This window comes from Malus domestica, chromosome 02 (genome assembly GCF_042453785.1).
Source record: "Malus domestica chromosome 02, GDT2T_hap1".
In the NCBI taxonomy this organism is placed as follows: Eukaryota; Viridiplantae; Streptophyta; class Magnoliopsida; order Rosales; family Rosaceae; genus Malus; species Malus domestica.
This window is the reverse complement of record NC_091662.1, coordinates 34792421-34936599: the sequence shown is the minus strand read 5'-3', so window position 1 is coordinate 34936599 and position 144179 is coordinate 34792421. Positions and strand designations below refer to the sequence as shown.

Here is a 144179-nt window from a genome sequence, read left to right as displayed (position 1 = left end):
ACAGGAAGCCTCAAGGCCTATACCTAAGGCCCCACAAAGGCACCTGTTATATCTAACACGGTTTCTCGGGCATATGCATATTCACAACTAAAACTTGGCATCTATTCGACATCTGCCATAATGAAGATGGCAGTGGCACGCCTGAGCACCAAAATGTTAACCTTGATTGTGAGCCTCAAGGCCTACACCTAAGGCCCCACAAAGGCACCTCTCAAAGTTAACGCTGTCCTTCTCTTTCCGCCTTGCCCGAAGAGTTTTGCCCGACGAGTCTTGCCCGACGAGACTTGCCCGACAAAGCCCGACAAGAAAGCAGAAACCCGACAGTAGCCCTCAACCGACGCCGAACCTCCAGGGGAGCTGTGTGCTCGTCGGCCAGGAAACACCCCCGACGGGAATTCCTGCCGCGAACACAATTAACATTCATAAGCTAAACAAAATTAAGGAGAAGCATAGAGATCAAGACTTTCATTTTTTCAAAAAGCGGTTGAGAATAATACGTATATAGGGTGTCAAGTAATTATCTTAGAAACATTTTTGCATTTAGATGCAACTTAAAGTTCTGATCCCAGAATATTCATTGGCTTCAAGCTTTTCAATACTTTCATTTAGTAGCTGCTGAAACCGTTATTTGTTGTAGCTCATAGAAATCAACCGGTGGCAAAAGTTTAAGTTAGGGCGTGGGCCAACAATAACCTATCAACCTTAAAGTAGACTTTCTCTGGAATCTGAGGCGAGAAGGGGAACATGGGTCATCAAAACAGGCAGTCCGTCTTGCGCCTTTGGGTTGAGGTCTGCCCCGGGAGTTAGATGCTTGTGTTCAATTATAAAATGTTATAAATTACTAATTAGTATCTCTATCTTTAAAGACAATTGCTAAAATTTATTTTTCACCAGAGCTGAGCATTTTGTGCACTTTGATATCAACTGTATGTGTTATAAACTTCGGTTCTTTTGCAGATTGAAAATGTTTATGAGACTGTTTATGATACGTGTGGACAGTATTGGCCTTACATCAATCATTATATTCTCGTTGCAATCATTCTCATGCAAATAACTATGATTGGTCTCTATGGACTGAAATCAAAGCCGGCCGCATCCTTTTCCACAATTCCACTTCTAGTGCTGACATTGATGTTTAATGATTACTGCAAGATGCGTTTTCTTCCTGCATTCCACCTTTTATCTATTCAGGTATATTGCTAAAATTGTTTTTGTATATTCACTGGATTGTTGTGAGGGAAACAACACTTGAACATTATAGCATGTTCCTTGAAACAATCTGTTAACTAGCTTTGAATAAAGTCGTGTAAGCATTTCCTAGGGTGCATTTGTTGTAGTAACTACGGATGATTGCTTTTTTATGGTGCTTGATGTTGTCCAAATTTTGAACTTAATTGAATTGACACTTCCCTTCAGAATGCCAAGGAATTTGATGAACTTGATGAGAAGTGCAATCAGGTGGAGTTTAACTGTGAGAATGCTAGCACTGCTTATTGCCCCCCTTGTTTGCGTCCTTTGAATTGCATGGAATCAGGGTCAAGCCACACGCCGCCTTTAGTTATTCTTCGTCATTATAAACTCAAGCTCCCCCAGTACTCGTCTTTTTTTGATGTGGAGAATCAGGTCTAATTACTTTTTCAATATTTCATCACCACGTCTTGCAGTGCAAGGCATTGACACATATAGCAAGGCCTAGAGACAGAAACCCATATATATAGCTGCGTTCAGAATGGTCTGCGGTACATTGTTAGTTGTAAACGTATACAGAACTTATTCTGATAACATCGAATCTTCCATGGCATAGCAGGCTTAGCAGCAACATTTATGATGCCATCAAATTATTTGTTACACTTGAATAATCTGTACCTTGAGTCACAAGTAAAAGCAATAAAAGACATTATGTTTTAATTTGCACTGTTCAGATAGTCTTGTATTAGTAGATCGAGTCATGCTAGTACTGTCAGACGTATCTTCTGTCTGATGATTCATTTGGTGCACTATTTTTCTTTTGGCTTTTTAGCCAAAATAGTCCCTGAGATTTGCATAACATATCACTTTGGTCATTGAGATTGAAAATCAATAGAAGTGGTCCCTAAGATTGTCCAACATCCATTATTTTGGTTATTCTGTTAAAAACTCCGTTAAGTGTCCCGGAGCTCTTAGCCAAAAGTTTGGGCAATTTTCAAAGCTTTATAACTCAATTGTTTCTTAACCAAATTCGATCCATAATATATCAAAATGAAGATAGGAAAGTGTAGAACAAGATTATACCAATTTGGAAGCCCAATGGTTGCTGGAGGTGACCAGAAAATAGCCTGAAATATGACTAGTCTGCCGAAAAACTGGAACACTCGCCGGAAATTGGGTAAATTTTAAACGTTCATAACTTCTTCAATACTTAACGAAATCAAGTGATTCAAAAATGAAAATCATACTTCTTGACGCGAGGAAGAGAATGGTACCATTAGAAATGGCTAAATCATCGTGATTTGGCTGAAAAACAGCTTAAAAGTGGCTGTCTTTGTCTCGAGTTAACCACTTTCGAGCTGTTTTCAGTCAAACTGCGGCAAATTAGCCATCGAGAAAGATACCATTCTCTTCATTGTCTCATTGAGAAGTATGATTTTTATTTTTGAATCACTCAATTTCGTTGAGTATTGAAGAAGTTATGAACGTTTAAAATTTACCTAGTTTCTGGCAAGTTTTTTAGTTTTCCCCCGGACCAGTCACATTTCAAGCTATTTTTCAACCATCTCTGGCAACCATTGGGCTTCCAAATAGGTATAATCTTTTTCTGCACTTTCCTATCTTCATTTTGATACAATATGGGTTGAATTTGGTTAAGAAACGATTGAGTTACGAAGCTTTGAAAATTGCCCAAACTTCCGGCCAAGAGCTCTGGGACAATTAACAGAGTTTTTGACGGAAGGACCAAAATAATGGATGGTGAACAATCTCAGGGACCATTTCTATTGATTTTCAATCTCAGGGACCAAAGTGATATGTTATGTGATAGGATATTGTTGGTGATATTTGTACAAGGTTGGGATATGATGATATTGTTAGCTAACAAGTGTCTTAGAATCATTGGTTGAATGTTGTGGTTGTTAGTTGATGATTAGTTGGGAAAATGTCGTGTAACTACCTTAGCTTGCAATCTGGTATAATACTGGATATTTGTGCAAATGCAAGGTTATGATTTGTAACAGAAGTTTGTAAGTAATACAAGAGGAATTATCAGCATATAAGTAAAGGTTAGAACAAGGGTTCTATTATTATGCAAATCGCAGGAACCATTATGGCTAAAAAGTCTTTTCTTTTTCATGAATTAATTTGTAAATAAAATTCTTAGAAACATAGTTCGACATTTTTTTTTTTTTTTTTTTTTTGTACATAACCGTTTATTCATTTTTCAACTCCGCCGTGTAAGTTTATCTTACATTGCCGGTCCCAAGCCCGGATAAAGGAGGAGGGGGAGGGCGTCAGGTAGTCGACAGCCGGCACTCCATGATCACGTCGAATCTTTATGAAAATGAATCCAGAACGAAATCGCGCTAAAGCTAGGGCGTCACCCGTAAGTGGCGCGCTGTGTGGCCTGAGCACAGTGATAAGTGAGCAAGGGTCGCTGTATCTCCATCGGCACCCGGATGCAGTGTTAAATGAGCAAGGGGGCTATAGAAACTTCTTTTCGAACGACTCCACTCAAAGTTGTTTGGGAGCATATGCTCCTATCAACTTTACACGGGACACACAAAAGAAGTACTTTGATCCTATTAGACGGGGAAGGGTGAAGAAGCTAGGACAGAAGGGTAGAGTTCAAGAGAGCAAAATGCGTTTAGGAACGTGGAATATAGGAACCTTGACGGGAAAATCTATGGAAGTAGTAGAAGTTATGGTGAGGAGAAGGATAAATATTATGTGCCTACAAGAAACTAAGTGGGTTGGTCGTAAGGCAAAGGATCTAGAAAACTCAGGGTTTAAACTATGGTATTCGGGCACAAATAGAACGAGAAACGGTGTTGGCATCATCGTGGACAAGACCTTGACACAAGATGTTGTAGATGTCAAGAGGGTAGGAGATAGAATCATGGCAATCAAGATTGTAATAGGACAAGAACTTATCAATGTGATTAGTGCGTACGCACCTCAAGTAGGGTTGGATACGAGTTCGAAGGAGAAATTTTGGAAAGACCTTGGAGACTTGGTGCAAGGAATTGCTCAGACAGAGAAGTTATTTATAGGAGGAGATTTAAATGGACACGTGGGCAGGGAGACAGGCAACTATGGAGGTTTTCATGATGGCCATGGTTTTGGGGAGAGAAACGAGGATGGGGAAGCTATCTTGGATTTTGCAATGGCATATGATCTCTTCTTAGCCAATACTTTCTTTAAGAAGAGAGAAGAACATGTGATCACCTACAAGAGTGGGTCGTCAAAAACACAAATAGATTTTCTTCTAATGAGGAAAGGGGATCGTATAACTTGTAAGGATTGCAAAGTTATACCAGGAGAGAGCGTGGCTAATCAACATCGCTTGTTGGTGATGGATGTACATATCATAAGAGTGAGAAAAAAGAACAAGACTTGGAAGTGCCCAAGGACTAGATGGTGGAATCTAAAAGAAGAAAAACAAGCCATTTTCAAAGAGAAAGTAATCACCCAGTGTGTGTGGGATAGAGAGGGAGAAGCTAACCAAATGTGGGATTCCATGGCTAGTTGTATTCGAAAAGTAGCAAAAGAGGTATTAGGAGAGTCCAAGGGCTTTGCCCCACACCAAAAGGAATCTTGGTGGTGGAATGAGGAGGTACAAACAAAGGTGAAGGCTAAGAAGGAATGTTGTAAAGCCTTATACAAGGATAGGACCGATGAAAATGGTGAAATGTATAGAAAAGCGAAGCAAGAGGCGAAGAAAGCTGTGAGAGAAGCTAAGTTAGCGGCTTATGACGATATGTATAAGCGACTAGATACCAAAGAAGGAGAGTTGGATATCTATAAACTAGCTAGAGCAAGGGAAAAGAAGACAAGGGACCTAAACCAAGTGAGGTGCATCAAGGATGGGGATGGAAAGGTTCTTGCTACAGAGAACGCGGTTAAAGACAGATGGAAATGTTATTTTTATAATCTTTTCAATGAAGGACATGAAAGGAGTGCTTCTTTAGAGGAGTTGAGTAACTCAGAAGAGTGTAGAAACTACTCTTTTTATCGTAGAATTCGGAAGGAAGAAGTGGTTGTAGCTTTGAAGAAGATGAAGCATAGAAAAGCAGTAGGCCCAGACGATATACCAATCAAAGTGTGGAAAGTTTTGGGAGAGACAGGTATAACATGGCTCACTGACCTTTTCAATAGGATTCTGAAAACGAAGAAAATGCCAAATGAGTGGCGAACGAGCACTTTGGTGCCTATCTACAAGAATAAGGGCGATGTACAAAATTGCATGAACTATAGGGGTATTAAGCTAATGAGTCATACAATGAAGCTCTGGGAGAGAGTCATTGAGCATAGATTGAGGCAAGAGACACGGGTTTCGGACAACCAATTCGGGTTCATGCCAGGGCGCTCAACCATGGAGGCAATCTATCTCTTACGAAGATTGATGGAAAGATATAGAGATGGGAAAAAGGATTTACACATGGTCTTTATAGATTTGGAAAAAGCGTATGATAGGGTCCCAAGAGACATTCTTTGGAGGATTTTAGAGAAGAAATGAGTACGAGTAGCATACATCCAAGCTATACAGGATATGTATGAAGGAGCAAAGACTGCCGTAAGAACTCATGAAGGACAAACCGAAAGCTTTCCCATAACTGTAGGATTACATCAAGGTTCATCCTTAAGTCCTTACCTTTTTGCGTTGGTAATGGATGAGTTAACAGGACATATTCAAGATGATATTCCTTGGTGTATGCTTTTCGCAGACGATATAGTGTTGATAGATGAAACTCAGGAAGGGGTAAATGCAAAGCTTAACCTTTGGAGAGAAGTGTTGGAATCTAAAGGTCTTCGCCTAAGCCGATCAAAGACAGAATATATGGAGTGCAAGTTCAGTGCAAATGGAGGCTAAAACGAGTTAGGGGTGAGGATCGGAGATCAAGAAATAACAAAGAGCGACCGTTTTCGTTACCTAGGATCTATCTTGCAAAAGAACGGAGAATTAGATGGAGATCTCAACCATAGAATACAAGCTGGATGGATGAAGTGGAAGAGTGCATCAGGCGTTTTGTGTGACCGCCGTATGCCACTAAAGCTCAAGGGAAAATTCTATAGGACGGCAATAAGGCCGGCGATGCTGTATGGCACAGAATGTTGGGCGGTGAAGCATCAACACGTACACAAAATGGGTGTAGCGGAGATGAGGATGCTTCGTTGGATGTGTGGGCACACGAGAAATGATAAGATTAGGAATGAGGATATCCGGGGTAAAGTAGGAGTAGCCGAAATTGAAGGAAAGATGAGAGAAAATCGGTTACGGTGGTTTGGACATGTGCAAAGAAGGCCTACTGACGCTCCGATTAGAAGATGCGACTATGGGACAGAGGTTCAGGGCCGAAGGGGTAGAGGAAGACCTAGGAAAACTTTGGAAGAGACCCTAAGAAAAGACTTAGAGTACTTGGATCTAACGGAGGACATGACACAGGACAGAACACAATGGCGTTCTAAGATTCATATAGCCGATCCCACTCAGTGACTTGGATTTTCCAAGTCTCCAACCGAGAAGTTTTCCTCACTCGGGAAATTAAGGGAACACTACCTCAACCTACATGCTCCACTCACAAAGCTTCAACATACAAGCTTCAACAAAAGAAAATTCAAAGAACTTAGCGAAGAAGGCTTTGGTGTATTTAACACAATACGTTGAAATGAAGGAAAGCTTATTTATTGATATCCCCGATAAGTTACAAATATGTACATATACTTGAGTCAAAATAAACAAACAAGAAGGAGCCTTCACAAAGGTTGCTTAGGAGAAGTCTCAGCAGTCGGTAGAGCCCCAGAAAGAGAAGGCACCGGAGGGGGATCATTCGGAGCCTCAGTACTGGACAGAACCCTAGAAGGAGGAGGCATCAGAGGTTGATCATTTGGAGCTTCATTAAGCGGTACAGCCCTAGAAGACGAAGGCAATAAATGCCTTTGGAACAAACCCACAAATCTCTGATGATCAAGTAAAACCTGACCATCAGATTCCTTCATCTGGTCAAGCTTCCTCTTCATGTTTGTAGCATAGTCATGTGCGAGTCGGTGCAACTGTTTATTCTCATGCTTGAGCCCTCTAATCTCCTGTTTGAGACTCATCACTTCAGCCGCCAATGATTCAACTTGGCGGGTTCGAGCAAATAGGCGTTGGGCCATATTAGACACAGAACCTGCACACTGAACACTGAGAGCCAGAGAATCCTTAACAGCCAACTCATCAGACCGTTTGGAAAGTAGTCTGTTATCTTTGGGAGTGAGAAGGTTCCTGGCCACTACCGCAGCGGTCATATCATTCTTCATCACAGAATCCCCAACGGTAAGAGGACCAGTAGGGGAGACGAATGATGGGCGCCATATGTTGTCTGGAGAAGGTGAGACTGCCTCTTCAACAAGGTTCAAGTCAAAACGACGGTCGGAGGGGCCAGACATTTTCAAAGGTGTTGAAGAGAGAAGAGGTCGGACAAATCAAGATCTTAGAAATGCAAGAATAGAGCTTCTACTGGTGGATATTCAAGTGTGCTTTGGAACTTAATGTCAGCCCCTATAAAAATCTACACTCGACGAAGCTTCAGAAATCGAAGAGGCGCCTGCTCAGAAATCGAAGAGGCGTTTGCTTTCTCAAAAGCTGGGCTGCTCAGAGACCACGAGGGTCGATCTCAGAAATCGAAGAGGCGTTTGCTTTCTCAAAAGCTGGGCTGCTCAAAAACCACGAAGGCCGATCTCAGAAATCGAAGAGGCTTGCTTTCTCAAAAGCTGGGCTGCTCAGAGACCACGAGGGCCAATCTTAGAAATCGAAGAGGCACCTACTTTTCCAGCCTTGTCAGCACCTGTCACACGCACACTCAGCTTTGCGGAAACTATGGGCATTCTGTCGAAGATTTCTGGCGAAGTAGAAAGCACATGAATCGTATTGTTCAATCACCCACTTCCCACACGCAACAGTAGCTCATGGGTACCACAGATAACTTTGCCAAAGTTCTCTGACAAAGTTGAGACACGTGAAGCTTGTAGCTCCCACTACATCGCTCTGACCAAGAAGGGTAAAAGAATAGCAAAGAAACAACACTAACAAAGTTTAGACACATAAATTTTGAAGGTCTAGCTACCATATTATTACCCACAAGGCTAAAGGAACAGTACCACTGCTGGATAATTGGAAAGTCCCGGTGTGTCAACCTCTAGCAAACATGCCCAACCTTTACTCACATTCGAGAAAACACTCCCAACAAGATTGCTTGCTCCAAAATCGAAGAGGCACCGCCCTCCGAATCTCGAGAGCCAGACTCCCAACATGATTACTTTCTAAAAAATCGAAGAGAGGGTAAAGGAACAGTACCACTGCTGGATAATTGGAAAGTCCCTGTGTGTCAACCTCTGTGCTTCGTGGCAAGGTAGACTAGCAAACATGCCCAACCTTTACTCACATTCGAGAAAACACTCCTAACAAGATTGCTTGCTCCAAAATCGAAGAGGCACCGCCCTCCGAATCTCGAGAGCCAGACTCCCAACATGATTACTTTCTCAAAAATCGAAGACACCGCTCTCCGAATCTCGAGAGCCAGACCCCCAGCAAGATTGCTTTCTCAAAAATCGAAGAGGCATCGTTCTCCGAATCTCGAGAGCTAGATCCCCGACAGGATTGCTTGTTCAAAAACCGAAGAGGCACCACTTTCCCAACTTCAAGAGCTGGATCTCCTTGGATAAAGCTTGTCTGTAATCTTCACACGCAACATCAGCTTTCCAGATACCACAGACCACTTTTTCAAAGTGCTCTGACAGAGTTAAAACATGTGAAGCTGGCAGCTCCCACTACCGTGCTATGACCAAGCAGGGTAAAGGAATAACATTATTACTTGATGTTAGGGAGACCCCTATATATGTCGACCTTCATCCCCAACGGACAGGCAGACCTGCAAAAATGCTCAACCCTTCCTCTTATTTGAGAGGGCACTCCCAACGAAGCCTTTCAAAATATTCAGCTTTCTTTCCCCCCGATAACACCTCTGTAAACAAGCTATACTAGAGCAAGAATATCTCATATCATCAGGGTTAAAAGCAAGAGTATCCCATATCATGTTTTTTCCCTGTCTTTTCCTTTGGCCTTGTTCTTACCTGCAAGACAAGGAGAATGAGAGCAATCAGTCAGCACTTGGAATCAAGCTTCCAGCCAGGAACTGACTGCCTGGAACCCCTTACCTGATTACTTACCTGGCATTGCTCTCGGGTACTCATCTTCAACATCTTATGCTTCCAGGGAAGATACCGCATCTGCCTGAGGAACAGATAGGGCAAGTGAGAAGGATACAAGGAAGCATGTGGAGACAAGCGTAACAGCACACGTGCCGATACATCCACTACTCTGTCAAAAGCAAAAGTATCCCATATCAGCAGGGTCGAACGTACTCTAGATTTGATGGACTTGTTTTGACCCTCAAATTCTTCAGTCGGCCTTATACTCTGGAGGAAACCAGAAAACCCTCCAGCCCAGTTCAAGAATAAGCCTGTGGAAAGTTACTTCTTCAAAAGCAAAAGTATCCCATATCATCTCTTCTCATTTTTCTTCTCTTTATCCTTCATGCTGCCTGCAAGATAGGGAGAATGTGAACAATCAGCCGGAGCTCTGATTGCTTACCTTGTCTGTCACCTCTTTCAGCAGATCCCCTAGCTCGGCGACTTGGGGGACTCCTACTACATGGTTTGTATCGCGCTTGACCAAGCTTGAAACTACAAGTAAGCTTCAAGTGAAATTGATACATTACCTTGTGCATCTCCACCAGTTACAGATACCACCCCTGGATGGAGGAAGAGTACTTCCAGAGAAGATGCCACATCTACCTATGAGACAGATAAGGCAAGTCAAGACGATACCACACTCCGGTACTTAGAAGTTTCGTGGTTACGAGATCATTCTCCCACAATATTTCCTAATGTCATTTGTACTAAATCATTCACTTGTACTCACTAAAGGAGAGCTTGAACCTATGTACTTGTGTAAACCCTTCACAATTAATGAGAACTCATCTATTCCGTGGACGTAGCCAATCTGGGTGAACCACGTACATCTTGTGTTTGCTTTCCTATCTCTATCCATTTATATACTTATCTACACTAATGACCGGAGCAATCTAGCGAAGATCACAAAAAGTGACCGTTTTCGTTACCTAGGATCTATCTTGCAAGAGAACGGAGACTTAGATGGAGATCTCAACCATAGAATACAAGCTGGATGGATGAAGTGTAAGAGTGCATCCGGCGTGTTTGTGTGACCGTCGTAGGCCACTGAAACTCAAGGGAAAATTTTATAGGACGGCAATAAGGCCGCGATGTTGTATGGCACAGAATGTTGGGCGGTGAAGCATCAACACGTACACAAAATGGGTGTAGCGGAGATGAGGATGCTTCGTGGGAGGTATGGGCACACGAGAAAGGATAAGATTGAGAATGAGGATATCCGAGGTAAAGTAGGAGTAGCCAAAATTGAAGGAAATATGAGAGAAAATCGGTTCCGGTGGTTTAGACATGTGCAAAGAAGGCCTACTGGCGCTCCGGTTCGAAAATGTGATTACGGGACAGAGGTTCAGGGCCGAAGGGATTGAGGAAGACCCAGGAAAACTTTGGAATAGACCCTAGGAAAAGACTTGAGTACTTGGATCTAACGGAGGACATGACACAAAACCGAGCGCAATGGCGTTCTAGGATTCATATAGCCGACCCCACTTAGTGGGAAAAGGCTTTGTTGTTGTTGTTGTTTGTTGTAACCGTTTATTCATTTTTCCAAACACAAGAATGAGTTTTTTACTTGAATTAGATAGAGAAAATTACTTATGCATAACATGTTGCCGCTACTACAAAATGATAATTTAGCGAGAAATATCATTTAACGACGAATATATTACCGCTGAAGAACGTATTGTAGTGTAGCGTATGTGAAATACACATCCTTGAAATGTATATTTGTATATAGTTTGACAGGTGATCATGAGAATGTCTTTTACTTTTGGTTAAATGGTAAGCATGAGAATGTCAGTAGGAAGTCATTTTAGTACATTAAAGTTGTACTTTTGACTTATACGATCAACTTCGAAGTTTGGTCCCCGTGAAGCGTTTAGTAGAGTACTAATTAATGTTGAACTGCATTAATAACTCTAAGCTTTCAAAGTGTTGCTCCCAAATGTTCAAGGGCATGTCACATGTGCTTGTCTGGGAACAGAAAAATCGGTGGCATAAATGCCAGTTGAGGAATGTAAAGTAACATATGATTGCTATTATACACCATTTAGTTGAGAAATAATAATGTTATGGGGTCCAATCTTGACAAATTTCATTTGAAAATTGATTGTATTCCAATTTAATCTTTTCCCTGGTAAAGAAATTGGGTAAAAAAAAGGTAAGATGCCCTTACAATATCTTACAAGTAACAAGACAATAATATTGTTATGAAAATATGACCAAAAAGATTGAAGAACAGTAGGAAAGGCATAAAATCAGCATCAAGTCTCGAGCATCGTAGATTTGGACTCCAATATCTGATTTGTGCTCAAGATCAATCGTTTTGAACGGTGAGGCAAACAACACTGAGCGCTTTGCCCTGACGTATGGGCATTTTTTATCAAATTACTAACACAAAACGGGATTTAAGCTTTTATTATTTGTTTAATTCATTTCCTATTCGTACTCCTAGAAAGTCCATATAAGGTGCTATGGTTGTAATCATTCGTATTATTACTCAATTATAAATTTTGAGGTTTTCTTAATTCTTGGTGGATTCCAGTTTAATAGTAGATGATAATTTAGATTATTTTGTATACATTGCACCAGACACTCAAGCTTGCACCTGTGTTTAAAGGTGTCTCAAATGCTTGAGCAGTGCAGAAAGAATTTTAATAAGCATGAAGCGGAATTTCTTATTGTTGAACAGTACAAGAATTGATCAAACAAATTACAATATAAATAGTTCCATTCCTAATCATATCAAGGTCTTTTGCAATAATACTCAACATGTCTTAATAATTAAGATGCAAGTTTTGGGACGGTATAGGTTGTTGACCCGTCTCAACGAATCTTGCACAACAAGAAAATGCCTTCCAGAATTATAGGTTTCTACACTCTCACCATTAAAAATTTGGTGTTATATATAATGGTTCTTTGAAAATTTGTGCAGGTTTTTAGTTCTTTTGATTTGCCATATTCGAGTTTAGTTCATGAAATATCTGTTGGAGAATAGAATTCCACATAATATCACCGATGCCTTTTATAATATATAGGTGATTAAGACGAACATTGTTGACCATGTTGGGCCTGAAAATTTATCGATATCAATGTCCTAATGATCTCATTCATAAGGATTTTTGAAGGGCTGAAGTTGATTCTTTGGAGTGAAGAAATTTTTTTTTTTCCAGTAATTTATAAATGCAAAGGTCGTAATACAAGGTAGCTGCATAACAGCAGAATCAAACAAGTACAACAACACAACCCACAATTTCAAGATAATAAAGTTACAACAACCTCATTTCTCTCTCCATGTAGGACTTTATTCTATAGCTATTTATATGCTACTCATCTCTTATTTGGAAGGAAAAGTAGCTAGTCTAGTTTAGGGAACAGTGGGAGGTAACGGCTTCCCAAGGAATGGATGCGGAGGAAATGGCTTCCCAAGGAATGGATGCGGAGGAAATGGCTTCTTGAATTTTGGAATCGGCTTCTTGAAGATTGGATGGGGAAACGGCTTCTTGTAAACTGGAATTGGTGGAGGAAGTGGCTTCTTGTAAACTGGAATTGGCGGAGGAAGTGGCTTCTTGTAAACTGGAATTGGCGGAGGAAGTGGCTTCTTGTAAACTGGAATTGGCGGAAGAAGTGGCTTCTTGAATTTTGGAAGTGGATGGAAAATTGGCTTCTTCAGAAATGGCTTTTCTTCCACAACCGGAACCGGTGGATGACCCTTTTTGTAGGGAGGAATCTTATAGACTGGAGCTGGTGGAGGGAGTGGCTTGAAAAAGGGCTTTGGAGGAAAGATATGAGGTGGAGCCGGCTTCTTGAAGAATGGCTTGTGTGGAGGCAATTTAAATTTGTCTTCTTCATTGACTTCTGCAGCTTCTGCTCTTTGCAGCTCTTCATTATGGACATAGTATAGATACAGAGACGTGCATAAGATCATTACGTATGAGGAGAAAAACAAATATATATGCTTAACTAATAACCAAGAATATATACAAAATGATTATCAAATAACTACCACTTAATCACACATTAGACTAATCCATGATTACATATGAGTCTTACATAATGGAAAAGGAAACTAAGATTAGGTAGGTTCAACTACGGCCCTATTCAACAATGTATCAATATTATTAACTATTTAGTATTTAGGTCTTCTCTCAAAAATCAACGTTGCAAAAAACCATGCAAATGCGACACAATTTAACTACTCAATAAATGGTTGACATTTTAGAGTACTTTGGTTCTTAAAAGGAAACTATATAAGTACATATATATTACCTGAAAAAGCTTTGGCTGCTGCTTGTTCACCAGTTACCTCAATGGTCTCTCCATTGCTATAGCAGAAGCTTGCAGCAAAGAAGCATAACCAGAGACCCAGAAGAGCCCCTTGAAAAGCAACACGAATCGGCATTGAGAATTAAGCCTTTCTAATGCTACCACTGGATATACTAACTGTGCAAAAGTGCTTAATCCAAACGTACCATTTGGTTTTGGTGCTTTATCAGTTCCACAGGCCTTGTTATTTATAGCAAGTGTGATGAGCTGTTTAGGAGGCTTTGGCCCTATTAATTAATTGAGGCTTTTTTTTTTTGTTTTTTTTGGAAGCTGAGAATAGCATTACCAGGTAAAGATGCCAAACATTACTAGGAAAGGCTACATCAAGGCATGCAAATAACTAAGATGCAAATAAGCCGAGCAGTGAAGGGAGGTACAAGGAAAAGACGCTTCAACCAAGTTAAAACGTCGCCCCCTTCACTGCCGATATTAAGATTAAGGGGGACATGATAAGCCATCATTGTTAAGAACATGAACCAACAAAGATGGAGGTCTATTTACCCATGTTACATTGCACATCTCCGTATTTCTCATCTACACCAATGGTATTAGCAGTGTACAATGATACAACATCCTTACAAGAGATTTTTCTATGTAGTCGGAACACAAGTGAGTACATCGTATCTTATAATATAAATGAAGACGAATAAAATTTTAAGTATTTTCTTCACTTGTATTGTGACACCTGTTATGCCAGCTCGTGTTTCGAATCCACTTAAAAAATCTCATGCCCACGTGCTGTGCAGCTCTGATGATGTTTATTTTCATTAATGACTACCCTAACTACTACCAGTGTCATTTAGCTTTTCTGCTTTTACAATTTTGTCAAACAGTATTAATGCTGAGTAAGGATAATTTTGAGGCCTTCTCAGATCAACTCTGCCCATGTGTGACATGTCGGTCGGCGTTGTTTTTTTCTTCCTTTAAAAAAGAAAGACACTGATGGCGAACAAAAGTTATCCACTCCTTTCGCATTTAAAGGAGGGTAGTTAAGCATTGCACTCTACCATGATCATAATCAAGCAACTTCACAGCTTACAAAGTATCGAAATCAAGACCTCCCCTTATTTTCTTTAGGGAGTTACTGTCCGCACTTTTCTACTGAGCCACTTGTTGGTACGCATTGTTGGCTACTAACTATCTAATGATATTCTACTTTCAACTCATAATATGCACTTTTTAGCAATTGAGGGGTGATTTTAACTTGGGACATATTGTAACGTTGAGAAGAAAAATATCTATACACTAATAACTGAATTAGTCCCTCGGCCCAACAAATAGACATCACTTGAATTAGCTTATCATATCCCCAAACAGTATCACAAGACATTTTTGGTCTCGATAACTTACTATATCTCAGTCACCGGAAGTTACAAAACTTGGTCTTCAAATAAAGTACTGACCTCTACCTCTTCTCACCCAACAGCGATAAAACTGCATGCCGATACCTAAGGAATGTAATCTAGACGCATAAGCGTCTAGGTTCAGAGTTGTACCGTAACAAGTCCGCTATTATTGTAGGGCAGCTAGAAAGATTGGACGATCAATGCTTGGCTAACAAGTTCATTGATCATCTTATTCTCCATTAAATCACATTGTGCCCTTCCCTACAAGTTATGTAATTCAGCACCTATGCTTTTCAGAATCGACCAAATATTTCGGCGTCGACATTTTCTACAATTTGAACATATCAAATGCTTGAATATATCAATCCAATCAATTATAAGAGTGTAGCGTCAGGAAGTAATGAAGGTAAACAAGTTACCGTACCTTCCATGCTCTTCATCCAAAATCAAACAAAGCTACTGCATCTCATATCAGTTTCCTTTTTATGTCAAACAATGCATATCAGTTAACGCTGGCCTGGGACATTTGGAACTACTCCCTTCAGGAAGGCCAGATTTGCTCGTCTTCGTTTGATCACGTTCCCTTGTTAGCCATCTAGAAAAGAAAGAGGAAAACATGAAATGGTTATAATGTTCCTAAATACTAGATGTAAATATAAGTGACAACTGAACATATGGACAAGCAAATGACCCTCAACGAACAGAATGTCCGACCATTAGCAAGAATGTTCCGACTACACATTTGAGTGAACTTTTCCAAGCATTTATAATTAAAGCCACAAAGGACAGGCAACACCGATCCAACGGAGAAGGCCAAAATACTAAAAATGTTGAAGTGAGAAGTATGTTCTATTGATTCAACGTTAACCCACCTATTTGAGAAAATCCACAAGAGTGCATTGGACTAAACCAAATCAAAGGCAGGCTTTTCTTCAACGGAACTGTAATTCAGACATGCCTATTTACCTACAAATTACAACAACTGTTGGAGGTCTTCTTGAGCTCAATTTCAAATACTCAAATGATATGACCTCTCCGAGACAATTATCAAATTATATAAATGTACCTTATAGATATGAACAAGAAGTAATTCAAGTTACACTGTACGCCATGAAACAAGACACGAAAAGTCTGTTGTGAAAAGAAAGAAAAAGAATAAGAAATGGAATTTACTTTCAGACATCGTATTGCTTAGTTGGCACTGTTTCTTTCAGTTTGGCTCTAATTTCAGATGTCGGTGTCCATCTATTTAGTTATCACTTTCAACAATGGTATCTAACTGTTCCAAGTAAACTCTGGGATACCTTTACAAATTTGATATTACAAAGGACACTAATCTCAAGACCTTCCAAACTATGTGACAAGTCAAAATCAATATGTAACCTTCGAATTATGAACTTTTAAATGAAAGATGTGCAGGAAATGAACGATACGCAGATTTGAATGCACAGAAGAAACAAATTGGCAGGAGCTATTTGCTACACAATGAGACATTATGGGCTTTTGGGGTAAATCAACACTTTAAGCACTATCTGGGGTTAAATCCCAAACTCATTCTGTTTCAGCTTTAACAGGCATTACTTAAATTTGAATTAACTCAACTCCAGGTACTATTGCATTCATTAGTTCTATAATTACTCTTAATACCTCGTGAGCAGGAGCTTGCAGGAGAGCTTGAGGTTGAGGCAGTTTTGAAACAAAGAAGGCTACGAGGGGTAATAGCAGCTGAATAACTGCAAGGAAACCCGAACCCCATTACTTGCATTGTTAGACAAATCATTTTTGCTTAAACTAAAGTTCAAGTTTCAATAGAGGACATAATTAGTAAGCTGAATCACAGAGAAATGATGTCCTCAATTTCAGTTCTAAATCCAATTCAAGAAAAAATGCAAAAAAAAGCATGCTCTTGAAAATTCTTCCTATTTCAAGATAAGGTCTCTCGAAGCTGCTTATAAAATTGAACTCAAACACAATACCTGTCTCCAGATCCATTAGTTTCAAAACTTGAGCCACCAGAGTTATTCCTTCAAACTATTGTGCAAAATCCAGAGAATACGTTACTTGTCCAAAACAACAAATCAGGAAAAACTGACTGCCAAAACCTTTCATCATAGAAAATTATTGTTCTTTCTTGACCCTCATCAGTCGCGTATGCTCCTCGAGTGGCCATCAGACCTTAATAACATCCCTCGTTTTTACAAACATCAATTATTACAGAAAAATTGTGAACAAAGCCAGCTGAAAAGAGCATTCAAGTAAAATCTTTCCAATAGAGATAACCATCAGAATCAATAAAAGGTTGTACCCAGTGCACAAGGCTCCCGCTTTACGCAGGGTCTGGGAGAGGTGAATGTCGGCTAGCCTTACCCCCATTTATGGAGAGGCTGCTCCCAAGTCTCGAACCCGAGACCTACTGCTCATGGGCGAAGGCACTTGCCATCGCACCAAATGCGACCTCTAACCATCAGAATCAATATGGAAGAAAATTAAGGATACGATGCCTTATTCTCCAGCAGATAAGCTGAAGTCGGGATACGACTGATCAACAACAACAACCAACAACAACAAAGCCTTTTTCCCACTAAGTGAGGTTGGTTATATGAACCCTAGAACACCATTACGCTCAGTCCTGTGCCACAACCGATCAACAACACATAAAAAAGCCTATAGGCCACATGTTGGGGCTACAATGACAGGGAAGAAGACTACACAAGCAACACCAGAGAGTTTAACAAACAGTAGAAACATGGAAAACATCACAAAACTAAACCTTTAACATCTCCACAGTTCAGCTAGAGAACAATATTTCCTATACATAGTACTAATGTTTCACATTGAAGAAACAAAACAGCAATAAAACAAATTGAAAAATACCAAAACAGCTAAGCCTTCACTTCCACTTGTTTTGGTCCTTGCGGCAAAAATGCAGGCCTCTCATTATGCACAGTAGATTTTTTCTTGTTCTTGTACAGTGGATTCGACGTCAAGATCCTCATACCCGAATTCCCTTTGATCTCCAAAACTTCGGGCAAGCCATTAATACACCCCTTGGACATCCCTACATCAATCCGAATTGCTCTCTCGTTGCAAACGCCATTAATCCCAAACTCTTGAATGGTATGACCCATAATCATCCTCTTTGCGCCGGGAATGGTAGCTAAAACATGTTCAAGTGCTGAACAATCACACTTATCCTCCAATCCAAGCGAAAACTTCCTTAGCCAAACCACACCATTCGCACCGTGACAAAACTCGGGCGCGATTCTTCCCTTCAACCCATGAATCCAATCCCTCACCTCCTCATTGATCTTCTCCAAACCATACGATACGTGCTGGCTCAAAAGCCCGCCGTGGACGAAAACAGAGTCCCCCACAACCAACACAGCCACGTTATCCGACAAGAACCGCGACGAAATTGGACCGGATGGCCTCAATGCTGCAATTCTTGCCCTAAACCCATCAGCATACTCTTCCTTCACATTCTTAAACCCTAAGGGCACCCCATCAAAGGGATCCTTCGGCTTTTCTAAGCCTTTACAGAGCGACTTCATTCGGTTCCCAATGGAATACCAATCAGCCCAAACCCTAAACTCCTCCAAACCCTTGCGGGTCACAAACCTGAAATCTCCTTCCACATTCATGATCTCGTGGTTGCCGTGCATCGTAATCACCGTGCCGCCGCACCTGGCGGCTTCTCGTTTCAATTTCTCGAGATAATAGAGGATTTTAATCTCGTCGCCGCCCCGGTCCATCACGTCGCCGATCTGGACCACGGTGGTGGACCCCCCGACCCATTTACCCGACTCCGGGTCGATTAATTTAGCAAGCCTCAGCGATTCCTTGGTCTTCTCCAAGTCGCCGTGGAGATCGCCGATTGCAACCAAACGGTCCTGCGGGGGGTAATAGGTTTGCAGCGGTGGGCGAGAGGGCAGGGGATTGTCGGAGCTGTGGCGGGCAGGGAGGGCATTCTGGTGATTTTGAGGGGAGGCGGGAAGTGGATTATTGGGAATTTGGGGTAAGAGGAAGAGGCCGCCGCTGACGGAGAAGTCGACGAACGTGTCGACGAAAGAGGAGAGGAGATTGGGAACGTCTTTGCATGACATGGAGGAAGAGTCCTCCGCGGCGGCTGCTGCCGCTGGTGCGGCGGCTTTTTTCATTTTCTTCTACCGTGTCTTTTCTTTGCGGGGTCCAATTGCAAAGACGGTGTTTGAAGAGTTCAAATCTTCCGCGGCCAAAACTTTCTGTAGCCTCTGTACCTTTTCTAGTTGAGTGACACATGTCATAATGACTTGATTTATCTTTATTTATTTTTATTAAATAGATAAGTTGAAGAGTTAACATTATTAAATGCGTTTTAAATAGATAAGTTGAAGAGTTAATATTATTATGTGCATTTTAAATATTTGCCGTGTGTATAGGTCACAAATAGGATTTTGAGTGCAAAAAATTTGATCTCGTGTTAGGAAGGTCTTTTAAGCGACCGTTAATTTTATTTGATTTATTCATTTGGATGCTCATAAATAAAAAGAGCAAATAAGAACCTCAAAAGAATGATCACTTCCCTATAAATGGAAGAGAAATTTTATTTGATATCATACAACCTTGTGAATTGCCTTTTTTATCCTATTGCGTAATTACCATCAAGTAGAATATAAAATTAATAATAAAACTAAAATTTATCAATTAACTCACATCCAATAATCAAATCTTCCATCACGCAATCTTTATCCTATCATCAAACTCCGATCATGCAATTGTTGTATATCCTATGTTCTTTAAAATGCTTAATGAAGGAGGAAATGATTTAAGAATGTTGGTTAAGACAGAACATGTCTCCTTGTACTCAAGTCCGAACTCCTCCCCAAAAATTACAATAGCTTAGCATATGATAATTTTTAATCTCAAACCACAAACTCATGAGATTAATGCCACAAGCACTTCAAACAGTCCTATGCATTTAACTACTAGATCATGCACTCAGAACCATTTAATTATCTTCAAATAATATGATTTAACTTTCTAAATTGCTGCTTGTTAAGAGTGAGATTTCCAATGTCATGAGTGAGAAACCCTTTTGTCATCCTGCCAATCATATCTAGATCAGACTGAAACATGGCATCAGAAATTCCACAATCTTTCGATTCTAGCTATTGGAAATTGACAAAACAGTGGTGAAATCATACCCAGCATTCTGATAAAAATGAAGCCAACCCTTTGGGAAAACAAAAACATCCGCTGTTATAAGAACCTTTTGGAATGGCTGGTTTTGGGTGTCAATAAACCCAACAAGCACAATTCATTTGCTCAAAAAGAATAGTTCGGATGCCCGAGGTGGCAGTGGAGGCTTGCCAAGCCATCGATTCTCAAGTATGTTCGCGCAATTGAGAAGCCTAGCTTGTTGAAGCTAGGAAAGTCTGCAGCAGTGACTAGAGTTGCTGAGGAGCCAAAGAAATTGGTTTATTTATTTATTTATTTTCTAAATGGGTGTTAAAACACATTTACATATGGATTGGGTTTGTGAGGGTAGGTTAGGCAATAAATTTGGGTTTAAAAAGATATTGATAGTTTATTTAAAAATAAAATGAGTGTAAAAAATAAATTAAGTGTAGAAAGAGATTAGATGAGTTCACTAAAATTTCCCTAAATAAAATGTGATTTTTATTACAATTAATCTTGAAATTTGACCTTTTTAATTAAAATAATCCATAAAATAAAGGTTTTTTGTAGCCAAAATGGTCTATGAGATTTGCATAATACATCACTTTGGTCCCTAAGATTGAAAATCAATAGAAATGGTTCATGAGATTGTCCACCATCCATTATTTTGGTCTTTCCGTTAAAAACTCCGTTAAGTGTCATGAAGCTTTTGACCGAAAGTTTAGGCAATTTTCAAAGTTTCGTAACTTAATTGTTTCTCAACCAAATTCGACCCACAATATATCAAAATAAAGATAGGAAATCGTAAAACAAGATTATACAATTTGGAAGCCCAATGGTTGCTGGAGATGGCCGGAAATAGCCTGAAAGGTGACTAGTCCGCGGAAAAACTGGAAAACTCGCAAGAAACTGGGTAAACTTTAAACGTTCATAACTTCTTCAATACTTAATGAAATTGAGTGATTTAAAAACGAAAATCATACTCTCGATGAGACAAAGAGAATGGTACATTTCTTGACGGCTAACTCAATGTGGTTTGGCTGGAAAACAGCTCGAAATTGTTTATCTTGGTCTCGAGTTAGCCAATTTCGAGCCGTTTTTTTGGCCAAACCACGGCAAATTAGCCATCAAGAAAGGTACCATTCTCTTTGTCTCGTTGAGAAGTATGATTTTTATTTTTAAAACACTCAAATTCGTTGAGTATTGAAGAAGTTATGAATGTTTAAAGTTTACCCAGTTTCCGATAAGTTTTCCAGTTTTTCCTGGGACCAATCACCTTTTAGGCTATTTTCTGGCCATCTCTGGCAATCATTGGGCTTCCAATCTTCATTTTGATATATTATGGGTCGAATTTGGTTAAGAAACGACTAAGTTATGAAGTTTTGAAAATTGCCTAAACTTCCAGCCAAAAGCTTTAGGACACTTATAGGAGTTTTTAATGGAATGACCAAAATAATGAATGGTGGACAATCTCAAGGACCATTTCTATTGATTTTCAATCTCAGGGACCAAAGTGATATATTATGCAAATCTCAGGGATCATTTTGGCTAAAAAGCCTAAAATAAATGATAATTTACTATTGTTGTTTATATATTGGGCTGCTTGTAGGCCCTTCTCTCCTGTCGTGAGAGACTCTCTCTATATTATATAATTGTTCGAGTTTCCGTAAAATTTTCCATTCCTCAGTGTAAATAACCCAATTTTGGTTCACTGTCAATAACATCTTCACCATCTAGATAAATGAGGAGTTGATGAACACCATGCATTGATGAGTGGCGGGGGCCCATATTGACCATCATGAGGTATTTTCTTGTAGCCGGTATATTCATAAGTTTTTCCTTGATTCGTTCTTTCATGAATTGTTGAAAACGAAAATAAAAATTCATTAAAATTCAAGATCTAATAAATCAAATAATTCAAAATACCTTTATAAAATTAACGAGTTTTAACTTCCGAATATCCAACCAATTAATTAATTCTTTATAATATATTCTATTTTTCTTTGACAAATAAAACAGTAAAAAATTTCCCCTCTTTCTGTAAGGGTTTTCAATCTACTCAAAATAGGTGGCGCAAACTCTAGCTTCGACTGGAGTTGGTTGTCAATTTCCCCTTCCTTGTTTTGTCTTTTCTGCTGTGTTTTCCCCTCCTTTTCATCTCAATATGTCATCCTCTTCTTATCTTTCTAACATCCCTTCCTCTTGTTCATCTGGGCTTCGATTTCCTTATTCTGAGATTTGTTTTTCAACCATACTTTCAATCTAGAAGGTGTTTAGAGTTACGGTTCTTCAACCAATTCAAGTGTTCCCAACACCACCACCTTATCTCTGTTGTCCGTCGTTTCTGGCAGTGTTGCTCATGGTCTTCCATGAGCTTTTTTTTTTATCTTGATAGCTGACTAATTACTTTTAGTTAGTTATCTCTACTTTGTGGCTGTGCTCAGAAAAGCTATTCGGGTTTGGATGATGAGTTTGGTGAGGTGATGCTTGTTGATGAACATATATTTGTGCAAATCGAGATGTATTGTTCCGGTGGAGGTGGCTACAACAGAGTTCTCGGTTTTGTGTTTTTTATTGTTGGGCCTTAGTTGTTTAGCTGGGCTCTTGTTGGTTTGTCTGGTTGACCCCTTTTTATCCTTGTTTATATTTCTCTGTTTGTGGACCTTTTGATATGTAATCCGTATATTTGATTTTAATAAAATCTTCCTTGGCCCAAAAAAAATAAAATATTGTTGTTTATTTTTATTTTTTTGAAGCTATTAGTATTCTAAAAATATCATAATGGACTCGATTACTTAGCTCTGACTAATAAAAAATCCCAATGCTTTAATTTATTACTTGATGTACTTTCAAAGAAATTGGACGGAAGAAGTAATAAAATGATCCAAGTATATCAGAAAAGCGAACAGTCATCCTAGCATCATATGCCTCGGAGCTATCAAATAATGCAACTGTATAATTCAAATAATGCAGGTGCTCATGCAATCTCAAATACATGATAAGATTGTTAGTTAAGAAATAAATAGTTGTGTAGCCCATTGTCCACTATTTCACCAATTTCACAATTATTGGTATTCATTTTGATTTGGACTTGCAACAGGGTGAAGCATTGTTATAGTCAAATCAGTGCGCGTTTGTTGCATCAGATTATCTCAGACTTGACTAGTTTCACTGACTAAGTTAGATTGACTTAGACTAGACTAAGCTGGATTAACTTAGTAAAGCGTTGGGTGTAGTGTCGGACTAAAGAATATATTAATAACAAAATCTAATATTATATTATTTAATTAATAATTATTATTATTTAATTCATATTTATTATTATTTAATTCTTACTTTTATCCTTTTTTGTCCATTCTAGAAACCTCCCTAGTCCCTTCCTACTTCTTTTCCGTTGATCTCCCTCATCCTGAATAATTTTACTCTTTCCTCGCCCTCTTTCTCTCTTTTCCCTCTATTTCTTCCTAACTTTTCTTCATCCTAATCCCTTTTCTTCTTCATCCCTCTCCCTCTATATCTCCATCATTTTCTTCCTATTTTTCTCCGATCATCTCCTTTTTTTTTTCTAATTTTTCTAGGACCTAATTGGCAAATCAGAACCCAGATCAGAGTCTGGATCATCTTGATATTCATCAGCATGCTTCTCCGGCATCAATGGTGAAGGTCTGCGATCAAGGAGTCTGGAGTGCATGTGTGATTAGAACGACTGTTGTGCATGTGTGATTGGACAACTGCTGTGCATAATGAAACGCATAGCGATTTTGTAATTTTCTTTTTGCTTTTTTGTTTCGAATTTTGGGTTTGGATCTAGTTATGAGAATGGAAAGACTATAGAATTTTTTGCCTTTTTTGTTTCGATTTTTGTGGGATTTAGGTTTGTAAATGGTAGATGAGAGGGGAAAAGCAGGGCAGAGTTGCTAGAGGGGATCTAGGTTTCGAGAGGGGCGAAGTAAGGAGTTGGTCTTAGCACTCCGGCCGATTTTTGGGGGCCTCGCTAAGCCCTTTTAGTGAAGCCCTTAGTCTTGTTTAGTTGGGGCGAGTCTCATTAAAGCTTGTCCTGGCGTGGAACAAACACAGGACTGCACTGCAACTTAGGCCAATCCAGTCCAATTGATGCTAGCGAGTGCAAACAAACGCACCCTCAGTGTAATATAAGACTTCACTTAAGGCCCAGCTTCACATGAGGTAAGACTTCATATTTTTCATTGTTTTAGTGATATCGATGACATCGATAATTATTTAATTTTGCGTTTGCTGCGTTATTTAAAATTCTATATTCATATTCATTTTTAGGGATCACAATGAGAGTTTACATGAAATCTCGTTACTTTTGTCCGTCCAAGAAATTTTTTCTCCAATTTCTCAATGTTTGGAAGTAATGGATACCAATGTTTTCTGTGACAACCCGTCCCTAAAATTTCGTTTTTATTTATTTTAATCGAGGGAATTGACGAAAATGCCCTAGAGGCAAGGATTTTGACTTCTATTGACCATCGTCTAGAGGAACGTATGACTTATTCTTTTGGCGTATTTGTGTAATACTTGTTGGTACGAACGCATAGGTGAAAGCCGTTCGCGAGTCCGGATTATAACGGTATAGTTACGAACATTTGAAGTTGTTTTACTAAATTATAGATTTAAAGGAAAATAAACTCCCACCATGTGGGAATTGTAACCAATTAGAAATTAGGGAGGAAGGAGTGGACCAATCAGACAAAAGGCCAAGGGACCAATTAGATGAATAGGAGGGCAACCAATTAAGAGGGAGGATCCCCATTTTCCCGTGCACTCCATGAACCCAGGTATGATCCGACCAAAATTTCCGCCAATTTCTACCATTTTTCAGTTGAATTTCGCACATCCATCACCTGTAATCTACTCCACCACCTTCCCTTTACCATCTCCATCCAAATTTAAGGGTTTTTAGGTCCTAACCCGCGAGGAATTTCACCTGAGCATCAGAGGTGCTCGACGACAATTCCTCCATTCCGGCGAGTTCGGCCACCTAAAACTACCCTTAATCAACTTCCCTTGGACCCAGGAACAAGACCGAACCAGTGGTAGAGACGTTGGAACACCGAGGAAGGAGAATCGAAGTTCACCCATTTTAGGGTTCTAACGGGGTTTGAGTGAAATTGAAGCCTTTCCTAGCAAATTGGACTTGGTCACATGTATAAAATTTGCTCTACTATTTGAGATCTTCATTTCTGTAAAATTTGAGAATTTTTGGAGATAGTTGAAGTTTCCGGCGAATCGGGGCGGCCGATCGCTGTGTACGGCGACGCGTGGGGGCGGCGCGTGAGACGAGTCACCCCCTGACCTTTCTAAGCTAAGTTTGACACCCTAATTCCATAGGTGAAGTTCGATTGATGAAATCTCATCGTTTGAGCATAGTTTTGATAAAGACCGCTACTTGAACATTATGTGAATTGACGATCCGACCGTTGGATCGTCACCAAACTTTAATATATTATAGTATGTAATATTTGAGGATATTATAAACTTACAGATTGGGAATTTGATGTATGGATCTTCCCAAATTGGATTTGTAAGTGCGTAAAATAAAACGTTAACTGCCACTTGAATTGGCAATTGGCAGAGATACAACCGTTGGATCGTAATGAAACTTTAGTATGATGTTTGAGAAGCACAATGTGGATCTTTGGAAATTACGGATCAGAAATCTGAGATGTGGATATTTTGGATTGAGTAACGTAGGGTTGTGGATCCTACCGTTGATCTTTGACTGACAGTTGACTTTTGGTCGATGAGTCTCAAATCATTCTAGAACGTCATTCGGATGTGTTTTATGTAAGTTATGTGTTCTATTGATAAGAGTTCTGAGACATGACTGAATAATTGTTCTAGGTGAGGATCGTTTGTGACGTCTCGATATTCGTGCTAGGGAGTCATAGCGCGAATCTCAAGTGAGTGGGTCTTTTCCTTTTATCGTATGTATATCATTGATAGTTCCACAAAATGCTTTTAAATTGATCTATGCATTTTATGCCATGTCATATATATTTGTATATTCTAAAATACTATGATATGGTTGAGTTTTAGATTGCATTATGGTATAACCATATGCATATTACCTACATATAATTGTTGTGAATGCCTTGAAGTGCTAAGGTGAATGTGGGACGTATAGGTAAGTTCAAGTGAGTTTACAGTATTATTTGAAATGATTGAGTTAGGGCATGAATATATTAGTGTTTTGTGAAACTCCGACACTATCCTCCAAGTTGTAATGATAGGCAACTCCGACACTATTGTACATGTTGCAATAATAGGCAACTTCGACATTGTCGTACAAGTTGCAATAATAGGCAACTCTGACATTGTCGTACAGGTTGTAATGATAGTACAGGTTGTAATGATAGGCAACTCTGACATTGTCGTACAGGTTGTAATGATAGGCAACTCTGACACTATCGTACATATTGCAATAATAGGCAACTCCGACTCTGTCGTACAGGTTGCAATGATAGGCAACTTCGACATTGTCGTACAGGTTGCCTATGAGTCGTACATGTTGCATTAAGCAACTCAGACTTAGGTGTTATCATGGATTGATTTATGAGTCGTACATGTTGCGTTAGGCAACTCCGACTCGTGGGTTACCATAGATTGATGAGCACTTGATTTATATTGTTGTTGTAGATATGTAGTGGTTTGGAATATTCTTGGATTTACTATTGATTTACATTTGATTTCATACTTATATGTAGTATGATTTCCTGGAACCTATACAGGTATTACAGTGATGGGTTACATCGTTTAAAAGGTCTTTATTAAAACTTTATATTCAGGCCTACTCACTCTTATTTTTTATCCCTCCAGGTTCTAGTAGCAGAGTTTTCGTATCGACGAGGATTCGTGACAAGTCTTGGTATTGAAGATTACATTTGACGGTATGATTTTCAATCCACTCTACTGTACTTTACTTATGCTTTGACGTCACGTGTGAAATTGGGTCATTCCCACTCACAGCGCACTCTCGTGTTTAGGCACTTTTAGGTTTCAATTTATTCACATATTCCACATCACCACACTTTATGGCTTTGTCACCTTCCAGGTGTCGGACATCACATCTCAATTCGGAGTCCTAATGGACAATTTGGGTAGGGATGTGTCATTTTCCAAGTGCTCCACACTGCAGAAATGAAGTTCGTGAAAGTCAAAACAAAAATTGCGTACCACGAAGTTAAACCTAACAATGAAGCCATTGATGCTGTTACCCTACCTAGCAAATCATTATTTTGAAATCATTCGGCAAACTAAACGTTTAGATGATTTGAAATCCTTCGGCAAACTAAACGTTCAAATGGTTAGATTCAGTCCCTAAAAATAAAAAATGAGCGTTATAAGATTTGAGAAATGTGGGATGTATATACAAAATATAAGGTGTATATTGAGAATGTGGGGTGTGAGGGTATTGTGGAAAAGTATGCGGGGTGTATTAAGATAATTTTTAAGTGAAAAAACAAATGTGGGGTGTATTAAGTATGTGGGGTTTATTCAACAATTTGTGGGGTGTTAATATAATGAGCCAATGCTTTAATTATCAATCCAAAATCTTTGTAGACAGAGCCAATCATTAATTCCCAACCATGGGGCGAATGGAATCCTATACATAAATAAGTTAATAAAAGAATAGAAAAAGCTTTTATTGTGTACTATAAATGCAAGTGACCCTTTACTACAGTGATGGAAAGGAGTTGACCCCTTGCATACGGTGTGAGTTTGAACTTCGTCAGTGGCTAATCTAACAAACTAATCTAATAAAATCTGTCGTTTAACAAAAAAAAATTGCATACTTTAAATAATAAATAAGATTAAGTACTCAAGTTGAAATTGAGTGTATTTAATTAGGAGTTTAAAGGATTTTAAAAGAGTTTACAAATCAGATGTATTCAATCAAGATTTTAAAAGAGCTTATAAAACTCTACAAAAATTCGAGTGCAATTCATTCCGGATTTTAAAATAATTCATAAAACATGTGTATTCAATTAGGATTTAATTTTAAAGTATATTAAAAGCCAAAGAATTTTAATGGATTCGGAGGGATTTACAGTGTTTTTAGGCTTTAGGAAATCAAGCATCTCCCTTAAGTACTGGTTTGGTACTGAGGTGCTTTTATAAAAAGTGGGTATAAAAAAATGCTGAACTCAAAAAGATGTTTGGTAAACGCTTAAAAATAGCTTATTTTCACAGTTTGGGGTGAAGAAAAGCTAAAAATGTGAAGCAGCAAAAATGAGTTTATTCTCACACCATAAGTTTTTTTTTTTCAAAGCACAGCAATACCAAACCAGCCCTTAGATTTTTAATGAATTCACCTAATATTGACACATAGTCTATGAAATTCCATTAAACACCATGAATTTGTACCTCTTTTAGTGAGAGAAGGGGGGAGTGTCACATCTCGGCCCGAGCCCCCACCACATCCCAGACTCGACCATGCCCTCACGGTTTTGTTTCTAGGAACTCACACGAGAACTTCCCAATGGGTCATCCATCATGGGATTGCTCTCGCGCGTACTCACTTAACTTCGGAGTTCCGATGGAATCCGAAGCCAGTGAGCTCCCAAAAGGCCTCGTGCTACGTAGAGATGAGAATATACATATAAGACTTACAAGATCCTCACCCCTGGGGATGTGGGATGTTACAATTTACCCCCTAGGGGCCCAACATCTTTGTCGGCACACCTCCGACCAGGGATTGGCTCTGATACCAAATTGTCACATCCTGGCCCAAGCCCTCACCACATCCCGGGCTTGACTCTACCATAGCATGATATTGTCCGTTTTGGGCCCCGACCACGCCCTCATGGTTTTGTTTCTAGGAACTCATACGATAACTTCCCAGTGGGTCACCCATCCTAGAATTGCTCTCGCACGACCTCACTTAACTTCGGAGTTCCAATGGAACCCGAAGCCAGTGAGCTCCCAAAAGGCCTCGTGCTAGGTAGAGATGAGAATATACATATAAAGCTTACAGGATCCTCACCCCTGGGCGATGTGGGATGTTACAGGGAGGGTTATATTCAATTAGGCGTTTAAAGATTTTAAATTTTTTTTACAAATTCAAGAGTATTCAATCAAAATTTTAAATCAATCCATGGATATTTAATCAAAATTTGAAAGGAATCCATAAACTCCACAGAAATTTGGATGCATTTATTCATGATTTTAAAGTAGTCCATAAAACTTAATGTACATTCAATTAGAAATTGACTTTAAAGTATTTTAAAAGGTTAAGGAATTTGATGGATTTAAAAGGATTTTATATTGTGTTTTAGGCTTTAGGAAATCAGCCATCCATCTCCCATTTTGAATGAATTTACATGGTTTTCTTTTTTTTTTCCATTTTTTTTTTTGTGTTGAGCTAGAGGGAAATAGGAGATATTTTTTGTTCTTTTTTTTTAAAGGGACGAATCAAAGCAACGCAGAGCTGAATCTCAGAAATAGGAGATATTAGGATATAGAAGTGTAAAGGATAGCGGGAGAGTGTATATAATGAAAAAAACAAAATGAAAAAAAAAATCAAAAACCAATTTAAGTTATTTTATATACTTTCAAGATTTTTTTCAATTCATTCTTCTATATGTCTTCCTCTATGTCCTATCACCTTTCTCCATCCCTCTTTTTCCATATACTTCCTCATGTCTTAAACATAAAAACTAAAAACTAAAAACGAAATAGCTATCAAACTAACTACCTTTTCGGTTTTATTCTCATTAGTATAGAGCATAAAGATAAATGAATAGTAATGGTTCACAATACTGTTATAGCTTTATTTTTGTAATATTATTTGTATCATAGCAAGGAAAGTCCTATTGTATTTCGAACAAAATGGATGCCAACACTGAGAAGATGATTGTCTAATATTACAGAGGACTACCTGAAACATTAAGTCAAAACTTAAAACTCAAATGGAGTCAAACTCATGACAAATTATATAATAGATTAGAAAAGTTCATACACAAAGTTCCAATTTTCTACTGATCAAGCACTAAATTACTGTTGAAATAGATTAAGAACAGAATTTGGGTGCTAATTAATACTAATTGTGGCAGGTACTCTACCGTATGAGCTTGGTGATCTTCAAAATTTACAATATTTGTCACTCAATTTTAACAATCTCAGTGGCCCAATTCCATCCACAATCTTCAATACGTCTAAGCTGATAGGAATTTCACTTGTTGGTAATCACCTTTCAGGCCGCCTCCCGGCAGACATAGGCCTTGGGATTCCAAACATACAAAAGATATTCGTAGGAATGAATAAACTCAGTGGAGTAATTCCCATCTTTATCTCTAATGCTTCAAAGCTCACTCATGTAGACATGAGTGAAAACTCTTTTTCCGGGTTTATTCTTAACAAGCTATGTGCCTTAACAAACCTTGAGTATCTTAGCCTATACAAAAATAATTTGACAATTCACACTTCAACTCCAGAAGTAAACATCCTTTGCTGTTTCGCTAGTCTTAGAAATCTTAGGGTATTGATCCAGGGACGTAATCCGCTAAACGCTCATCTTCCTGTTTCTTTTCGGAATCTCTCTACATCGTTTCAATTGCTTACTTTAGACCATTGCAAATTGAAGGGTAGCATTCCCATTGAAATTGGCAACTTTAGCAGCGTGATATCCATAAAGCTGGCATCCAATCAATTGAGTGGGTTAATTCCAACTTCTTTGGGAAGACTAGGGAGTCTCCAAGGTTTGTATTTGTTTGATAACAAATTGCAAGGATATATCCCCAATGAACTTTGTCAACTAACCAAACTAGCTGATTTATATTTAAGTGAGAATCAACTTTCTGGTTTTGTAGAATTTTTCAGGTCGACGGGCCAAGGACTCACTCCAACAACATCGATATTGTCCCCATTTAACCACCTGCACAATCCTCAGGAGCCTTGGTGTTAGTTAGAGTGGGGCAATCCTATTTAAATAGCTTTCCTCCTTCCCTCATGGCCGATGTGGGATGGATGTTTCCAACACTCCCCTGCACGTCCACATTTTTTGGGTCACACGTGGAGATCCATACATCGGCAACCACGTGGAGCCATATCGGAGCTCACCCATCGCGCGAGGCCAAACAGGGACCCACCCAATCACATGGCAATACCGGTCCATCCCCCGACTCTGATACCATATAGAATTTTTCAGGTTGACAAGCCGAGGGCCCACTCCAACAACACCGATATTGTCCTCACTTAACCACCTGCACAATCCTCAGGTGTGGGGTTTTATCACAAAAGGCCTTGGTATTAGTTAGAGTGGGGTAATCATATTTAAATGGCTTTCCTCCTTCCCTCTTGGCCGACGTGGGATAGATGTGTCCAACAGGTTTTATACCTTCTTGCCTAGGTAATCTATCTGAAAATCTTCGAAGGCTATCATTAGCGTCCAGTTTGTTAACTTCTACAATACCATCGACCTTGTGGGAACTTGAACAAATTTGGTTCTTTAACTTGTCATCCAATCTTATAAATGGATCTCTGTCACAAGATATAGGCAAATTGAAAGTTTTGTCATACTTGGATTTATCAAGCAACCATTTATTTTTGGTATTGTACCAAGCACCATTGGGGATCTTCTAGATATGGTTACTATGTCCTTGGCAAATAATAATTTAGAAGGCCCTATTCCCATTTCATTCGGCAACTTGAGAGGCCTTGTACGCTTGAAGCACTTCTAAATCTAAAGTACCTGAATTTGTCTAAAGTGTTGAGAGTTGTCCCACATTGGTGAGGGACAAGATTTGCTATGTGCTTATATGATCTTGGGCTACTCCCTATATTGCCAATTGGTTTTATGGTGGAACCTCAATTTCATCATGGTATCAGAGCTAGGTTGTCCTCGTGTGAAGCCAAACGGCCACACGCGCTCCACGTCACGCAGTTGTTGTCCACGTGTAGGCTTGAAAATTGGCCACACGTGCGGGGCGTGTTGAGAGTTGTCCCATATCGGCAGCGGCGAAGCACGTGAGGGCGAGGAGTGGCGGCCGCCACTCCCCTCACCGGAAAACAAGTCCAGGAGCGGTGGTTTCGCCCCTCTGGTCCCGTCGAAAGTGCTTGTTGGTGCGGTGGTTCCGTCTGTGTTCATCCAGATCTGGGTTTGTTGCTGATATGCAGCTCTGCTACGTTTGGTTTTATATTTTTCTCAAAAGCCAGACCAAACGACACCGTTTAGTCCTAGTTAAAAAAATTTCCTCAACGACATCGTTTAGTTATAGAATTGAAAAATAAAATAAGTGCTTGTTGGTGCGGTGGTTTCATCTGTGTTCATCCAGATCTGGGTTTGTTGCTGATATGCAGCTCTGCTACGTTTGGTTTTATATTTTTCTCAAAAGCCAGACCAAACGACACCGTTTAGTCCTAGTTAAAAAAATTTCCTCAACGACATCGTTTAGTTATAGAATTGAAAAATAAAATTAATTAGATGGCAGCAGAACAGATCCCAGCAAGCAGCCTCATTCCCCTGCTACCAGACATTAAGGCTTCAACTTCAAGCTTTTAAGCCATCCAAGCCGCAAGCAGCCAGCCTCCAGCCGCCATTCTTGGCCCCCTTTCTCTTAGATGAAGTTTTTAATTTCCAAATTTATGTTAGCCACCCTAATTGCTTATTTAATTTGAAATTTTGTTTATTTGACGTAGAATCATAGAGTAATTAATCAATATGGTTATTAATTATTGAATATGAATATGAAATCTTATAATTATTGATGAATAAACTTGTTATTTAAAGTAAAAATTGAATTCTTGATTATTCTCATTGATATTGATTAATTGAATTGAATTTTGTCTAATGAATAATTTATATGATATTGGTATTGATTAAGAATCTAAGACTTTTTTTTCCATAGTATACAATTACGTAATGTAATGATATTATAAGAAACAATGCTTAAACCCTCCTCCAAATATTCCAAGTGGTCATCCTTTAAACATTTCAGGTAGTCCTCTTCGACTATTCCGGGTAGTTCCCAATAAAGTGAGGACACTGAGTTTGATGAAATATTGGCTAATCTTTTTTAACCTTGTACTCTTTTAAGTTCGCCCCAACCCGCCACCAGTGCTATGGTCTAGTGATATTTCTCTTCACTTGTAAGTGAGAGGACTTAGGTTTGATTCTCGCCAAAGTCAAATTTGAACCACATTATTGCTAGCTCATTGTCAGGCTTAGCCCATTCCCCCACCCCCTTAGTGTAGATAATATCGTTTGTTCGGGAAAAAAAAATTTCGCCCCTCCCCCCGACAATTCCTGGCTTCGCTACTGCATATCGGTGAGAGACAAGGTTTGCTATGTGCTTATATGGTTTTGGGCTACTCCCCATATTATCAATTGGTTTTATGATGGAACTCCAATTTCATCATGGTATTAGAGCAAGGTTGTCCACGTGTGAAGCCCAACGGCCACACGCGTTCCACGTCACCCACGCGCTCCACGTCACCCAGTTGTTGTCCACGTGTAGGCTTGAAAATCGGTCACACGTGTGGGGCGTGTTGAGAGTTGTCCCACATCGGTGAGGGACAAAGTTTGCTATGTGCTTATATGATCTTGGGCTACTCTCCATATTGCCAATTGGTTTTATGGTGGAACCCCAATTTCATCATGGTATCAGAGCAATGTTGTCCACGTGTGAAGCCCAACGGCCACACAAGCTACATGTCACCCAGTTGTTGTCCATGTGTAGGCTTGAAAATTCGCCACACGTGCGGAGGCGTGTTGAGAATTGTTCTACATTGGTGAGGGACAAAGTTTGCTATGTGCTTATATGATCTTGGACTACTCCATATATTACCAATTAGTTTTATGGTGGAATCTCAGTTTCATCATAAAGTACCTGAATTTGTCTTTCAACGAACTCCAAGGGGAAATTCCAGAAGGTGGTCCGTTCAGAAACTTATCTGCTCTATCATTTGTCTCGAATAAGGCGCTGTGTGGGGCAGCTCGACTCCATGTCCCTCCATGCAAAGACAGTACACTTCAACCAAATTCAAGGAAAGCTAGATCATCCAATTTGAAATATATTATTCCAGGAATAATCGTAACAGGAATCTTCTTTGTAGCCTTTGTATCTATATTTATACTGCATAGGAAAAGAAAAGATAAAGTTGCAACAGAGGCTACTGTTAACTTAATTGCTTTGGAGAAGAGTTTCACAACTTGAACTTCTAAGGGCGACAAATGGATTTAATGAGAGCAGCTTAATTGGAAGTGGGGGTTTTGGCTCAGTATATAAAGGGATATTGTCAGTTGGGATAGATGTTCCAGTATAGATTTTCGATTTGCAGCTAGAAGGGGCTTTCAAGAGCTTTGAGAGGGAATGTGAAATGCCAAGCAATATTCGGCACCGAAATCTTATTAAAATCATCAGCTGTTGCAGCCAATTGGATTTCAAAGCCTTGGTGCTGAACTACATGCCTAATGGGAGCCTTGAGAAGTGGTTGTATTCTCAAAACTCTTCTTTTGATATCCTAAAGAGGTTGAATATAATGGTAGATGTTGCATTGGCATTGGAATACCTACACCATGGTTATTCAGTACCAATTGTTCATTGTGATTTGAAGCCAAGAAATATACTTCTAGATGATGATATGGTTGCACATGTTGCGGATTTTGGCATTGCAAAAATCTTGGGTTTAGGGGATCCCATGACCCAAACCATGACCCTAGCCATAGTTGGTTATATGGCTCCAGGTGATCTACTTGCTAGTTATATATCTTTCAATTTTATACATGTTGTCCTTATAATCATGAAGAACTGAACTTCTAACTTTCTTCGGTATATTAATATTGCAGAGTATGGAATGGATGGAATTGTTTTGACGCAAGGGGATGTGTACAGTTTTGGTATTGTAGTCATGGAAACATTCACAAAAATGAAGCCTACAAATGAGATGTTTGTTGAGGAAATGAATCTAAAGCAATGGGTTGCAAATTCACTATCATCAGAAGCAATGGCTGAAGTTGTGGATGCCAATCTACTGGTAGCACAAGAGCAAGATCACGAGTGTTTGACTAAGATAGATTGCTTATCGTCCGTTTTGCGATTAGCTCTTGTTTGGTCTGCAGAACCACCACACGAGAGGATAAGCATACGAGAAGTTGTAGCGACGCTCAAAAAAATCAAAATCAAGTTTTTGAAGGACGCTGCAAGAAGTGTGCAGTTAAACCGTCGTCCTGTTCAAGCACTTTGATGAAGTTCTTATTAACGGATTTTATGAAATATTTCATGCCCTTTGATTCAGTTTATGTCCTTATTTGCCTTTGTTTTTGGAATAATTATTGTCTTGAAGTCTATAGTGAAGAGTCGACTGGTCAATCAAAAATAAAAATTCATCAAACATCACATAACCACTTAAAAGTTTTAGCTAGAAATTATTGTTGTCAATGTTGGAATTTATATATTATAATATTAATAATTATAATATTTAATTCAATATTTGAATGAAATACTTTAACCGTTTGTATCAAACCGTATTTGTCATTAAGTGGGTGCCATCTTATACAAAGTGGCACCACATTGAGTATGGACCTTTTAAATGGTGCCATCTAGAAGATGTATGCATGCATCTCTTCGTCAATCAATGCCTTCGGTTTTATTTAACCTCATGAAATCATGGCATTAAGTAAATAGAAAATTAGGGTTAATTTTTACTTTTGAGAAATAGGGTTCCCCCACTTTATTTCTCTCATGCTTCGTTTGTCAAATTTCGAATCGTGTCTTGAGAGTACGGAATATATAAAGTTCGCTAGAGTCCGAAGATTGAAGTGCTTTGACTTCGGATTATAAATGAGATCATGAAATCAATGCCTTCGGTTTTATTTAACCTCATGAAATCATGGCATTAAGTAAATAGAAAATTAGGGTTAATTTTTACTTTTGAGAAATAGGGTTCCCCCATTTTATTTCTCTCATGCTTCGTTTGTCAAATTCCGAATCGTGTCTTGAGAGTACGGAATATATAAAGTTCGCCAGAGTCCGAAAATTGAAGTGCTTTGACTTCGGATTATAAATTCTTGAATCCTAGGAGATGGATGCCTACCGAATTACAAGCACAAGAGTAGGGGCGAAATTCTATCTTTAGGACATTTCATTTATGCAAGCCTCAATTTCCAAGTTTGTCAGTTATTCTAACTTTCTCTCTAGTTGTTTATATTAATCTCATTTATAATTGATGTTGTAAATTTCTTTATGATTATTATCATTTGGAATTACATTGTTATTTTTCATATTTTCTGATATTGCTCCAACAATCTAAATATAGAATACTTTATGGAACATTCAGAAGATATGGATGCGTGCAATCTCATGATGTAGAAAAACTGACATCGTTAGATATTGAATGAGTCTAGCCATCATTTGAAAAAAAAAAGAAAAAAAAAAGAAAAAAAAAAAAGAAACACTTCTCTAATATATTTGCAGGTTCCTAAGATGATGTGCATGTATATATATGTGCGTGCTGCTATAAATACATTTGGAGAAAAGGTAGTTTTGATTCTATGTGGCTTCCTTTTATTGATCTGGTTTGAGACACACGACTAGATAAACATATATGATACTCGTTCTGTCAATTTTGTCTACGTTAGATTCAAGATTAAATACTTGAGTTTCAGAATGAGTGGAAATTGTCTGGACTTAAACTCTTGAAATTATAATTACGTAGTTACGACTTTTCAAATTGAAAAATTGGTTACTCAATGAAACTGTATGCGACTCTCCTAATGTGCTTTGATTAGTTTTCAGTTTGTATCTCTGGCCAGATAAGGAAACAAATTGAGAACCCATGTATGAGAAAGGCACGATCGTTTCCATCGTAGGGTCATGGATTTGGTTCATTCAAACTGTAACAATTCGGTTGCTGGTTATGGAGATGATAATTCTTTCTCATACTGTAACCTTCGGTAGTTATGATGGTGCCCTTTGAATAGCATCATTTTGGCTTCGTTATTTGAGTAGATACACGTATCTTTGGGTGAAAAGCCACCATATGATGTTTGTTGCCGAAATCGCAAAGACTTCCACAAAAGCTTGAAGTGGTGTGTCATGCATATGGTTGTTCTGAAGTAACAAGGCAAGCAGAAATATGACAATAGCCAAAATGTCTTGTCCTTGTGTATAGTCGTGGGAAGTTCTTGATCTTCGATATGCGAAGATAATTTACGCTTGTGGGCCCTGCATGTATATATAAGTATGCATTTTCCTTTTGAGTTTGCCTTTATGGTGCTCTTTTGATAGGATATGCCTACGGATGATTTCATGAGAAGGCATTCGGTGCTTTTTTACCAATAGAATCATTTTCGATTGATGTAGTTGGTGGTTCCGGCAAGTTCATAAGTATTGTTTGGTGTGATTAAATGAATTGATTTGCATATATCACATGTCTCTTAGGCCATTTCATATGAGCGTGAATATGGGCGTTGCAACAATTTTTTATTATTTTTATTATATATCAGACGCCTCCATCAATGTTGGCAAGAAGTCAAATAATTCAGCAAAAGTTTTGTCTTGAATTACCACATGACATCGTATCAAGAAGCTTCCATATATGCGGCATCAGAAGTGATGTTTCATTAGTCAAGGCATAAAGCTTCATTATTTGGGATGAAGTTGCTCTCCTCTTAGTAAGATGACTATTAAATTGTGGGGGTCAAGACCTATGTTGAAGGAAATAAAGAGACTTCGAAAGTATTAGAATACTTTGCATAGTCACTTTGATAGGCCAAAGCCTAAACTCAAGAAGTGCTTTGTCTAGAACCGAGTAGTGAGGCATATTAAGGCCTAAGATGATAGATAGAGTCTATATATAAGAAGATAGAGTCTATATCTTAATCATTTCCTTCTTCTTAAACTACAAATGTGATCAATTCAACGATATAGTTAAGAATTAACCACAATTATGAAAGCATTGTGGGGGTTGCTTATTTATCTTTAAGATATGAGATATGCATAAGAAGAATGGAAATGTAATTTGCTAATTGAGTGAGACAATCAAAATGTCATCTCTTGTAATGAGTAATTGTTTAAGGTATGACAAGGTTAGAGACCAACTTACAAATACCTTAAATGTGGGGGAAGTCTACTTCCTAGTAATAGCAAATTACTTACAAAAGTCCCAACATATATATACTTTTGAGGACTTAAAATTGAGAAACAACTACTCTCATATGAAGTATAATTTCATCAAATGGATTGTGCACACCATTAAAAATAGTCAACCTAGTAGTGGATCCAATTATTAAAGGTTAGACTAGAGAGTAAGTTGATCATCGAGGGGAATGAGGCTAAAGCCAACATAACTAATGAATCAGCCGAGCGGAAACCTAACTTAGTTGATTGGAGATCCCATGGTCTAAATTCAATAGGCAAACTGGTTGGGTATGATTCAAAGAAGTTAACACACTATATACCTTATTCCTATGATGGAAGAAGTGTGTTGTCTGCAGACGTTTTAGGTTGTATATTTATACTTAATGACAGTGATATCTTATAAATAAGAGAAATAAAGCAGACTATTCTTAATCAGTGGTTACCTAAGTGAGAGTAAAAGTGGGTCGCTTCTATGAGTATGAGATGACTAAATTCTCTAAAGCTCTCATGAATCCAGGATTTGTTCAGGACCAAAATGAACACAACCGTATGAATCGGAATATATAGGGTTAGTGATGTGTGTTGCTTATTGTCTCGGTTTACTACTGTGGTGAACAGTTCAAGATTCTATATTCACTGCGTCACCAAGTAAATCTGATAAGTATTCACCATGGTAGGTTTAAGTCCAAGAGTCACCTCTCCCGATGCATCTCTTTTCTGCCTGTACTCTCAAATTCTTCCTAATTTTTCATTCATGTGGGGAATTGTTGAAATTTATATATTATAATATTTAATTCAATATTTGAATGAAAAATACTTTAATCGTTTGTATCAAACCGTATTTGTCATTAAGTGGGTGTCATCTTATACAATGTGGCGCCACATTGAGTATGGACCTTTTAAATGGTGCCATCTAAAAGATGTATGTATGCATCTCTTCATTAATCAATGCCTTCAGTTTTATTTAACCTCATGAAATCATGGCATTAAGTAAATAGAAAATTAGAGTTATTTTTTACTCTTGAGAAATAGGGTTTCTCCACTTTGTTTCTCTCATGCTTCGTTTGTCAAATTCTGAGTCGTGTCTTAAGAGTACGAAATATATAAAGTTCGCCAGAGTTCGAAGATTGAAGTGTTTTGACTTTGGATTATAGATTGTTGAATCCTGGAAAATGGATGCCTACCGAACTACAAGCACCAGAGTAAGGGCGAAATTCTATCTTTAGGACATTGCATTTATGTAAGCCTCAATCTCCAAGTTTATAAGTTATTCTAACTTTCTATCTAGTTGTTTATATTAATCTCATATATAATTGATGTTGTGAATTTCTTTATGATTATTATCATTTGGAATTACATTGTTATTTTTCATATTTTCTAATATTGCTCCAACAGTCAAAGGAGAAAGAGAAAGCAAAACCTCTTGAAAAACAAAGCATAAAAACTTGGTATGAAACTAAATAAAACTGGCAAATTTGCACCTTACCGTCAAATTCTCAATTTTCTAATCAAATGTCTGTTTAAAATAACAGTGACTAAATTATTTTAAAAGAAAAGGCTCGAAAGGGTCAAAATTAATTGTCCATGCATCTAGTTATTAGGTCACCTAAGCAGATTTGTTAACCTTGCAGCTTCCAAAAGGGTAAAAGGAAGTTGCCGTTGAAGAGTCAAATTTAAGTTTCGAAGAGCTTCCATCTCATGACCATCATTAAGCATAATATTCCTGCTATGATCGTCTGATGAGTCGACCTTTTCTGGTTGGTAAGTAGATTATAAAAAATAAATAAAAAAAGGGGGCATGCCCAAGGACGTGCAAAGAAGGCAAAAAGCCAGAAACAGAGACCGGAAAGCATAAAAGGGTACAACAAAAATAAATGCACCATGGTGAGTGCATGAAGGGCTTGACATATAAGATACAGAAGGAGAGTGACTTAAGGCGAAGCTTCAGTCCTGACCCCATTTCTAAAAACCAAGCCCTAGAGAAAGACCATCTTAGGATGGGGTTAATAGTGCAAATTAATGGTGCAAAAGGATCGTTACCTTCTAATTTGGGTGCAAAAGGATCTGTGCCACCTTCCAGTGATATCATGATAAACTTAATTGTCCAGCATAACCTACCACCAATATTGTCAACTTGACCTCCTATTATTAGGTGTGGGGTTTTAGCACAAGACCTTGTCGATATTAGTGTTAAATTCCCATATATTAATTTATACTTTTTGTCATATGTCAAATGTGAGATCCTATTCTTCAATAGAAAGTGTGAGGTGTCTATTCGGGAAGGAATTTCACTGGGAAAGGTCTCAGGCTCAAGCACACAGCTCCCCGAGGAGTTGGCACTTTGGTTGGCTGTCGAGCTCTCGCTTGCTTGTCGGGTTACAAGAAGAGGACAGAGTTAGCTCTGAAAGGTGCCTTTGTCGGGCCTTAGGTGTAGGCCGTGAGGCTTGCAATCAAAACCAACTAAGTGCTGAGGCATGCCACTGCCATCTCTGTATGGCAGATGTAGAATGAGTGTATTTAAGCCGATTACTTGCGCCCCAAGTTATTCTAACTTCTCATTATCAAAGGATTGTAGTGGATGAGTTAAGTCCACATTAAGTTCTTTTCTATGCCTTGAGATCAAGGACTTTTATTTATCTTATATGCTTTAAAGGGTGAAGGTCCATATTTGATTAAGACATCAGTTTCATTTACTTTTACGATAGTAAAAGTACTAAGTGAACCAGATCTGAGAGTTAATGGAACTTTGGACCATCAAGAGACCGAAAATGACTTGCATATATACTGAGGGATACATTATAACACCAGATCTATTAATGGAAAGGCAAAAACAAAGAGATTCGGGCAATATTTCACCTTGTCGGGCAAGGTTAAAACGTCTTGCGGTTTCTTCCCTTGGCAGTTACAAAAGGATTAAGTACTAAAGGGGATGATTGGAAAAGAGTTTATTTATGAGAGATCGATACTACATCATTTAGAAGAAAAAAAAGGTAGCAGAGCTTTTACATAGACAAAAAATGTCTTTCTACGGGAAATCTAAGGCTAAAAAGGTGCAGAATCTGGATAAAGCGCAGCTTTCTGAGTATTTGCTTGGCTAAGAGACAAGTTGTATATTTGTTTGTTTGATTGGTTAAGTGTCTTTGTCTCTGGGCCCTCTTCCCCCTTTTTATAGATGAATTGGGCCAGCTGTGTTGTTTCGCTTTTGCCCAAAAGTAACTGAAGGGTAGTAAGTCATTAGCTTTTTTATGTGTTTTCCATCCAAAAAGCACTTTTGGACCTAGAGTTAATGAATTTCCATCGATTGTCACTTCTTAATGAGGGAGTGCCAATTGTTCTTTGAGATGGATGATCTGGGCTTAGGTGATGGGTCTCGGGTGAAATCTTCTTCTTGAGCTCTTTTTGGGCTTCCCTTCCTGAAAGCCCAAAGTTTAAATATTAACCCAAACAGTGCCCCCTTCAATCGCTGTTAAGCCTGTAGATCGAGGCGTAAATAATGATTGAACAGTCGTCGTATGCACATGACTTCTCTCAGGACCTGTGCCATTTTAATGCAGCAGTTACACTTTAGACTCTTGTGCTAACCCATGAACCCAATCTTCAAGTTATCTGTTCACTATAAACTCCCCCCTTGACCACTTGGTTAAGCATCCTAGTACCTTCGATCTTTCAATATTTTCTGAACTTCTCAGAATTTTCAGAAAATCTTCCCTGGCTTTCTCAGCTCTTGATATCACCTAGAATTTTGAACTCAACCTTCTTGTGAGATTAGTGAGGAGATTTCCATCATGCGCCTCTTGCTTTATAACCCTTATCGCCTTCGAGATGGCCTGCGCACTGAGCTTTTCTTCAATGAGGGCGGAGTGCTTTCCTTGGGACCTGTATGGATATTCCAGGCTTCAATAACTGCAAAAAGCAACATGCCTAAGGCAAATCTTAGCCTCTGCATTCTTGATCACTTCATCATCATAGATGTATGCTTTGGGATTAATATCAAAGTTTCGGGAGGACCATCATCAGCCCAAGCCTTCTTCTCCTGAAACGCCAAAGTGCCCATCAACTTCTCATTGATTCGAATGACGGGTTCAACCATGAGATTGGTAATGGGTCTCAGCCTAAGTCTCTACTCCTAATTTTTCCATTCCATAGAGAGACTTTATTGTACCCAAATAACTTCATGGGTCATCCAAGCGTGGATGCAGAGGGATTTTATTGCCTCAGAAGAGTTAAGTAGAATCTTCATTATTATGTCGTCATATCATCCTAGGATAGTTGTTTCAGAAGAGTTGAGTAAAATCTTCATGTAACTTCATCATTTAATGAAATGAAAATGTTCTCTTTACTTTATTTTAGCTTGCTCTTTCATTTTTTTTTCAACTCAACTGTGATGAAGATGCTAATTATCTTTAGATCTCTCAAACCAATTAAACCTCTTCGACGTAACAATCCCTAATATTCTATTAAGTTGGACGGTATTTCTTTAGAAATTTAGCATTAACTGGATGTTTATGTGAATTTCCCTCTAAATCGATCAAATAATATCGTCCCTTATTCAATGCTTGATGAATAATGAAAAGGCCTTCCCAAGTCAGACTCCATTTCCCAAAGTCCCTTACTTGGGCTCCTAAGGGCAAGATTGCCTTCCATACTAAGCTTCCCTCCTCGAAAGTCTTCATTTTTGCCCTGTTGTTGTAAGCTCGGGCAACGACTCTCTTTCGTTCTTAAATTGTATTTAGAGCTTCGATTCGGGCTACATCAAGGTCTTCCACTTCCTAACACGTAGCCTGAATGTACTTCACTGTGTAGCCCGAATTGGTTCTGAATTCTGACCAAACTTACATTAATTTCCATAGGAATTACGACATCTTACCTGAAGGTTAAAGCATAAGGAGTAGTTCCAGTTCCTGCCCTCTTGGAAGTTCTATAGGCTTACAAGGTGTCTTCTAACTTCTCGTGCGATTTCTCTGGATCCCTGGCCACTGTTCTTTTAATAATGTTTACCAAGATCTTATTGCTGGCCTCCGCTTGACCATTTGACTGGGTGTAGTAAGGAATGGATTGAATCATCTTTATCTTGAACCTACCAGCAAATTCTTCTACTTCCTTTGAAATGAAAGATGGCTCGCGGTCTGTGACAATTGTCTCGGGCACTCCAAATCTGTGTAAGATCTTGTTTCGATGAACTTTTTAATAGTAGCTGAAGTTATGGTTTTCACTGCTGAAGCTTCAACCCATTTGGTGAAGTAATCCGTTGCCACAATTATGAATGTGTGTCCTTTGCTAGAGGCTGGTTGAATTTGCATGATGAAGTCCATTACCCACCTTCTGAAAGGCCAAGGCTTGACCATAGGGTTTAAGGGCATATAGGGGACATGTTGGCGAGGTCCATGCCTTTAGCATTCTTCACACCCTCAGGCATAAGCTTTGCAATCTTTCTTCATCTCGGGCTAGAAATAACCATATCTCCTAAGCAGCCACCTCATCTTGGTTCCAACTTGATAAGCTCCACATATTCACTCATGTACTTCAGCCATGACTTTCATCGATTCTTCTTAGCCTAAGCATTTCAACAACAATCCGTCCGAGGTCTTTCTTAGCAAATTCTTTTCCCACCACACATATTTAGTTGCTTGTTGCCTATTCTTCTTACTTGTGGGAAAATAAGGATCTTCTAGGTGTTGAATAATGAGGGATCTCCAATCTTCTATCTTGGGCTCTTCGGTCATCACATCCAAGTTGAATCCTCTATCAAAGATAGAAGGGAGATTTCTTCTTTGCACCTATATTTCTACCTCAAATCTTATTTCTCGAATCTGGGCTCCTGAAGCCAATTGGGCCATTGCATTTGATTGCCTGGGGATGTGGCCGACTGATATTTTAGTGCCCCAATAACTTAACAATTGAGTGGCCGCTAGGTAATAACCGACCATGGTGATGTGTCTGCATTTATATTCCCCACTTAATTGATTAATCACTAATTCTGAGTCACCAAACACTTTTACTTCGGTTGCCCCCAATTCCATTAGAATCTCCAAGTCAATTATCAGTGCCTCATACTCCGCTCGATTGTTGGTAGTTTCTTAATAATCTAAGAGGAATGAATAACAATGGTGAGAGCCTTTGGGATCGATGATGACAATCCTAGCTCCCGCAGCATTCTGAGTGCAAGATCCATCAAAATATAGTTTCCAATGAGTGATCCAAAGGCTAGTTATTCCCTTTATCTCTTGTTGGACCCACTTTTCCTTGCCCGATGAGGTCTTTCCAAGCGAGACCCACACACTGGCTACCTTCAGAGTTCCTGGGATGTTGACAATCTCATTTTGAGACTCTTGATGCTCAACCAAGAAGTCTGCAATTGCTTGCCCCTTGATTGCCCTTTGAGGCACATATTGAAAGCTATACTCTGAAAGTGCTAGGATCCATTTTCCAATCCTCCCAGTTAGCATTGGTTTTGACGAATTATTAAAATCTTGGTCGTGCAGATAATATCGGGCCTCCAATTTACTGATATTTCGGGGGATATATCGTTATCATTTTAGGTATCGGGAAAAAATCAACAAAAATAACAGATATAGGCATTGAAACACATAATTTTGGTTTAAAACTTTCATAGATGTTATGTACATTATCAATGAATGTATTGAACAAATAAAACTCAAAATTTACTAATAATAAGATATACATATGATTGAATATAAGTGGTATGTAATGCGCGTTAACGAAAAGTTTTCTAATAAAATGTTTATTAGAATGAATAAACCATGCATAAATCCATAGTTTGTTTAAACATTAGATTACAATTTAGATAAGTGTCCAACTACATAAATGAAGAGCTCCTATAAGGTTCAAACAATGAGGAACAACCATCTAGATTCATACAATAGTCATACCAAGTCATGTAACCCGAGCAGTTTGTAAGCCATGTTTGAACATGGTGCACATATGTCTCTCTTGAGCTCCCTACTGTCCTCCCATACATGGGATAGTTAGGATTAACCCAACTAGTAGGTCCATAGTCTGTTTCATCATCTTGAGCTCCATAACTAGTTTCACTATAATCGGACATGACATACCTATAGCCATCATAAGATTCATTTGAGTTAGTACTAGGTCTAGTTCTTATGCTCATAGATCCAAAACTGATCGCCATGTCATCTTCAGATGGATTGATTGGTTGGCTTATTTTCCTTGAGTATTGCTTCCCAATTGCGCCAATACCTAGTCCAGCTTCTCTGCATCCATGATCCTCATCTTGGGTGGCATGAGTAAAATCAGCCTCGATAGTAAATGGGCTATATCGTCTTCCTTCTTCATTACCTCCTGATCCAGCATTACTTCCTCCATCATTATCTGACGAATTGGATGAACTTTCCTTTCTACTAGTACTGGCATTGTCTCTCAAGACACGTCTTTGACCTTGCCGAGTGCTAAGCATATCCCTTTCAAATGATGAAGTATCTCCACTCCTAACATCTTCGGATATGACTCTATCAACATCAACTTCTTCTTGGGCAGCATGTTGTGTTATAACGGCATCAGGGTTGCCTTGTTCATCATCCAAGTGAGTTGTCATAATCCATTGTTGAATTGGATTATTATCATCATCAGATGGTTGCCCTGCAATGTCAAGAAGGTGTATGTAGTCATTTTCTGCAACCTTGTTCATTTCGGCCTCTTCATCACGTAGCTTAAGTTTCATATTATAATAGCAAAAGACAATCTTTTCCAGCCTAGTATATGCAAGACGGTTCCTTTGTTTCGTGTGAATAAGAGCAAATGTACTCCAATTTCGCTCACATGCCGATGATGATGTTGTCTGTGACAATATACGCATAGTAATTTTTTACAAGTTCGAGGCAGAATCACCATGAAGATTCCACCATTCTGCTGGGGGGATCAATTTTCTTGATTTGACGGCCATCTCAGTGCAAAATGTCTTTCTACAGTCTCTAAAATTTATCACCTGGATTCACAATGTTTTTGTGTTCAGTATGCATAAAACTAAACTTAATGAGGAAGACATTGTTTTGTGTTCACTTACCTCGGCCCCAAATGCTTGCAAACCTCTATCCCCAATTAGATTCAACCTTTCAAATACGCGTTGGAGTCCTGAAAGTAACTCTTTATTGTGGCCAACCCCTGTTTCATATTGATATCTAGGGTTCAAGTAGTGGGCTACAAATATGAAGATTAGTTAATGCCCGTTGTATAAATTTAAAAATTGATGCACGTTTTTACTAAGAGATTAAAACATACCAGCTTGATGTAATGGACGAGATAATGTGACATCAAATATGTGATTGATGATTTTGAGAATCCATTTTTTTCCCTTCAACTTAGAAATCTTCTCTTTCATTATGTGAAACATATCATATAAGATAGGCATTGTAGGAACTACCTTTGTGTCAACAATTCGTAGGATGCTATAGAAAGGCTCATAAATGGATTGCACTCCTTCCATGGCATCCCAGAATCTATGATCAAGGACTCGACTTTCAATTCTCTTCCCTTATTTTGATTCACTGAATTGACTATTATACCATTCCTTACTTGTAAAAAGTTGCCTCAGCCCAGCTTTCTTATTTAAGATGCTATTGATGGTGATGTAGTTTGTTGCAAACCGAGTTGCATCGGGTCGGACCAAATCTCCTTGACAAAAGATCCTCATCTGAGCCAATAGCCAACCATGATTGTAAATGTAGTTGGTTAATTTCCTAGCTTTATTTATGACATTAGCCACTGACTCTTGCTTCCCAATATCTTCAAATATTAGATCAATGCAATGTGCAGCACAAGGAGTCCAATAAATAGGATACCGTTCCATCATTATCTCTCTAGCCTTAACAAAGGCTGAACCATTGTCGGTGACAATATGAATAACATTCGACGACCCAACCTCTTTTATGACATCCTTCAACAATTTGGCAATGTACTTTGCATCCTTGGTTTTATTTGAAGCATCCACTGATTTAAAAAAAAATTGTTTTCCCGTTTGAGTAGACCATGAAATTTATTATGGACAACCTCGTCGAGCCAGTCCATCCATCACTCATGATGGTGCATCCATACACGCCCTAATCTTCATTTACCTTTTCCACATAGGCTTGCATGTCTGTGTGTTCCATATCTAAGCACTTATGCTTTATTTCATACGGCGATGGTGTGGCTACGCCTTGACCTAATATAATCGAACTCATATTAGCAATTGGTGTGTTTAGAATATTTAAGTTCAAGAAAGGAAAGTCATAAGGAATAAAGCAAAACCTGCTTGTTGGGCTGCAACAATCATGTTCTTGAAATGAGGGGAACTTGCTTTTTGAGGAGCCACATTCTCAAGTATGAAGAATTTGCTACAGTATCTTCCAAGTACCTCTGCTGAATTTCTAATCATGCCTTTGATTGTTCTCTGTTTTGCTCTAGTGTTCTTGTGTGGCATTGGTACCGGAGGAGATCGGAGTGGGTCTTGAAGGCTTTGAGTGCGATGGTATTGCGGTTGACTGCTACCACTTGCTCCCTTTGCAAATCGTTTGCTTCCTATTCTGTAAACTCCTCATTGTCTAAACCATTCTTCTTTCTTCGACGCTCTAATGGCAGCAAGGTAATCTTCTTTCTCCACAGGGTGCATGTCTGGAAGATATGCATATCCATCCCCATCATCATCATCATCAACAGGATTGCTACTTTTATTGCCCATGTATCATCCTCTTGCTGTAGATCTTATGTTTTCTTCAACAGATTTCTTATGTTGTTTGCTAGACTCTTTATCCTTTATCCATGCAATTACCTCATTCTTAATATCTGGTGGTACTTCTTTGCACTTCTTTACACTCTTATATGGATCAAATCCGGCCAAATGATACTTTAACCGTGTAATTCCACCACTTTGAAATGTGGATTCACAAAATGTGCATATTGTGCCATGCTTATTACCTTTTATTGGACAAGCATATTTCCATGCCACATCAAGACCACCAGGCACACTAGCTCTACTCGGTCTACTACTACTTGCCATTTTTAATCTATCACACTTAAATATATTAAATTAACTTACAATATCAAATCTATCACAAAAATAATACAGACCATAAGGGAGAGCCACATACCTGAAACAGCAGTCAAAGAGAACTTGCAAACAAGGAAATAAGCTCACAGACTAAATAAAAATTGAAAAGCTTGTGAAGATTTGGTGCCCCAAAAAAACTAAAACAACCTCTGATTTAAAGAGGGCTTCTCTCGTGATAACAATGGGAAGTTTTGGGGGTTGGGGGACAATGGTATATGGGCTTTGCAGACTTTATTTTATGGATTCCATTTGGATGATTCTCTAGCTTTGATGGGAATAAAGGTAGTCAAATTTTTTTGGAGGTATATGGGCAGTGCATTGCATATTGCCAATTGCCTGACTTTAAAAAGTGAAAAAGAAATAACCAAAAAACAAAACAAATATTAAATGATAAAGAGTTCCACAAGAAGCTTAGACACATGTGCATCATTTTCTTGCGAGTATTAAAGATATATTTGACTAGAAATTTAATATTTGGATTTATGTATTTCTTTCTCTTCAGATAAGACACGTATGTCCCCTCAATTCATTGTGCATAGATTCTTTATAGTAATAATTAATGGATACTCCAAAAAATCTTTTGAATTGGATATTGCCAAAAGCCATTACACATATCTAATCACTGCCCATATACCTCCAAAAAATCTTTTGGGTTTGAATTTGCTTCAAAACTTTTGAATTTTTTTGGGTTTTGTTATAGGTATCGGGAAATATCGAGCATATTGGCAAAATATCGGAGATATCGCACTTATTGGGGATATATCGTCGATATAGGAGAAGATATGGCCTTGCCCCCCAGTATCGGTATTGACAGTTGAAAATATCGATATATCGGCTGATATATCAGTGTATCGGCTGATATTTCAATCCTTGGTTTTGACAACATATACTTGATTACGTCGGTCTTGGCAATGATGTGGATGTGGCAAGGCAACATGTAATGCCTTAGCTTGCAAGTAGTAAACTACAAAGCTAAACATAGTTTTTCCATCGGAGTATATCTTGTTTCTACCTCAATTAAGATTCTACTGAGGTAATATATGGCTTGTTCCTTCCCACCTTCATTGTTTTGGGCCAGCAAGCTTCCAATTGACCTCTTCGAGGCAGACATATAAAGCTTTAATGGCTTTCCTCTCTGAGGTGGCATGAGCACTAGCGGAGAAGCTAAATAAGCTTTTATGTTGTCGAAAGCCTCTTGGTGTGGTGGGCCCCATTCAAATTCTTCTTTGTCTTTTAGTCTTAGCAGAGGAGTCAGTGGCTGAATCTTACCCACTAAATTAGCAATGAATCTCGTCAAGAAGTTGATTTTCCCTAGCAGCCTTTATAGTTGAAGTTTATTGGTAAGATAAGGTGATTCCATGATTGCCCGATCTTTGTTCTTATCAGCCTCTACACCCTTTGGATGAACAAAGAACCCCAAAAAGTTGCCCGATCTTACTCCAGAAGCACACTTCTTTGGATTCATTTTTAGCTTGTGGATCCTCATTCTTGTTAAGACTTGTCTGAGATCTATTAAATGCTGTTCTTCAGTCTTGGATTTCACCACGATATCATCTATATAGACTTCCATGCTATGGCTGATTAAGTCATGAAAAATGGCGTTCATTGCTCTTTGATAAGTTGCACTAGCATTTTTAAGCCCGAATGGCATTACCAAATATTCATATGCCCTAACATGACCTGGGCATCTAAAAGCTGTTTTATGTATATCTTGTTTAGCCATTTTGATCTGATTGTATCCAGCATTTCCATCCATAGAAGACAGAACTTTGTGTTTGGCAACTTCATCTACAGATAGGTTAGCCATGGGCATGGGGTATTCATCTTTAGGCGTGGCTTCATTGATGTTTTTATAGTCAACACAACATTTAACCGCTTTAGTTATAGTTTTTAATACAAGTACAATGTTGGCCAACCACTCAACATATTTGGCAGGCCTAATTAATCTCTTTTGACATCCTTCATGGTGCTTATTTGATAGGTTTAAACCCCTCCTTAATAGGCATTATGTGCTCTACTAAGGTTGGATCTAAACCTGGCATCTTGGTGTAATGCCAGACAAAATAATCCTTAAATTCATGCAGAAGATCAACAATCCTTGCCTGATCCTTGGTTTCCAACAAACTGCTGACCTGTATAGGTCTTAGATCTCCCTCAGTCCCCAAATTAATGGTTTCCAATGGGTCTTGTACTTCTGGGGCTGGTTTGTTAGGCTCTGCACACAAAAACTCAACCAGTTTTAGATTTTCAGGTAAATCCTCTAGCCTATCCATGTCATATATACACTCAGCCATTTGGATAGCTCCTTTTAACTCAACCCCAAAAAATTCTTCTTTGTTCACTTGGCTGTTTGAGGCCTTTTTGCTCTAATCCTTTTCTTCTTTGGCCGAGCTTTCCTTATCTTGTTTTTTCTCCTTCCCATACACCAACAGTCTTTTTATTAAGGACCTGATTGCAACTACTTGGTCTTTCCTTTTTTGTTCTGACATTAATGATGTTGGGGAGTTGGGATGATATGGGGCTGATCCTATTCTTCCCTTGTAAAAGTTATTCCTTGCTCTAGAAGCTTCTGGGCCGTTACCTTAGTTGGGCGGCCATTCTTATCAGCTTCTGAACATTGAAGAATCCTAACACTGGGATTGTAGAAGTTGGCTTCTACGACATTGGTTGTAGGAAGGAATGGCCGTGATTCGGCCTCTACCATTTCCCAGAACCCAGGTCATGTTTCCCCTTCTTCATGGTAGACGGCCACTTGTTGGTGTAAGGTAGATGGCACAGAGAGATTCTAGTGAATCCAATCCCTGCCCAGTAAAGCCTCATAAGTGAAAGTACTGTCCACAATAAAAAAGGCCAACATGATTTAATTCTAACCCAAGTCCACTTCTAATGGTAGTATCTCATGCGTTCTAGTGATAGCTCCCGAGAAACTAGAAACTGTAAGATCGGTGGGGATAATATCCTCTTCACTCCTGCACATTCTCTTCATCTGCTTGTATAGCAGCACATTGACCGCAACCCATTCATCAATCAAGACCTTTTTGAAGGGTACTCATTCGAGGTGCAAAAAAAGACCATTTTGTCTGAGTATAACCTCTCAGGCTTTTTTATTGATTGCTTGGTCAATCCTGCATGGCTAGGTTCTCTTTGTCCTGCCTCTTCAACACTAACATGTGCCATCATTGGTTCCGTCGCCAAGTAATCACCTTCCATCATGGGAGGTTGATCATGCTCAGTGCGAAACATGGCTGATAAAACATATGTCATGTTTACGTGGAAGTTGCTGGGTCCAGGTGAATGTTTCCCCTTGCCTCCGATGTGGTTCATAAACTCATCTAACCAAGCATGTGTCTCATTGGGTAGCATTAGCTCATGCAACCCTTCTTCCTGAGTTATGCCAAAGTTCGGCAGTTGTTTTTTAACTTCGTAAATAGTATCTATCAACAATGGTGCAAGCAACCCTTTCTCAGGTGAAATAGTTCCAAAACAGATCGGTTCTGGGCTTCATCTTGGGGTAGGCATCATCATCATGTCCACTTGAGCTCTCCTCAAGATTCTGTATTTCCCGAGATGGGGATTTATCGGCACATGGTTTCCTTCCCCTTTATTTTTGCTATTTGCCTTCTTTACCTTCTTCTTACTCCTTTAATGAGGTTGATTTCTTCCTTCATCAGGTACCTTATCCATTCTTACATTCTCATAGGTCTCTAAGGTGGTGGGGACTTTCAATGAGTTCATGTGGGCTTTATGTTGCATTTGGACCCTCCTGATCATGGAGGCTCCCATTTCTTTAACTAGTCTTCCATCCCTTATGACTATATACCATCTCCACCCGAGTCGGGCAAGATTCTTCTTAGTGACCGGTTTTACTGTTCTTTCCTTCATTCTAACATCTTAACCGTCATAACTTGGTTGGGGTGACCCTACATCTATCCACCTTTGTACCTTGGTCTCATTGTCCTTCCTTTCCTCTGAAGCTTCATAGTTTCTGAATACTTTTGACAAGTTTTTAGGCTGAGAGTCTCCTCCTAACCTTTGGAAGACATTTCGAGAGGTTTCCTTCTCAGCTGCCCGCATGATACTTCTACGGGATTCCTGCTCTTCTCTCTCCCTTCTCTTGATCAACTCCTAATCAAGGATGGCTCCTACCGCTGGTACTTCTAACTCGCACTCATATTGACATTTACTGCACAAAACCACCCTTTTGATTATTGCTGCTTTAGGCTTTTCGGGTAACTTGATAGCTCATTCAGTTGGCCTATCAACATGTCGCCTTTCAACTTTTACCTCCCAAGTAGCTTTCCCTTTCCCTTTCTCTTTCTCTGCACATGTTAGGTTGATCATGTTTACTAGGGCTTGTAGAAGGGAGTTAGCATCTATCGTCACATTAGCCTGTGGTTCTTTTAGTAACTGCTTTATTTCTGACCCGCACTGCTCCCTGTTATCTAATAAAAATAACACGGGGTCGGCCAACTCTGGCTCCTTGATTGTCTTCAACACTGGTTGATTATTTTCGGATTCTTCCTTGTTTTCCTCTTCACTCCTTTTTTTCTCAAGTAAAGGAAACAAAGGAATAACTAGCTCCTCCACCAGGCTGGCTTCCCTCATGGTTTCTTTAGCATGATCATTTTCTGGGGTAAGGTACTCCAGATCCAGCTTCCTTTGCAGATGTCCTGTTAAGAAATAGAGTCTATTTACTTCCACTCTTATTTGTATAGAGTTTCTTTCCATGCTCCTTATCATAGCCATCATAGTAGCCTGCAAATCTTCCTTTGTGACCTTTTCTCCTGATTTCTTAGAGGGGGTCGGGCTTTCCATCAAAATGGATCCTTGCAAGTCTTCGAGGAGATTTGCCATGCTAGATCCTGGTGGATTTTTTTTATTCCCACCTGAAGGCTTGTTCCTTCCTTTATATTTTTGGCATACAAGATTTATGGTCCTACCGGGTGTGTCAAAACTATGTTCGGGCATGAATTTCACTAGGAAGGGTCCTTAGCTCGAGCACATAGCTCCCCGAGGAGTTAGCACTTTGGTTAGTTGTCGGGCTCTTGCTCGCTTATCGAGCTGCAAGAAGAGGACATAGTTAGTTCTGAAAGGTGCATTTTGTTGACTTTTGTATTTTTGGTAGGATCCCTAATTGATTGTAATTCTGTGTGTTCTTATGTAATCACTTGTAATTAGTTCTCTTTCCATTTATGTTAGGGTTGTAAACCTATAAGTATCTCTTATTGAGAACAATATAATACAATTCAAAGTTCTCTTCTTGGTATCCAAGCTAGGTTAAGAAAAATAAAAAAATTATTATTATCACAATTTGTCCGGAGAACAGAAATCGCCGTGCAGCCTGTTGTGCCGCGCATTGTGAAACTAGCGAGCAACGCCGTTGTTGCTGTTCGAGTCCACCGAAGACCACCGCGCATCCAGTTGTGTACCGTGCCCGTCCGACCAGTAAGCGACGCCACTGTTGCTCACCGGAGTTCACTGAACTGATCCCTGCATCCACTCACGACCCACTGCTGCATCACGTATTCACGTACTCACTCTGCATCGATCTGATCAAACCAAGCAAGAGAGTGATAGGATTAAAAGCACACCATAAAGTAGCACACAAATGTCCTATTGATTTTCCTTATTAAAGCTAAGATTTTTCAATTGTAGCATATGAAAATAAGTGTCTTTCCCGCAGAAGATTGTTTTATCTAACTACTTAAAACGCCACAAAAACTGGGCTGCTGTCCATACTGACCAGCCACCGAAAAATAATTATTAGACTGACTTACGTTTATCTAAAGTTTGCGAAATTTTATATGACAACACTAGACACACAGAGCTACACTCACACAAATTTTTGGGATTTTTGGAGTTGATTTTCTATTTAAATTAAATTGAACAAAAATAGGACAGAAACAAATTTTAAATAGTTCATAAATTAAGAAAAACGAGTTAGGGGAATTGTTATCCACCACCAAATAATCATGCAAACATGTTATGTTTCATTCAAATTCCTTTTATTACCGGATGAAGATGCTCAAGTTGGCTCAATGTTAGAACTCAACCTATTACTCTTTCTTACGTAGTATGTTAAGAGAATGACATTTTCAACTTAACTTAGTCCCTAGCATGCAATCTAGAATGGCGTGTTCATAGATTTAACAAGTAGAAATCATTAAGAACGAAAAGAGTTTGAGTCATCACAAGGCATCGTAAGTACTGGCGTTGTCTTACTTAACCTAGAAATTGGTTCACATGTTAATCGTAATTAACAAGTACTACTCTAGAATATATGTAGGTCCTCATTCGACAAGGGCAGGCACACACATATTCATAGCATTAGAATCCTAGATATGCTTACTACGTATGCATCCATAGAAAACAAATAAAGAATTCATCAATGAGACAAGTAGTGAACCAATTTTCATCCATTCATAAAAGTAATTCAACGAAATGTCATAACAAAATTGCAATCATATTCGGGGCTTCAAAACAGCCCCTAACTACTAAAAATTTAGTTACACACAATCCTTAAGTTAAAACAAAAGATAGACATGAGTTTGGAAAGATAGAACTGAAAGAAATCGACCGAGGCCTCCTCCCCCCTTCCTTCCTTCCCCAATGCTGCTTTTAAACCCATTCTTGCTGCATCATTTTCTTCTCCTTAACTCACCCACTAATAGCCATTTAGTGATGACAATAAGTGAGAGGAAATGTGGTAAAATAATTGTAACACTTTAGGTAGCCTTTATGCCAATTACTCCCTCTTAATCCTCATTTTTAATTCCATTTCCTCTGATATTTGAATATGTGTCAGCTGACTTGTTCTTGGCTGCATCAGTTTTGGCTGCTAGATTTATTGGGTTTATTGCTTTCATTGCAGTTACAAACTGCTCAGCGTCTTGGAAACCTTTTAGTGTTAAAACGGCCATAACTTCTTCTAGAAAAATGATATTAACAATCCGTGAAATGCTCCAGAAAATAGACATCCGTAGCTTTCCAAGCATATAAGGTTCATTCTCTAATTCATTCTGAGCTATTCGAAACTTTCTTCCAAAGTCAGCTGATCTGCACAGGCAGTTTTGAGGAATTTGTTACTTAAAATCCCACTTGTGCTATTTTTCTTTTATTTGCTTGACAAATCCCACAAAACACAAAAAGAAAGTAAATAGCTCAAAAATATAAGGAACTAACTAAGAAAAGACAAGTGAATTTGATGTAAAATATATATAAACATGAGCTTATCAGAGAGTAGGATCAATCGTGACCAATTCAAGTGGCGTGCATTAGTTGCCGAAGCTAAGGCAGATTCTGATCATATAAGTAACGATGGTAAGGCTTTAAAAATTTCTGCATTTGTTATGAATAGTACATGGATAATTGATTCTGGTGCTACTAAACATATGACTTGTGATTTTAGACTGGTCCAAACCCTAAAACCATCCACCAATACTATAGTTAGTGTTGCCAATGGTAATGTTGTCCCCATTATTGGGGAAGGCGATGTCTCCCTCTCTGATACCCTGAATCTTGACTCCGTACTTGTTATTCCTTCCCTTGACTATAATTTATTATCTGTTGCTCAAATAACTGTCGCCCTACATTGCCTTGTTATTTTTTGGCCTTCCTTTTGTGTTTTTAAGGAAATTCGGACTCGTAAGACGATTGGTTATGGTATTCGAGGGGAAAGCTCTACTACTTGAAGCTGACATCGAACAGTTCTCGAAATTTGACTCAAGCTCTTGCCGTGGAAGGATCTCATAGGGAGAGGGATAAAGCTTTAGAGGTTTGGTTGTGGCATTGTCGACTTGGACATGCTTCTTTCGGCTATTTACGAAGGTTGTTTCCTAGCCTATTTGTTAAGCATGACATTTCTAGCTTTAAATGTGGTGTTTGTGAAATGGCTAAAAATCATCGTACTTCATTTTCGTCTAGTATGAATAAAAGTTAAGTTCCCTTTATGATAATTCATTCTAATGTTTGAGGGCCATCTAAAACTGCTACGTTTGGTGGTGCTCATTGGTACGTTACTTTTATTGATAATTGCACACGTATGACTTAGGTATGTTTGATGAAGTCCAAAAGCGAAGTTCCTTCTTTGTTTCAGCAGTTTTATAAAATGGTACAAGTACAACATAAGTCCCATATACAGGTTCGCATGAGTGATAATGGCAGTCAATATGTTAACTCTAACCTTCGTGCCTTTCTTGATCATCATGGCATTATTCATTAAACCACGTGCCTATATACTCCACAACAAAATGGGGTTGCAGAACGCAAGATGTTAGCTTTTGGAGGTTGTTCATGCTTCTTTGCTCAAGGCTCATCTCTCGTTATCCTATTGGGGAAAAGCCCTCACCTCAGCTGTGTATCTCATTAATCGTGTTCCATCACAATCCGTTGATTTTCAAACACCACTTCAGGCTCTCTCCTCACACGTTGATGCTCCTGCAGTCCCCAATCTTCCACCTCATGTGTTTAGTTGTGTGGCCTTTGTTCATCTTCATAAACAGCAGAGAAGTAAGCTTGAACCTTGGGCCTTACGGCGTATGTTTGTGGGGTATGCCTCAAATAAGAAAAGATATCGTTGTTATCACCCTCCGACGAAAAAGTCATTTGTCACTATGGATGTTGCCTTTCATGAGAATGATATGTACTTTGCCAGTCCTGAGTCTTCACTTCAAGAGGAGAATCAAACAGAAGTTCAAACTCTTGACGATACTATTCCGGAGACAAATAGTATGAATGATTTGGATTTAAGTGGTGATGTCTTGGAAATAAGTGGTGATCATTCACAAAAAAATAATAATGTGAATGAATTGGAGGTAAATGGTAATGTCTTGGAGACAATTGGTGATCATTCACATGGAAACAATTTTGAAAACTTTGAAAGTAATGAGTTGACTGCACCACATAACTCACAGCCTTCATCTCCGCCTGACAGCTCACTGCCAGTTTCCTCACCAACGGAAAACCATGTGTTGCCAACTACCTCACAATCGATCTTACCGCGATTGAGCCCTAATAACCATAATCAATCACCTTCGATCCCGGATGCACCACCGCCACGTCGCCTCCTTGACCGTGTAAATCGAGGTATTCCTAAACTTACTTATGAACTTGACCCTAAATGCAAAACTAGGTATCCAATTAATAAGCCTAACCCTGAATCCAATGTGTTATACCCATTAACTAATTATGTGTTGACCAGTCACCTATCAGAATCAAATAAGTCATTTATGTATCAATTATCTACTGTATTTATTCCTAACAGTGTGCAGGAGGCTTTAGCTGATCCATGTTGGCAAGCAGCAATGAATGAAGAGTTAAAAGTCTTTGAAGAAGAATGCTACCTAGGAGATCACAGACTTGCCAGCTGATAAGAAACCTGTGGGATGTAAATGGGTTTATACTGTGAAGTATAAAGCTAATGGGACGGTGGATCGCTTCAACGAAAGACTAGTAGCAAAAGGATACACTCAAAAATATGGAATTGACTATACAGATACATTTGCTCATATGGCCAAGATCATCACCGTTCGTGTTTTGTTGTCCTTGGCTGCAAATCTTGATTGGCATTTACAGCAGTTTGATATGAAGAATGTCTTCTTGCATGGAGATTTGACAGAAGAGATTTATATGGATCTTCCACCTAGATGTAATACTCCAGATAAATACAAAAGAAAAGTGTGTAGATTGAAGAAATCCTTGTATGGCTTGAAGCAGTCTTCTCGAGCATGGTCTGGAAGATTCACAACATCTATGAGAGCATTTGGTTACAGACAAAGTAACTCTGATCATACTTTGTTCCTGAAAATACAGAATGGACTTACTGCACTTATTGTGTATGTAGACGATATGGTGGTAACAGGTAATGATCCGGAAGAATGTGCGGCCTTGCAAAGATACATGTCTACATAATTTGAAATGAAGGACCTTGGATCCCTGAAATATTTTTTAGGGATTGAGGTGTCAAGAAGCAGTTCTGGAATTTTCTTGTCTCAGAGGAAGTATATTATTGATTTGTTGTATGAAACTGGCATGTCAGCTTGTCAGCCAGTAGCTAGTCAGCCAGTAGCTACACCATTAGAAGAAGGATTGAAACTTAGTGTTGATTCTAATCAAGCACCAGTTGACAAAGGAAGATACTAAGGGTTAGTAGGCCGTTTGATGTATTTGGCATACACAATACTGGACCTTGCTTATGCATTAAGTGTAGTGAGTCAATACATGCATGATCCTGGAGAACAACATATGAATACCGTGATGAGAATATTGCGATATTTGAAGGGAAGTCCGGGCAAAGGAATTTTGTTTAAAAGAAATAATCACTTTAACATTGAAGGTTATACTGATGTAGACTGGGCAGGTTCAATTGACGATAGGTGCTCAACATCAGGTGACTTTACGTTTGTTGGAGGTAACTTGGTTACATGGAGAAGTAAGAAACAAAATGTGGTTGCCCGTTCCAGTGCAGAAGCCGAATACAGAGGTATGGCTTTGGGAATTTGTGAAATTTTGTGGCTTAAGCTTTTGTTAAGCGATTTGGGTATACAACATGATCAGCCCATGAAATTATTTTGTGATAATAAAGCTGCTCGTGACATCGCACATAATCCGGTACAACATGATAGAACAAAGCATGTTGAAGTTGACCGGTTCTTCATCAAAGAAAAATTGGAAGGGAAAATAATTGAAGTACCAGCGATAAGAACAGAAGATTAGTTGGCATATATCCTCACAAAAGCTGTTTCAAGTCACAAGTTTTCAAGTTTCTTACACAAGTTAGGTATGAGCGACATATATGCACCAACTTGAGAGGGAGTGTTGACTTTTGTATTTTAGGTAGGATCCCTAATTGATTGTAATTCCGTGTATTCTCATGTAATCACTTGGAATTAGTTCTCTTTCCATTTATGTTAGGGTTGTAAACCTATAAGTACCTCTTATTGAGAAGAATATAATACAATTCAAAGCATTCTCTTCTCATTTGTCGGGCCTTAGGTGTAGGCCATGAAGCTCACATCAAAACTAACTAAGTACTGAGGCGTACCACTACCATCTCTATATGGCAGATGTAGAATGAGTGTATTTAAGCCAATTACTTGCGCCCCAAGTTATTCTAACTTATTATCAAAGGATTTTAGTGGATGGGTTAAGTCCACGTTAAGTTCTTTTCTATGCCTTGAGATCAAGGACTTTTGTTTATCTTATATGCTTTAAAGGGTGAAGGTCTAGATCTGATTAAGACATGTGTTTCATTTATTTTTACGTTAGTAAAAGTACTAAGTGAACCAGATCTGAGAGTTAATGGAACTTTGGATCATCAAGAGATCGAAAATGACTTGCATATATACTGAGGGATACATTATAACACCAGATCTATAATGGAAAGGCAAAAACAAAGAGAGTTGGGCAAGATTTAACCTTGTCGGGCAAGGTTAAAACGTCTTGCGGTCTTTTCTCTTGGCAGTTACAAAAGGATTAATTACTAAAGGGGAAGACTGGAAAAGAGTTTATATATGAGAGATCAATACTACAATATTTAGAAAAAAAGGTAGCAGAGCTTTTACATAGACAAAAAATGTCTTTCTATGGGAAATCTAAGGCTAAAAGGGTGCAGAATTTGGACAAAGCGCAACTTTCTGAGTATTTGCTTGGCTGAGAAACAAGTTGTATATTTGTTTTTTTGATTGGTTGAGTGTCTTTTTCTCTGGGCCCTCTTCCCTCTTTTATAGACGAATTGGCCCAGCTATGTTGTTTCTGCTTTTGCCCGAAAGTAACTAAAGGGTAGTGAGTCATTAGCCTTCTTACGTGTTTGGCATCCAAAAAGAACTTTTGGGCCTAGAGTTGGTGAATTTCCATCAGTTGTCACTTCTTGTAAGCAACTAGCCTTTGCATTAATGAGGGAGTGCCAATTGGTCTTTGAGATGGAAGATCTGGGCTTAGGTGCTGGGTCTCGGGCGAAATCTCCCTCTTGAGCTCTTTTTGGGCTTCCCTTCCTAAAAGCCCAAAGTTTAAGTATTAACCCAAACAATGTCAGTGTGTTGAAGAAAGTAGGATGTATGAAGATAAGTTTTTAATTGAAAAATAGATGTGGAGTGTATTCAACAATATATGGGGTGTGACTAAACCCTTAAATTCTCTAATTTCATATGTAACCAATGAATGAAATAGTTGAAAATCATAGTACAGAGAAGCTACGAACAAAATAACTATGAAAAATAAAGAATATATTACTAAATTAACTTAAAATAAAGAAACACTACAGAATTATTGTCACGCCCCGATCCTGACATATGTCTCGGATCGACACGTGACATCATCAAGTATCTGTATATCTAACATACCCCGCCTCCAGGATACGGACCAAGCACAACTCAAGCTTCGAATTGCGTAGTGATTTTCGTATACTTTATGGCCGCATCTAAGCTCCTCATTAAACTGCCTACGTACCCTAAACAGGGGTTAAGCCATTTGTAGTTCGCCATTCACTACATTCGAATATTCATCACATAAACCACTATGTCTCAACATAATACCACGATTCAAGGCATCCAGCACCTTAAGGAACATTCGACGAAGCACAATAATATTCTCTAGTCACAATGGTCAATAAGTCTAATCATAATAATACAACCATATCCAACATCATTCCACAATCACTCCAATTAATCAATCCTAAGAATCAGAGATGCACTATATGAACATTTAACTACATTAATCAATCAGTAAGATCGCATTTCACTACATGAAATTTAATGACGGAATTCTACATAATTCCCTACCTGGATTCCAAGTAATAACATGATAATTCTAATTTATAAACATATCGTCTACTGTGAACAATTCCTACTCACTCGAATCTTGGGTTGGACTAACTTTATGGAAATGAGCAAGAGTAAGGATTCTGGACGACTCAACGGAATCCAACCAAAATATGATCGCCTAACGAAATGTACCAAGTACAGCTAATCCTCATCACCCCTAGAATGCATATGGTCCCCCATCGCGGATATACCAAGTAGAACCATAGGCATAATCTCATTGTGCAGGCTGTGAAATCTCATCCTCGGATTTCACTATTTAAAATTACGTATTTTCATATTATTAATTTCACCGCGTTTATATTTACGACGTATATTTTTTCGATAAGTAAAGGGATGAAAACGCCCTTAATGAACTAAACGGAGTTCTACGTGGTCATATTTTATTCCTACATATTTTTCCAGACTTCTTTACATGTTTGGATGGTACGTGTCGATACAAACGCGTGAGCGCAAACAAAAGAGAATTTGAAGTTATAACGAAAGAGTTATAAACGAATGAAGGTAGGGGCAAAATAGTCATTTTGCTATGAATCTAGAAGGCTCCAGATTTGTGGGAGCCTTGTCTTGGTGAAAGGAAGCCACATGAGTGGCGGGGGGGGGGGGGAAGAAAAGAAATGGATGAGGAAGACCAACAAGAGAAAGGGGAGAAATGGTGACACGCCCCAACCCCGATATCCCCAAATACCAGGGTAGACACGTGCTGGCCGACACCCAAAGGTGACGAAACTATTAAAAATATGCATACCGATAAAATATTTAATTAGAAAGATATAAACCGATGCAAAATCGTGTTCAGCGCATACAACTACTAAGAATAATATGGAAGGATTACTAAGAAAAGATATGGACAACGAAATGATACCTATACTGAGAAGACACAAGGATAACTAAGCCGAAGTACCCTGACACCAGGATGGTGTGCCTCGAATCTAAATCCTGAAGGGGGCAAAACAGAAAATGTGAGTGGACCAAAGTTTATAATAATACTAATAATAGGAAAATATTTTATTTCTGAACATATTAAATCCCTGTTTTAAATCCCTGTTTCGTAAAACATGTACGTGTAAAATCATGCTCAATAATGCTGAAAATGTGGCTCGAAGGCAAATCCGTAAATCTCATAAATGAAGTACTCAACTAGGGGTATCATAGTCGCTTGAAGGTAGTACCTGTCCATCATCTGAAGGTGAAGCTATATAACCTGTCCATCACCCGAAGGTGAAGCTAAATCAAATAACATAACATCCACATCGACACTAGTTGTGGCTAGTGAAGTTGTCCGACACCGCTTTCAAAGGTGAAGCTGGGGGTATATAATATATCATATCTCACTCCTCCATTATTTGTGTCCTATGGCCATAGACATAATACTCGTGGTGTGCGGATGTGCTGTATGATAACCCACTAGATAAGTACGGAAGAACATATCTCAAAACTCGTACTAAAACACTTGAGCTCGAAAGCTCAGAACCTCATTTCATAAATCCATAAATATGCACATATTCATAAATCCATAATATAAATCATAATCGAAAACCATAGAATTATTTTATGTAATTCCAACAATTCATATCCATAGAAACACATAAATAACCCATAATTCATAACCTTTAGTAGAATGTAGTTTTGATAAATAAAAGGTATTTGTAAAAGTAATTTTAATAAATCTTAATTCCTCTTAAACCATAATTATAGAAAACTATAAGGGCATAATATAAATTATATTCAAATCATGAAATATGTCATGCATGCTAGGCTAGTATTTTATAAAAATATGTAAGTTAAGAAGGGATCCACTCACTAGTTTTTCCATTGCCCAAAGCCGCTCGAACTATCGAGAATGTGATCAATTCCTGCCAACGCGCCTAAACATAATTAGGGACCTTTTAGCAAAACTCTACTAAAACACTATAATTTTGGAAAACGGATAGCGGATTCTGATTTGGCACGTCGAGGAACCTCAAGTTTTTCCTCCACGTGCTGCTGCGCGTGGCGGTCGGCCGCTGCGCGTGGCGGTCGGCCGCCTCGCCTCGCTGGAAAATCCAACAACTCTAAAAATTCTCAAATTTCACAGGAATGAAGATATCGATGAGAGGAACAACTTTCATACCTACGACCAAGGCTAAAATGACCAGGAAAGGCCTCAATTTTACTCAAACCCATCGGAACCCTAGATTTGGGTGTGCTTTGATTCAACTCCTCCGGTGCTTCCCCGCCTTTATGGTTGGTTGCGGTTTGTTCCTAGGTTCAAGGAGAGTCTAATGGTGGTAGAGATTGAAGGAATTTGCTTCAAATATTGTTGGATTTCCACCAAGAACACCACGGTACCGTCGATGCCATTCCTATGAAACCAAGACAAAAAACCGTCGGGATTGGGATGGAATTTGAAGAAGTAAGATCGTGGAGTTGATTCTAAGTGGTGTCGCGGCGTGATTCGCTGGAAAAATCGCCTAAATGGCGTCGGAAAGCACGGGTACTGCTGGGTTAGGTACGGGTCAATGGGAACTCGGCGGGTTCCTCTCCTTCTCCCTTTCTCTCATTTCTTCCATCTCCCATTGGTTAATTCTCTCATCTCTCCTCTCCCGATTAGCCTTCACTTCTACCTCTTTTCCCTCCTTTATCTTCCATCTCCACCGCCCATCTTTTCTTTCCTTTAATTTGGGCCACACACATGGCTTTCCAGATTTTGCTCCAAAAATCTAGGGCATTCCAGAAAATATTCAATTTACTAAAATGCCCCATACTTTAAACGTTAAAATCTTCTTCGCTATAACTCCAAATCACATTCTGTTTGTGCCTACGCGTTCATAGTGATGAGTACTACAATATTACGCCTTATGTGGCAAGAAAATGAACCTTATGTGCCTCAAAGGGCATTTTCATAAATTCACTTTTTAAAATTATAAAAATCATAATTTTTAGAGACGGGTCGTTACGAAGGGAAATGACGAATCAGATGAGAGGGGAGAAGAAAGAGTTTCCCAATCAGAAATGAGAGTAGGGAAGGAACACATGACCCGTATGTCTTCCTCCAAACCCGTGCATCGTGACTTGACCCGTTTCCTCCATATTTTCCAATGGTTTTCCATTAGTTGTCCGATAAATTGGACCAATCTACCTCATCCAATCATCATCTGGCCCCTCCTTCTTCCATTTCCACCCAAAATTAGAAGAAATTTGGTTGTAAATTTGTGAAGAGTCGTCAATAGGTGCGACAAGGTTTGTGTGACGATTCCTCAAATCCTGAAGCTAACTCCTTCAATTACCACCACCAAAACACTCCTCTAGAGGCCAAGAACAAAGCCCCAATAGAGTTGGGGGCAGTGGAGCACCGGAGGTGACGAATCAAAGCACACCCTTTTTAGGGTTTCCAATGGGTTCAAGGAAAATTGGAGCTTTTTCCAGCTAAATTGTCCGGCACGTGGGCCAAAACCTCACCTGGCCTTTGTAGGCTAAATTTGATGCCTCGACTCCATATTTGACATCCGTGTAGTGAAATTCTAATGTTTTAACATAGTTTCGTAGTTGACCGCCTAGTTGGCCACCAGAGGGTCATTATATGAATTGATGATCCGACCGTTGGGTCGACACCAAACTTAAATAAGTAATAGTACATAATATTTAAGTACATTAGGAACTTACGGATTGGGAATCTGACGTACGGATCTTCCCGAATTGGATTTCTAAGTTGTAAAATCAAACGTTGACCTGCACTTGAATTTGCTATTGGCGGAGATCCAACCGTTGGATCATAATGAAATTTTAATATGTTGTTCTAAAAGAGTAATGAGACTCTTGGGAAGTTACAGATCAAAAATTTGATAAGCAGATCTTCCGGTTTAGATTTCTAAGGTTGTGGACCCTACTCTTGACCTTGATCGACGGTTGACTATTTAGTCAACTAGCCGAGTTCTTCTAGCGTGTTCTTGAAATTCTATGGAGCTTATTGGGCTCAGCATGATGATGTGTCTTCCACGATTGACGTGCACCTTGATTTACGTACTCATGGCATCACATTGTGATATGCTTGTTTATTTTATTTAATTTGACTTGTGTATTGAACTTGTTGTGGAGTGTGGTTGATTTGTATGTTTGGCCTGATGTGATGAAATGTGAGGGCTAGTAGTGGACCATGAACCCATTGTCATGGGGTTTGTTCCTTCGAGACTTGTTTCACATATCGTATCATTAGTTCATTTCTCGTTATGTTGAGCCGTTCTAATTGTGTACCTTGTGCTTTGTTCCATTTCTTGTTTTGTTGAGCTTTTGTATTTTGAGTAATTGTTTCATGTCGTGTTCTTTGAGCGTTGCTATATTTCTTGGACTTCCGCTCGGTTCCGTTGAGTGATTCGGAACTAGGTTTCCGCTGGCGTTCCGTTGAGTGGTTCGATTCCCTGCTCCATCTGGATTTTGTTGAGTGGTCCGGAATCCCTCATGATCCACAATTCCGTTGAGTGGTTTGGAATCGTATCCAGCTTGGATTTCATTAAGTGGTTCGATATGTATTGTACTCCGTGATTCGTAAAGTGGTTCGAAATTGTATCCACTCGGATTCTGTTAAGAGGTCCGGAATCCCTTCTACTCCATAATTCCTTAAGTGGTCCGAAATCGTATCCTGGTTTTGGATTCCGTGAAGTGGTTCGGAATCTCATTTGGTATTTTGGTTCCGTTGAGTCGTTCGAAACCTGATGTTGTTAGATTTCGTTGAGTGGTCTGAAATCCCGTTCTTCAGAGATGTAGGCTTCAGCTGAACTATGTCGCTTTAGCCCTACACTTGATCCATTGTATGTGTTATTGATTGATATGATTATGGAATGGTGTTGGAAAGCATATGTGTGTGGATGGTATACCTGTGTGCATGGCAAGATGATAATTGTTGTTTGACTTATGGTTGATGTGTAGTAGTGGTACATGGATGGTCCTACTTGGTTTATCCGTGATGGGGGACCATACGCATTATAGGAGTGATCATACTTGGTATATCCACGATGGGTGATCATTACCTACACGTGTAGATTATGCATATGGTTTTGCTTGGTATATCTGTGATGAGGGAACATACCCATTCTAGGGGTGATAAGGATTAGTTGTACATGGTACATTTCGATAGGCGATCATATTTTGGTTGGATTCTGTTGAGTGGTCCGGAATCCCTACTCTCACTCATTTCCATAAAGTTAGTCCGACCCCAGATTCGAGTGAGTAGGAATTACTCACCGTAGTTATGTTTATAAATTAGAATTATCATGTTATTACTTGGAATCCAGGTAGGGAATTATGTAGAATTCCTTTATTAAATTTCGTGTATTGAAATGCGATCTTACCGATTGATTAATGTAGTTAAATGTTAATATAGTACATCTCTGATTTTTAGGACTGATTAATTTGAGTGATTGTGGAATGATGTTAGATATGATTGTTATTATTATGATTAGACTTGTTGACCATGATAACTATAGAATATTATTGTGCTTCGTCGAATGTTCCTTGAGATGTTGCATGCCTGAATTGTGGTATTATGTTGAGACATAGTGATTTATGTGATAAATGTTCGAGTGTAGTGAATGGTGAACTACGAATGACTTGATCCCTGTTTAGGTACCGTAGGCAGTCTAACAAGGAGGTTAGATGCAGCCATAAAGCATACGAAAATTACTATGCGATTCGATTCTTGAGTTGTGCTTTGCCCATATCCCGAAGGTGGGATATGCTAGATATGGGTTTTTGGTGATGTCATGTGTTGATCCTTGAAGTATACCGGGATCGGGGCGTGACACAGGCAGTGATCACCCATCACGGATATACCAAGCATGATCACCTCTAAATACGTATGGCCCCCCATTGGGGATATACCAAGCAGAGCCATATCCTAGTGATCACCCATCGCAGATATACCAAGCATGATCATTCCTAGAATACGTATGGTCCCCCATCGCAGATATACCAAGCAGAACCATATGCATAGTCTAATAATGTAGGCAGTGATCACCCATCACAGATATACCAAGCATGATCACCCCTAACAGTCCCTCATCGTGAATATACCTAGCATGATCACTCCTAGAATGCGTATGGTCCCCCATCGCGAATATACCAAGCAAAACCATATGCATAGTCTAATAACGTAAGCAGTGATCACCCATCGCGGATATACCAAGCATAATCACCCTTAACAGTCCCCTATCGCGGATATACCAAGCAGGACTGTATCCTATAGCTTTAGGTAGTGATCACCCATCGCAGATATTCCAAGCATGATCACTCATAGAATGTGTATGGTCCCCCATCGTGGATATACCAAGCAGAACCATAAACATAGTCTAATCGTACAGGCGGTGATGATCCATCGTGGATATACCAAGCATGATCACCCCTGAAATATGTATGGTCCCCCATCACGGATATACCAAGCAGGATCATCCATGTACCACTGCTACATGGTGCAGTAAATTCAACACACAACTTACTCATACCTCAACCCCTATGAGTTAGTCACCTACACCATCAACTTATCTTGGCCACCAACTAATATGTCACACAAGCATATAAGTTCTATAGAATACTTCTAATAGGATTCTAGGATCACATTGTCATAACAATTATCATACATAGCATTCATATTATCATGAAGATAAATAAACATATATATATATCACATAAACCGATGTATACATTATTTAGGATAACTCACTAACCAATATAGGCCCACTAAGCCATACATAGTCTCTAGTAATACTGATTTTAATATTTAAGATCAATTCGTAACATATTGACCAAAAGTCAAGTTTTTGTCAATGGTGGGGTCCACAACTTTACGTAATTCGATCAAAAACATCCGCCCATCGGATTTCTGGTCCATAACTTCCCAAGGGTCTCATTTATCTTCTAGAACAATAGTCTAAAATTTTGGAACGATCCAACGGTCGGATCTCCATCAATTGCTAGAATTATGTTGATATCAACGTTTTGTTTTACAAACATAGAAATTCAATTTGGGAAGATCCGTACGTCGGATTCCCAATCCGTCAGTTCCTATGGTCCTTAAATATTACGTACTATAACATATTAAGGTTTGGTGACAATCCAACGATCGGATCGTCGAATCATAAAATGGTCAAGTGGCGTAATATTCCATACTAGGTTCAAACTATCAAACTATATCAAACAATTATCAAATTTAAAACCATAATATCAAATTTAACTTAAAAAGGCAGTGTTGGCCCACTGGCTACTCGCCCCAGCACAAGCCATCGCGAGTGGCGATTTCCAGTGAACGGAAACCCTAAATTCCGACCAACACTAAAATTCACCAAATTTTGCAGAAATGTACAGCTCAAGGAGAGGAACATTTTTCATACCTAGGCCGAAGCCTAGTTCGACCGGGAAGTGGCGGAAAATTCCTTGAATCGTCAAAAACCCTCGATTTGGGTGGTTGTTTATTTCACTCCATTGATGCTCCGACGCCCCCAAACTTGGTTGGACTTTGTTCCTGGTCTCAAGAGGATTTGAATGATGGTGGTAATCAACAGTGGTGGCTTCAAAAATGGCGGATCGCCGCCGTGGGTGCCCTCAAAGCCGTCGGCTTTGATCATCATGGATTAGGCTAGATGGCTTCGATTTTTTAGTGGAATTGGTAGAGGGAGGGTTGTGGAGTCGAGTACAGGTAGTCACGACGATTAATTCGCCAGAAAAATTTGACTATTTCTCGCTGGAAATTCACTTAGAAACCAGGTCGGGTCACGAGTCAATGGAGAGGGTTCTGTTCCCTCATTCTCTTCTTCCTCCTTTCCCTCCCTTTCTCCTCCTCTGATTGGGCAGATTCACCCCTCATTTATCTTCTCATCTTTCGATCACAGCCACACACGTGGCTTCATCTTAGTCGTTCCTTCTCCAACAAATCTGGAGCCTTCCAAACTTAATAATTAAATGACCATTCTACCCTTGATTTTGTTCGTTATAACTCCAAATTACGTTCTGTTTGTGCCCACACTTTCGTATCGACACGTACTATCCAAATATGCAAAGAAATCTGGAAAATTATTAAAATATCAAGTACATCCACAAGGAATCCCATTTAACACAATAGGGGCAATTTCGTCCTTTTAGTTATTGAATAAAATTTTTATAAGCTGTAAATATAAACACATTGAAACTACGAATATGAATACTACATATGAGATACGTAATTTTAAATAGTGAAATCCAAGAACAGGATTTCACAATTATCAAGAATTTTCAAGAATGCTACATAACTTCAAGAGTCTACATCTTGCTAGACTTACATATCCCAATTAATTATAAACATTTTTTTAGAGAATTAACCATAATCCTAATTTAAGAAATCCAAATCCTACATAAAATCCTCAGATATAAACTACCAAATATTTCCTAACACAATAATAAACCAAACCAACTAACCAATTAACCAATTAACCTTTTCCAACAAAAAAAACCATTACTATCAAAAGCCATATATTCGTGATATAACTACTGTTTAATTTTTCTTTCTTCGAGTTGCTATTGGTACTCTAAAAAAGTCATGATAGACTCGATGGCTTAGTTCTTGCTAATTAAGAACTCAACTTGATCTATACCTCAAAAAAATTGGACAAAAGAGATAATAATGTGAACAACTGAACAAGTATTTAGAAGAGCAAACACGCTATTAAGACTTGCAACTCTTGGCTGAATACTTCCTCTGGAATGGAAATATATAGAGTACAAAATTAAATATAGCTGCTGTAGAAATCAAATAAGGCAGCTGCCAGCCGCATTTGCAAATTGTCAAAACCATGCATGTTAGTAGAATAAAAAAAAGAATACTTGGGAGGCCCCGCCGTCCACTTATTTCCACCAATTCACCAGTTCAACCACTACTGCCATTTTTTTCAATTTGGACTTCCAACAAGGTTTATTATTATCATCACAGTTCATTCATATCATATCATTTGCTTGATAACTATTATAATGATTCAGTAGGGCACCATTTGAATGCAGGGCGTGGTAGTTGAATACCATGACGCTACCTCCCTCCTTTCTGTCGGTATCCTAAAATTTATTGGAAGACTTTATGCAACCCTTAAACTTAAATTAGTGGGACTTTGTAGATTTTGTCAACTTCAATTTTTGGCATAATATTATAATGTTAGAAAAAAAATTGACGTTAAACTGTTAGGTAACAGAAAATTTATAATATGAGTCTGAAAATGATAATTACTAAATTCAATGTACACATGCGTGTTAGATTGGAACAAATTGTTAATTTTTCAGACAGACGGGCTGCATCATTAACAGCATCAATACTTCTCCATTTAAAACACTCGTTCAAATAATAGGTGTTGGGTTTTTATGAGAAAGCTTTTGATACAATTAAAAGTAGAATCATTTGATATAAGCTATGATTTGTTTTGTGAGATAGTTGAAGTGGGACCTTTTGCTTTATTCAACATTAATCACTCCGGAGTTTTCAACACAATTATTGGTTTTTGTTAAGAGTATTAGTTTCATATCGGGAAAAAGAAGGTACCACACATGTGTTTATAAGTAAGTTGGATTATTCTCCATATTGCTAATTGATTTTATAGTGGAACCTCAACTACTTTAAGATATCATAGTAGATTGTCTCATGAATAAAGTCCAACGAGCACATGTGCTCCACGTCACCAGATTTATGTTGTCTACGTGTTACATGTGAGAGTGAGTGTTGAGAGTATATATGAATCCCATATAGGGGAAAGAAGGAACATTGCAAATGCTTATAAGTAAGTTGAACTTGAACTACTCTTCATATTGCCAATTAATTTGATGATGAAACCTCAATTTCTTCGGTTCTTGTATTCTCTTATAAATTATAGTTGTAATTATTGTAGGATATTTACCACAATAGATTAGAAACACACGCACATATATACTCACAAGTAATCCAACAAGGAGTCTGTACGCATAATTCTATACGGTATGCAAATAATGGATTGCCTTAATGGATAATACTTTTCTCTTTAATTCAATTGACAATATGGGGCAAATTTGCAAGGTCCCTCGTCCCTCCTCCCATCAATGCCCAGGACCCTCCTCCCATTAATGTAGGACTCATTCTCAACAGCTTTCTCACGTGTGGCAAATTTTCAAGCCTACCACGTGAACAACACAATGGGATGACGTGGAGCGCATGTGGCCGTTTGACTTCACACGTGAGACAACCTGCTCTAATACCATGAAGAAAGTTTAGGTTCCACCATAAAACCAATTGGCAATATGGGGAGTAGCCCAACCTCTTATAAGCTCATACAAGATCCCTCTTCCTATCAATGTGTGACTCATTCTCAACACTTTTTCCAGTAGTTTAGAGGAATTTAGTTAGTATAAAACTATATCTTTTGTCAATTACTGTGAAGGGTAAAGTCAGAAATTTAGAGGAATTTAATTAGTATAATACTCTATCTTCTGGCTAATTCGCAATGCATTTTGTTGAATTGACACAATCAACAAAATATGGACCCCATTAAACAAAATAATAGATATGGACGATTATTATGTTTCAAATGTTTATAAATTGAAGTTTCAAAGTACAAAAAGACTAAGCAACCTTTGCGCTCCAATTTCTTCTTTCTTTTTTGTTTCCAGAGAGTGATCACTGCAGACTACACCACATTTTCCACATCGATAGATAGCCGCCTGAACAGTGGACACAATGGCGAGAACTTTTTTCCTCTCATCGACAACTTTGTTGCTGCTGCTGCTATTCCAATACTGTTCTGTATACATAGCTATATTAACAGTGAGTTCAGTAGCAGCACAAACCAACATCAGCACAGACCAGTCTGCTCTTCTTGCCCTCAAATCCCATATAACTATTGACGCTCAAAACATCTTGACAACCAACTGGTCTACCTCCAATTCTGACATTTGCAACTGGGTTGGCGTTACTTGCAGTGTACACCACCTTAGAGTGACAGCCTTGAATCTCTCCTACATGGGTCTCACCGGCACCATTCCTCCCCACCTAGGCAACCTCTCATTTCTTGTTGCTCTTGAATTCAGAAACAACAGTTTTGGTGGTACCTTGCCCACAGAGTTGTCTCATCTACGAAGGTTGAAGTTTATTAGCTTTGGTTTCAACGAGTTTAAAGGAACCATACCATCATGGTTTGGTTCGTTATCTAAACTTCAAACACTCGATTTGTATGGTAATCAATTTTCGGGTTCCATACCAAATGCTATATTCAACTTATCTGCACTGCAAGTACTTAATCTTAGAAACAACGAGCTATCCGGTACGTACAGCCAAACCAGTTGCCAAACAATCTATCTTGAAATCTTTGTGATTCATTACTTTACTTTTGTTTTAACACCATGTTATTTATCTGCTAGTTTATTTATTTTTTCCTTATCTTTATATATTACAAGCCTAAACTTTGATAGGTGCCATACCTAGAGAAGTCGAGAAGTTAACAATGTTGCAGGAGATATTACTTGGATATAACAATTTCGAAGGTATGACACAATTACATATACTCTTGTTGCAGTGATTATATAACTTACTCTGTTGGTTCATTTTTTAACTACGACTGGGCATCTACATATTTCACTTAACAGGTAGCATAGCAAGAGAAATTGGAAACTTAACCATGCTCAAGAGGATATTCCTTGACTTTAACATGTTCGAAGGTACCACACACTCGACTTTGTCATTCCTCTGCATTATTAGATTAATATTAGATATACCACATTTTTATGTATATCACTTTGTAACACGTTCCTAATGGAAGTCAAATCCGTAAATATTATTATCTAGGATATAATTGACTTTTATATTATAAACAAAAGTTACAAAACCCTCTTTAAAGGGCCAGCTGAATAATTTAAACACATTTGTTGAAGATTTAGTACAAATAATGTTACAGCCCGTCCTGAAAATTAGAATATTTTAATCATCAGAGGGGTGAAATGATTAAAATACCCCTAGAAGAGAAATCGTTGTCTTTGGTTGACTTTCATTCTCGGGACATGTATGAGTTATTCTCTTGGCATATTATTATAGAACTCAGCGATACAAGTGTCTGCAAGAGGAACGGAGTTTGGAGTACTCATTTAAGGATTTAAAAGGAATCATTGTGTCCTTAAGAAATATTGCCTCCAATGGGGGAGTCCTAATAGTGGAATCCTTAAATTTGAAGTTTTTATGATTTTATGTGATAATTTGTTTAGGTGCACATTTTGTGTTTATGTTAACCTTTGTTTAATTAATTAAAAGCATTTTATTGCCACTTATTATTACAGTCTAGTGGTATTCCTCTTTTGTAAATGAGAGGTCTTAAGTTTAATTCTCGCTAAAAGTAAATTTGAACCAAATTATTGATAGCCCCCTTAGTGTAGAAAATATCATTTGTTCAACAAAAAAAAAACATTTTATTCAATCAAGATTGTGGATCTCGTTTTCCATTTAAGGTGCACATATTCTTGTTTATATTAACCTTTTTCTAATTATTTTAAAGCATTAAATGTTTCAATCAAAATTGTGAGTCCTAGTTTTATTCACGGTTATTCTTATACAATCCCTATATATGAGGATATACACTATGTATTCGGTAAGTCCCTATACTTTAAGGATTTGTTTTCTAATCCATTAGAGATTCATTTTGTCCCTATATTTGTTTTATACCCATTATATACAATAATTGTTCCTATTTAAGAACTCCCATCGAAATGCTCTTAGCTTTTATTAGTGTGATTTCTTACTTAAGTGAAACGTATCATGAGCAAGGAAGAAAATATCGGTAATATCGGAAATATCGGTAGTCCGAAAACACGGAAATATCGATGGAAATATCGGTAAAATATCGATATCGATAAAAATTACATGGAAACCACGGAAATTGTAAGAAAAACTTGGAAATTTTTATTGAAACTTTGTAGGATGTTTATTTAGTCAATTATCTATTAGTTTATCACAAAAAATTGGAAAGAAATGCATTGCATGATGGATTTAACATTATCAAGTTGATTATATAGCGAGCTGACAAACATTGTGAGTGTAGAAAATATGTAGTAATTAATGAAAGAAGTCTAAACACACCATAATCATTTATATATAATGAATTAGTACAATATTTTACACTTTATACATTGCATGGTAAGATACATAAGTGACTTAGTACCACATAGAGTTCCTATGAGGTTCAAAATTTTCACTATCTTCATCATCTCTATGTGTAGAGTGAGTGTATTGTGAAGAGTAGTTATCCAATTTAATGAATAATAATCCAATTTCATAATAATCCAATTTAATGAATAATAATCCAATTTCATAAAAAAATAATCCTAATATAAAACATGGTGATGAATAATAATCCAATTTGATAATAATCCAATTTAATGAATAATCCAATTTAATGAATAATAATCCAATTTGATAATAAAAAAAGGCGATAACAAGCCAATTGGCAAAAATGATTAAAAAAATCTAAATTGTCTAACTGACCGACACTCTTATAGACTCATTATATCACTTTTATAGACTCATCTTACCCTTATAAATTCATTATTTTTCTAGAAATTGATTAGAATCATTAGAAAAACAATTTTTTGCATTTCCATATGCCTAACCAATAAATACAACTTCTACTATTTCCCTGAAATTATATATTTTCACTTTTTCCCTGAAATTGAGTCATTTATCCTAATCTAATCTAGACCCCCAGATTAATTTATATTTTCACTTTTTTTCTGAAATTATATAAATTGTGCAATTGAGTCCTTTATCCTAATCTAATCTGGACCCTCCATCTTGATTCTCACTCTCTGTCACGCTGCCACGTGGCAGCCCACTAACCCTCACCCTATCTCTCTCTCTTTTCCCGAGTCCCTCTCGGACCCCTCACTCTCTCAGAGTTCTCAACTCTATCTCTCTCTCGAACTCTCGTTCTCTCACTCCATTTCCCCGATCGCACCCACACTCAGGCACACCCAAATCCGTCCACCATGATGCCAGCGCAGCATCTCCACCATCCTCCTGAACTCTCCCTCCCTCTCCTCCGTCTCTGGGAAGCACGGCGACGAGCAGAGGAAGCTCGGCTTCCCCGATCGCACCCACACCCAGGCACACCCAAATCTGTCCACCCCGATGCTAGCGCAGCATCTCCACCACCCTTCTGAACTCTCCCTCCCTCTCCTCCGTCTCTGGGAAGCACGGCGACGCGCAGAGGAAGCTCGGCTTCCCCGATCGCACCCACACCCAGGCACACCCAAATCTGTCCACCCCGATGCCAGCGCAGCATCTCCACCACCCTCCTGAACTCTCCCTCCCTCTCCTCCGTCTCTGGGAAGCACGGCGACGCGCAGAGGAAGCTCAGCTTCCCCGATCGCACCCACACCCAGGCACACCCAAGTTTTCAGGTGAGATCCGACTAAACCCTATGTTGATTACCTCTTGCATGCGTGAAATCTGAAGTTTATATGTGAAATTGATGTTAAAAATCGTGTTTTTGCAAGGTTTTTGGGACGAAATCGGCTCGGGAATAGGCACACCATCTCCGGCGTTCTTCTCCGACGTTCGGCTCGAAGTTCGATTGCACCGTTCAAAAAATTTTCGCAATATTATCGATATTATCGATAATATCGCGATATTTGGACGAAAACCATTCGGATACCACTTAAAATATCCATCCCCCGAAAAACCGATAATATCGGCGATATTTGGCCGATATTATCGGCATTTTCTTCCATGATCATGAGGACCTTTGAAGCTCACAAGGCAACTTCAATCTGACGACATTACAGTCAGTGGGGTTTCCTTTTTAAACTATTACATTATATTATTTCAAACATGTTTTTATGATATATTTTTAAATCATGCTTTGCTTTGCTTTACGTTTACTTTAAAAGCACAAATACTTTGTGTTGTCGGCGACGTGATTTATTTGAATGATGAATCTTTTTCCGGAAAGATTCATCATTGTACTTTACTCTTGGATTTAAAATACTTTATGTGACATTACGGTTTGACACTTGTGTTTTGACATATCATCGAAAGAAGTAATGGCGGCCGGCAAGAGCAAAGAATAGAAGAGCAAACCCCTCTTAGCTAACAAATATGAACCCCTTAGTCATGTTTTTATATGACTTGCTTATTATGTATGTTTACACAGTGTTCATAGGTTCTTTATTTGTATTTCCGGGCTAAGGATTAGCTTTATGTTTATGCTCACATGCACCATTACGTTTTCATTGGATCCAGTATATGTGCCAGCCTGTCCTAGATCGCAATAGACAACTAGGACTCATATATAAGTGTTTTGTGTCAACTTCACGTGCATGTAATACTAGAGCGTAAACCTTAAACACTTAGCCTGTTTTATGTCAGAATATCTCTGCATGAACTTGTGTGTCTGCATTAATTGTAATGAGCATCCCTTATATGTTGATTATTGAGTGTGATTATCTGTTACTTAAATATCATTTTTCCGTTGATGCCATTGAATATTATTATTATTATTATTATTATTATTATCATCAGCGATGACATACTTTGGAATTGTGATTTTACTTGCCTCATTCCTCTAAATGGTTTTATATTTTGAGTACGAGTATTATTATTAATTTAATACCTCGTTCTGCATACTTACATAGTACAATACTTTGCGAACTCATACTTGTTTTATGGCAAGAGGTTACTTATACTTTGAAAAGGAAAGTTTTTAGAAATGATTATTTTTGCCCAACCACACCTTTTGTTTTGCGCCTCTTCATGTTTTAGTAGGCTTTGAAATTCTTGACGTCGAGACGTGGTGGCTAAGTCTTCCCTCTTCAGTGCATGGACATCTTAGTAATTTTGTAATCAACATCTTTGGATGTATTACACTAGTTTTTTATTCCCCTATATTTAATTACATACTCTGTTCACCCAGCGTTCTAAAAATTGGTCTAGACGACGCTCGGCGGTAGTCAGTTGCCTTGATTAATCCATAATTGTGAAGGAAAGCGGACAGTGCATTCGGCAGCGCCTAAGTGGCTGCCTGGAAAGGCTAGGTGGGCTGGGTGGCTGGACGGTTTGAGTAGGTGGAGGCCATGACCTTCACTAGATTTGCAATTGCCACCTACAAATAGGGCCATCTTTGAGATTTTGGGGGCTCTATACGAAATTTATAAAAGGTGTCACGCCCCAATCCCGACCTACGTCCAGGACCGACACGTGACGCCATCAAAAACCCGTATATCTAACATACCCCATTTCCGGGATACGTACCAAGCTCAACTCATGCCTCGAATTTGCGTAGTAATTTTTTTCGTATACTTTATGACTGCATCTAACCTCCTCGTTAGACTGCCTATGTACCCTCAATAGGGATCAAGCCATTCGTAGTTCACCATTCACAAAATCAGACATTTATCCCACTGAGTTCAAGCAAAAAAGCATAACATTCCTCAATCATTTAATATAACCTGATAGCATGAAATTCTTGGGCTTAAGTTACATAACAAACCCTCATGAAATCATGATTTCTCTTCCATCCAACATATAAATCATTATGTCTCATCATGATATCACAATTCACATCATACATCATATTTAAGAACCGACGAAACACAAAACCATTCTTTAGCCACATTAATTAATTAATTTGATCAAGGTAATAACAATCATTCCCATATCTTCTAAATTCATACCTTATGAAATCATAATTGAATCGTAGAAAATTCTGAAGGAGTCACCCAGAGGTCCAACATCTTTTCTAACTCAATTCACAAGATTCTCGAAACCATTGACAAAAATATATATAAAACTAAGGCTAGAGTGACACAGTTAGGCCAAGCCTACTTCTCCAAATAATGGGATTTCAGACCACTCTACGAAATCCAACAACCTCAGGTTCCGGACCACTCAACAGAACCAAACTAAATATGATCGCCTATCAAATGTACCAAGTACAACTAATCATCATCACCTCTAGAATGCGTATGGTCCTCCATTGTGGATATACCAAGTAGAACCATAGGCATAATCTCATCGTGCAGATAGTGATCACCCATTGCGGATATACCAAGCATGATCACCCCTGAATACATATTGTCCCCCATCGCAGATATACCAAGTAGGACCACATCCTAACTCTAGGTAGTGATCACCCATCGCGGATATACCAATCATGATCACTCCTAGCATGCGTATGGTTCCCCATCGTGGATATACCAAGCAGAACCATATGCATAGTCTAATACCGTAGGCAGTGATCACCCATCGTGGATATACCAAGCATGATCACCCCTAACAATCCCCCATCACGGATATACCAAGCAGGACTGTATCATATAGCTCTAGGTAGTGATCACCCATCGGGGATATACCAAGCATGATCACTCCTAGCATACGTATACACGCTATCGATTCCACATATCAACCAACATCTAGTCATATGGAGCACAGCACAAGGAATTCCCCTAATTACTATTTCAACTAAGAAAAATCTAATAAAGTACCTAACTCATCTCCTGACTTTCATCCCTATCACATGCTAGGTAGTAATGACAAGTTCAAATAGGTATTCAGTTGGCATCATATCCAAATAATTATCAAAAAATACTTAGATCCCATAATTGTCATAACATTCATCATAATTATCATTCACATTATTAAAAAATAACTAAACACACACACACACACACACACACACACACACACACACACACACACACACACACATATATATATATATATATATATATATATATATCACAAACATCACCAGTACACAAGCCAAATCATATGTAATAAACATAGGTCTATGGCTAAATATATAAAAATCACATTTCAATAGAAATCATATTTATAAGACCAATTCATATTCACAAATGATACCAATATAAGAAATTAAGATAATAATCATATCTCATATATTCAAGTCATTATCTAACCAATATAGGCCCACTAGACTTCAATTAGTCTCGTAGTACTAATTTTATTATTTAGAATGTTTCGAGACATGTTGACCACAAGTCAACTCTCGGTCAACGATAGGGTCCACAACTCTACGTAATTCGATCCTGAAGATCCACACATCGGATTTCTAGTCCATAACTTCCCAAAGTCCACATTATGCTTATAGAATAACATACTAAATTTTCATTATGATCCCACGGTCGGATTGTCGTCAATCACACAAACAAGTGGCGGTCCAATTTGATCACCGCACCAAACAATTAAATTTTAGGAAATCGAGCTAGACATAGTTTTACAGGGTCACTAGAAGGTATTTGGTACTTAGACAACACTCATGGACGGTCTCACGCACCGCCACATGTGGTGGTAGTCAAGGTGGAAGGTTTAGAAATCCTGAATTTTCAACATTAACTAAATGAGCTCAAATTTACATGGTAGCTAGGGCTCAACAAGGGAAACACTTTTCACAACTAGGCCAACGATAAATTCTAACTGGAAACCATCCAAATTCACCGGAGAAAACCGGATTTCTAGGGTTCTAAACACCCAACTCTAAAATGAATACGAAAGCACAAACTAAGCATACCAACTTGAAGATTATGAAGAGTCGATGAAGTTTCATACCTCACTTAAAGGAAATGGTTGTCGGAATCACCAGAAAAATGATAAAACCGTCGAAAAAGTTGTCGGCTTTGTGGCTTCGAATTGCAAAGATGGAAAAGAAAATGGGAAACCTAACACTACAGAGATGTAGGTCTCGTGAAGAGCTTTCCATGGACACCAAGATCACCCAGAACGGAGCTCGGACAGAGAAGATACAAGCGAGCCAAGTGAGTGGGTTAACGAGTCCATCCCCCCCCCCCCCCCAAAAAGGGGTTAGAATCAGATCCTTTCCCCCTTTTTTTTTTCTTTTAAGAACCTCCCTCTTTTCTAATTGGTCCCTTCCTCTTTTCTTTTCTGAATGGTCCATCAACAATTAATCTAATTTGTCCTCAACTTTGATTGGTTACCATTCCCACATGATGGGAGTTTTAATTAATTTATAGCCTATAGTTTAGTAAAACGATTTCAAATGTCCGTAACTAGACCATAATAATCCGGAATCGCAAACAGTTTTCGCCTATGCGTTCGTGGTTTTGAGATCTATTCGACAACGTTACTTGTGACCTCGAAAGGTCAACGAGTAAATAATAATTTTCCAAACTTCACTCTTCATAACTAGTTAATTGAAATCTAAATTCAAATAAATTAATATAAATTCTCAAAAAATAATATAAAATCTCAATAATACAAATACGTATATTATAACAGTGAAATCCAGGAACGGGATTTCACAAAAGGTCCCCCCTTGGGATAGTTTTAGAAAAGTAAGACAATGTATTGATGCTAGAAACAATCACTTAAATCAAAACAAACTTTAGCACTCACTTATTGCAAGTTTACAAATGTCATTAATTATAAGTAAAAAGAGCTACAAATATAACATTCACTAAATGATCAAAAGCATTTCAATCTTCAACAACCAAACATGAAAAAAAACTTTAAAACTCTAACTTTAAAATTTCACTTGAATATATAAAATTATATAATAAAATTGAAAAATATCCCTTTTTAGGATGTTACTATTGATACCCAAAATATCTCGCACTCCAAATTTTTATGTTTAGAATAGAAAAAAAATTACTCTTTTAAGCAGTGCACAATGAGATTTAAAAGTGTTAACAAAAGTCATTTTTAAATATTGAACATTATTACATAATATTAGATGGCAAAAATTTAGAACCCTTAAAATTTAGGGTCATGTGCGACTGCACATTTCGCTCCCCCTCAACGCCCCCTCTGCCTACAAATTAGGTAGGATAGCGGCGGCGCGTGGCAGAGTAAAGTTGCAGAAGGCATATAGCAATTTTTTTAATTTGGCGAATGACACCGCTTTTGTAAACTCAAGCTGATAAGTTTTGGGCCAAAAAGGTTTGTAGGCCATCACAAGTCACTTATGTAGCCCACTTTTTTAATCCACCAACAATGAACCACAAGCAATTACAATAATACTTAATTAATTAAATAATTAACAAAATCTTATATTAATACATGCAAACAAGCATTCCTTAATATCATAAAAATATAGTAGACAATGCCCAAATTGAAGACAAACTTTTCTCAATAAACTTATATGTTGTATAAATAACAAATTTTGTATTCTTCTATTTTGCATTTTATCTTTTTCAAATTCTCAATACAAGTATAGTTTTTGTAAGTATAAATAGGTACTTATATATATGATATACAATAAATTTACTTAAATCTACTTAGTCCACTTAAGTGCTAAGCGCCAGCCCACTGCCCGACTAGTAGCGTCTTTTAGAACCATGGTTTCACCACACTTCTATCTCCCCTTGAGTGTGTAATTACTCAAGTAGATATCACATCAACCAATATCATAAAGTATCTAAACGGGTAGGGCGGTTGAATAGGTTCATAAATGTTCCCTTGAATCCTTTGAAGAAAGGTTTAAGGATCTTAAACCAACAAAAATAAGGATGGGGGTTCGACCAATTGAGGAATTCGGCCACTAGGGGGAACCCGGCCACAAGTTGGCCCATGTCTAAAAATATAATCTTTTATTAGAGTATATGCTTCCTGAAAGTCAGGAATCTCCATGGTTGTATCTTTAGAATTTTCCATGGTTGTATCTTCAGAATTTTCCACTTTAACAAAATTGGCCTTAGACTTTTGACAACATGAATGATACTTAGCTACAACTTGGGCGGAAGATCAGCAAACGAGAAACCAATGATACTTGGAACCACAATGGTAACACATATCTACTTTCATTGGGGCAAGTGCATTTCCTTTATTCTTGAAGTTTGAGGCTTTGAGAGTGAAGTTTTTGCATTCCAGGGTTTTGTTTCCTCCCTTGGATTGGCCATAACTATGTCAACGTTGGGCCTTTGGCTAAGGGCTTGAACCCTTGTCATGCTTACCATGCTTAGAGCATCGATTTTGGCCTTGATTTGTGTTGGCATGTGCTTCAAGCACATCAGTTGAGACACTTGGTTTATACTTGATGATTTTTCATCGAAAACTGGTTTTGTTTCTTAGCAAGTAGTAAGATAGAGATATTTTGAAATGGGTTTTAGTATTTTGGAATGAAAGGGTATTTTGGTATTTTCACTATGGTTGGATTAGATATTTTGAAATGGGTTTCTTTTGGACCTTATTTGGCATGCCCAAGTGGGCCCCACTCCTTTTGGTTTGTCCCCAATGCCCTCTTTCCTTTCTTCCTTTTGGATCTGTGAGCTCTCTTTCTCATAACTCTATCATCTTTCTCCCTTACTTTCTCTCATTGTCTTTATCTCTCCCCTCTCCTTAAGCCCTCTCTCAGCAAACTTTCCCTCTCATCTCCTCTCTGAACCACACACACATAGCAACCACAACCACCTCAAACCACCACCACCTAGATGGAGAGGCTTTGAAAACCCCAAGCTAAGCACCGAGAAACCCAACAGGGTGTCACTGTTCATCATCTTCCCTGATGTGTTTCGTGATTTTTTCGACATTGGTAAGCTTCTAGAAACCCTTGGGGATGTGTTTTAGGGTTAGATCAAAGCTTGTTTTGAGTTGTACATACGTGTTAATCGCAGAAAATAGCTCAAAGTAGCTTTTCCTAGTTTTATGATGAGCACCGCCATTTTCGAGGTATTTTTTGGGCAAGCCATGATGAGTTAGCCATCATGCAAGATACCATTCTCTTCATCTTGTTGAGTACTACAACTTCGGTTTTTGAATCACTTAATTTGGTTGAGTATCAAGAAGTTATGGGCATTTGAAGTTGTGCCTAGAAACCAGCCAAACCTTGGCCTGAAAATGGGTTAAACTCGACCCACAACCCAGCCCAAACTCTCGGCCCAATCCATAATTGTAACCCAAATGAGACCCAGCCCAACCCTTTAGCCTAGGCCTAACCTAACAAGCCAGGCCCAAGCCCAGCTACCTCAGGCCCAAACCCAAGGAGAATTGGCCCAACCCAAAACCAATCCTGGAACCTAGGCCGCAAGTGGGTCCACGCGTGGGCTCGCATGAGCGTAGGTATTGGCCGGCATGTGGAGCACACACGCCTCCACTGGAGGTACTATGCTCGGTGTGTGGTGGCGCATGAGGGTACACGAGATCCCTCCTTATGTTTTTTGACATCCTAAATCCGTTTACGATGTTCGTTTCCTGAGACGTTTTAGTTACTGAGCTACGATTTAAGGTAGATATATATATATATATATTTTAGAAATATTATGTTAATGTTTTTATGTGCGTACTTAGTGATTATTCAATGATACTGCCTACGGGCGAATGATATTTATATTTGGCTTCGGCCGGGTGTATGTTGGTGGCTTCGGCCGGAAGATATATATATGGCTTCGGCCAGGCATAGGTTTGTGGCTTCGACCAGAAGATATTTATATTTGGCTTTGGCCAGGCGTTTGTAGATGGCTTCGGCCCGAAGATATTTATATTTGGCTTCGGTCAAGTGATGTAGTTGCTTCGGTTGATTATGATAACACTACTAAGCACATTATACACAATACATGTTTTACGCAAAGGTTTTATGGCATGCTAGGGTTTTCGGAAAACCAATTACATATTATACTATTGAGTTTTCATTAATATGGGGGTTAGTACGGTAAATATTAATTGTTTTCGTATTACTTATATATATCAACTTGGTCCACTCATATTTTGTTTTGCGCCCCCTTAGGAATTAGAATCGAGGCGTACAATCCCGGCGTCAAGGCACTCCCGCATCGGCATCTTCGAGTCCTCTTGGTGTAGGACCCTTCCTTTTGTTCATTCAATTATATTATTCATTTTAGTGTCTCGGATTAGTTGTATGCTCTGAACACGTTCCATAGATGCATATTCATTATAATTAAATTTACAAGTTTTATTTATGTCGGTTAATTGTTCTTATTTCTCATGCATCCTAATATGGTTTCGTCACCTTCGGGTGTTGGCCAGCACGTGCCTACCCTGGTGTTTGGTGAATATCAAGGTCGAGCGTGTCATAATTCAAATAAGTAAATTTAAATATAATGAAATATGCGAATGCAGGAACGTGTTCAGAGTATACAACTAATTAAGGATACTTCGAAATGAGTATTATATAACAATGAGATTAAAAAGAAATGGGGGTCCTACACCGAGAGGACTTGAAGGTACCGATACGGGAACGCCTCAACGCTGGGATGGTACGCCTTGATTCTAAGTCATGAAGGGGGTGCAAAACAAAAAGGTAAGTGGACCAAAGTTTATAATAATAATACTAAGTAAAACCATTTTTCTTTTGAACATACTAACCCCCTATTTTGAAAAAAAAAAAATATATATATATATATAATACTACATACTAGGTTTTTCTGAAACCCCTAACATGCCATGAAAACATCTAAAACGTGTATGTGTGTATGTATAAAACAACGCTCAGTAATGATAACATAGTTGCCAGAAGGCAAATCCATAAAACCTTCGTAAACCCAAAATAATAAAGTACTCAACTAGGGGTATCATAGTCGCCCAAAGGCATATCCTCACCTGAGGATGAAGCTGTACGACATTGAGTTACTCCAGTGAAGAAATATGGTAGGTCTCATCACACGAAGGTGAAGTTGTACGACTTTGAGTTATGCTAGAAAAGAAACATATACATAACACACTGACACTAGCCGTGGCTAGTGAAGTTGTCCGACACTAATTTCACCAGTGAAGTTGGGAGTATGTCATAAATATCCTCAATTGTGTCATATGGCCATAGACGTATACATACTCATGTTGTGTGTATGTGTTGTATGCTCACCCATTAAATAAGCACCGAAAACATAAATTATAATCTTTCTAAATCATCGGAGCTCAAAGCTCAAAGCATCAATTCATAAACCATAACAAATCATATTCGTAAATCCATAATATTTCATACTCGTAAATCTAATAATTCATAACGTTTCGTAAAACATAATTCGATAAATCATAAATAATGCATAAAACGTAAAATCACAAAATCATGCTTTTCATGAATGCAAGCCTAGCATTTAGTAAAAATCATGCAATTTAAGAAGTGGTCTACTCACAGATACTTCGTCGTCGAAGAGCCATTCAAACTAAGAAGGACATGATCGCCACTAATAAATGCACCTAAACACATAAAGGGACCAATTAGTAAAACCCTACTAAAAACGATTGAATTTGGGAAAACGGAGCACGAATATGGAATCAGGGCATCGAATTACCCTAAGAGGGGTCCAGGGAAAATTTCTTAAAAAGTCAACAAAAAAGTCAACAGTTGACCAAAAAGTCAATCGAGACGCCGAGCCGGTCAACTACGTCAAAACTTTAGAATTGCACTAAACGGATGTCAAAAGCAGATTCAAGACGTCAAAATTAGTCTAGGAGGGTTCCCGAGAAAATTTCATAAAGTCAACGTAAGGACGGGTCAGGTCAACCCGACCCATAAGCTCGGTGACTTAGGTGGCTCGGCTCAACAGTACAACCTACAAGCCTTGGCTCGTTGGCAGCGCAACTTCAACGACTTGACACCGTGGCTCACGCTATTTAGGGTAGAAAATCCCTCATTTTTGTTTTCTTCATTTTTATGGATGTATAATATAATGAGAACACAATTTAAGTAGAATGTATAGTTCAGAGTGCTTAAAAGTTGGATTCATACATCATGGTCAATATTTCATGCAATCAAGGTTGTAAAATTATCAACAATTAAGACCATGTTTTAGAAGAACTTGGATTGTCTGATGAGGCGTGAATTGGTTTGTGGCAGAAAATACCATTCAGATTCCTTAGCGCAATATCAAGAGCATGCTTGATAATGTAATTTTCCCAATTTACCAAGGGGAGAGAGACGTGTGGCCAAGAGAGAGTGGAGAGAATAATGCTTAAAGAAATTGTAGAATGTAATTTCCATAATATTAGTGCCTTTATTTATTGTAAACCATAAGGTGAGAGAAACTTGCTCTGCCAAAGACTTACACAATTATACAATGTGAAATATAAATTACAACACATACAAGGCTGCTGTAAAAATCACTTTAAATAATTTCACATACAAATATTTCCATTTGCCTAAAGAGAGAAGCACACAATAGTTTGCCAGAGGTCAATGCTGGATCCTTAATTTATAGGTGAGTTGCATCCTAGGAGATACACGTCCATTGAACTTCAAACAACGAGAAGGGGCAAAGTTTTGTAAAACATTACGACTATGCAAGCCCCTATCAGGTGCCAAGCCACTTTATTTCGAATATTTTTACTTTTTGTTCCAGCCATTTCATTGTTATAATGTATCTGTTATAGTTGATTATTTGTGGTTATAACTCTGTAAAGTTTGTTATAGTAATATAAGCTTGTCTAATATTGCCTATTGAATTTTTCCCCATATGTGTTGATTTTTCAGAAATCCCAAACTTGATTGGCAGTAAAGATCAGGTGGAAAGGCTGTTTGTGCAGGGTAATGCCCTAAAAGGTCATATTCCTGTTGCTGTCTTCAACATGTCCTCTTTGACAATTTTGGCTCTAGCCCAAAACAACTTAAGTGGTAGTTTACCAGACAATATATGCCAGCATCTTCCAAGCATTCAGCTGTTGAATTTGGCGGACAACCAATTTGATGGTCCACTTCCACACAAGTTATGGCAGTGCACAGAGCTTCTTAATTTGGCATTGGCCTTCAACAATTTCAATGGAAGCATACCAAGAACTATTGGGAACTTGACCCAGTTAACAGAGCTTTATATTTCCAACACCACCTTGACAGGTACTTAATTGCCAAGTATATTTATCTAATATTCTCTGGTTCCAATCATCTAGACACATCCTTCCCCCTTCCCTCCATGGTGCTTCTTCTATCCTGTTTAATGAATAAATAAATTAGGGTATTAATCATTAATGGTTTAAAAAATTTAAGGGACGGTTTGGTAACTGTGTAATTTTCATTTTTGTATTATAGAGTTGGGGAGAATGTATAGGAGAAATTAGGAATACGTAAGTGTGAAGGATGGTGGGAGTGTATAAAATGAAATATAAAACAAACAAAAAAAGGAAAAAAAAAAAACAACTTAAGTTATTTTCTGTACTTAATTATCACGATTTTATTTCAATTAATTCTTCCCTCTCCCATCACCCTTCTCCATCCCTCTACGCCTCGTATATTTTCTCATATCTTAAACACGAAAACTAAAAATGAAATGGTTATCAAACAAGCCACATAGGATTTCATAATACTTAAATGGGTACCACTAGGGAGACTAAATTTGGAGATTAAATTTACAAACTAAATGATGTGGCACTAATAGGAATGTGCACGTTTATCAACATTTAAGTAATAAACCAATCATCAACTTCCATGTTATTTAGTTTCCAAAATGTAGTCTACAAATTTAGTCTCCCTAGCATTACCCTTCCTAAATTTATATACAAAGGGTTTCCTAAGTTAGATTGAAAATAGAAAGTTCCCTTCTTTAATATAAATGTGACCATTTTTCAACAAATAGTCTTAAAAGACTTTTTAGTTATCTTACATCAATCTTTATGTGTAATAAATATTTCACATTCTCAAATAGTTTAGAACAAGATGTGAACCATTTGGGAGTATGATATTTTAGAATGCTAAGACGAAAAAATTGAACTTGTGTACTAATACTAATTATGACAGGTACTATACCGTATGAGGTTGGCGATCTTCAAAATCTACAGTATTTGTTACTCAATTTGAACAATCTCAATGGCCCCATTCCATCCACAATCTTCAATATGTCTAAGTTGATAGAAATTTCACTTGTTGGTAATCAACTCTCAGGCAGCCTCCCAGCAGACCTAGGCATTGGAATTCCAAACCTACAATGGATAGTAGTAGGAGTGAATAAACTCAGCGGAGTAATTCCCAACTCTATCTCTAATGCTTCAAAGCTTACTTACGTAGACATGACTGACAACTCTTTTTCTGGGTTTATTCCTAACAAGCTATGTGCCTTAACAAACCTTGAGTATCTTGGCTTATACCAGAATAATTTGACGGTTGACACTTCTACTCCAGAATTGAACATCCTTTCTTGTTTCACTAATCTTAGATATCTTAGGGTATTCATCCTGGGACGTAATCCATTAAACTCTCCTCTACCTATTTCCTTTCGGAATCTCTCTACATCGCTTCAAAAATTATCTTTAAGTGAAGGCAAATTGAAGGGTAGCATCCCCAATGATATTGGCAACTTGAGCAGCTTGATATATTTAAACCTGGAACTCAACCAATTGAGTGGGTTAATTCCAACTTCTATTGGAAGACTAGGGAGTCTCCAAGGTTTGTATTTGTTAGGTAACAAGTTGCAAGGACATATCCCCAATGAACTTTGTCAACTAACCAAACTAGCTGATTTAGTTTTAGGTTCTAATCAACTTTCTGGTTTTATACCGTCATGCTTTGGTAATCTAGCTGCAAATCTTAGAAAGCTATCATTAAAGTCCAATTTGTTAACTTCTACAATACCATCTACTTTGTGGGGGCTTGAACAAGTCTGGTACTTTGACTTGTCATCCAATATTCTAAACGGATCTCTGTCACAAGATATTGGTAAGTTGAAAGTTTTGTCATACTTGGATTTATCAAGCAACCATTTATTTGGTATTATACCAAGCAGCATTGGGGATCTTCTAGGTTTAGTTACTATGTCCTTGGCAAATAATTATTTAGAAGGCCCTATTCCTAGTTCATTCGGCAGCTTAAAAGGCTTGGTACACTTAAATTTATCCAAGAACAATTTGACTGAAGCAATTCCAAAGTCTCTAGAAGCACTCTTGAATCTGAAGTACCTGAATTTGTCTTTCAACAAACTCCAAGGGGAAATTCCAGAAGGCGGACCTTTCACAAACTTCTCTGCTCTATCATTTGTCTCGAATAAGGCGTTGTGTGGCGCAGCTCGACTCCATGTCCCACCATGCAAAAATAATACACTTCAACCAAGTTCAAGGAAAGCTACTTCGTCCAACTTGAAATATATTATTCCAGCAATAATAATAGCAACAGTATTCCTAGCCTTTGTAGCCATATTTATACTGCATAGGAAAAGGAAAGTTGAAGTTGCCACAGAGGCTACCTTGTTACCTCAATCTCTTTGGAGAAGAGTTTCACACCTTGAACTTCTAAGGGCGACAAATGGATTTAACAATAGCAACTTACTTGGAAGTGGGGGTTTTGGCTCAGTATATAAAGGGACATTGTCAGATGGGATAGATGTTGCAGTAAAGATTTTTGATTTGCAGCTAGAAGGGGCTTTCAAGAGTTTTGAGAGGGAATGTGAAATGCTAAGCAATATTCGGCACCGAAATCTTATCAAAATCATCAGCTGTTGCAGCTAGTTGGATTTCAAAGGCTTGGTACTGAACTACATGCCTAATGGGAGCCTTGAGAAGTGGTTGTATTCTCAAAACTCTTCTTTTGATATCCTAAAGAGATTGGATATAATGGTAGATGTTGCATTGGCATTGGAATACCTACACCATGGTTATTCAGTACCAATTGTCCATTGTGATTTGAAGCCAAGCAATATACTACTAGATGATGATATGGTTGCACATGTTGCGGATTTTGGCATTGCAAAACTCTTGGGTTTAGGGGATTCCATGACCCGAACAATGACCCTAGCCACAGTTGGGTATATGGCTCCAGGTGATCTAATTTCTAGTTTAATATCTTTCAACCTTATACGTGTTGTCCTTAAAATCATGAATAACTGGACTTCTAACTTTCTTTGGCATATTAATATTGCAGAGTACGGAATGGATGGAATTGTTTTGACGCAAGGGGATGTATACAGTTTTGGTATTGTAGTCATGGAAACATTCACAAAAATGAAGCCTACAAATGAGATGTTTGTTGAGGAAATGAATCTAAAACAATGGGTTGCAAATTCACTATTATCAGAAGCAATAGCTGAAGTTGTGGATGCCAATCTACTGGTAGCAAAAGAGGAAGATCATGATTATGTGACTAAGATAGATTGTTTATCGTCGATTATGCGATTAGCTCTTGCTTGCTGTGCGGAGCCACTGGACGAGAGAATAAACATGCAAGAAGTTGTAGCCACGCTCAAAAAAACCAAAATCAAGTTTTTAAAGGATGTTGGAAGAAGAGTGTTGTTGAACCGTCCTCATGTTCAAGCACTTTGATGGAGTTCTTAATTTATGGGTTCTTGTAATATTTCAAGCCTTTTGAATCAGTTTCAGTCCTTATTTGATGCAGTTGTATTTGAAACAGTTATTTTCTTGAAGCCTATAGTGGAGAGTCCAGACTGATTGATCAAATAAATAACTTCATCAAAATATCACCTAATTAAGCACTAAAAGATGAGTCAAACCAATCCTCTTGAAGAAAACCCACCTGTGAATCATATGTGCAGTGGAGAAGAGACTAAGAAAAACCCCATAGCATCTTTTCCATTTTCAGAACAATCACACAACAAAAAGAAATTAAAAAAAAACATTATGTATTACATTTGGATGAGTAAGCGATCTCGGATTTAAATGATTTATTAAATACCTGTAAATATTGTAGTAAAATCCATAAATATTGTGTTTTGAGTTTGAATAACAAAGATTTTATTGTAAAAAAAATTACCAATTGAAGTGGAAGTTTTCTTCAAATAATAACGATGAAGAGTTGAGTCAACTATTCAATCAAAATAAAATTGAGCATATATATCTCTTGGCATCAAATGCCAAATCCCAAGGTTATAATACAATTTTCTACCATTGAATGTGGTCGTTGAATGGCCAAGGCGCTGCCTCCCTCCTTTCCAGGGATATCATAAAATACGTTCAAGACTTATGCAACGCATGAAACTTATAACTTGTCTGAAAATGATATTATTAAAATTCGATGTATACATATGTGTCAGAATAGAATCAATCACCCTGAATCTTTTCCGTAATCATTTTTTTTTTATATTCTAAAATACAAGCAATATTCTATCTAATCTATACTAAAAATAAGAGAGATAGTTTGAATCTAGATTGATACTCTGTTGTCCCATCAAATGTTTCAGGCTTGTCACGTCATTTGTGATCTTAGAAGAGCCATCTTCAGTGACCCAAGTAGCATACTTTTTTAGTGTGCCAAAAGGACGGAGTGTCCTCGCCGCATGTTGGACATGTCATATAAATGTTGGTGCTCCATCTCGACAATATACCATATGATGGGAATCCTTAGTTGTCCACATACCTAATTTATGAATAAGAGTTTGGCCAACGAACCATTCCGTCAGGCAATTATTACGATGTCGTTGAGCAAGGGTTTCGCTGCTAGCTTTTAACACATCATTGTGGTCCTTTGCCCTACGACCCGCAATAGTAAGCCAACGAATATGTTTGTCGGGCAAGGGAACCTAGCCGACGAACTACTGCAAACCTCAAGGTATTGCATGTTTTTTTTTCCCTCTTGGTGCCAAAATTGCCCAATGGAAAAAAGCTTGCTCTGCGAATATTCGTCGGGTAAAGGCTTTTAACCGACGAAAACTATTCCGTCGGGCAAGTTTTTGTAGGGCAAGTCTTATTTTCTGGTAATATCATATATTTAGTACAATCACCATCTAATCAATAAACAAATTTGAAGACCAAATTTGACCGTTGAAATGATGATTGTATTAAGTACTTATAAGTATTGTATTCAAATCCATAGATATTATTTACACTAAAGGGGTGGGGGAGTGGGCAAACAATAATGTGGTTCAAATTTGTCTTTGGCGAGAATCGAACTAAGACCTCTCACTTACCAATGAAGATGAATATCATTAGACCATAATACTAAGTGACCATAAATATTGTGTTTTGAATTTGAATAACGAAGATTTTAATGTGAAATATATATATATACACACCAATTAAAGTTCTTCGAACAATATAAAGTTTGGTCAACTATTCAATCAAATGAAATTGAGCGTACGTAACTCTTGGCATCAAATGCCAAATGCTAAGGAGCTCAGCTAAGAATCAAATATAGCAGCTGAATAAGGCAGCCGCATATGCAAATTTTATAAACCATGCATGTTATTTAGTTTTAAAAAAACGAATACATATAGTTGTGAAACCCACCGTCCACTATTTCACCAAGTGCAGTTATTGGCATTTTTTTTGGTTTGGACTTGCAACAAGGTGAAGCATTATTATAGTTAAATAACTGAGATATATACTTTTGGGAATGAAAGTGAAAGATCATCTACTCCAATCGTATTATCTGTTTCTTAAGTCTATCATATATATATATATATATATATATATATATATATATATATATATATATTACTATTTTCTACAATTTGAATGTGCATGGTAGTTGAATGACCAAGGCGCGACCTCCCTCCTTTAAAATATATTCAAGACTTGTGCAACACATAAAACTTATAATTTGTCTGAAAATGATGGTTACTAAAATTGGATGTATACAACAGCTAACGTTATTTATTATAAGGAAGGAAACAAATAAACAAAAATTTGACTTCCTGGTTTTTGCTTATCCTTCAATTTTCTTGTGCCATCTTGGCCTTCATATCGCTTTTATTTGGCAAAGAAACACAAACGTTATTGTTAACGAGAAATTCTTGCGATAAATAACACAAGAACAAGCGTACAGAGTAATAATTGTATTAATGTAAAGGTAGGGTTACAATCTATGTTACAAGTTTGAATTTTCTGATTCGACCTCTAGGGTGAAAAGTATGTGTGTTGTTAATCCGAGGTCTGTGGTGAATTGGTCTTGAATGAACAAACTTCTCAAGGTTTTGGCTTGTGCCAATGGAGGAACTGGCACGTGTAGGGGTGCTTGGTGGTTCTTTAAGGGTGTGACAAAGAATGCAAAGAGTTATCTGAATCTTCTGAGCGTTTGAGAGTGTTCGGGGCTTGAGAGTTTGAGCAGTTGGGCATATGGATGAATTTTTGGGCCTCTTTCTTTGTCTTGGAGCCTCGTATATATAGGCTCTACAAATATTGCCTACAGCTAGATTTGCCTTGATTGTGGACTTGATTAATTGATGAGAGAACCAAGACTTAATTTTGGGCTTGGTTCGTGATTTGACTTCATCAATTAATCAAATAATCATTCCCATTTAAAATTTAAATCAATTAATTTGTTCAATGAAAATTTAAATTAATCAAAGAATTACTAAAGTGTTGGTGAAATGTGGACACATGTCACTCTTGATGTCGTCCATTTTTCGACACGTGTCACTCTGGATGTCGTCCATTTTTTGTGAGTCACGTGCCACGTGTACGATTTGTCAGATACATGATACATGCCACATAAGCCTTGACATGTCAAGATTTTAATGTGTTGGTGAACATTTACTTCATCGAAATTCAATTTGATGCCTACAATTACATACTTTCGCCTCTAGTCAGTTTTGCTTCGTTTACCAGACGACTGATTGTCCTTTTTTCAATGTTCATTGTTGTATTTTGTAAGCAAAAAAAACCGACCTCCGCATTCATAAGTGCGCGTAATGTATAAGGTACGTCCTCTACTTAATTCTTTCAATTTGTCCAAATCAGACATGATTCTTCTAGCTATATAGGATTATAGGTTGTAACTTATAAGTCTTAATATCGTCGAAAACACAAAAATCTCCAATTCATATGCAAACTTACTTGGTCACACAAAACAACTTGAGATTTATTGAGAGCAATGTTGTAGAGGGTGATGGAGACTCCATCAAAAGCAATTGTTGGAAGTAGAGAACATTAGATGAGAGAATGCTTTGATTTTGGTTTTTTTATTTTTAAATGAGTGTAAATATAAATTGACATATTGAATTGGACTTGTTTTGAAAAAGAGAAAAATTAGACTCGTGAAGGTATTTAGGCAATAAATTTGAGTTTAAAGAAATGTTATATGAATTCAAATAAAATTTCTTGTAGAAGTGTTTCCACAGACATATTCAACAAGATACACATCCCATTAAAAAATAAGGAACTTTCATGAAAAGGGCTTGGGTTAAGTCTATTTTAACAAAAAAAAAAAATCATGCTATAACTTTATTTAATGAAAAAGACTTAAATTTTAATGAAAAACTCTTAAATGTTAATAAAAATGATGAAAGAACTTAAATTTTAATGAAAAGACATAATTTTAATATTTTAAAAAAATTAAAAAAAAATTGACTACGTCCTCACACAAACTGTTTATGAAACTTACTACACTGTTTGTGAAACTTAATGGTACTACACTGTTTATAAAACTTACTACATTGTTTATGAAACTAACAATACTACACTGCTTATGAACCTTAACGGTACTATATTGTTTATGAAACTTAACGGTACTACAGTACTACACTATTTATGAAACTTACTACACTATTGATTAAACTTAACAGTATTACACTGTGTATATATGTAGATTTTTTTTTTTTTTTGCCTTAATTAGGTATGAGTGAAATCTACATATATATATATATATATATATATATTATTTATTATACACATGAAAATACCCTTATGAGATTATAGTACTAGACGTGTGTTTATGTTATCGTGCTTTGTCAAAGGCTAAGTTTGTGAATGGAGGTGACGTGTTTTGCAATGCAAGATTAAAGTTAATTCCAAGTATTGTTGAAGGATATTAGATGGTCAAGTGCGTCTGATGTTGGAACAAGAGCTTGCCTACCGAGGAAGGTTGTATCCTATAATATCTTAGGCAAGCCAATTTCCTAGAGATTGATGTAAATATTTGACCATCATTTGTGGCGAGGAGTATCATCATTACTAATCATTTTTTATTTTTATCAAAGACTTGATCGCTGCAATGACGAGTAAGAAAGGTTTTTGGTTTGGTGGGGGGGGGGTATTCATGGGAGGTGCTGGGCCAATGTTTTTTTTTCTTTTTTTTAATTCTTTAGTCCTTATCATTAAATAAAGTTATTAGGTGGTTTTTGATAAAAATACAAAGTTTTGAAGTCCTTTTTATTAGTTTTTCTTAAAAAAAAAAGATATGGAGGATTTTTTGTGTTTTAGATGTTTAATTAGTCAATAACTTATTTTCTTTTTCGCAGTCTTAATCAATATATAGTTCAAGTTTTCAAAGTTAAAAAAGACCACCCTTGAGTTCCCATTTCTTCTTACTTCTTTGTTCTCATTGCACACAACAACGGCGAGAACTTGTTTCCTCTCTATTACTATGCCTGCATTATCTTTTAATTTTACTTCCTTAATGACTAAATGTCCTTTTGGTAACGTTTTACAAAAATGATATTTGGATATTTCACTACTACAATATTAGCTTTAGGTGTGGCGGTTTAATAAGCTATTATGTCGGATAAAAGATATCCGACATTTAGTTAGTGTCGGATAACAATGAAATCATGTCGGTTATATCCGACATAAATTCTTGGCGGATATTTAGTGTCGGATGCAACTGCCATAAAGTTATTATAACCGCCAGTATTTTTGAACTCTTTTTTTATAAATATTTTTAATATATTCCGGCGGTTTTTAAGTTAATGGTGGCGGTTATAACCAATAGAAATTGACTATTTTATTATTTTAGTTTCTAGCGGTTATTATTTTAGTATTCTGGCGGTTATAACTGACAAAAATTGACTATTTTATTATTTTAAAATGTTATATTGATTAAAAATAAATAAATAAACACATGGTTTAAATATATTTTTTTTCACTCATGGCCCTGTCGGATATAACCGACATGAACAAAGCAAAATTTTGGGCAGCCACCAGAATAATCTCTTAATGTTTTTTTTTTCACTCATGGTCCCGTTACTAAATCTCTGAATGTTTTTTTTTTTTGCGATTTTTTACACATGCTATCTCAGAGTATATACTAACATATTTGACGGTTGGATCGTTGAAACTAGTTTCGTAGAATGCATATCCTATCAAATTGATAGATTTAACAAACACTTAAGAGTTAATGTTATACTTCCATTAAGTATAAAATAAGATTTATCCACTAGTGTAAATATTTTAAAATGAAGATCAAATTCGTTCATTGCATTCTTATAGGGTTGAGGAGTGTAGCTATAAAAAAATCATCAAAATTAGAGCTAAAATAACCGTTAAATTGTGAATTTTCGTTTATAACTATTGAAAACTTTTTTTCCATTACCTAATCTCTAATGTTTATTTTTTGCGATATTTTATGTATGCAATCTTGGAGTGTGTACAAACAAATTTGATGGTTGGATCGTTGAAAAACGTTTCGTAGAATGCATATCACATCAAAACGGTAGATTAAACAAACACTTAGAGTTAATGTTATACTTCCTCATCAAGTATAAAATAAGATTTTGTGATATCCACTAGTGTAAATTTTTTAAATTGAAGATTGAATTCGTTCAATGAATTCTTATAGGGTCAAGGAGTGTAGCTGTAAAAAATAATCAAAATCGGAGCTAAAATAACCATTAAATTGTGATTTTTCGTTTATAACCATCAAAATTTTTTGTTCTGTTACCTAATCTCTTAATGTTTTTTTTTTTGTGATTTTTTACATATGCGATCTCAGAATGTGTACAACAAGTTTGACGGTTAGATCATTGAAAAAAGTTTCGTAGAATGTGTATCGCGTCAAAACGGTAGATTAAATAAACACTTGAGAGTTAATGTTATACTTCCATTAAGTATAAAATAAAATTTTGTGGTATCCACTAGTGTAAATATTTTAAATTGAAGACCAAATTTATTCATTACATTCTTATAGGGTCGATGAGTGTAGCTGTAAAAAATCATTAAAATCAGAGCTAAAATAACCGTTAAATCGTGATTTTTCGTTTATAACCGTCGAAAATTTTCGTTTCGTTACGTAATCTTTGAATGTTTGTTTTTTACTGTTAGATCATGGAAACTAGTTTTGTAGAATGCTTATCACCGTTAAATTTGCCTAAATTTTGAAGTGGGAAAAGTAATTTGTGCTAAATTTTTATTTATGTTTTTCAAGTATTGATTAGACAATATTTAGTTTGTGTGATGACATTTTCATTGTACAATTATCTTTTAGTTTCTTTGTCGCATATTTTACATGGGTATTATTTATTAAACCAAACAATTATTTATTTAATTTTTAAAAACATATTCTATATAAATACATATTATTTATTTATTTATTAAACCAAACAATTATTATTTTACTTTTTAAAATCGTAACAAAATTTTGGAGGGGAATTTAAAATTTTGGGAGGGAATTTTGGGGGGATTTTTGTCGCCTTTTTTTTGTTGGTTATAACCAACAGTAATGAAAATTTTCCAAAATAAAACCTCTCCATCTCTTCCTTACGCTAGTGCCTTCTTCCTTCCCCCTTTTCTCCTCTCCTCATTTCCTTCTCCTTCTCTTCTCCCCTTCTCCTTCTCACTTCAATCACCATGGATGAACAAGGTAAAAGATATGCAAGCCCTTGAGCACAGAGACAAGCAAAGCGCTGTAAATCCTTCCACAGGCTTCCACCTATGATTTAATTTATGTTTTTGTTGGATATGAATAATTCATATTTTGGAAGATATCAATAAAGGCTCCATCTTATTGGGATTTCATAGATATTTAGGGATTTATTTGTTCATTATAGTCCTTTTTCGAAAGATATTTAGGGATTTTACAGTTAAATTGCTTATATATAATGTTATAAATACCCAAAACAATTGTATTTGCGTGACAAATGAAAATTTTCCAAAATAAAACGCCTCCATCTCTTCCTTGCGCTAGTGCCTTCTCCCTTCCCCCTTCTTTCCCCCTTTTCTCCTCTCCTCATTTCCTTTTCCTTATCTTCTCCCCTTCTCCTTCTTGCTTCAATCACCATGGATGAACAAGGCAGAAGTTATGCAAGCCCTTGAGCACAGAGACAAGCAAAGCACTATAAGTCCTTCCATATGCTTCCACCACATCCCGGGCTCGACTCCGCCGTAGCATGATATTGTCCGCTTTGGGCCCCGACCACGCCCTCACGGTTTTGTTTTTGGGAACTCACACGAGAACTTCCCTGTAGGTCACCTATCATGGGATTGCTCTCGTGCGAACTCTCTTAACTTTGGAGTTCTGATGGAACCCAAAGCCAGTGAGCTCCCAAGAGGCCTCGTGCTAGGTAGAGATGAGAATATACATATAAGGCTTAGAGGATCCACTTCCCTGGGTGATGTGGGATGTTACAATCCACCCCCCTTAGGGGCCCGACGTCCTTGTCGGCACACTCGCACCGAACGGTAGAATGGCTCTGATATCAAATTGTCACATCCCGACTCGGGGTCCACCACATCCTAGGCTCGACTCCGTCGTAGCACGATATTGTCCGCTTTGGGCCCTGACCACGCCCTCACGATTTTGTTTATGGGAACTCACACGAGAACTTCCAAGTGGGTCACCCATCATGGGATTGCTCTTGCGCGAACTCGCTTAACTTTGGAGTCCCGATAGAACCCGAAGCCAGGGAACTCTCAAAAAACCTCGTGCTAGGTAAAGATGAGAATATACATATAAGGCTTAGAGGATCCACTCCATTGGACAATGTGGGATGTTACAGGCTATGACCAAATCTCATCACCTTTGTGTTTTATTTCAAATAAATTTTATTAGTAGCTAATCAAGTTCAAATGAATAATAAAATAAATAAATTTTGGGGGGAACTCTGTAGAATAGATTTATTGAATTGGTTATTATTCTTGATCGTAACCAACGAGTTTTATTCTTGAGAGTGGTTTAGATTTTTTTATTATTAATAAATTTTCTGTCGGTTATATTCGACAGAGAATGCTCTTATTTATCCATTATTAATATATTCTCTATCGTTATATCCGACCCAATTTCTGTCGATTTTAGAGTATTTTCTGTCTAAAAATTATTTCCTGACGCTGCCAATTCTATCGCTTATTATATCCGCCACTGCATCCATTTCTGTCGGATTTTGCTTAATATACAACAGTAATATACTTTTCTTGTCAATTATCATAGCGACACTAATAAAAGGTTTCGTAGTAGTGTTTGTTTTGCAAAACGAAAATGACAAATAGGGTTTTGCTAGTTTAATGTCCTTCAATTTTATAATCATGAATAATTGAACTTCTAACTTTATTTGGTATGTTAATATATTGCAGAGTAGAATTGTTTCGACGTAAGGGGATGTGTACAGTTTTGGTATTATAGTCATGGAAACATTCACAAAAATGAAGCCTACGAATGAATATGTTTGTTGAGGAAATGAATCTAAAGCAATGGGTTGCAAATACATTATTATCAGAAGCAATAGTTGAAGTTGTGGGTGCCAATCTACTGGTAACACAAGAGGAAGATAATGATTTTATGTCTAAGATAGATTGCTTGTCGTCCATTTTGTGATTAGCTCTTGCTTGCTGTGCAGAGCCACCGGACGAGAGAATAAACATGCAAGAAACTGTAGCCATGCTCAAAAAAATCAAAATCAAGTTTTTGAAGGATGTTGGAAGAAAAATGTTGTTGAACCTTCCTCGAGTTCATGCACTTTGATGGAGTTCTTAATTTATTGGTTCTATTTAATATTTCAAGCCTTTTGATTTAGTTTCAGTCCTTATTTGACGCAGTTCTATTTGAAACAATTATTGGCTTGAAGTCTATAGTGGAGAGTCCATGTGGAAATTTTTCCAGTCGACGAGCCAAGGGCCCACTCTGACGCTGCCAATTCTGTCGCTTATTATATCCGCCGCTGCATCCATTTTCTGTCGGATTTTGCTTAATATACAACAGTAATATACGTTTCTTGTCAATTATCATAGCGACACTAATAAAAGGTTTCGTAGTAGTGTTTGTTTTGCAAAACGAAAATGACAAATAGGGTTTTGCTAGTTTAATGTCCTTCAATTTTATAATCATGAATAATTGAACTTCTAACTTTATTTGGTATGTTAATATATTGCAGAGTAGAATTGTTTCGACGTAAGGGGATGTGTACAGTTTTGATATTATAGTCATGGAAACATTCACAAAAATGAAGCCTACGAATGAATATGTTTGTTGAGGAAATGAATCTAAAGCAATGGGTTGCAAATACTTGACACACAAATTAAACCCTCTTTTTGACAATTGTAGTATAGATGTAAGTAGGGTATCGTTCTAGGCCGGGGATTAGGAGGGATTGCTAATCTATTCTAAATTAATTTAAAAATATTAAATAAGACTCAAGGACACAAAACTAGGCTAAAAACTCTAATAACTCGAAACACACTTAAAATGATTCAAAATAATGAAAACAATCAAATTAAACACTAGGACTGAAATGGACGGAAATTAAATTAAAAGACTAACAATAAAGAAAACTAACTAAATAATATAATTTAATAATGGGAGGGTTTGATTTTGATGAAAAGTAAATTAAACTTAAATAAATTACAGAATTTACAAAAACATGAAATTAAAATGAAAAGATAAATGACGGACTAGTTAGAGGGTTCTTCTCCACACATGACACATATGCAACCTAAATTGATTTTCAGTTGTTCTTTCAATAAATTGTGAATCTCAATACTCCAGATTAACCGTGAACAGCACTTTTTTAATCTTCAAGTTTTCCTTAAGTTATTGAATTGGACGGAAAAACGCATACAACAATTCAAAACATTCTTCAAAAGTCCCCTACGTGAAAAGCACAATAGCGATACAATCAAAGATCATTAAACTTTGTGAAAACTATAAGCATTGACGAGACATTCGTAACTATGAAAAGCATGATACTCTTGCCAAGAATTTACTTAACGTGATTGTGACTAGCAACCTTTACTACTTGTGAAAATAAGTTCATAACGATTAGGTGAAATTCACTTATATTCTAGCATCAAATTCATGCATGTAAATTAAGCGTGCACTCTCAACCAACATACACAAATCAGTTTTTATACGAACGGATAAGTAAATTGAAAACACAACTTATGAAATCACAACCGAAGGTAATCAATTCATATTACAAATATATTCATGGTTTCGAATTAACCTCTAGCCAAAATAAAATTAATTACACATTATTAAACAGAAATAAAATAGAAGTTTGAAAAGTTTAAACCGAGAGAGAGAACAGCTTGCAGCTTTCTTCACTCCCTGACTTCCCTCTCCCTGCGCCTCTCCCCTTCTCTCTGCCTATCTCCCTTGCTTGCCTCACCTTTCCTGTCACGCCCTGCACGTTCCTGCGAGCTGCCCAAAGGGCAGCCCCTTTCTTCCGCTCCCCCGACCCCCTTAATCACGCCAGCCCAAAAGCAGGTTTCTGCTCTCCCCCTGCTCAAGCTGCCAAATGGCAGCTTTCCTCCGGACTCTCCCCGTTTTTCCTCCCCGCAGCTCTTATTTTATTTTCCTCCTTGTCTCACGCTGCCCCCCTGCTCAGCTCTCTCCTCTCCCTTTACTTTTCACATCCTCTGGATCCAAGAAAAGAATCATGGGGCTCGTCGCAAGTGGCGAGAGCTGGACCCAGCGGCTGACCTCTTAGCTGTCAAAGGCAGCTCCCAATCCTCTTCCCTCCTTCCATCTGACAGTCCTTTTTCTTTATTTTATTATTCTTTTATTTTGCCATCCCCACTTCTCTTGGCTGTCCCGTTTGCTTTCTCTGTTTTCCAGTCCTCCCCGCATCTACTCCTCTTTTGCCTTGGATTCTTTCCTTTCTTTGTCCAACTCTTTCTTTCCACCGTTTTCTTTCTTTTTTTTTTTTCTACAAAACAAAACCATCATGATGATGTTTCAAACATCATCACGACTTATCATTATTAAATATAATTTTTAATTTAATTTAAAAGCTGATCTACACAGACAGTTTTGACGAATTTATTACATAAAATTTCACTTGTTCTATTTTTATTTTCTTTGCATAACAAATCCTATAAACACAAAAATAACGTAAATAGCTCAAAAATATAAGGAACTAACTAAGAAAAGACGAGTGAATTCAAAGTAAAAATATATATAAATATCATCCGATCAAATACCCCCACACTTAACTTTTGCTAGTCCTCGAGCAAAACAAAGAAAACTAGAACAAGAAGTAACAAGAAAAACATTAGCTTCCCCCTATGTGACCCTCATAGAATTTCATTCGAGAAAACAAATCATCAAGAACCATAGCTAGCATCAAGGAACTAATCCACATTCATCTTCCTTATTCAAATATTAGCAGTAATCTTTGAATCATCCTTGAGGTGTAGTGTGTGAGATAGCCATGCTAATGCAATTTCAAGTTTTTATTTTTAAAATCATCATATGCAAACTAGCGACCTTCTCACGGGATATGCACTCAATCACACATGTGTTTAGTTTTAATGTGTTTCGCTCAAAGAATCAAATGTGAAATTTCTACCATAAGCTTGCATAAAGATCTCATCTCCACAATCATAATTGCAAAACTTAAATCAAGAGGACTTTTATTGGACGTAATGAGGTTTAAGGAGAGGGTTATTGAAATGAAAGAATAGGAAAACACAAGTTCCAAGCTACATTGCAAGCAATTCTTTTCTTTAGATTTATAAGAACTCAAGCTCTCCAGCAATTCTTCTAGCACCTCCAACCATACTCTTAAACTGAAACTTGAATAACTTTTTATTTTCTTTGTGTACAATTTTTCTTTTTTTTTTTTCTTTTTTTTATTTTATTTTTTATTTTTTTTTATTTATTTTTTTTTTTTTTTAATTCACAAACATGAAATACCCCCACACTTATTCTTTTGCCAAACATCTTCACAGTATTTCACAAACGTTTCTCATAAGACAATCTCGCATTGCTCGCTTGGAAATGGTAAGGAAAAATGTTTCAGGTATAAGGGTAGACATATCTGGTGATAAGAAACAAAAGGTTCAACAAATACGGCTCAAATTGGCAATCTAATGATATCATTTTTCTTTGGGAAACATGGTTATTTGGGCCATGGTGGTAAACTTAATGCCTCCATCATTTCCAAGTTCATGCAATCAATGACAAACATTTCGAAAGATCGTTACGCAAGTTCTAGAGATGTATCTCACATAAGTTCATCACACATGAAAGAATAGGAGTGTATGAAAAATGCACACACTTTCAATAGGCTCAAAAACTCACATAGGATGTATATGGTCACTAAATTCACATATGAAGCTTTAAGTCATACTTTAGTTTCACATTAACAAGGCTATGTGCATTTGGTTTTTCAAAGATGATCAAACATGTACAAAACTAACAAGAGAATTAGGAATTTCACAAAACACATGATAACTAAGTTCTTGATAATCATGATTCAAATTTGATCTAATTATATCATTGGGTCGGGAAACTAACAAAAAATCTAATTCAAAACAATAAGGGAAACAAGACAATATTTTTGGATTTTTTAAATTTTCCGATTTTTTTTTATAGAGAAAACAAAACTAAAAAAAAAATAAAAAGCAACAACACAGAAACAAATGAAATTCTAGAGATTTCTACCCCCACACTTAAACTTGACATTGTCCCCAATGTCAGAAAACACTATAACGCAAATAAAAATAAAATAAATAAATAAATAATAAGAAACAAAATAAAACAATGGGACTGAAAACTTCCCTAATTTGCAGTAAAATCAAGCGATGACCCTCAAGCTAAAATTCTGCAATCAACTTCAAGGGTGGAAATAACCAAAAGTTCCTGCAAAGAAAAGGAAAAATTCAGTTAAGTACGCAAGAAAATTAATTAAAAAAAAATTGCAAACGAAAAATTGAAAATTACGATAAAAGATAATGAATAAAATTAATAAGTAATCATTGGTCGTGCTTGTTGACTTTCCACAGCTTTCCTCTTGAACAGGGTGACACTTAGCTTTTTACTTGCAAGTGATGATTTGATGATATTGTACGGCGAAGCTTTGCTCTTTGGTGATGTTGCAGTTCCTTATTTGTTCTCCAAGCAGATGTGGCAGCTTCTCTAGTTCCTCAGTTCGGACTCCTTCCGCTGGGATGATTGTGCAAGCTGCATTCTTCTCTGCTTGTTTCTTCTGCACAACGGGCAGGCACGAGGGAAAGGTGTTGGTCCTTATTTCTTTCTTCAATCTTTCCAAGTGCCCACCTCTTGCTTTCTTTCTCCTTGTCCCTAGCTGAATTGTCTCCACATGCTTCGAGGTATCATTTTCACTTCCCTTACTGTCCCCCAGGCAGATGTGGTAGACGAAGAGAAAGCATAAAATGATGAAGATGAGTACTCGAGAGCAAGGCTAGGTAAGCAATCAGGAAAGGGTTCCAGGCAGTTGGCTCCAGATTGGAAGATTGATACCAAATGCTGGCTGATTGCTCTCTTTCTCCTTGTCGGAAAACAAAGACAAGGAGAAGGACATGGAGAAAGCATGATATGAGATACTCTTGCTTTCAACCTTTATGATATGAAATACTTTTGCTTTGAATGGGTTGTTCGCAGGAGTATCCCAAGGAATGAGGAACACAGAGTGACTCGAGAGGATTCTTTGGGAATGCATTTTCGGAGATGAAGAGGTGTTGAGAGGGTGTGCTGAGAGAGTGTGCTTTTGCTGTGGAAGGCGAAGGTAGAAACTTATAGGACTTGTCTTCACAACCGGAACTGTTCTCTCACTTAGTGTCGGCAGCCGGTGGATGGGTGAAGAATACAAATTACGCGCTTTCTGACAAAGCTGCCCGTAATTTCCGCAAAGCTGATTCCTCATTGATATCTGTAATCGGCGCTTCGAGCTCTGAGCATCGTCGATTGTAGAGGTAGCATGTGACACGTGCGGATAAATCTGGAAAAGAAGATTTTCCCGTGGGTTGAAGCCCAGCTTTTGAGAAAGCTAGCGTGTCTTTGACTGTTGAATTTCCCTCTTCGATTTCTGAATTGGTGCTTCGACAAATTGCCCGAGATTTCCGCAAAGCAATTTGCGTGTGACAAGTGACGACACATCTGGACAAATTGATCTTTTGAAATCCGGGGTTCGGCTCGTGGTTTCTGAGCAAGCCCAGCCTTTAAGAAATGAAACGCCTCTTTTGAGAAAAGAATCCGGCTTTTGAGAAAGGAAACTCCTCTTTTGAGAAAAGAATCAGACGTTTGAGAACGGAGCCCCGACTCTTCGATTTGCGAGAGGACGCTTCTCTGAGGAGCGCCTCTTTGATTTCTTCCTTTTTATAGAGACGTTAAGCTTGTTCCACAACACACTTGAGCTCCCTCCTGTAAACACTCCCTTCTTGCACTTGTTTAATCTTGATCAGTCCAACTCTCTTCATTCTTTACCACCTCTGAAAAATGTCTGGCCCTTCTGATCGTCGTTTTGACTTGAACATTGGTGAAGAGGCAGCTCCGCCTTCACCAGACAACATATGGCGGCCATCCTTCATATCCCCTACCGGTCCCCTTACCGTGGGGGATTCGATGATGAAAAATGACATGACCGCTGCGGTGGTGGCCCGAAACCTTGTCACCCCCAGAGATAACAGACTGCTCGCTAGACGGTCTGATGAATTGGCGGTTAAGGAGTCTCTGGCTCTTAGCGTGCAGTGTGCCGGTTCCGTGTCCAACATGGCCCAACGCCTATATGCCCGAACCCGTCACGTTGAATCCTTGGTGGCTGAAATACAGAGTCTCAAGCAAGAGATTAAAGGGCTCAAGCATGAGAATAAGGAATTGCACAAGCTCGCACACAGCTATGCCACCAGCATGAAGAGGAAGATTGACCAGATGCAGGACACCGATGGTCAAATTTTACTTGATCATCGGAGGTTTGTGGGTTTGTTCCAACCGCATCTGCCTTCGTCTTCTGGGGCGGCACCGCGTAGTGAAGCTCCAACTGATCAACCTCTGCCGCCTCCTCCTTCTGTGGCCCCGCCGACTGCTGAAGCCCCGCCTACTACTGAAGCACCACCCGACCAATGAATACTATTAGTTTACATTATTGTAAAATATTTGTACTTTTTTTTTTTTTTTTTTTTTTTTAAATGTAAATTAATGTAAAGAGACTTTGGTTAACCTTCCCCCATACTTAAACTAAATAATATAAACTGACAGAAATCAACCAAATAACACAACTAACTAAACAAAACAAAATGAAAGCAGTAAAGATAAGGGTGGAAGAATGCAAAGCTGATTGGGTTAGCGATTCCAAAGTCTCCCTTTCGTTGAATACTTGGGTTGCCTCCCAAGAAGCGCTTGATTTAACGTCTTTAGCCGGACGCATCTTTCCTTTAAATTTCCCTCGGCTCCATTTGAACCTAAAATCAAAGAAAGAAAAATAAATCAAATATCAAAAGTAAAATACACAAACACCAATATAAACATAAACAAAAACAAAAATAAAAGGATTAGCAAAGTTGCTAATCCCCGGCAACGGCGCCAAAATTTGATGCGAGAATTACTTGACACACAAATTAAACCCTCTTTTTGACAATTGTAGTATAGATGTAAGTAGGGTATCGTTCTAGGCCGGGGATTAGGAGGGATTGCTAATCTATTCTAAATTAATTTAAAAATATTAAATAAGACTCAAGGACACAAAACTAGGCTAAAAACTCTAATAACTCGAAACACACTTAAAATGATTCAAAATAATGAAAACAATCAAATTAAACACTAGGACTGAAATGGACGGAAATTAAATTAAAAGACTAACAATAAAGAAAACTAACTAAATAATATAATTTAATAATGGGAGGGTTTGATTTTGATGAAAAGTAAATTAAACTTAAATAAATTACAGAATTTACAAAAACATGAAATTAAAATGAAAAGATAAATGACGGACTAGCTAGAGGGTTCTTCTCCACACATGACACATATGCAACCTAAATTGATTTTCAGTTGTTCTTTCAATAAATTGTGAATCTCAATACTCCAGATTAACCGTGAACAGCACTTTTTTAATCTTCAAGTTTTCCTTAAGTTATTGAATTGGACGGAAAAACGCATACAACAATTCAAAACATTCTTCAAAAGTCCCCTACGTGAAAAGCACAATAGCGATACAATCAAAGATCATTAAACTTTGTGAAAACTATAAGCATTGACGAGACATTCGTAACTATGAAAAGCATGATACTCTTGCCAAGAATTTACTTAACGTGATTGTGACTAGCAACCTTTACTACTTGTGAAAATAAGTTCATAACGATTAGGTGAAATTCACTTATATTCTAGCATCAAATTCATGCATGTAAATTAAGCGTGCACTCTCAACCAACATACACAAATCAGTTTTTATACGAACGGATAAGTAAATTGAAAACACAACTTATGAAATCACAACCGAAGGTAATCAATTCATATTACAAATATATTCATGGTTTCGAATTAACCTCTAGCCAAAATAAAATTAATTACACATTATTAAACAGAAATAAAATAGAAGTTTGAAAAGTTTAAACCGAGAGAGAGAACAGCTTGCAGCTTTCTTCACTCCCTGACTTCCCTCTCCCTGCGCCTCTCCCCTTCTCTCTGCCTATCTCCCTTGCTTGCCTCACCTTTCCTGTCACGCCCTGCACGTTCCTGCGAGCTGCCCAAAGGGCAGCCCCTTTCTTCCGCTCCCCCGACCCCCTTAATCACGCCAGCCCAAAAGCAGGTTTCTGCTCTCCCCCTGCTCAAGCTGCCAAATGGCAGCTTTCCTCCGGACTCTCCCCGTTTTTCCTCCCCGCAGCTCTTATTTTATTTTCCTCCTTGTCTCACGCTGCCCCCCTGCTCAGCTCTCTCCTCTCCCTTTACTTTTCACATCCTCTGGATCCAAGAAAAGAATCATGGGGCTCGTCGCAAGTGGCGAGAGCTGGACCCAGCGGCTGACCTCTTAGCTGTCAAAGGCAGCTCCCAATCCTCTTCCCTCCTTCCATCTGACAGTCCTTTTTCTTTATTTTATTATTCTTTTATTTTGCCATCCCCACTTCTCTTGGCTGTCCCGTTTGCTTTCTCTGTTTTCCAGTCCTCCCCGCATCTACTCCTCTTTTGCCTTGGATTCTTTCCTTTCTTTGTCCAACTCTTTCTTTCCACCGTTTTCTTTCTTTTTTTTTTCTACAAAACAAAACCATCATGATGATGTTTCAAACATCATCACGACTTATCATTATTAAATATAATTTTTAATTTAATTTAAAAGCTGATCTACACAGACAGTTTTGACGAATTTATTACATAAAATTTCACTTGTTCTATTTTTATTTTCTTTGCATAACAAATCCTATAAACACAAAAATAACGTAAATAGCTCAAAAATATAAGGAACTAACTAAGAAAAGACGAGTGAATTCAAAGTAAAAATATATATAAATATCATCCGATCACTTATTATATCCGCCACTGCATCCATTTCTGTCGGATTTTGCTTAATATACAACAGTAATATACTTTTCTTGTCAATTATCATAGCGACACTAATAAAAGGTTTCGTAGTAGTGTTTGTTTTGCAAAACGAAAATGACAAATAGGGTTTTGCTAGTTTAATGTCCTTCAATTTTATAATCATGAATAATTGAACTTCTAACTTTATTTGGTATGTTAATATATTGCAGAGTAGAATTGTTTCGACGTAAGGGGATGTGTACAGTTTTGGTATTATAGTCATGGAAACATTCACAAAAATGAAGCCTACGAATGAATATGTTTGTTGAGGAAATGAATCTAAAGCAATGGGTTGCAAATACATTATTATCAGAAGCAATAGTTGAAGTTGTGGGTGCCAATCTACTGGTAACACAAGAGGAAGATAATGATTTTATGTCTAAGATAGATTGCTTGTCGTCCATTTTGTGATTAGCTCTTGCTTGCTGTGCAGAGCCACCGGACGAGAGAATAAACATGCAAGAAACTGTAGCCATGCTCAAAAAAATCAAAATCAAGTTTTTGAAGGATGTTGGAAGAAAAATGTTGTTGAACCTTCCTCGAGTTCATGCACTTTGATGGAGTTCTTAATTTATTGGTTCTATTTAATATTTCAAGCCTTTTGATTTAGTTTCAGTCCTTATTTGACGCAGTTCTATTTGAAACAATTATTGGCTTGAAGTCTATAGTGGAGAGTCCATGTGGAAATTTTTCCAGTCGACGAGCCAAGGGCCCACTCTGACGCTGCCAATTCTGTCGCTTATTATATCCGCCGCTGCATCCATTTTCTGTCGGATTTTGCTTAATATACAACAGTAATATACGTTTCTTGTCAATTATCATAGCGACACTAATAAAAGGTTTCGTAGTAGTGTTTGTTTTGCAAAACGAAAATGACAAATAGGGTTTTGCTAGTTTAATGTCCTTCAATTTTATAATCATGAATAATTGAACTTCTAACTTTATTTGGTATGTTAATATATTGCAGAGTAGAATTGTTTCGACGTAAGGGGATGTGTACAGTTTTGATATTATAGTCATGGAAACATTCACAAAAATGAAGCCTACGAATGAATATGTTTGTTGAGGAAATGAATCTAAAGCAATGGGTTGCAAATACATTATTATCAGAAGCAATAGTTGAAGTTGTGGGTGCCAATCTACTGGTAACACAAGAGGAAGATAATGATTTTATGTCTAAGATAGATTGCTTGTCGTCCATTTTGTGATTAGCTCTTGCTTGCTGTGCAGAGCCACCGGACGAGAGAATAAACATGCAAGAAACTGTAGCCATGCTCAAAAAAATCAAAATCAAGTTTTTGAAGGATGTTGGAAGAAAAGTGTTGTTGAACCTTCCTCGAGTTCATGCACTTTGATGGAGTTCTTAATTTATTGGTTCTATTTAATATTTCAAGCCTTTTGATTCAGTTTCAGTCCTTATTTGACGCAGTTCTATTTGAAACAATTATTGGCTTGAAGTCTATAGTGGAGAGTCCATGTGGAAATTTTTCCAGTCGACGAGCCAAGGGTCCACTCCAACAACACCGATACTGTTCCCATTTAACCACCTGCATAATCCTCAGGTGTGAGGTTTTATCAAAAAAGGCCTTAGTGTTAATTAGAGTGGGGTAATTCTATTTAAATTGGTTTGCTTTCTTTCCCTTAGCCAATGTGGGACAAACAACCATGTGGAGCCATGTCAGGACTCACCCATCACACGGGGCCAATGGGGACCCACCCAATCGCGTGGCATCTTTGGCCTACGTGGAGCCATGTCGTGACTCACCCATCGTGCGGGGCCAAATGGGGACCCACCCAATCACGTGGCTACATGGGCCCACCTCCTGGCTCTGATACCAAGATAGAATTCTAGGGTTTTCATGAATATTAATCTGATTTATTCTTCTCACATAGAGGAATATATATATAAGCTTACACAAATCTCCTACAAACTCGAAAACAAGTATCCTAAATATACTAGGATATCTATTACAAAATCTCATGCCCAAAATATCCCTACATTCCTTATTTCCCAAAGGTTGACTCATGGCAACACTCCCCTTCAAGTTGGTGTGTAGATATCACCTAGGTCCAACTTGTTAAGTGAGTCCTGAAACACTCTTGATGACACAGAGTTAATACATCGGCCAACTGAACTTCAGATCTCACATACGAAATATCAATCAACTTAACATCCAACTTCTCTTTGATAAAATGTCCATCCACCTTAACATGTTTCGTATGATCATGCTGAACTGGATTATTAGCTATTTCTCTCGCGGCTTGATTATCATAATACAACAGCATCGCTCCATGTGGTTTGAACCCAATCTCGGTCAGGAGGATTCTTAGCCACAACAATTCACAAATCCCATGTGCCATACCACGGTATTCGGCCTCCGCAATGGATCTAGCAACCACATTCGGCTTCTTGCTCCTCTAAGTTACAAGATTACCTCCAACAAATGTAAAGTACCCTGATGTAGAGCGTCTATCAGTAATGTTTCCAGCCCAATCAACATCTGTGTATTCTTTTACCTTCAAATGCCCATGTTTCCTCAAAATCAACCATTTTCCAGGTGCACCTTTCAAATAACTCAAAATTCGCATTACTGTAGCCATGTGATCTTCACTAGGGGAATGCATGAATTGACTTACCACACTTACATCATATGTAATATTTGGCCTCGTGAGAGACAAGTAAATCAACCTTCCTACTAGCCTCTGGTACCTTTCTCTATTTGCTAGGACTTGGTTAGGATAAATCGCTAGATGATGATTCTGAACTATAGGCGTTTTTGCTGGTTTGCACGCTAACATCTCTGTCTCAGACAATAGATCCAAAACATACTTCCATTGTGACAAGTAAATACCCTCACAAGAACGAGCAACTTCAATTCCCAAGAAGTACTTCAAGCCTCCTAAGTCTTTCATCTCAAACTCCGAAGAGAGATACCTCTGTAGTCTCTTCATCTTTTCAACATCATCACCAATAACTACCATATCATCCACATAAATTATTAACAAGGTGACCTTACCTTCTCTACTTTTAATAAACAAAGTGTGATCCGCATTTCCTTGTCGGTAACCATATTTCTTCATTGCCACCGTGAATCTTCCAAACCACGCCCTAGGTGATTGTTTGAGTCCATAAAGAGCTTTTCGCAACCTACACATTTTGCCCACTCTGTTCGGCACTTCATACCCGGGTGGAAGCTCCATGTAAACTTCTTTTTCTAGGTCTCCATGTAGAAAAGCATTTTTTACGTCAAATTGCTTCAACGGTCAATCAAAATTAGCAGCTAAAAACAAAAGAACTCGAATAATGTTCATGTTTGCTACTAGGGCAAATGTTTCTTGATAATCTACTCTGCAAGTCTGTGTGTACCCCTTAGCAACCAACCTTGCCTTATATCTGTCAATACTCCCATCTGCATTGTGTTTGATGGTGAATACCTATTTGCACCCCACTAGTCTTTTCCCATGTGGTAGTGACTCCACGCTCCAAGTCTTATTTTTCTGTAGAGCCTTCATATCGACTTTCATTGCTTTTATCCATCGAGGATCTAGCAAAGCTTCTTCCACTCTTGTTGGGATTTTGATTCCATCCATTGTATTCACCATGGCTTGGTACTTAGAGGACAATCGATGAGTAGAAACATACTTTGCAATAGCATATCTGACTTTTCCATAAGGAGAATACCTATCAGGTGGTTTCCCACGATTTTGTCTAGATGGCAACATATACATACTTTCAATATTAGTCAAATTACGAGCTCCATCAAGTTGGGATAAACTTACATCATGGATATTCTCGAGCACATGGAGGGTACAACTATAAGAAGGTTATTTGCTGTTTCGTTGCTGCCTTGATATTGTGCACTTGACTGTGCACTTAACCATACGCTAGACTGCCCACTGACCTGTGCGCTAGGCTGTGCCAAGCCCTCAGGCCTATTCCCCGACTGGAGCTCATTTGCTGTTTCATTGTTCTCCAAACCAGCCAAGCCCAGATTTGGCTCACTCACACTACTGGGCTCAAACTCACAGATTGGGAAAACTGGCAGTTGTTGGCTCTGCTAGCAGATGCTGTCACCGTGGCAGATATCATGTTGGCAGGTGTTATACTGCTGGGTTGCTCGGTGACCATCCTCTTGCCTAGTTGGAAGATCAATCCAACTGTAATCTTCATGTGTGCGTATCTCCCCTTGAAGGTTATAGTTGGTGTGATTAGTGACAAAGAAAATCTCATGCTCAGAAAACGTAACATCCATGGTGACATACGTATGCTTGGTGAGTAGGTGGTAACACCGGTGCCTTTTTGGCTGACCATTAAATCCCAAAAATATACATCTAAGCTTACACAAGCAATTTAAATAGAATTACCCCACTCTAACAATCACCGAGGCCTTTTGTATTAAAACCTCACACTTGACAGATTGTGCAGGTGGCCAAATGGGGACAACATCGGTGTTGTTGGAGTGGACCATTGGCCCGTCTACCTAAAAAAATTCTAGATTGGTATCAAAGCCAGTAGACGGGCCCGTACTGCCACGTGAACTGGTGGGTCCCCTTTGACCTCGCACGAACAGGTGAGCCCTGACTTGGCTCCACATAGGCCAAGAGATGCCATGTGAATGGGTAGGTCCCCATTGGCCCCGCGCAAACGGATGAGCCCCGACTTGGCTTGCCAATGTGTGGAACTCCACATGTGACCCATAAAGTGGGGTCTCACGTGCAAGGGAGTGTTAGAATTCCTTTATACCACCTCGGCCAGAAGGCTTGAGAACAAACAATTTAAATATAATTACCCCACTCTAACTATCACTGAGGCCTTTTGTATTAAAACCTCACACCTGATGAATTGAGCAGGTAGCCAAGTGGGGACAGTATCGGTGTTGTTAGAGTGGGTCATCGGCCCGTCTACCTAAAAAATTCCAAAGTCCAAACTGATTGATCAAAATAACAATTTCATCAAATATCACCCAAGCACTAAAAGCTGTAGCTAGCAATTCATGTTGTTAAAGGAGAAAGTGGAAACAAAGCCTTTTGAAGCAACTAAGCATAAAACCAAGTATGAAACCAAAATTGTCTTCTTGATGAATTAAACCAAGCCTCTTGTCAAAGGAGAAAGCAAACCCACCTGTGATTCCTAATGTGCAGTGGAGAAGGGAATAAGAAAATCCCCCAAGCATTTTCAGGTACAAACACAATAAAAAGAAGAAAGAAAAAATGCACATCTGTTACATTTGAATGAGTAAACAATCTCTGATTCAAATGATTTTTTTGTAGAATGATCTTTAAATTGAGGATTAAGAAATTGAACCATTCTGATCATAAAATTTATATAATGAGAAAATGCTATTTACAAGAGTGAACTATTCAATCAAATGAAACTAAACATAGTTCCCCGCCAAATATACATATCCTGAAATTTTGTGGGGTCCTGTTCTGGTAACAAGAAACTCCATTGCTTAATTTGGTTGTACAACTATATTTTTTCTTGTGTCAAATAATTATATATTCGCCCCATTACACACGATCTACAGACCACCGACTTCAGTGTCAAAAATTATTGTTGGCCATCGTCATTGATGCCAGAATTTTTTTTTCAAGTCGCTACAAAATTTCAAGCCATTGTTCAACAATGTTCAACAATGACATAAAGATAGCAATAGGTAAAACTTTTTCATCTTGAATTCTGTTTGTTATGTGAGTTTACTGTTTTTTACATGCACACAATAAAAACTAGAGACCTTACAATAAAGTTCATCACCTAGTATGTTATGTTTAAAAGCAACTGTTGAACAGTGACCTAGAGACCGGAAATGGAATACCTTGACATGTCGGAACATTGTAGGATTGAGTGACAATTATGTACTAATTTTAAAATATATATAGTAGTATTTAGTGAATTATTTTGGTTGACTTTTTCATTAGTACCTAAACTAAAAATATGACTAAATTTTTTATTTAAACTAAAAAAACACCTCATGCTTAAACGCACCTGGTGAAGGTGGATTCCAAATCTCTGCATTTATTATCTGTGCATTTACACGTATTTAGACTAGTCGTGGCGGTTCAACTAATCTAACATAATTTAATTCTTCTACGTCGTATTTAGATTGAAATCCCCTTCGCATCATTTCATTCAGCATGTCTCTGCAAAATCACAAAAAACTTCCAGTGGTTGATGTGTGGTTCCAGCCATGTTTCTTGTCTTTTACCATAGAATGTCAAATTACAACAGGCTTAATATATGATGGATGCCTGAAGGGTAAGGAGTAATATCTTAGGATATGAATTTTGAATTTTGGGGTAACTGACATCAGTTCATCCTACGAATTATATGTCTTTTGCCGTGATCCAATAGAAAGACACGATTAATAATAAAAAATAAAAAGTCGAAGCACACCTATTTTCGTAACTACCCTATTTTTGTCACGCCGAAGGCAAATTGAATATTAGTTTTCGAAATTGAATTTTACATTTGGACAATTACGACAAAGTAGTTTAAGCTTTTCGATTACTTTGGCGTTGTGCTGCCGGCGGAAGAAAAGCGGGGTAGACGGCAAGAGAGAAGACTCATGGTGTGGGATAGATTTAGTTCAATAAATTAATTAAATCGTCAAAATTAGCCTAATTGCGTATAGATGTTAAGTTAAATGCAGAGACTCGGGACCGGTGGAGGTCGTCCTAGCTGAAACGCTGCTGGCAAGAAGAAGAAGAAAAAAAGGAAGTTGAAACCAAATTAAAGCATTAAATTTATTTATGATATGAAATAAAATATAAAAGCTAACGTCATTCCTATTTTGAAATTCTATTACCCGGTTGTTATATATTGAATCTTTGAGGGGGAGAGAGAGGGGGTGAGGGAGAGAGAGAGAGAGAGAGAGAGAGAGAGAGATGGCGGCAGTTTTGCTGGGCAAGCTTCTGATTGCCGTCGTGCTACTGATGCCGCATGCGGTGGTTCTGTGCAGTTTTCCCGCCACTCTAACTCTGGAGAGAGCTTTTCCAACAAATCACAAAGTGGAAATGAGTCAACTCAAAGCTCGAGATCGAGTCAGGCATGGAAGGATGTTGCAGCAGTCGCCAAGTGGTGTCGTCAGTTTCCCTGTTGGAGGAACCTTCAATCCATACCTTGTCGGGTAAATATAATTTCTTGCATATTCAGTAATTAATTAATGATTTAACTCTTGTTATTCCTTTCTGTATTGTTGATTTTGTTTTTTCTTGTAAATGTTGCAAAACATGTTTAGTTAGTCCACACGTCTTCTGTCGTGATAAATACTGGAAAATATAATAATTATATGTGCTTCGGAATCATGATGTAATTAATATATCATAATATTGTAGAAAAACAACGTTCTAATTCATTTGATTCACGTCTTAATATTTTATTAGCGTTGACTCAGACCCAATAATCATTGAGTTAATGCAAATACTTTTTTGAGTTACAGATATATATATATATATAGATATATATATATATATATATATATATCTGTAACTCAAAAAAGTATTTGCATTAACTCCTATTTTTCTTTTTTTGTTTTGTTTACTTGCTTTTGTTTTGTTAATAGTCTCCATGGTCATAAAGTATTCGGAAGGTAACCCTTGTGGTAAAAAAAATCGGATTTAAACCCTTGTGGTCTAAGTTTGTTAGAATTTATACCCAAAATTGAAACTTCCATCATTCATCCGTTAGTATCATGCACATGAGTGTCACATGTGAGGACAAGATGGTCATTTCATCCCCTGTTTCATCCCTTCCATAGTCACTCTCCATTCATAAACAAAGACATCACAAACTGAAATCGCATCCGGGTGCGCAACTGAATTCTTTGATTGAACAACTAATTGGCTTTTTGCCTTCTAGTTTGCTTTGTTTGTTTCCTTTTTGTTGCCTTCTTCCCTTTCAAAACCCTACACGTAAACCCCTATTTATACCACTAAGAAGGAGACCGACTGGAAAAAAGAAAAAACTTTCAAGCATAATAAGGAGGAGACAGACTGGAAAAAAAAAAGAAGAAACCAACTGGACAAAAAAAAAAAAGCCTTTGAAGCATAATAAGGAGGAGACCGACTGGGAAAAAAAGAAAAAAACTTTCAAGCATAAAACCACACATGGTGTATACGATTACGAACAAACCATTTTCAAAATAGAACAATCACCTAAAGTTATCCAAGATTGTAGCAATACCTGAGTATGTTGGTGCAACGTCTCCCTCAATTCTTTGCTTAGCCATCGATGTGGCTTTTCAAACATGAACCAAACCTTTGATTTCAATAAAAGAATTTTGTTCGTGCTTTAGAATTGGGAACGTCATGAGGGTTTTAGCTTAACTATTGGCATGCTACTAACTATGAAATGACCATCTAATCCTCACATATGAGACTCACGTGCATGCTACTAACAGAGGAATGACGGAAGTTTCAATTTTGGGTATAAATCCTAACAGACTTAGACCATAGGGGTTTAAATCTGAATTTTTTATACCATAGGGGCTATCTTCTGAATACCTTATGATCACGGGGATCATTTATCCGATTATGCCTAATATTTTATTAGCGTTTACTCAGACCCAATAATCATTGAATTAATGCAAATACTTCTTTGAGTTAGGCCCTTTAACAAAAGGGATCCCCATTTTTCTAAAAAAATGGGAACACCTTCTTGACCGTTGGATTGGCTTTAATGAAATTATGTGGTTGAGATTAAATCACAGTTCACACAATTTCATTAAAGTCAAATCCAACGGTCAAGAGGATATTCCCATTTTTTTAGAAAAATAGGGATACCTCATGTTAAAGGATTCGTATATATATATGTTTTTGTGTTGTTTACTTGCTTTTGTTTTGTTAATTACATTTCTTTTTGTTTTTTCTTCCGCTTTACTCATATTGGTTTTGAAGTAAAGATAGGGTTAGATTAGTTGGTTATAAAGTAACGACAAAGGGACGCAATCACATTATCTAATCCACATCATTACTTGGAAACAAGAGGGCAAACTTTTCGTTTTTCTGTTTGTTTTTTTTGTTTTGGGTTCCTTCAATTGTTTGTAGAATGACATGGGTTTGATAGGGTGCTTAAGGGACTGTATTTTAAGGAGGTCCTTTTGTAGCACTGACTCGGAATTTCACTTTCATCCTCGTAGTTTCTGTTGTTGCATTTTTGTTCTTGTAGTTTCATTAATTCCATCACAACCATTAGTTCAATCTGTTAAATGTCGAGAAATTCCTTCCTATTGGATTTTTGAAATGAGAAGATGCGAACAAAAAAAGGACAAAAAAATCAACTTCATTGACGGAATGGCTAAAGTGAATAAAAACAAAACTACAAGGACACAAATGTATCAAAAAACTACATGGACGAAAGTGAAAATCCAAGTAAACTCCATGGGCTATTAGTGCAGTATGGTCTTTTTAGAATACAAACTAGCTACTGATTAAAACAAAGAAAACCAAACAAGCTCATCAATATGTAACATACAGTTTATGTATTGATTCACAACACATAACAATTGTGTAGTATCAGAATCATTAAGTGATAGATTTTACACATACTTGTCTTATTTTGATAAATTGTTGTACTTCTTATATTGATTCCTTAATTTCTTCGGACTTATGACTTGATCGTAGGCTTTATTTTACAAGCGTGAAATTGGGTACACCTGCAACAGAGTACTATGTGCAGATTGATACCGGAAGTGATGTTTTGTGGGTTGGCTGCACTTCCTGCAATGGCTGCCCCCAATCGACTGGACTCAAAGTAAACTCATCACCTCTCTTAATCCTTCTCATCCTTCCTCTCCGAATTCAAATTTGTCAAGTTTTCGGAACATAGAAATAACATACTGCTGAACATTTTTCTTCATGCAGATCCAGCTGAAAGATTTTGATCCTAGTAGCTCCTCAACAGCCTCGTTGGTCTCTTGTTCGGATAAACTGTGTACCCTTGGACAGCAGACTCAAGATTCTCTCTGTGATGCACAGAATAAGCAGTGTACTTACGATTTCGAATACGGAGATGGCAGTGGCACATCAGGCTACTATGTATCAGACTTGTTGCTTCTTGACACAGCCGGCGGTGATCAGTCTGGTACCTCAAACTCTTCAGCTAAAGTTGTCTTTGGGTAAGTTATATGTTGTACTTTGCACTATAAGTAAGCACAACGGTCATATACTCTGTCCATATTTTGATTGAACATGGCCTCAAATGGTGTATTATGAAACAGTTGTAGCACCTCAGCAACAGGGGTCTTGCAGAAAACAGCTGCAGCAGTTGATGGGATTTTTGGATTTGGGCAGCAGGAACTTTCCGTCATCTCCCAGCTGTCTTCACAGGGATTAGCACCAAAAGTATTTTCTCACTGCTTTAGAGGAGATGACACCGGTGGAGGGATTTTGGTTCTTGGCGAGATCACGGAACCAAACATAGTTTATAGCCCACTTGTCCAGAATCAGTATGTGCAACAGTACAAGTAATATCTAAATTTCTTAACATATCATAAGCTCCACTTTGACAAGTGAACAGCTGTAAAATTTCACTTAAGTTTACGTGCATCATAAAAGATATTTTTAGTGATACATGAGGATTTTGAATCATATAACCTTTGGATGATTACGTTTAACTATATCTAATTGTTCATGTCCGAAATTTCAGGCCTCACTATAACTTAAATCTGAAGAACATTGCTGTTAATGGCCAAATACTGGACATTGCTTCATCAGTGTTTGCAACATCGGACACCCAAGGAACCATAGTTGACTCCGGGACAACTTTGGCATACCTTGCAGAAAATGCCTATGATCCTTTCGTCAACGCTGTAATATTTTTTGTTACAAATTTACTTTTCAATTGATCTCTTTTGTGTACCGGTGATTCGTTATCTCTTCGTACTTTCAAACTTAATTCAACCTGGATTACTGTTTGAATAACATGTTATTTCGTTGCTTTGCAGATAACAAGCGCTGTTTCACAATCCGTGACCCCTGTCACCTCTCAGGGAGAGCAGTGCTACATAGTCACTTCCAGGTTCACATTTTCAATATTTTGCACTATTCGTCATTGAGCATTGCTATTTCGTTCGAACTGTAATTCTTAAAGTGTGCATAACTCCGTTCAGCATCTCGACTGCATTTCCTCAAGTTAGCTTGAACTTTGATGGCAATGCATCCATGATTCTAAGACCCGAGGACTACCTTTTACAGCAGAACTCTATGGTGAGTATCTTTTTGTGTAGTTTTTATTTACTTCTGAGTGGTTTTTTGTTATATGACTCTGTCTACTTCTTACGCTGCATCTTGAACTGAAACCAAAGATTTCATCTTCTTTTTTATCCCGACTATAGAATGGTGATGAAGTATGGTGCATCGGCATCGCAAAAAATCAGGGTCAACAAACTGTATTAGGAGGTATGAAAAATGAATGCAACTTTTATTCAAGTTTGTTGCAACACCATTCACTAACAGCCTAAAGTTTTAAATCTTGATGAGCAGTCATTCATCAGATTGCTTGTGCAAATCCAACGGCTAACGCTATTAGCTCAAAAGTTTTCAACCCTTCCCATTGTGTTAGTTCTGTATGACAAATTTGACGAATTCGTTAAATATAAACTTGCACATTAGGTTCTAGTTTATATATACTCTCTTTCATAAAAGTAAATTTTGCTTGTGTGACTGGAAATCTGCTTGTCAGGTCATCACATCTGCTATAGCTTATTCATTCATATAATTGTGTCTAAATTTTTCCTTTCATTAAGATAACAGTAATATTTTCATCTTTTCCGATAGACCTCATCTTAAAAGACAAGATCATTGTGTATGATTTGGCGAATCAACGGATTGGTTGGGCTCAATATAACTGTAAGTTCGGATATTACTCTTATATCTTATTCCAAGTGTTCAGCACTCATTTCATCAGCCATATGAAAATCATATTCTGAAAGTACGAGCAAAAAAGCACCAGAAAATACTAGCGGTGTTTTTATTTGTGAATGTATGAACTATGAATATTTCTCTCAGGTTCACAGTCAGTCAGCGTTTCTACGAATACAAGTACCGGAACTGCATCTGTTAGTCCAGGGTCGATAGACCTTAGTGGTTCAGCGCGCAACGACCCCTTCAAGCTGATAACAACAAGCGTGATGGTTTTCCTTGTTCTCACGTCAATCATTCACATTGTCCCATCGCTGTAGCACTGGACATAGGCCCTGTTTGGCACCTTAGGGCGACAGATCTGGGGTTACCATTCTTGGTTTGATACTTGTGACGATTGTGCAGTTTCTCATGAGTTAACATGGTAGCATTCAGCGAGACCACACTCACTTTTACAGAAGTCATGTCAGCTATTCTTTACTCTATTTTCGGTTTTGGTTAGGGTTATTATTTCAACAGGCACACAGTACAAGTTTCATTATATTGATTAGCACCATTGTAAATGACATTCATAAATTTATGCATTTCATACATATATAGCAGTGGATTTTTGCTTCGTGGTACAGAATTTCGCTTCGAGGTTGCCAGCCCTCTGTTGAATTTCATTTATGTGAAAACCAGTATAACAAATTGGAATAAATAGATTAGTCACTTAACAACATTGACATTATCTTTCATGCCTAAGCTATCAATCAATAGGAAGTCCTAGTTGATAAACAGATATTCCATCTCAATTCAAATTCAAAATCAGCAGCATCTCAGCCGCTGCAACTGGAAACACAAACAGAAGCAATTCATTCCTCTTTAATTTCTATCTTGGTATCATCCGTTTCTGTCCCACGACAAACATCTCTTCCCTCATCATGACCTTAGCCGCTACCGCTGCCAATCCAATCCCTCACCCTAATGTTGCAAACTTTCTCACGATTAAATTAGACCACATTAAGTACCCCTGGTTGCGTGCACCATTTATTCCCCTTCTCAGAAGCCGTGGCCTGCTCTCCTTCATTGATGGGACGTCGGTCTGTCCTCCAGCCTTTGTTTCCGATGCTGAGAAGATTAAGTGACGAAATTAACCCTCTCTACGAAGCATGGATACAGCAAGATCAATTGGAACAGTCCTGGTTAATTAGTTCCTTAACTCCCAATGTTCTGTCTGTCATTGTGAACAAAACCTGTGCACCAGATGCATGGAAGACTCTGCAAGAATGGTATGCATCCTCATTGCATAACCGTGTCATCCAGCTCCCTTGCGAGCTTATGAACATGCGACGTCATGACCTCTCAATCACCGACTTCTTGGATAAAATCAACCCCTTGGCTGATCAAGTGGCACTCTGGTTCTCCCATAACATATGAAGACCTTGTGGCTACCATTATGAATAATGTGGGGCCTCTGTACGAGAACACCTGCCACGTCAGCGGTTAACAGAGGAGAGAGAAGCCATCATTATTTCAGGTGTGCCATTGTTGGCTTATACCAAAAGAAAAATTGAACTACATTATCAGTTTCAGTGAAAGCTTGTAGCACAAGTAAACCGAGCTTCTTATCTATGGAATTTGCCATTGATGGGTTATATTCCATGCTAAATCCCTTTTATGCCTGGCTTGTAAAGGGGCTTCAAATATTTTGTTTTATATATGCCAAGTAATAACCACAAACTGCTCAAATCCTATTAAGTTTGCAGCCTTTGCCTTTCAAGCCAATGGAAATGAAGGTTCTTCAATGCTCTTTCCTCTCTGGGATAAGGTAGGGTTTCTCTTCCTTCTTGATCAATGTATATTATCGTAACGTGACAATCTTATTTCTTAATGAAAAAAAAAAAGAAAGAAGGAAGGAAAGTCCTTGTAGCGCCAAACCCTGTGCAAATAATGAGGATCAACCACATGAAATTGTGAAATGATGAAATACTGGACACCGCTTGGTTTCGGTGAAGATTTCATCAAGTGTATAAAACTCTTTGGCTTGCTAATTTGTGTTCAAGGGCTTCGTAACTTACGTTACACTTAACATACTAATTTCTACCAAAAAATCACCAACTTCAACCAGAAAACAGGACTCAATATTATACTTGATATTTAGGGCCTTAATGTGTCAACTCCCCCGACCACTCCATTGAACAGCTTCCTCTTGAATTGTTACGCAACTTGTTAAAAAAAGTACACAATTTACATCGGGATATCTTCTTTTTGTAGGTTGCAGAAAGTTGAGGCGTTGCTGAAGATATTGCAACCAAAAGTTGTTCTGGTACTTGCATCTCTTTATGTATTGTAGATTTTCATTTTCTTGATATATGAGATTTCATCTCTTTAATTATTCCTCTGTTAATTTTCTACACAAGTAGTTACCTGAAGAGTTGAACCGGGATAGCTCTTCAATAACAAATTCCTTTCACTACCGCGTTAATGAAACATTTTGCGTATACCAAGCTTGAAGGACAGTCCAGAACTAGAAATTGCTAGTACATTGGGGTTAAACGGGGAGTTCTTCGTAGACCATGGCAGACAGCAAAGAGTCCTCAGAGTAGACGGCTGGTACATTGGGGTTCACCCAATTTGGAAAAGCTTTTGATAGTGTTGTCAACCAGAGACATCAAGGAAATGCTTGGAGAAGTACCAAATGTTTCTGAATCAGAAAGTGCTTCTCTAGTACATGTCCACCATCCAAACCAAGCTCTTGTAGAAGTCAGAGAGACAATCACTGTCATTAGTACAGCTGATGAAGGTTTAGCCTCCATCATTTTTGAAGCGATAGGTAGTGTTCTAGATGGCATTTAAATGAAGCAAGTATCACTTTGTTTTGTACAATTCTTATATTAGATTTTTGTGCATAATGTGTAATATGTTTGGTAGCCAGGCACTCGCTTATGCTGATTTTGATTCCTTATTCTCTGTATTCTCTCTAAAGATTTGCATTAGTTCCAAAATAATCACTGGGTAGAAATGAAGACCAACAATCCAGTTACTTATGCAAAAGCAGTTTTCCTTTGAAAATGAAAGCGAAACAAATCTTCGAATTATTTACAAACAGTCAATAGCATCAAAAATAAGCCACAAGTTTCGGTACTCTAAAATCAATCGAGGTCTAAACAGTAGTGAAATAGGTGCTTCTTGGTAGAATGAACTTAGAGTCTTTCTCCAATCAAGGTCAACAAGAAGTTTTTGTAGTCTCCTGATGTGTCACCTATAACGTCATCGACAAGGCTGGTTTTTGACATTTTTGAATACTCCTCTCTGATTTTGATCATGTCGATCTCAGCCCGGGTGACAATGGCTCTATTCAGAGAATCTTCATCCGTCCCAAGTCCGACAATGGAATCTTTGATGACCTGGTTGTAAAAAAAATTCCAGTGCGACGAAGGTTAAAACTGATATTAATACTTCAACAATTCAACCTAACACATTCATCAGTATTGGAGTCTAATTAACCAAAAACAATAATACTTCATATAAGTACTTTGTGCAGAGGCAATGAACTAACCTCTGCAAAGTATTTCGCAGGTGATGCTATGCACCAATATACCGCTATCAAGAGAGATTCCAATTCTCCATGGCCACAACTCTTAATGTCCTGTCAAGAAAAGTGCCAAGTTCCAAAGGAAGAACGAGGGATTAAAAAGAACGCAAGTATTCTGACTAGTGAAGGGTAGAGAAGTAGAGGTGATAAATACCTGGTCAATGGAATGTCCATACTTTTGCTTGTAGCACTCAAATGTTGCTCTGAGCTGGAAGAAGTTCCTTGTGCTGAGTATCCAAACAACATGATCGTGATCATATTGCTTTGTTTCAATGGCTTCGTGTAATCTAGATGCCTCTGAATTGGCAATGCCTGTATCCACCAGCTGTTTGTCGTACCTGTAGGAGGTCACTAAACCAACGAGAAGCTGTGCCAACCGACATGATGAGTCAATAGGATGCAATGTAAGAGTGGAATATAAGAAGTTTTTTAGGATAATTACTTTGAGAATCTTCACCTATTTCTAGGATATTTCCAGACGAACTGTTCGTAGTTGCCAAGCATCATAATAACGACTATTTACCAAAAAATTGAATCTGCTGCTCTTGAGAGAGGTAAATATGATTTTACCTTTCTGGTTGGGAGGGAAATGGTTGAGGCAATGTCCTCCTCAAGTGAACAATCAAACAGTGAACTGTAGACCTGCCTCACTGCCATCAAGTGGTTCGGAGAAGATGCGCAAGCTATCTCAACCAACACTTTTAGGTGTTTTACAACTTTCTTCTTCTTCGTCAGTACAACTCTCGCCAACTTTGCATCCCTTTCGGGAGGATCACGTGTCCACAAAATCACCACATCCTGTTACGCATCATTACTTGAATTGTTACTAATAAACCAACGGAAGAACATCAATAAAAATAATAACAACATGACATTCTTATGAAGGATTAAATCTGCGAATTGACGAATTCAGGTACTAGTTTTAAGACCGAAATTTGATGCATAAAGGGTTGGAGAAAATTACTCTGAAATCTCCCGAAAGTTCCGATTGGAGATCATCGATGAGGGATTTATTGTAAAGCTGTTGGTAAGTGTCTTTGATTTCCCTCCTTTGGCTTGCATTCCTGTGTCCTAATATCCATATCACAGCATCCTCGTCCGTTCCAAATCCTATATCCATTTACAATAAAAACTAATAAAATCAATTTTACATAAAACAATCATATTCTTTTGAATCAAGAAAAAAATATCAGAGATAAGAGAAGATGGGTGACATGCATAATAAAGCCACATATGTTTCATCCAATTAAAAACCATGAAGAAATCCAAACTCATTCCATTCAAATTTCACAAAGAGAATCAGAAATCTCATCATAACCCAACAAAGTTGATGAACCAAGATTGAATAAAACTTTCTTTTCTTCGACAAAGCGATATTCTAACCTAATCCAGCCTAAAGTTTATCGACGGGAATTCAAAGTGCAGTACGAGCCAACACACTGTTCTAGCCAACTTCGCTAGCCCAGTTCAGCCAGTGAATAAAACATTCAAAGACAGACGCAAAACCCTTCATCGAAACCATCGTAAATACTAATTGAATCATGTGTAAGAGTGAGTGAGTGAGAAGAAAACCATCAAAGGCTTTTTTGAGTCTTTGACAGTCTTGGTCGGGAGGAGGAACAGTTTCTGGTATTTTGAGACTGCCCATTGATCCGCTCATCAGCTTGTAACCTTTCTCTGAAGCTGAGCTTCCAGCCGAAGCGTTTTGTTTGGGAAGTGACGAGGTACGCTTTTTACCAAAGAACCTCCGCATTTAGCCGTTGCCTTCTCCTTATTCAGTTTTTTTCTTGCTCTTCTTCCGCCTCAACCTTCGCTGGAAAATCAAAGATTTTGTATCATCATCTTTTCATATTCACAAATTTGCCCTTATTCCAGACCAATAGAAAAGTTGCCCCTAAATTTTATATATTTTGAATTTACATGACTACCCTTTGACAAAAAAATAAATTTACATGACTACCCCTGTTTTGCGATGAAATATTTTGAGGCTATTTAATTCCATTATAGTACCTGAACTTTACCATTTTAAGATAGTTAACTCGTGTTTTTATTTGTAACAATTTGGTATTTGGATGTTGCGGAATTATGACAATTTTCACTTAGCCGTTAGGTTGACTTTTAGAGGTTATGACAACTGATCATGTGTCATGTGTTGAGTTATTTTCTTTCACCATTTAATACAAATATATCGTTGTAAAAAAATAAATTTCATTAGATCACTATTTTTTATACTTAATATTGGTTGTCGATTCTGAATTTAACTTATTGATCTTTAATATTAATCTATTAAAAATGTTATATTTATGTAAATTTATGATCCCATTTAATTCTTTGATTAGCAAGACCAAGACGCACCATTGAAAGATGTAAAAAGGATGTTTATTTTAGAATTTTTTTTTTTCTGATCAAGATGTATATTTTACATCTTTTCACTCAAGAACTTTTCGGTCAACCAAAAAATGCAAATACCGATTTTAAATCATTTTGCATCATGGGTGCACCCTTGTAAATTGTGCTTTTGACACTAGAGACCACACACTTTTGTTAATTTTCTGTTCACCAGGAGATTTTTTATTCTTCAATTTGCAGCCACTACAAATGCACATTCGGTCGGTTACCAAATTCTCATTACTCCAAACCCTTTTCGAGCGTTAAACTTCAATTTCCATATCGTAATCAATCATCCATGCATGTATAGATATTTTTCTGGTTCGTTATTATAATAGCTGGTTTGATAGGGATATGTGGTCCATCATAAAACACATGTCAGTTTGAGTGCAGTAACAACTTTGTACAAATAAGCTTGGTAAGATCTCATAATATATTCATTAAAAAAAATCATATTATGTTTGTATTTAACAAACAAGAGCGTTAGTGAGTTAGATTGTTAAATATTAGAATGAGGAAAATTGATGAAAATTGAACTGGCACTAGAGTGCATACGCATCATTGTTTTTTATTATTGCGGTAAAGCGTCATGTGTAATGACGTCTATATATACTACAAAGCCAACACCAAGAAGGAAGACTGCTTACACAATTGATATCCCATACATATTGTGGAAATATTTTGCAACTTTGTTTTTCAGGGCATTCTTAGTCCAAAAATATCCATTACTTTTACTTACGAAATTGAGTTTAGGTTTATAAATAATTTCATATTTTTACTTACTCGATCATTTGACTATGCTCAAAATTTTCTCAATAGCCAACCAACTCGTCCGCCATTTATTTTCGGGGAAATTATAGTTTCTCAACATTGTAAATTTCACTCAGGATAACACGATGACTCATTTGAAATTGTTGCTTATAATATTGTCCCTAGCCTCTTAAAGTGAGGAAGGTGAGGGAAAAAAATTAAAATTAGATTATATTAATGTGTTAGCATTCAAATGCCAAAAAATAAAAATAATAAAATAAAATAAAAATCGTAAAGATTATCGTTTTGTTTATCGGACAGGATTAGCACAAAATCCCTATTAAAACACATGGGAATCGTGATACTTAAGAAAACATTGAAAAGATAAGACAACCTGTTCCAGCTTGCAAATGCTCAATCAGCGACTGCCACAATATCCCAGAAATCACATACAATATTATGAACACTTTTGTTGGAGAGTGAAGAGGAAACATGAAATTTTGAATTTGCCTATAAGTAGGGCTAACTATTACATTATCAATTAGTTTTATGATGAAAATTTAATTTTTTTATGGTATTAGAATAAGTTGTTTCACGTATGAAACTTAGTGGCCATACACTTCACGTCATCTGATTCTTGTTGTTCACGTGTTAAATTTGAAAATGTATCACACGTGAGGAGGAGTTTGGAGAGTAAATCTTACACATGAGAAAGAAAAAAAATAATCTTATATGTACTCTTTATATTATCAATTAATTTTATTATAATCCTCTATTTTTTTTTAGTTGTTAATAATATGATCTTATCTGATCAATATCTATCCCTAGCTGTACCTGCACCCTAAGATTTTGACTCTTTACCTATAACTAGCAATTATGTGCATGCAATCATGCATATGGTTCCAGTTCAACAACCAGCGGAAAATGATGGGATTAGGCTGCCCTACAGTACTAAATAATTCTCGTTTTTATTTGTGCCTGCCTGTGCATGTGTTTCAGGTGGCACTTTACTTTAAACAAGAAAAATCCGACGAGCTTCTTCACTCGAGAGGAAGATTCTCATCTAAAATATTTTACGTCAGAATTATATATGATATCATATGGATCACTGCTTATCTTTATACATTTCGCACGTGAACAAGAAGAAAATTAGAAATTTCGCATGGATGGTTGAGCACCACATGCTGCCTTAAAGAAAAAAGTAGGAAAATAGTAATTTTATAGGTATATGATATACATGTATGTTCACAGCTTTGCTGAAAGGTATTTCATACGCTGGAAGGCAAGGATTCGGATTTCTTCTCCGTTAAGAATTAAGATTTGATTTAAGACTTGTTTAGAAGTACTTTTAAAATGATTGAAAACATTTTTAGTGAAAGTATTTTTGAACCAATCCTTAATAAAAAAACCAAATGGATCGTGAAAAAAACATTTAAAATGTTTCCTACAAGAGGCACATAACTAATGCTTATTCTAAAAAACACTTTAAGTATTTTTAGAACCTTAAATCAAAGGTAAATTACACTTTACCACCTCAAGTTTGAGGTCTATTGCACTTTAAGTGTTATTTGGATAACCCGCTAGACTATAAATTCACCGAGATAGTTGCATGACCCGCTAGACTATATTGTGAATTATTATTGTAAAAATAAAGAATAGAAACACTTATAATTAGATAAAATTAAGTAAGGGCCCGTTTGGAAGTGTTTTTAAAATGACTAAAGCACTTTTGGTAAATTGATTTAAGGGTAAATTACACTTTACCACCTCAGGTTTAAGGTCTATTGCAACCTTATACAACATCTTCAAAAAATTTCACTTTCATACCTCACGTACTATTTATTTTAATATAAGACATCTGTTACATTTTCCATCCATTGGTTCGTTAAGAGTTGACGTGACTGCCACATTTGTGTCATATGGCTGCCAAATTTGTGTCATGTGGCAAGAAAAATAATTTTTATGCATTTAAAATACTATAATAATTTACCTTATTATAAAAAACTAAAAAAAAAAAGAAATTTAAAAAAAAAGAAAAAAAATTGAAACCCAGAAACCCATTCCCCTCGAACCACCTCCCTCTCCTCCACTCTCTTCACCTCCCCTCCCATCCAAAAAACCCACCCCATCTAGAAATGGTGGGGGTGGGTGTTGTCTTGGGTGTTTGGAAGATGGTGTTGAGAAACGGCATGAACAAATCATCAGAGCAAAAATTGGCACCAATCCAAGAGCTTATTCGTGTCGAGGAGGTAATGGGCGGAGTTTCCAAAATGGTTTCGATTGGAGCGGGATAGGTCCAGGCGCGAAGGCAGCAGGAGCGGAATGTTGTCGTGGTGGAGGTTCGGGAATAAGTTCGAGGAGAGAGGATAAGGGAAGGGGTTGAGGGGAGGTTGCCAATGTGTTTGAATTCGAAGGATTCGGGGAGCGAGCAATCTAGGTTTAGGTCTATGGGGAAGTGGGGGTGGGGTGGGTTTTTAGATGGGAGGGGAGGTGAAGAGAGTGGAGGAGAGGGAGGTGGGTCGAGGGGGGATGGGTTTCTGGGTTTCAGTTTTTTATTTTTTATTTTTTTTAATAAGGTAAATTATTATAATATTTTAAATGCATAAAAATTAATTTTTTTTGCCATGTGGCACAAATTTGGCAACTACGTTAGCTCTAAACAGACCAATAGATGGAAAATGTGACGGATATATTATATTGAAATAAATAGTACGTGAGGTATGAAAGTGAAATTTTTTGAAGATGTTATATAAGGTTGCAATAAACCTCAAACCTGAGGTGGCAAAATGTAATTTACCCTTAAATCAATTTACCAAAAGCGCTTTTAGTCATTTTAAAAACACTTCCAAATGAGCCCTTACTTAATTTTCTCTAATTATAAGTGTTTGTATTCATTATTTTTACAATAATAATTCACAATATAGTCTAGCGGGTTATGCAACTGTCTCAATGAATTTATAGTATTTTTTTATTTCAATTAATTGAGTTATATTCATAATTTTGTACGTTGTGTATTTTACGAACATATTTTTTTTCTAAAATCTCTTCCAATCATTTAAAAACACATTTCAAATTAGCCTTAACTTCTTGATTTATTTATATTTGACATTGTGGATGTGAGGTCCATGTGCTAGATGGATGTCCCTTCTAGAGAAGGCATGTGTCATGTATTTGTTGTGTACACATATGGGAATTAATAGACAATATAGCATTGAGCTGTTGACTATATCCATTGCACGATATGGTCACTAACAAATTAAATAGGGTCACATTTATCATGTCATGGGGTTTTAAAATGAACATTCATATCTGTGTTTAGACTTGTTGTAACAAAATAATTTATAACACCAACTGTATATAATTATATATCATATATTATTATTCCTTTTCATTCAACAACACAACAAACTTACAATGAAAAACTTGAACTAAAATTTTTCAATAAAGATGCCATATCTATATAGTGCGTGAAGGAAAATGAAATAGGTGGTGAGCATAGTAACACTAACATAATTGAATGTATTTAGGTTTTACCTTAAGGTTAAGTACCCAATGAGGGAGTTTGACATGGAAGTCTTTGTAGATAGGGAAAACATTAGGTAGGTATTTTTCGAGAGGCCAACATGACAATGAATACAAAAGCTGAACTCGGACATCAGTATCATAATAATTGTAATAGTTGAACTGATCAAACATTCATATCATAGTAATTGTATTTGGTTTCCACAGTTTTACAATTTTGTTACAGGATATTGTTTTATGACTGCAATGTATCAAAATTTAATCGTGGCTATAATAATAGCTTGTTTAAAAAAAATTGTAAAAAAAGGCATGAAATTTTAAACCCTAAATGACAAGTCATGACACAAGTATTGTGATTCAATCTTGACCCATTTCCCATCACCCTTCACCACTTATTTGATTTAGGCAACATCAAAATTTTAGGGGTGAAAACTACAAATTATAACAATAATGGGAAACCAAAATATGCAGACAAGGAATGTACAGGTGAGAAACGCTACATGAATAAATGGATTAATGACACATATATTTACTCACTTTTATAAATTTGTAAAATACGACATTGAACTCTACTTCTGTTTCATTGCCGTTTAATCAGTTCATTACACCCTCATTAATCTACTGACTATTATAATATAGATAAAGTTACTAAAGTACCCTTCAGGAAATGACAATTATAACCTTTCGGGCTCATATATATTGCAGCATTTGTCAGAAGATCTCTACACCAACAGAATCAACACAAACGATGGCTCTTACTCCTGAGTTGCAAACTCTCACCAAGGCTTTCTCAGGTTCCATATAAATATTAATTTTCTTCTGTTTTATTTTATCATATCAATTTCAATGCGTTAATTCCCTTACAATTACAATTCGTTTACGTTCCAATTTTAATTCTTTTATTTCTTTAGTGTTATTTTTCTTTTTTTAAAATTTTTTTTCTTAGTGAATTAGTCAATCTTTCTCAGGTTCCATATAAATATTAATTTTCTTCTGTTTTATTTTATCATATCAATTTCAATGCGTTAATTCCCTTACAATTACAATTCGTTTACGTTCCAATTTTAATTCTTTTATTTCTTTAGTGTTATTTTTCTTTTTTTCAAATTTTTTTTCTTAGTGAATTAGTCAATCACATTGATGGATTATATTTGTTTTCCCCATTTGCTTAATGTTATAGCTAAATCCAGTTCAGTAGGTTATGAACTTTCATTCATGAAGTTCCGAGTTCGATTTCCGCTACCCCAAAATGCAAAATGCTGGTTTGTGAAAAATTAAAAATTTACAGCATACGGACTAATCTTTTTGTAGCTTCAAAAACACCAAAAATCCAATTCTTGCCCAATTTTCCATCAAATGGTAATTTTATACTTCTCATTTGGATTCCTTTTCATCCCGATTCCTTCTCACTGTGATATGAAGTCAATTTATAAACACGTTTTGTAGTTAATTTGACGGGAATGTGAATTTTTTCACTAATCTTTTAAAAATTATTGATAATTGTTTTATTATTTAATTACTGTTAATTTAACTGAAGCAGGACTTGGAGTTGATGAGAAGGCACTAGTAGCAACACTGGGAAAATCGCATCCTGAGGAAAGGCAATCCTTCAGGAAAGCAACTCCCCACTTTTTCAAGGTAGATGAACGTTCCTTTGAGCGCTGGGATGATCACCATGTAAAGCTTCTCAAGCATGAGTTCCTGCGTTTTAAGGTAACTTTCTGGTCATTTTATTTTATCTTATTTTTAAGGCATTTTTACTTTAGTTTTCTTATCACATCCCTCCACTCTGATAGAAACGAGATTCGAACATGAGACCTCTTATATGACAACAAGAGATTATTTTATCGACGGAACAATTATTGGGTTTCACTTCTAATTATCATTCCGAATTTGGTTAGAATTGTATGTCTGTTGTGAAGTTCTACCAATATATTTAACATACTTGCACAACTTGATAAAGCTGGACAAGTTAAATGCTAATAAGTTAATAACAAATCGATGTTAACGGATTATCAACACGTTACTGATACTCATCAACACATTATTGCAAATCCGTCCTTTCAAAAGGAAGGCGGCCTGAGAATCTCATTAGATCTCATTAGGTAAATTAAAGTTATGTTTGCATATGTGATTTAGATTCACAGTCCGATAATTTGAATTGTAAGATTAGTCTAATAAGCAACATTAGTCTTCAAATTTATGCACAAATGATGAGATTGGAGTGATGAGGCTCTTTGTTATGATTTTTTTTTTCAGAATGCTGTGGTGCTATGGACAATGCATCCATGGGAAAGAGATGCTCGTTTGGCAAAGGAGGCCTTGAAAAAAGGTCCAGAATCATATGGTATTCTTGTTGAGATTGCATGCACTAGATCGTCCGAGGAGCTATTAGGAGCTAGGAAGGCTTACCATTCCCTCTTTGATCACTCCATTGAGGAAGATGTTGCCTACCACATTGATGGCCCTGAAGGCAAGGTAAATGTCATCTTTCGTACTTAATACCTGCATAGTTGTCTCTTAGTTTTCATTCGTTTGATGGATAATAGTTCCTATTTTCTAATTGTGATTTGAGATAGATCATCCAAGTGAGAATTGAGAAATATGGGCCTTGGTATTCTGTGGTTTTTTTCAATTTGACAAGATCCTCTTCTGCAGGGGTAATTCAAATTGTACTGCACGACTATTTGTTTCATATTTACTGACCACGTCTGAAACAAAGATAGGTTTCAAAACTGGATAGTATACTGGTAGTGCTACCAAATGCGCAGTACGGTATTTTAACAGCTAGGACTGTGCTGTACATAGGTTCCATCGGTTGAACAGATTTGGTAATAAACATATATGAATTGTAATATGTGTGTATATAAAATGAACATGTGAACGCATTTAACTGGTGTTTTGATTTCTTGTCCAGCTCTTGGTTGCCCTTGTGAGTGCCTATAGGTATGAAGGATCAAAGGTTAAGGATGACACTGCAAAATCTGAGGCCAAAACACTTGTTAATGCCATTCAGCATGCCGATAAGAGGAATCCCAATGAAGATGATGAGGTGATCAGGATACTATCAACAAGGAGCAAGCCCCATCTCAAGGAAGTCTATAAACACTACAAGGAGATTTCTGGCCACAACATTGATGAGGTATGTATATAAGGTCCAAAGAGAAACCCTTAGGGCCTGTTTGGTATCGTATTTGAAATTTTTTTATCATTTCTCAAACATTTCTTAAGAACATTTCTTGACAACAATTTTTTTTAAGACTCAAAAACTTGATTGGTTTGCGATTTAAAATTTTCAAATCTTATGACTTAAATTAGAGAAAGATATCTAAAAAGAAAGGGTCGCATGAGAGAGAGAGAAAGAGGAGAGAGGAGGGAAAAATATAAGAGATGATTGAAAGAAAGAGAAAGAAGAGATGATTAGACGAGATAGAGAGGAAGATGAGTGAGAGAAAGAACCGAGAGAATGAAGAGAGCGGATTGGAGGAAAGACGAAAAAGGTTAAAAAAAAAAGAGGAGGAGATATATAGATTTGGAATGAGAGGGGAGGAGGGAGAGAAAAGAAAGGAGTGAGTTTAAGTTTAAAAACTCTAAAAACTCACTTTTTATGTTTTTAGATAATAGACTATATTTTTTTAGTTAGTCTTGAGTTCAATTTTGAAAACAATCCTACCAAACAAGTTTTTAAGACTTAAAACCTAAAAATTGTTTTTGAATTTAAAAAGTTGAATTCAAGTAGAGTACCAAATAGACCCTTAACTTCTCAGCTTTTCTCCGAATTTTCTTCGCCTACTTACATGGCATGTGATATGCAACCCAACGAATGTCAAGAGAAAAAACTTGGGAGAAAGAGTTGGCTGTGCAACATTATCCAGAAATTTTGTCAACCCAAAATACTTCCAATATTCAGAATGCCTCTTACATCTATTTTCTAAAGTCATATTGTTGCTTTCGTTTAGGATCTTGATCATGCTGTGAGGTTAAAAGAGACGGTGCAATGCCTATGTACTCCTGATAAATATTTCAGCAAGGTAAGCCAGAGTCATATATTTTTGTATGAAGTTACTCATGCAGTATTACATATAACCTCTCAGGCAACATTGTGCATGAAATTCTTAAACTCTTGTTCTCTTCATTAGGTCTTGGAAGTTTCATTGAGAACTGATGTGCATAAGCATAGCAAAAAGGGATTGACCAGAGTAATTGTTACCCGAGCTGACTCGGACATGAGGGAGATCAAGGAGGAATTCAAGAACCACCACGGAGTCTCTTTAGTCGAGAAAATTGAAGAGATGGCTAATGGGAACTATAAGGATTTCCTACTCACCTTGCTTGCACGAGGAGGCTGACTAAAACGGCAGGACAGAAATTTGGGGTTTGTTGGGATTACTTGAAGGGTCTCTGTGTTACTCTTTTCAATTGTTTGGCCTTTCATGGCTGTTATAGCTATAGTGTTCTGTATGAGTGTTGTGTTATCATTAAAAGAAACTGAAATAAATCAATCGATCAATGAGACATTTTACCATTTCAATAAGCTGATTTTCTTGTTCAAACCACTTCAAATTGCAGCTTTACATTATAATTATGTTTACAATGCAACGTTTGTCTTCTAAATAGAATGTACAAAGTACAATTAAACAATCATCTGAGTGGAAAAAAAGATGTTATGGTAAATTATGTTTACGGTGTGGGGAATAAAGTAGGATTTTCAACATCATCCAGAACAAGCTTTTTCGTTAGCTTATTTACACCAACGCTCCCTAAACTCAACATTCCTCTCACTCAGCCCCCTGAAACTCAACCTTCCTCTCATTTTACACAATGAAACTCAAAATTTCAGGGGGCAAAGTGAGAGGAAGTTTGAGTTTCTGGGAGCGTTGGAGTAAATAAGCCCTTTTGTTATGCATAATTTCCTAGTATTTGCCATGGATTGAAGCACCTTTGCCTTTGGATTCCTCAAATAAAAAGTTAAATATTCAAGCTTTGGGAAAGTGTAAGGTTTACAGTGCGATTAGCATTGAATTAAAGTCTTCATCAACACACAGTTTCCAGTTCTCAGCCTAACTAGTTTGACCAGGTGTCCAGTGCTTGTGAACGTTTTAGTTCCCAGTACTCACTACTCTTTCTTTTGTTCACCCTTCCCGTCTTTATTCATTGCAATCCTTGCTTGACAACCAAAGAAACAATGGTGGCCATGGCGGAGGTGTTTGTTGGGCCGTTGATTGAGTTGCTGCTTGACAGGTTGACCCCTCACGCCTTCATCAACTTTGCACGCATCCAGGGTGTCACGACTCCGTCAAGCTTTTATTTCATGATAACTTCAAATGTCCTACATAAAGTTTGAAAACTAACAAATAAAAAATAGATGTAAGGAATATGAGGAAGGAGGATGTTTGATGCAATGTTTAAAGGAAGTGAAGTTACTATAGAACTGAAGGTTTGCAAAAGGGAGCAAAGAAAAACAAACAAAGCTACATATATTTACAATTCGATATTCTGAATCACTTATTTTCTAGGAACAAAAAAGGATTGCATTTTCTCTGCTTGTTCCCCGCTTCTATCTATCCAATTCTTAAAATCGATTGAAAACTTGGAAACGTAATCTTTTCTTTACCTTGATGCAGCATCAAAGTGAAGAGTATTAACATAGACTAAAATGATATACCAATGTTATAGAACAGTAGCAGAAAGAATGATGAAAAGAGGAAGACGAAAGCTTTGTATATTCAGAAAAGCAAAATGAATCCAATATATCACAAATGACAGTTACAAGAGCTATTTATAATAGCTAACCTTTCAATACAGAATGACTCAATTACCCTTTCTAACAACTTTCTTCTAACTAACTCAAACCAATTGATTAACCAATATAGTTACATGAATCAGTTATAACTATATGGTTATTACTCCCCCCTCAAACTGAGCTGAGCTACCGAAGTGAAGTTTGTTGCAGAACCAACTCCCAAGCCAAGAGTTCGGCAATGTTTTTGAAAGATTGGACTATGTAACCCCTTGGTGAATACATCAGCTACCTGATCCTCTGTCGGAATATAGTGAACTATAAGATCTCCTTTCTGGACCTTCTCACGCACAAAGTGAAAATCAGTGTCAAGGTGTTTGATCTTGGAGTGAAAAACTGGATTAGAGCTTAGAGCCAATGCCGAGAGGTTATCGCAGTACAAGGATGGTGGGACGGATATGGTTTGATGAATATCTTTAAAGACAGAGCGGATCCAAAACACATCAGATGCACAGTGTGCTAATGCCTTGTACTCTGCCTCGATAGAGCTTCGAGAGACCGTGGACTGCTTCTTAGACTGCCAAGAAATTGGATTTGTTCCAAGATACACAACAAACCCTGTAATGGATCTTCTTGTGTTGATATATGCTGCCCAATCGGAGTCAGAGTAAGCAGTTATATTGAAGTCCTTGCTTTTTGTATACTGTAAGCCATAGCCAATAGTGCCTTGTACATACCGCAAGATGCGTTTGACCAGGAACATATGTAAATCAGTTGGTTGTGCCATGAATTGACAAACCATGTTCACCGAATGGGCTATATCAGGTCGAGTAAAAGTGAGGTATTGAAGTGCCCCAACTATACTTCGATAGTGACTCGGGTCTGATAACAATGTTCCTTCACCCGCAAGAATTTGAGTATGAGGCTTAGATGGCGTGGAAGTAAACTTACAGGTCTCCATGCCTGCCTTTTTTAACACATCCTTAGCATATTTAGTCTGAGAGATAAACAAGGAACCATCATCTCGATACTGTATATGCAGCCCCAAAAAATAGGTTAACCGTCCCATATCTTTGAGATCAAACACACCAGCAAGATCATCAATTACAGACTATAGTTTAACTGAGTTTGAACCAGTGAGAATTATGTCATCAACATACAACAATAAAAGGATTATGTCTCCACCATCAAGTTTGACAAATAGACTACTATCGGAAAGAGAGGATTGGAAACCAATAGCAGGTAGAAAGCTAGTAAATTTGGAATTCCAAGCTCGAGGAGCCTGTTTTAAACCATAAAGAGATTTAACCAATTTGCAGACATGCTCAGGACATGTAGCATCCACAAACCCCTGTGGTTGTTTCATATAAACCTCTTCTTCCAAGTCTCCATGAAGAAAAGCGTTTTTGATATCAAGTTGTCTTAATTGCCAACTGAACTGAGCTGCTAAGGCTAAGATAAGTCGTACAGTGGTATGTCTAACCACTGGACTGAATGTCTCTGAGTAATCCAAGCCGTGCTCCTGAGAGTACCCCTGTGCCACCAACCTGGCCTTGAACCGAGATATACTACCATCGGGATTTTTCTTGACCTTATACACCCACTTACTTCCAATAATAGACCGATGAGATGGAGGTGGAACAAGGATCCAAGTGCCTTGAGTTTTCAGTGCATTAAACTCCTCTTGCATAGCAAGTTGCCATTCTGGTTTTAATGATGCAGCCTTAAAATTTCTAGGTTCTTCCCCATCCGTGATGTCAGCAAGAAATGAAAAACCTCCAGACAAAGTTGGATGGAAGTTGGTAGAAAAATCAGCATAGAATAACTCATCAAGATGTAAGGAATGCAACTGAGGTAGAGAAGCAAGACATCCCACATAACTCTTCTTAACAATGGTACCAGTTTTTAACCTGGTTTGGATACAATTCTGATTGACATCTGTGATGACTGAATTAGTAGGATGTGAAAAAGGAAGAACTACCTGGAGTTGTGCAGGATCAATGACAGGAAGCAAAGGAGTAGTAATCGGTGAAGAGGAATGAGCATAAGGTGTTCCAGACCCCTGATTTTCTAATGCTGGTGAAACATGATCTTCTGATGTAGTAGTATTTGGAGAAAGTATTTATGTGCCTGATTGAGATAAAGAGTTCTGTGATTCTGCAGAATCCGTAGATCTCTTTGCATGTGACACTGGTATAGAAACAATAACAGGTACATCCCTTGGTTGTGCATGGTCATCATGTCTATCCACCCGTGCAGGGCTTGTGTGTTGAACCATTTTCGCAGGAAATACAGACTCATCAAAACAGACATGTCTAGAAATGATAAACTTCTTGGTCTGTAAGTTATAACAAATCACTCCTTTGTACCCCTGTGAATAGCCCAAGAATGCACACATCACTGATCGTGGTTGTAACTTATTAATGTTGTAAGGTCTCAGCCATGGAAATACAGCAGAGCCAAAAATCTTAAGAGATTGTATATCAGGTACCTTCTTGTACAAAGACAAGTATGGAGAACTGAAAGATAAACTTTTGCAAGGCATATTATTGATTAACAGAACGGAATGTGCACAAGCAAAGTACCATAACTCAGAAGGTAAAACAGAAGCACTAAGAAGGGTGATTGCAGTTTCCAAAATATGCCTATGTTTCCTTTCTGCCACTCCGTTCTGTTGAGGAGTATAAGGACAAGATATGAGCTGCAAAATGCCCTTGTCAGCTAGAAATGAAGTAAAACTCTTGCTTGTATATTCCATTCCCCCATCTGTTTGCAATGACTTGATTGATGTACCAAATTGATTAAGAATAAACTTGTAGAACTTAACAAAGATGGTAAACACATCAAATTTATTGCTCATGGGAAATATCCAAACAAATCTTGTATATTCATCAACAAATGTTACATAATACCTATATCCCTCTATGGATCTTACAGGTGATGAACCCCAGACATCAGTATGTACTTTCTGAAAAGGAAATGTACACCTATCAGTTCTAACCGGAAATGGAATCCTAGACATCTTGCCTTGAATACAAGAGATACAAGTACTATGATTATCATCTGTTTGTACTAAAATATTGGACTGTTTCAACATTGTAGTCAGTACATCATGAGCTGGATGTCCCAATCTCTGATGCCAGATAGTATTCTTCACTGCTTTGCCCAAATAAGCTGCTGGATACTGTGTTATGAACTGAGAACCCTTTGTACTTTTAACCACAGGGATCTGGAACAATTCCTCAGGCCTACTCCTTCCGTGGTACACTATCTCCTTTGTCTTCTTGTCCTGCACAAAGAATTCAGAATCATCACAGATAAACCAACTGTTGTTATCTGCACATAACTGTTTCACAGAGAGTAAACTCCTAGCAATATTAGGCACATGTAAAACTTTATTAAGAATTAGAGAACGTTTAGGAGTGTGAAGCATAGTTGAACCAATATTCTTAATTGGTAGACCTGTACCATTCCCAATTGTTATCTTCTCAGATCCCTCAAAAGGTATTACTTGAGAGAGAGCACTAATATCAGAAGTGATATGATGTGACGCACCAGAATCAACAATCCAAGCATCAGGAGGAAGAAACTGAGAAGTCTGTTGTGCAGTCATTGCAGACAATGATGGAGGTGGAGGTTGTCCTTGATAAGCATAGTTTCCCCTTTGAGAACAATCCAAGGCTGAGTGACTCCTCTTCCCACATATTTGACATTTGACAACAACACCCGTAGTTGGGACATTTGAATTCCTGTGAAAACAATTTACTGCAGTGTGCCCTCGTTTGTTGCAAATCTGACATTCAATCAGCACTGTAGTTCTAGTATCAACCATACCGGACCAATTATTATTTCCATTCCCAGATTGTCTTGAACCCCCTGAATTGCCAGAACTATATCCCCTTCCTCGGAAGCCATTGTTATATCTGTAATTGTTACCACCTCTATAGTTATTGTGACCTCTATAGTTATTCCCAAAAGATCCAGACTGTGCATTCAAAGACTGTGATCTAGGTGCATTTTGACCACTGTAATTTGCAGAAAAACCATAACCAACTGAGTCATTTGGAAACTGAGGTGGAGGTTGAGAATAATATGACTGTTGAACTTGAGGTGGTGGGAGGGACGATTGTGAAACATTAGGTAAAGCAGTGACAGTACTAGTGCCAGCAGTGATAGCTGGAATATGTGCATGACTTTGAGAATTGGAAGATGAAGCAGAAGAACCAAAACCAGTGTTGGAACCCGAACTTGACCCTTGAACATAGAGTGCTGACAGTGTATTCAGTTCCCCTTCAATTTCCCTTTCAGTACCAAGTAACAATGCTCGAAACTCCTTCAACGTGAGTGTAGATTCCCTGGCTAATATAACAGTACGAATAACACCATACTCCTTAGGTAATCCAGCAAGACCAGCAATCATAACATCATTATCTGAGATAGATTCACCTGCAACACTAAGTTGTTCTCTAATATGTTTAAGCCTCAACAGATACTTATCAACCGTATCGGATCCTTTTTGAATTGTGTGTAATTCAATTTTCAAATGATTGATTCTGGATTTAGACACAGTGGCATATCTATCAACCAGATTATTCCAGGCTTCATACGCCGTTCGACACCCAATCACATACTCCATAGCCTCATCAGTAAGAGTAGCAAGCAAGAGGCTCAACAAAGCCATATCAGTTGTCTCCCATTCAGTATACGCCCCTGTGATCTCCCTTGTGACCCCATTATTTGAATCAACAACAAACTTTGATGGACAAGGAGTTGTACCATCAAAATGACCAAACAACTTATATCCTCTTAACACCGACTGAAACTGAAAAGCCCACTTAGCAAAATTATCATCCCTAAGCTTGATAGTAAGCATTCCTAAAACACTTTCAACTTTAAACGAAGACGCAGCCATGACAAACAAACGAACATTGCCACAAATCCAAAACCGACTAACCAGAGAGATGAACACCGTGGACAACACAAGAAAGATTGACACTTTCTTGCAAGAAAATCGTGAATCAAAGAAATACGAACAACCTTCTTAAAAACTGATATACCAGAATAGCACTATCAACCCGTCAATTAACTATCGCACAAAACACTATATCATACTTCATTCACCAATTTACCAATGCAGGAGAAATCATAACAGAATCCCCAATTCACAAGAATCATGACAGACTCTCAAACTCCATTAAAAAACACAACTACTATATCAGAATTCATTCATCAACTCAGGAGAAAACATAACAGAATCCCCAATTCACAAGAATCATAACAGACTCTCAAACTCCATTATTATCCAGAAACAAAATCAACATTCAAGACACAAATCCAGATGAAGAAACAGGAACGAGATCACCTGAACGGAATCAATTCTTCAACCACAACGTCAATCCTTCGAACACCAGTGGAAACGTCAGTAGCCCAAACGTCCAAAGAACCCAGCGAAGAAAATCATTGGGGGGAAACACCAAGAAACTGAACCAGAGTAGTGGAAGAAACCCTAGGATCGAAAACAGCAGCGAGCCTTCTCCGGCGATGATACCATATTAACATAGACTAAAATGATATACCAATGTTATAGAACAGTAGCAGAAAGAATGATGAAAAGAGGAAGACGAAAGCTTTGTATATTCAGAAAAGCAAAATGAATCCAATATATCACAAATGACAGTTACAAGAGCTATTTATAATAGCTAACCTTTCAATACAGAATGACTCAATTACCCTTTCTAACAACTTTCTTCTAACTAACTCAAACCAATTGATTAACCAATATAGTTACATGAATCAGTTATAACTATATGGTTATTAAAGAGAAGTGTTTGAAAATAAATCCCCTCATCATAGGAAACAAATCCGATGGAAAGAAATAAGAGAAATCAAATACAAGCAAAGGAAAGAGATACTCACATGATCAGCACTGCAGTTCTTGCCTATGCAGCATTCTGCATGGTTGGTTGTATCCATGTGTGTTGTTGCTTGTAGATGCTATGGTAACAACTAATAACAGGATAACAAACTTGGACATGTGTCAACAGTGTATTAGTCCACATGTATTGATTGTATTGGTTATGTAGAAGCTTACTTGATAAGCTAAGTATTAGCAAGCTATATAAAGGCTTGAGTGTAATAACTGTGGCGGTTAATGAAATCTGAAACTTCATCTTTCTTGCTTTGCTCTCTAAAAGCTTTTCTACAATTCTTTCTTCACTGCATAATCTTTGTGATAATTCAAGATAGTTAATATGGTATCCAGAGCAGGTTCTTCCTTTGTGGAATTACTCTGTTCATAATTGCTTCCGCTTACTGCAACTCAAGGAGAAGGTTCGAGATTTACAGTGGAGTTTTTTGGGTAGCGCAGACTGTGATCTTCGTACTTTTCTGGTGATTTCTGTATCGCCGACTGCAATTTTCGATGATTTATGTACTCTCTGTCTCTGCTAGGTTATTTAGTTACATCAGTTAATTCCATTGAATGATTAATGAAAAGTCAATTGCTAATTGATTCTTGAAGGCCGATTGCCGATTACACTACTTAAAGGCCGATTGCCATAAGATTTGTGATTTCTCTTGGTTCTAGTGTTTGATTTGTGATATACTTGAAGGCCAATGCATAGATATGAATCTTGATCTTTTTTTTTCGTGATTTCTTTGTTCAAGATTGGGATTTTTTTTTTTTTAGAGCTTCATACATTGAAGGCCTATAGCCATTACTAGTGTGAAATTGGTGTACTTTTTTTGGGTATTTGTTAATTTCTTGCTTTGACACAAGATGACTTTCCCTATTGTGAAAATTGAGAGTATTTTGGGGATGTTAACCATCAAGCTTAATGATACAAATTACTCGAGGTTTTTCAATTCAAGGTTGTTCTTCGAGGGTACAAGCTTTTTGATCATTTTGATGGTTCATCTATTTGTCCGCCTAAATTTGTGATCAGTACAGAATCTAGGGTCACTAGAGAAATCTCTTCTAATTTTCAAGAATGGGAGACAGTGGATTTAGCACTTCTTACTTTGTTACTTTGTTTGATGATGCTATTGAACATGTGCTTGGTTGCAAAATTGCTAGTGAGGCTTGGTTGATTCTTGAAGATAAATATGCCACTGTGTCCAAATCGAGAATTAATATGCTTAAGACAGAGTTTCAAACTCTCCAAAAGGGATTTGATAGCATTGACAAGTTTTTGTCTAGGCTTAAATCCATCAGGGATCAATTACTTGCTGCTGGAGAACACATTTCTGAGAATGATTTCATCATTGTCGCTCTAGCTGGTCTTCCCAAGGAATATGCTATTATCCGAACAGTCATCTTGGCTTGTGAAAATACAATCTCGTTGAAAGAATTTCTTGCTCAACTGTTGAAAACTAAAAGGGATATTGAGACTATGGAACATACTCTCTCTAATTTGATGGCTGCTATGTATGTTCAGGGTTCATCTTCAAAGGTTTTTCCTAATCAAGGGTGTCACGCCCCGATCCCGACATACGTCCAGGATCGACACGTGACGTCACCAAGTATCCGTATATCTAACATACCCCACCTCCGGAATATGTACCAAGCACGCTCAAGCCTCAAATTGAGTAGTGATTTTTTTTGTATACTTTATGGATGCATCTAACCTCTCGTTAGACTGCCTACGTACCCTCAATAGGGATCAAGCCATTCGTAGTTCGTCATTTATTACACTCGAACAATTATCACATAATTCACTTTATCTTCAACGTCATTCCACAATCCCGTAAATTAAACAATTCATGAATTAAAGATGCATGATCTTAGCATTTAACTACATTAATCAATTAATACGATAACATATTATTTCACGAATTTAATTAAAGAACTCTATATAATTTCCTACT

At 37.6% G+C, this 144179-nt stretch overlaps 8 protein-coding genes across 14 annotated transcripts in view; 6 read left to right on the top strand and 2 right to left on the bottom strand.

Annotated features, from left to right (window-relative positions):
• The window catches only part of LOC103447579 (CSC1-like protein At3g54510), a 5639-nt gene extending 3731 nt beyond the window's left edge, over positions 1–1908 (top strand). The window contains exons 5-6 of the mRNA XM_029099166.2: positions 958–1191; positions 1417–1908. Of these exons, the coding sequence (XP_028954999.1) occupies positions 958–1191; positions 1417–1629 (447 nt within the window). The 3' untranslated portion in view covers positions 1630–1908. The remainder of the gene's footprint in view (positions 1–957; positions 1192–1416) is intronic.
• Positions 1909–12560: 10652 nt separating this feature from the next.
• Positions 12561–19375, bottom strand: LOC103412413 (shewanella-like protein phosphatase 2). 7 transcript variants are annotated; one of them, XM_070810059.1, is made up of 6 exons: positions 17066–19375; positions 16737–16822; positions 16156–16220; positions 15962–16055; positions 13687–15684; positions 12561–13299 (listed from the first exon to the last, which is right to left on the bottom strand). In XM_070810059.1, exon 1 carries the CDS (start codon positions 19244–19246, stop codon positions 17972–17974), a length of 1275 nt encoding a protein of 424 aa, XP_070666160.1. In that variant the 5' UTR covers positions 19247–19375; the 3' UTR covers positions 12561–13299; positions 13687–15684; positions 15962–16055; positions 16156–16220; positions 16737–16822; positions 17066–17971. The 7 variants fall into 7 exon arrangements, with proteins under 7 accessions (XP_070666160.1, XP_070666169.1, XP_070666158.1 ...); XM_070810068.1 differs by having other exon boundaries at positions 16737–16814; XM_070810057.1 differs by lacking the exon at positions 16156–16220.
• Positions 19376–32737: 13362 nt separating this feature from the next.
• Positions 32738–35623, top strand: LOC103404007 (putative receptor-like protein kinase At3g47110). The gene is made up of 2 exons (XM_008342867.4): positions 32738–34956; positions 35059–35623. The coding sequence occupies exons 1-2, from the start codon at positions 34590–34592 to the stop codon at positions 35454–35456; spliced, it is 765 nt and encodes a 254-aa protein (XP_008341089.2). The 5' UTR covers positions 32738–34589; the 3' UTR covers positions 35457–35623.
• Positions 35624–71799: 36176 nt separating this feature from the next.
• On the top strand, positions 71800–90509 carry LOC108175312 (LRR receptor-like serine/threonine-protein kinase FLS2). The gene is made up of 6 exons (XM_070817896.1): positions 71800–72504; positions 72653–72724; positions 72827–72898; positions 86623–86982; positions 87880–89889; positions 89992–90509. Exons 1-5 carry the CDS (start codon positions 71922–71924, stop codon positions 89577–89579), a joined length of 2787 nt encoding a protein of 928 aa, XP_070673997.1. The 5' UTR covers positions 71800–71921; the 3' UTR covers positions 89580–89889; positions 89992–90509.
• On the top strand, positions 89685–90389 carry LOC139192064 (putative receptor-like protein kinase At3g47110). Its single transcript, XM_070813274.1, has 2 exons — positions 89685–89889; positions 89992–90389. Exons 1-2 carry the CDS (start codon positions 89685–89687, stop codon positions 90387–90389), a joined length of 603 nt encoding a protein of 200 aa, XP_070669375.1.
• Positions 90510–115304: 24795 nt separating the features above from the next.
• LOC103411582 (aspartic proteinase 36-like) lies at positions 115305–120964 on the top strand. Its single transcript, XM_008350221.4, has 10 exons — positions 115305–115604; positions 118099–118228; positions 118339–118592; positions 118695–118922; positions 119123–119285; positions 119421–119494; positions 119586–119682; positions 119811–119874; positions 120253–120324; positions 120484–120964. The coding sequence occupies exons 1-10, from the start codon at positions 115363–115365 to the stop codon at positions 120654–120656; spliced, it is 1497 nt and encodes a 498-aa protein (XP_008348443.2). The 5' UTR covers positions 115305–115362; the 3' UTR covers positions 120657–120964.
• Positions 120965–123362: 2398 nt separating this feature from the next.
• LOC103411570 (annexin D3) lies at positions 123363–125786 on the bottom strand. The gene is made up of 6 exons (XM_008350203.4): positions 125486–125786; positions 124878–125023; positions 124484–124711; positions 124068–124280; positions 123878–123967; positions 123363–123725 (listed from the first exon to the last, which is right to left on the bottom strand). The coding sequence occupies exons 1-6, from the start codon at positions 125664–125666 to the stop codon at positions 123522–123524; spliced, it is 1062 nt and encodes a 353-aa protein (XP_008348425.2). The 5' UTR covers positions 125667–125786; the 3' UTR covers positions 123363–123521.
• A 5508-nt stretch (positions 125787–131294) lies between these two features.
• LOC103418570 (annexin D4-like) lies at positions 131295–135107 on the top strand. The gene is made up of 6 exons (XM_029096168.2): positions 131295–131367; positions 132114–132286; positions 132833–133051; positions 133491–133715; positions 134533–134604; positions 134713–135107. The coding sequence occupies exons 1-6, from the start codon at positions 131322–131324 to the stop codon at positions 134920–134922; spliced, it is 945 nt and encodes a 314-aa protein (XP_028952001.1). The 5' UTR covers positions 131295–131321; the 3' UTR covers positions 134923–135107.
• Positions 135108–144179: the final 9072 nt, after the last annotated feature.

Excerpts from the sequence above, each read along its gene's own strand:
- LOC103412413 (XM_070810059.1), bottom strand. The coding sequence starts at position 19,246 with ATGAAAAAAGCCGCCGCACCAGCGGCAGCAGCCGCCGCGGAGGACTCT.
- LOC103404007 (XM_008342867.4), top strand. The coding sequence starts at position 34,590 with ATGCCAAGCAATATTCGGCACCGAAATCTTATTAAAATCATCAGCTGT. Across the intron at positions 34,957-35,058 it reads AGTTGGTTATATGGCTCCAG|AGTATGGAATGGATGGAATT; the intron begins GTGATCTACTTG and ends TTAATATTGCAG.
- LOC108175312 (XM_070817896.1), top strand. The coding sequence starts at position 71,922 with ATGGCGAGAACTTTTTTCCTCTCATCGACAACTTTGTTGCTGCTGCTG. Across the intron at positions 72,505-72,652 it reads TAGAAACAACGAGCTATCCG|GTGCCATACCTAGAGAAGTC; the intron begins GTACGTACAGCC and ends AAACTTTGATAG. Across the intron at positions 86,983-87,879 it reads TTCCAACACCACCTTGACAG|GTACTATACCGTATGAGGTT; the intron begins GTACTTAATTGC and ends TAATTATGACAG.
- LOC139192064 (XM_070813274.1), top strand. The coding sequence starts at position 89,685 with ATGGTAGATGTTGCATTGGCATTGGAATACCTACACCATGGTTATTCA. Across the intron at positions 89,890-89,991 it reads AGTTGGGTATATGGCTCCAG|AGTACGGAATGGATGGAATT; the intron begins GTGATCTAATTT and ends TTAATATTGCAG.
- LOC103411582 (XM_008350221.4), top strand. The coding sequence starts at position 115,363 with ATGGCGGCAGTTTTGCTGGGCAAGCTTCTGATTGCCGTCGTGCTACTG. Across the intron at positions 119,875-120,252 it reads TCAACAAACTGTATTAGGAG|ACCTCATCTTAAAAGACAAG; the intron begins GTATGAAAAATG and ends CTTTTCCGATAG. Across the intron at positions 120,325-120,483 it reads TGGTTGGGCTCAATATAACT|GTTCACAGTCAGTCAGCGTT; the intron begins GTAAGTTCGGAT and ends TATTTCTCTCAG.
- LOC103411570 (XM_008350203.4), bottom strand. The coding sequence starts at position 125,666 with ATGCGGAGGTTCTTTGGTAAAAAGCGTACCTCGTCACTTCCCAAACAA. Across the intron at positions 123,968-124,067 it reads ATGGACATTCCATTGACCAG|GACATTAAGAGTTGTGGCCA; the intron begins GTATTTATCACC and ends TTTTCTTGACAG. Across the intron at positions 123,726-123,877 it reads CTGCGAAATACTTTGCAGAG|GTCATCAAAGATTCCATTGT; the intron begins GTTAGTTCATTG and ends TTTTACAACCAG.
- LOC103418570 (XM_029096168.2), top strand. The coding sequence starts at position 131,322 with ATGGCTCTTACTCCTGAGTTGCAAACTCTCACCAAGGCTTTCTCAG. Across the intron at positions 132,287-132,832 it reads ATGAGTTCCTGCGTTTTAAG|AATGCTGTGGTGCTATGGAC; the intron begins GTAACTTTCTGG and ends TTTTTTTTTCAG. Across the intron at positions 133,052-133,490 it reads TTGATGGCCCTGAAGGCAAG|CTCTTGGTTGCCCTTGTGAG; the intron begins GTAAATGTCATC and ends TTTCTTGTCCAG.